Genomic DNA, 144,179 nt, shown 5'->3' on the forward strand with positions numbered 1-144,179 from the left:
TTATAATGTCTGTAATTTTGTCTTTTAAAAAAAAATGTTTTCGTTTGGTTTTTGGACCACACTTGGCAATGCTCAGTTTACTCTTGGATCTGAGTTCAGAAATTGCTCCTGGAAGGCTCAAGGGACCTTATGGGATACTGGGCATGGAGCCTGGGTCAACTGCATGCAAAGCAAACACCCTACCTGTTGTACTATAAATTCAGCCCCATGTCTTATGAAATAAATTAACATTTATTTGAAAATCTAATTTTCTTTAGGTTATCAATCATTTATACAAAATGAAGAAGAAACACATCAAGAGCAAGAGTGATATAATACAGTGGGTATGGTTTTTGCTTCACAGTAGCCAATGTGGGCTGTATTTCAGCACCTGATAGTACACTCTGGAAGTGATCCCTGAGCAAAAAAAATAAGAGTGAGCCCTAAGCACCACCAAGTGTTGTGACCTATAAAGGAAGACAAAGAAAATGAAATACAACATAATATGTGATTAATTTTAACATTTAATAGGACTTGGAAGACAAGTATCATATGAATAATGGAAGTGTTGGTAAGTATGAAAAACTTTTGTACATTGTGTCATGAAAAGAAATGACAGCCAAAGTAAGTAAAATCATTTTTCCTTATATGGTGACCTAAAGGTTGTGTTTGGATTAATTCAACAGGTAACTAAGAATGAGGATCTTGCTCCTCTTGGAAGGAAATGAAAGTAAGAGAAACCACCAAATCTTTATTGAATTGGTATGTTGGAGTCTTAATACAGGCAGGTTGCAAGGAAACTTTCTCAAAACTTAGATTATAAAGGTAAAAAGACAAAAAGCACTGAGCCAGTCATATCTTTACATAAAATATTCAAAAGTCAGAAATTCTTTTCAACAGATCAGGAGTCCATTCCTTTTCTTATTTATTTGCTTATTTTCACAATTTTGATGAGGAATGGTTTACATACAAATTGTCTTCCCTAAAATATTGAATTTTATTAATTTTAGTGATAATGATCATAAAAATCATGACCCCAGTGGAGATGAGTTTACATGACTTTTTCCTGAGGAAAGTTGGTGAGGCTGTGGGGCTTTCTGAATATGGGTGATGGCAGGTGGGATTAGGGAAAGCTGCCTGACCTACTCCAAGAAGATTTCAGTGTTTTCAACCCAAAAATATGCATGAAAATTCTAGTAAGAATCACTTTTATATTTTAATTTTGTTTTTGGATCACACTTAGCAGTACTCAGAAATTACTCTTGTCTGAGTGCTCAAGGACCATACTTGATAGTGCTCAAGAACTAGGAATATTAGAGACCAATGTCAGTTCTCCTGCATGTGCTCCAGCCCATTGGACTATCTGTTTGGTCCACACTGTATTATTACTGTGTAGAACTAAACAATATTCCCTTAATATTTTTTTATCAATATCTGTAGTCACAAGTGGTTATCAATATATATAACAACCCATTCAATACAGATTATTTTACAAGTACTAATAAAACACATAGTATATAAAAATGTAGAATATAAAATATTACCTTATATAAGACAAAAGAAAGAAAATATCATTTTCTTTAAATTTTATGATGGGGTTTTAACTGCAAAGCAAATCTGGATATATAAAAAAGCTAATAAAAAGGTTTAGTTAGATTTTTTAATTAACTTTTAAGACTTCTGAACTAAAAATACTATGAATAGAGAAGTCATAATAGAGATCATTTTCAAGATAATTATTTTATATATTTGCATCCAAAGTATGTGAAAAAACAACATTAAATATTAAGAAAATTAAATTCAAAATAAGTAGTTAAAACATTCTGAGCAGTTAACTTTTTAAGAAGAACATAAAATTGGCATAATTACATTTAAGATTAATTAAGATAACAATTCATAATCTTTAATTATACTATTAGATTATTAGGTAAGACTTAAAACATTCTGAAGTACACTATGAAGTCCAAATCAAAAGAAATCTGAGTCTGTAAAGAAAAATAATTGCATCTCAATATTTTTAATGATTTGGTAATGATAAGGTAAATCTGGAATAATCTGTGTTCTTGAGGAATATATGGAAAATTATACTCTTTTTTTTTTAGTTTCTTTTTTTTTTTATTTAAACACCTTGATTACATACATGATTGTGTTTGGGTTTCAGTCATGTAAAGAACGCCACCCATCACCAGTGCAACATATACTCTTAAATTTCTAATACTCCAAAACAAACCATCATTCTTGCAAATACACAGAATAAGAGCAATTGTAATTGCTGATAAAAAAGGAAACAGAAAACTTATTCTATTTGAGAAATCAGCAAAGTCTTTCTAAATTATCTAAAATTTTATACTTTGGTTTTATAGTATCTAATTTGAAATATTTAATCTACATAAAAACCTGAGTAAAACTGAATGCCAACAAATTGATTCTAATTGTTCAAAATGTTGTAATAAAGCTGTCCCTCAAAAGTTGAATAAACTACAAGTGGCATACCATAAAATACAAAGTTAATCAACAATAAAATAGATGAGCAATCAAGCCCCTTTGATCCATAAACTTAAAAAGTGAGAAAAATGTTCATATTAGCCATTTCTCTTAGTTTTCTGGGTTTCATTTAAAATAGACAAAATACTAGAATTCCGCTCTCCATTTTTTTCTCCAGAAAATGAAGAACATAAGTGAACTCAAATTATAATACCCCCTAAAAACAAGAATTCTTTAAAGAAAATAATATCAAAATTCGATGAATAAACAGACAGTATAACTAACTTTAAAGCATTTGTCTTGGCTTTTAAAAATTATTAGTATTTTATTTATGATGTTAAAAACTATACTTCTTTAGAACTAAATTGTACTGATTATGCTGGCAGTGAATAGAGTCACTGAATATCTATATAAGAAAACAATATCTTAATAGATTATTGTACATGAAGAAAGAAAAAATTTTGTCTCACTTTTTGATGTTAGACTCTTCTGTGTTCCCTCAGTTTAAACAGAAAATATGGATGGGTTATAATACAGGTGCCCATCAAAGGAATCAGGATAAAATCCAATCAAAAGATTAGAGGTGTGCTTCTGGTCCAAAGAGAAGTGATCTTTTGATATCAAATTTATTTATTAAATTTTAGAAAATGCAATTATACAAATTCTGAAATTCAACTTCAGAAAATGCAATTATAGAAAAGACATGGCTTACACATTGATTTAAAAGAGCATTTTGAACTTAGAATATGGGTTGACTAATAATTAACCAGTGAAACATTATATAAGAAAAATGTACTTGAATTTCACCATCATGGTAATCCTACAGCGCTTTGGATGATTCAACTATCACTGACTACTAGGTAATAAGATATATCTGTTTTATAGCAATTGGAATTGTTGTAGTAGATCTGGCTTCCTTGGGAGGTTCTTACTATGAGTAAAGGACTTGTCAATTTAGTAACACAAGAGGGTGCTATTTTCAAGGAAACTGGTCAAATTCAACCTGTACCTGGAGAGAAAGTTAACTAAATGATAATGTTTGGGAGAGTTGGTGACTCGGGTTATAGGTGGAAGTATTTTGACCAGTTTCAAGTAGGATAAGTTTTCACTGATAATTACTGTTTTCTTTTTGTATTATGGCATCTCAAGTCATTGAATGAGGTCATCTCAAAATTATCTTATGCTTTTGCTTGCCAATGCCTTCGCAAGTCATACATTTTTACCCCCTTACATCCAAAATTATTTAAAGCAAGAAAGATTTTGGTGTATGTTGAGTTTGATTATGAATCTAATTCCAAAGTATTGGATTAGGCTTAAGGTAGATGAACATCAATATTCCGTGGGTAGAAATATATCAGTCTAATATGAATCTAATATATCACCTGAAATATAAACATTTAGAAAATTTTATGCAGAAAACTTTCAGATTTACATTTAATCAAATGTTTATAGAAAAAATAACATACGATGCAAATGGTAAATAAATTGATTAACTTTTATAAATTAATCTTGTCAATTTAGCCAGCATCTAAATCAGGAAATAAAATAATTCAAACATCTCATAAAGTCTTGTCATTATCTTCTCATATGATAATATTTTTTCTGACTGGTACTAATAGATTCTTTTGTTGTTTATCAAAGGCAGAGGTATATGAGAAAGAGGAAGATGGGGGTTTTGGGTTAATAGCTGAGTGTCATCTTACATTCCTATGTAGCAATGTATTATTTTTCTTATACTTAGAATAACAAACAATAAATTAGCAAAGAAAGTATTTGGTTGTGTGATTTATATGCTTTTGAATATATTCAACCTAACAATTATTAACATAGTCACGAACGTGACTATAAATTTTATTTTGTGTACTTTTTCCCAATAAATTAACTATGACATTTTCCTAATAAATTAATTTTATGACATTAATCATTTAATATTTTGAAGAATTGTTCAATGATTTATTATTTCTATACCTGTTTAATTATTTTTATAAATTGAGAAATCAAAACTTAATAAGAACAGTTTTGCCTTTTCTTAAAAAAAATATTTCACATGACATAATGCTTTCACTTCTTGTAATTTATGTTCAAGTCACAGAATAAAATAGTAATCCAAAAAGATAAACATACATTTATATTTATTAAAAAGCTTACTACACTAACCAGATGTGTTGACAACATATGTGTTGACAACATATAGAGATATATAGGATGTGGTAGTAAATACTGACTTCAGAAAAAAATTATATGGGATTTGAAGTCATCATGTTAAGTGAAATAAGTCATAAATTAAGAACAAAAACTGGCTAATATCACTAATATGTCTATGTATATAAACATATAAACACATATGTAGATATACATGTATTTCATCTCTCTCTAAACATATTAGAGAAAGAATAAAGGCAGTATTGAATGATGAAAAAACCTTGGTATTGGATTATAAAAATATGATTAAAGACAGTGAGAGGAAGAGGAACAGGGACTATAGTAGAAGATTGGCAATTGGATAGTCATTGTGTGTGGTAGTTTTTACATCAGTTCAACCAATATTAACATTATAGTTACCATGTTATGTGCACTTCAATTTTAAAATTATAAAAATTAAAGACTTAAATGCTGATACAATAATTTATGAACATATATTAACAGTTAAATGCTTGGGCATTGCATTTATGAAGTGTCATAGCATTATAGAATGAGTCAATGATGAGGAGAAAGAGTGATGGTGGAAATAGACATACATGCTTGAAATTTGTTTTCATTCACAAGAACTTGAAATTTTGAGGTTGGTTATGGACTATAAACCTTTTATTAAAATAAATAATTTTAATAAAATACCTGTGAGATACATAGTTATTACAACATTGTTCATTATTGAGTTTTAGTTTTATAATGCCTAATTCCCTTTACCAGTAAGCATTTCCTGCCACCAACATTACTTTTTTTCTTCCCCCTGCATGCCTGTTTGGTATACATCCCCTCTCTGTCCGTCTGTCTGTCTGTTTCTGTCTCTGTCTCTCTCTTCCTTATTTTTTCTTTTATACACTGTAGTTTTTAAATCTTTTGCTGAAGGTGTATCACCTTTATCTGCTTTCAGCACCCAGTTTATATCCAGTCATCATTTCAAACTCTCACTGTCATATGAATCAGACTCTGCCCTAATTGCACTTTGTCATATAAGCTTTTCTTGAATGTGAAAATAAAAAAAGTTTTAGGGTGGCTTAATATTTGTTTTGTGAAATATCTATTATTATGCTAAAATATGAAAATAATTTCTGGACCAGAATTTATTTTTTAGAAAGAAGTTATCAGTGCGATCCTCTAATATCCAAAAGAGTGAGGAACAAGAACTAATCATTTTTAGAATTCAGATTCCCCCCCCCCCCCCAGTGGTCATGAGGGGAGTCTCTGTTGAAGCTCAGAAATTACACCTGGTACTGCACTCAGGAATTACTCCTGATAGTGCTCAGGAGGTGGGGACATATGGACTGCCAGGGACTGTACCAGGATTGGTCACATGCAAGACAAAAACATCTAGGAATCTGTCCCCTAAGCCCCCAGACTTCTAACAAAACTGTTAAACTAATAATTTACATATCTCATGATAAGAAAAAGTTCAAGTGGGTTCATAATTATCACTGAGAATCAATCCATTATTATTTTCATCGATTGTGATTTTAAATAAGACTTAATATTACTACAGTTTACTTAACATTTATATTAATTTGATTATAGAACGACTACAAACTATGAATAGTTAAAATATCATAATATGTTACTTTAAAGAGTTGAGTGGTGTGTTATACCTAAAGCAAAATATTTGTGCACATGTGGTGAATTTTAATTGTCAGTAATTGTTGCAGAGTCTTTGAAAAACAGGTAAGCTACTATTGCCATTATCTTCATGAATTAAACATGCATTTGAGACCAAAAATGGGGCTCAATAGTAAAATATCGTCTTCTTTTTAGGCTGTTGGTAAGATGTTGGCTTAGCACACAATCAATACAAGTTTGATCCCCAATATGATATGATACCCTTAGTATATGTCCTAATCAAAGCCGAATGATTCCCAGAGGGAACAAAAAGTCCCTAATTAAGGAAGCTGTGTAGTATCAAATATTTCCAAGGACCTGTTCCTATAATGTCTCATTAATAACAATTTTTATCTAAACAATCAAAAACTAAACATTATATAAGCATTCTTGACACCATCCCAAGATATATTTATTTTCTAATACTACAGAGTTCTTATGTCAATGTTACAAAAAATATTTTTATTTCAGCAATTTTACTCTCTCAAGAAATGTGGTACCTCATAATCAATGTGCCACATGTCTTAGATGTCACCTCTCTCTAACTTCATTAATGCAATCAGCTGATAAATGTTGACACACAGTAGAATTTGAAAAAGATTTCCTTATTTTTCCATTAGCTATACAGAATCCTTCAACATCTTTTATTGAAAGTTTATTTTTAAGCATTATTGAGCTCAGAAGTCTGTGTCAGGCATTTTCTATTGGTGGCTTGTGTAAATAGCATTATTCACAGTTTTCAAGAAGTTTTGAGTCCTAGGAATTTAATTGTTCCAAGGTCACCGTCAACTAACTGTAGCCAACACACAGTAATCAATCAATGTGATTATAGTTGTAATTCATGTATGCTGGAAGTTCTTTAACATAATGCTATCTGATAGACTTCCATAGGGTGAAAGCAGTGCTGAATAGATCATATTTTGTAAAATTGCAAAACAGTGCATGAGGATAATTCATTGTTACACATTTATTCCCAACCACATGGCCCATAGATAGCTAGTGCTTCTGATATAAAGTTAGTATTCAAATCATGAGGAAATATTTCACTTCACTTTTTTACTGTAGGGAAGCAAAAATCTGCCAACCCAAAATACGTTGTTGGCAAGAGGTTAATTTCCTGAGTTAAAATAGGGCGAAGGTTGCCTCTGCAAGAGAGATTTACATGCAAATAACTCTCTTAAGTGTTTCTACTAAGGAAGACCTCATCAATAAAGGAGGAAGTACTTAGACTGCAAGTCTTGGTTTTACTGTGAGTTCTTGGTAGCCTCCCAGTAAAATTTTTCTGTTTCCTTTCCAATGTCCTTTTCATTACCCATGTTTGTGAAAGATGGTGTGAGCAAACACTGTGGTAAATTGCTCAATTATGTTGGTGCATTCCCATCAAACAGGAAGAAATCAGATTATTAATAAATATATTTTTTCTCTTTCCCAATTTAAAAAACCAGAAGGATAAAGTCATTTTTATCCAACATTTCTCTTACTCTCATATAAAATATTTTATAAAACATGCTTATCTATTTTTCACACCTTTAAATATCTCAGAGGTTGAGTTTTCTTAACAGAAAACTGCAACCTTGTAACGTAGCATTTGCTTACATTAAATTGCATTATTCACATACAACAAAAATTATATTGTACGTTGTGAAATTAAATATTTGAATTATTCTCTAAACAAATTACTTTTTGAATGCAGGACATGGAGTCTTACTATGATTTTAATAACATATTTAATAAGAAATTTGTTGATATAATTTTAGTTGCTTCTTCTTAGAATATTTTGCAGTCAAATTTGTTTATATACACAGTGATTTTTCTTAACTTTCTGTATCAAGTCTGCAGAATATTTGCATTCATTTCTTCATGCTTGAACAACTCTGGCATATTCCAACTCATTATGAATAAATTGTTTGCTATGTGCTGTGTTCACTTCCTCAGTGTCTATTATCCTCTCAGTTTATACAGGTCTTCATTTTATGGTCTGCCTCAATTTTCCTATGTTCTTGACTATTTTTCAACTTTAATCTTCAATAACTTTGCTAGAACTTTAAATGGTAATGTCTGCCTTTTATATTTCAATGTATTTTCAAAGATTCCTACAGTTTAATAAAATGATGATGTTGAGATAAATATCACTTTGTTGTCTAACTTATGAAAGGATATTTATATATTTTTCTCAATTTTGTTTTTTCACAAAATAACTATCATAAGACATAAAGTCTGAAAAACTAAATAGGTATTAATCTTAATAGTCATTCTGAGACTAATTAGCAATAATTTTCTCATTTAATTTCAAGTAATTTTGAACCAAATGTATTTCTAAAATTTTCCAATATAATGATTTTTGGTGAAAATTCTACATTTATTTGTTTTGTTTTGTTTTGTTTGGCAACACCCGGTGATGCTCAGGGGCTATGTTCTTCGAAATATCTCACGGCTTGAGGGACCATATGGGAGGCCAGGGGATTGAACCACAGTCCTAGGCTAGCACCAGCAAGGCAGATGCCTTACAATTTGAGCCACCACTCTGGCCCTAAAACTTTATAAGAATAAACCATAGGGCCGCTGAGATAGCACAGTGGTAGGGCTTTTGCCTTGTATAAAGCCGACCCAGAACAAATGGTGGTTTGAGTCACAGCATCCCATATGGTCCCCCTAGCCTGCCAGGAGCAACTTCTGAGAGCAGAGCCAGGAGTAACCCCTGAGCAATGCAGGGTGTGACCCAAACAGAAAAAAGAAAAAAAGAAAAGACTAAACCATAAAACATACACTGTGAAATAAAATATAAAAAATAATAATTTACTCAGTTAAAAAAGAACAGAAGTTGTTTGGTTTAATTATTAGCATACTTATATTTAAAGCTAAAATTTATAAAATTTGCTGTTACTATACACACTGAAATAAGAAAAGTGAGATTAAAACACACATATTGATTAAAACTTTAGTTCTATATATTGACTTCATCTCTTTTGATTGCCATACATTTTTGGTGAATTAGGATTACAACAATTCTTATCAATTGTTACCATTGTACAATAATCCTTTAGAAAAATATGATGATCAATAGATTGTCCAATGTAAAATCATGAAACAATTAATTGATTTTGAGGTTTTATTATTTATGTTATTCTATCACAATACATATAACAGTTACTCAATTTTCCTTAAAATAGTATCTTAAGTTGTGAGGTAATTAGAAGTGATTGCCTGTCATGTTCAAGTCCACAAGTTTGATTCATAAAGTAACATGTATCCTGAAAGCTATGCTATATTTAGTCCTGGATGCCTCTTATATATGGAATGATTCTGGTAGTATTAGTACTGTTGTGCCTCAAAAGAGCTATATAACTGGCCCTAATATTGAGTCTCCCCAGTTATCTGAATACTGCTGGAAATGACTCTGGGACCATCAACACTTCATGAAACTATCACTTATTACTTTTTTTTTATTTATAATGAAATTAAAATGAATTCTTAAATTGAAATAAATTTAAATTCAATTAAATTTAAATAATTATATAAAATTAAAATAAACACTTTTGAAAGCATAGTGGTAGTATGATGAACCAATTTTTTTTGTGATTTTTGTATTTCAGGAGAAAAAATGCATAAAATGTGACCTTGCTTGGTAATAGTTTATTTAGCTCAATAAGTTGGCATAAGAAAAGCTAATGATATAATTTAGTGGTAAAGTATATGTCTTCTAGGAGTAAGGTCATGACTTCTATTTCTAATAATGACAGAAGGAATAATATGAGATCTTAATAGATCCAGATTAAATTTATTCACAATCTATTCTAATGCAAATCAAATATTGGACTATACTATAGGTCATATTGAAGATATACATAATAAAATTATTATTCTATACATACATTGATTAACAAATCCTTTTTTCCCCTTATTTATACATCTTGATTACATATATGATTGTGATTAGGTTTCAGTCATGTAAAGAACACCCTCTTCACCAGTGCAACATTCCCATCACCAATGCCCCAAATCTCCCTCGATCCCACCCCACACCCAACTGTACTCCAGACAGGCTTTCCAGTTCCCTCATTCATTCACATGATTATGCTAGTTCTCTGTGTAGTTATTTCTATAACTGCACTCACCACTCTTTGTGGTGAGCTTCATGAAGTGAGCTAGAAGTTCCAGCCCTCCTCGCATTGTCTCTGAGGATTGATGTAAAAATTAGTTTTATTTTTTTAAAGCCCATAGATGAGTGACACTATTCTGTGTCTCTCTCTATCCCTCTGCTGTATTTCATTCAGCATCATAGATTCCATGTACATCCATGTATAGGAAAATTTCATGACTTCACCTCTCCTGATGGCTGCATAATATTCCATTGTGTATATGTACCAGAGTTTCTTTAGCCATTCATCTGTTGAAGGGCATATTGGTTGTTTCCAGAGCCTGGCTATTGTGAATACTGCTGCAATAAATATAGGTGTGAGGAAGGGGATTTTGTATTGTATTCTTGTGTTCTTAGGGTATATCCCTAGGAGTGGAATAGCTGGGTCGAATGGGAGCTCAATTTCCAGATTTTGGAGGAATCTCCTTATCGTTTTCCATAGAGGTTGGACTAGATGGCATTCCCACAAGCAGTGGATAAAAGGTCCTTTTTCTCCACATCCCCACCAGCACTGATTGTTCTCATTCTTTGTGATGTGCGCTAATCTCTGTGGTGTGAGATGGTATCTCATCTTTGTTTTGATTTGCATCTCCCTGATGATTAGTGACGAGGAGCATTTTTTCAAGTGCCTTTTGCCCATTTGTATTTCTTTTTTATCAAAGCGTCTGTTCATTTCTTCTCCCCATTTTTTGATGGGATTAGATTTTTTTTTCTTATAAAGTTCTGTCATTGCCCTGTATATTTTGGATATTAGCCCCTAATCTGATGGGTGTTGGGTGAATAGTTTCTCCCACTCGGTGGGAGGCTCTTGTGTCCTGGGCACTATTTCTTTTGAGGTGCAGAAGCCTCTCAGCTTAATGTATTCCCATCTGTTGATCTCTGCTTCCACTTGTTTGGAAAGTGTAGTTTCCTCCTTGAAGATGCCTTTAGTCTCAATGTCATGGAGTGTTTTACCGACGTGTTGTTCTGTATATCTTATGGTATCAGGTCTGATATCAAGGTCTTTAATCCATTTGGATTTTACCTTCATACAAGATGTTAACTGGGGGTCTATGTTCGCTTCTTTGTAAGTGGCTAACCAGTTCTGCCAGCACCACCTGTTGAAGAGGTTTTCCCTGCTCCACTTAGGATTTCTTGCTCCTTTGTCAAAAATTAGGTAATTGTATGTCTGTGGAACATTGTCTGTGAACTCAAGCCTATTACACTGATCTATGGGTCTATCTTTACTCCTATACCATGCTGTTTTTGTAACTAGTAGAGTTTAAAGTTGGGGAAAGTAATGCCTCTCATTTTCCTTTTCCCTAGGAGTGCTATAGCTATTCGAGGGTGTTTATTGTTCCAGATGAACTTCATAAGTGTTTGATCCACTTCTTTGAAGAACGTCATGGATATTTTAAGGGGACTGCATTAGATCTGTATAATGCTTTGGGGAGTATTGCCATTTTAATTATGTTAATCCTGCCAATCCATGAGCAAGGTATGTGTTTTCATTTTCGTGTGTCCTCTCTTATTTCTTGAAGCAGGGCTTTATAGTTTTCTTTGTATAGGTCTTTAATGTCTCTGGTCAAGTTGACTCCAAGGTATTTGAGTTTGTGTGGCACTAATGTGAATGGGATTGCCTTCTTGACTTCCTTCTCTTCCCTATCATTATTGGTGTATAAAAAGGCCATTGATTTCTGTGTGTTAATTTTGTAGCCTGCCTCCTTGCTATATGAGTCTATTGCTTCTAGAAGCTTTTTGGTAGAGTCTTTAGGGTTTTCTAAGTAGAGTAGCATGTCATCTGCAAACAATCAGAGCTTGACTTTTTCCTTTCCTATCTGGATTCCCTTGATATCTTTTTCTTGCCTGATCACTATAGCAAGCACTTCCAGTACTATGTTGAAGAGGAGTGATGAGAGTGGACAGCCTTGTCTTGTACTTGAATTTAGAGGAAAGGCTTTTAGTTTTTCTCCATTGAGGATAATATTTGCCATTGGCTTGTGGTAGATGGCTTCAACTAGATTGAGAAAGGTTCCTTCCCTTCCCATCTTGCTGAGAGTTTTGATCAAGAATGGGTGTTGGATCTTTTCAAATGCTTTCTCTGTGTCTATTTATATGATCATGTGATTTTTATTTTTCTTGTTGTTGATGTTGTGTATGATGTTAATAGATTTACGGATGTTAAACCATCCTTGCATTCCTGAAATGAAACCTACTTGGTCACAGTGTATGATCTTAATGATGCATTGGATCCTATTTGCGAGCATTTTATTGAAGAATTTTGCATCAGCATATTGGTTTGTAATTTTCTTTTTTGGCAGCATCTCTGTCTGATTTTGGTATCAAGGTGATGTTGGCTTCATAAAAACTGTTTGGGAGTGTTCCCATTTTTATCAATTTCATGGAAGAGCCTGGCTAGGATTGGTAGTAGCTCCTCTTGAAAGATTTGAAAAAATTTTTTTAGGAAATCCATCTGTGTCTGGGCTTTTCTTTTTGGGCAGATGTTTGGTTACAGTTTCAATTTCCTCAGTAGTGATGGGGGTGTTTAGACATGCTACATCCTCCTTACTTAAATGTGGAAGGTTATTGCGTGTCCAAGATTTTTTCCATTTCTTCTAGGTTCTCATGTTTAGTAGCATAAAGTTTCTCAAAGTAGTCTCTGAAATATCTGTCGTGATCTCCCCTTTTCATTTCTAATACGAGTTATCAGATTTCTCTCTCTCTTTCTTTGTGAGTTTTGCCAATGGTCTATCAATCTTGTTTATTTTTTTCAAAGAACCAACTTCTGCTTTCATTGATATTTCAGATTGTTTTTGGTTTTTCACTTCATTGATTTCTGCTTTCAGCTTTGTTATTTCCTTCTGCCTCCCTATTTTTGGTTCCTTTGTTGGTCATTTTCTAATTATTTTAGCTGTGTCATTAAGTTATTCAGGTATGCCCCTTCTTCCTTCCTGATGTGTGCTTGTAGAGCTATAAATTTTCCTCTCAGGACTGCTTTTGCTGTGTCCCATAGATTCTGGCAGTTTGTGACTTCATTATCATTTGTTTCCAGGAAAGTTTTGATTTCCTTTTTGATTTAATCTTGGACCCACTGGTTGTTCAGTAGCAGGTTGTTTAATTTCCAATTGTTAAAATTTTTCTTCTGTGTGCCTTTGTATTTCACATCTAATTTCAGAGCCTTGTGGTCAGCAAAGGTAGCTTGCAAGATTTCTATCATCTTGATTTTATGGAGGTATGTTTTATGTGTCAACATGTAGTCTATTCTGGAGAATGACCCATGTACATTGGAGAAGAATGTGTATCCATGTTTTTTGGGATGGAGTGTCCTGTATATATCTACTTGTCCTCTTTCTTCCACTATGCTTTTTAGGGCTAGTATGGTTTTTGTTGGGCTTCAGTCTGTTTGACCTATTAAGTGTTGATAGGGCCGTGCTGAGTTCTCCCACAATTATTTTTATTATTGATTTCTTTTTTCAGGTTTGTAAGTAACTGTATTAAATAGTTTGTTGGTCTCTCATTGGCTGCATATATGATTAATAGTTTGACTTCTTCCTGTTGCACATATCCCTTGATTAGTATATAGTGTCCATCTTTGTCCCTTACCACTTTTCTGAGAATAAAGTTTGTGTCATCAGATATTAATATGGCCACGCTCGCTTTTTGAGGGTGTTGTTTGCTTGGATATTTTTCTTCCAGCCTTTAATTTTGATGCAGTGGTCCTCAAACTATGGCCCGCGGGCCACATATTGTATTTGTATCTGTTTTGTTTCTTCACTGCAAAATAAGATATATGCAGTGTGCATAAGAATTTCTTCATAAGTTTTGTTTTTTCTATAGTTAGACCCTCCAATGGTCTGAGGGACAGTGAACTGGCCCCCTGTTTAAAAAGTTTGAGGACCCCTGATAGAGTCTATGTTTGTTGTGACTATTCAGATGTGTTTCTCGTAGGCAGCAGAAGTTTGGATTCATCTTTTTGACCCATTTTGCCACTCTGTGTCTTTTAATTGGTGAATTTAATCCATTGACATTGAGGGAGATGATTGTCATAGGATTTAATGTCATCATTGTAGAAAAGTTTTCTGTGTTTGTTGGTCTCTTTTGTCTTAGAGTAGACCTGTCAATTTTTTCTTTAAGGCTGGTTTTCATCTGTGAAGTTTCTGAGCTGTTGTTTATCCATGAAGCTATGTATTCTTTCTTGAAACCTGAACGTGAGTTGGGCTGGTTGCAGTATTCTCAGTGAGGTGTTCATTTCATTCAGTCTTATCACAATATCATGCCACTGTTTTCTGGCCTTGAGAGTTTCTTGTTACATGTCTGCTGTAAGTCTTAGCGATGCTCCTTTGAATGTAATTTCCCTTTTTGATCTTGCTACTTTCAGTATTCTATCTCTATCTGTGAGATTTGTCATTGTAATGAGGATGTGTCTTGGGGTGTTTTTCTTTGGGTCTCTTTTAGCTGGTACTCTTCGGGCATGCAGATTTGATTGCACTTTGTCTTTAACTCTGGGAGTATCTCTTTAATGATGTCTTTGACAGTTGATTCTTCCTGGAGATCTCCTACCTGGGTCTCTGGGACTCCAATCATTCTTATGTTGTTTCTGTTGAGTTTATCAAAGACTTCTATTTTCATTTTTTCACATTCCTTGAGTATTTTTCTATTTCCTGTTCATTTGTCTTAAGGTTCTTTTCCAATTTCTTCTGCTGTATTGAGTGTTTCTGCATCACATTTTCCAGTACACAATTCTCTCCTCAGCTGCTGTTACCCTGGTGGCGAGGCCATCCACTGAGGTTTTTGGTTCAGCTACCATGTTTTTCAGATTTGTTATTTCAATTTGGAGTTTTCTGATTTCTGTTTTTGAGTTCTGTTCAGATAAATCTATGCTTTCTTTGAGTTCTAAAAACATCTTCCATATTGCTATTTTAAGTTCCTTATCCTAGAGGTTAATCAGGTGGTTGGAATTTATTAGGTCATCAGAGCTTTCGTCTTCATTCTCTGTGCATGGTGTTTGCCTGTGAGGCTTCCCCATTGTCACACTTGTAATATGGTTTTTCCTGCGTGTTCTGGTGGGATTCATTGGTTAGAAAGAGTATGTGGCCGCGAAGCAGAGTGGCCGCACTCTTCTGTGGCCTCTAGATGACAGTTTTTGTTTTTTTTTTGGGGGGGGTGCATTTCCTAGGCCTCAGAATAGAGCTTCAAGTATTCAGGGAAGACAGACAAGCAAAGCAAAGAGTTCCCTTCAAGTCCTCAGGGTCATCCAAGGCACAGCAGGAGGGCAAAACCAGCCATGAACTCTCTGTAGTAGGCAGGATCGTCCACAGGAATGCTGATGAAATCCAGTCTCAGGCGGCTGGAAGCACTATGGCCCAAGATGGCTTCTGCACCCTTCTGACACTTATCAGAAACCAGCAGGAATCAGTGTGTGTATGTCCCGACCCACCTCTGAAGCAGGCAGGATCACAGGCAGGAACTCTGATAAAATCCATTCTCAGGCAGCTGAAAACAGCATGACCCAAGATGGCTTCTGCACCCTTCTGACTCCTGGCAGAAACCACCAGGAATCAGTGTGTGTACATCTGGACCCACCTCTGAAGCAGGCAGGATCACCAGCAGGAACGCTGATGAAATCCAGTCTCAAGCAGCTCTGAAGCAGGCAGGAACACCGGCAGGAACACAGGTGAAATCCAGTCTCAAGCAGCTCTGAAGTAGGCAGGATCACCGCAGGAACGCTGATGAAATTCAGTCTCTGGCAGCTGGAAATCGCATGGCCCAAGATGGCTTCTGCATCCTTCTGACTCCTGGCAGAATTCAGCAGGAATCAATGTGTGAACATCCCGACTCACCTCTGAAGCAGGCAGGATCACTGGCAGGAACGCTGATGAAATCCAATCTCAGGCAGCTGAAAGCAGCATGACTCAAGATGGCTTCTGCACCCTTCTCGATTAACAAATTCTTAATCAATTTATTTATTTAAATCACAGCTGCACTTGAATAAGTATTAGAGATATGATGTACATCATGATTATCATGGTTAAACTTATTACATTATATATTTAAAATGAATAGTAATTTTGAGAGTAGTGGTAAAGGTATGAGCTAATATAGTGATAATATTATATGATAATACATATATATATATTTGATAAGCAGATTAACACCTTAAACTTGCATGGCTTATATGTAAATTTTTATCATTAAAGTTAAGATTGAGGTCATTTAAATTGAATTATACAAAGTCTAGCAAGATAGTACATGAGTTAGAACATTTACCTTCACTTTGGTTGGCTCTGGTTTAATGTATAAGGACCACATGGTCCTCCACATGTCACTGGGTGTTCTCCAGGAATCATGAGGTGCAGCCCTGGAAGCTTCTGAGCACCATTAAGGAGGTCCAGGTAAACTCCAGTACTCAGGGTTGAAGCCTCACTTTCTACAGGAAGTCCTGCATTAAATGGCTGACTAAGTTGTCAGTGAATTATCAAAAAGGGCCCTGTATTTAAAACTGCTCTTTGGCAGCTGTTAAATTAAATAAGTAATGAATAAAAAGGAAAAATAAGGAAATGAATCCTTTGCTTGGATTAGAAAACAGAAATATAGACATTCTCCTATGATTAATGGCTCACAGTTTTCTAAAAATATTGACACAAATACTAAAGAACAATATAAATGCTTATAGAAAGATAAGTATTTATAATCAATCACTTAGAAGATATGTGATTTTTCAAACCAATAATTCTCTCTGAAAATGTACCATTTTGTTTACATTACATGAATTTATCACATTTTCTTTTTCTGAACAATTTAAACATGAAAAATGTGACCTGCAAGTGCACTGAAATATTAGATATGTATAAATATTTTAAAAGATGTTTTCCTTGAAGGCATAAAAATACATAATAAGTAATGCCAGGATTTTTACATTAGATATTATTTGTTCAGTATAACTGACATGTTGTTTAATCAGATAATTGAAATACACATTCTAAGCATTAATAGCTTGAAAGAAAAATCACTAAGTTTTCATAATGAAGTTGTGTAATAGAATAATTAGTAAAATTTGTTTATCTTAATTTTATTTCTCAAATCATCAATAATTGCTTTATAAGGTTTCTTCTAATAGAAAATATATAAATATGTATACTATAATTTGAACTATTTTAATGTCAATACATTTTAATATGGAAAGGATTTTTGTTTTAGGAAGTAGAGGTGTGATTAAAGAAATGCTATAACTAATGCTATTGATCTCTTAATTGATGACATAAATATAAATTAATCTAGAAATGTATATTTATAAATTATATATAGATAATGATATGGTACATATTTTCAATAAATGTATGTCTCATTATCATTTTCATATATAATATTCAGTGCTTAATGCACATCATATTAAAATATAAAAAACAATTTTTAAAAAGTTTCAGAGCTACTTATAAAGCAAAATCGGTGCCTTATAAGACTTCATGCTCAATGCTTTCAATTTAAAATGAAAGAAGCCTCTCTGAAACACTTATTTATATACTTACTAGATTGGATGAATGCAATTACAATAAATTGGCTGGCATGGGCTAATTATCTTTTTACTTATACTTCTCAGTGAGTCTTTTCTTTTGGCACAGGTTATAATTTAAGTCAATATAATTCTCTATAGAAATATCTGTATGAGAACAAATTTGACTAGATAGTATTTACTCGTGTCATTTTCAAACCATTGGATCACTTTTCACAAATCATTAATATAGCTCTCCATTATGCCTTTCAAAATCCTAATTTAAATAATCCTATTTCTGTCTGGTAGACATTGAATCATGAATATGGAATGACTTCACCTGACTTCACTTGAAACTCACTTAATTTTCAACATGCTTAGCTGTGAGGTGAATAGAAAATAATTTAGTTCAAAATTTCAATGGACTGTATGCTTGTATCCTAAGCACAGATATCATAAGCAAAGCACTGTCCGAAGCATCAGCTAAATGTCCAAAATTGAATTGGGATTTATTTCAGGATTCACTGCAATCAAACTCATAGATAAAGTATTTGTTGTGTCCACACTGAAACTTTTGTCATGACATATTCATATTGCTATTATTTGTGATATCACTATTTGGTAAAATTCCTGCACTTTTACTTAAATCAAGTTAAATTGAAAACTATGTAGATTTAAACAGAAGCCTTCATCTTTAATATTTGACTTTTGTTTTGTTTTGCTTCTTAATCTAAATTAGGCATTATTAGTTGGTCCTCATCAGTTCATACTGTAACTATATATATATATATATATATATATATATATATATATATATAAAATGAATTACTTCTTTTATCAGAAGGATTATTTTGAGGGGTATACATAGAAATTTAAATATGCTTGCTCTAAAGATCATTGCTCTAGTTGATGATTTATTTTGAAAAAAAATCACTATACAATATTGCTTGACTATATAAAATACACTTCACTATAATATATTGTTATCAAAATTTTATCCTATATTACTGCCTCACATATTTGAAAAAATATGTATAAAATTGGTAAATTATTCGATTTTGCTATATTATAACATAAATCTGAACTTTTTAGTAACATAAAAGCAGGATGATTATTTTTATATTTAGCTAATATAAAACATCTAAAATATAAGTGTTCTAGTGGAATATATGATCCAATTTGTTTATAAAACTAATTCAGAACCATAATTATAAGCAGATTTTAATGGCATAAGCATAATAAAATCAAAGAATAAGTATGGATTTATTCATAGGTATGCATATACACATGTTTTATTTAAATTATACAGAATCTGAAATGTAGTTTTTAAATCACTGGGGAATAAATCCTCTCTTCCCTTTATGTTCCATTTTTACATTATTTTTGACTTTTGTGAAGCATGAATAGCTTTATTAAATAAGACTTTCTCTTAGAGAGACATCAAGAAGAGAGAAAAAGAGTTGAGAACATATATTCAAAAAGAACAGGAGCTCTCCTAGACTGGTAAGAGCAAGAAAAACTACTTAGAGATTAACAAGCTAGATTCATGTTCAAAATAGGATACAGACTTGAAGAGTAAGGTTTGTTTATTAATATATCATTTTTGTCTGTTTGCTTTGATTTGGGGGGCAACAGTCAATAGTGCTCAGGGATCACTCCTGGCCTTGCCCAGGAGATTATATGGGATGCTGGAGATTAAAATCAAAAGTTCTTGTGCAAAGAAAGTTTCCTACATAAGGTACTATAACTCAGGTATATCATTATTATATACTTAATGTATATACACATTATTTCCATTGGGAAGTTTTTGAAAACATTTATCATTCATTTGGTATTTTTCTCAAAAGATGATCCCTTCTATATGTAATTAGGTCTCCTGTATATTTATCCTCTTTAATGTATGTATCATATGTAATGTTTATATATAATGCATATATCATATGGTTTGAAAAATGCTGATTAATACAATAGTATTTTCTAGCACAGTGTTCTTGTCATCATGGAAATATATTTTACTAACTAGTAAAATATTTGTTAAATAGGTTTTTATAAACAGTGATTTTAATAAATGAATTTTTAAAAGAAACAAAAATTCAATAAGAACAGTGTTTTCCTTCTCTTTTTGCTTAATTGTATCTCTCAATATTAATTGGAAAACAATAATATGCCAAAACACTTATAAAGATATTTTCCTAAGAGACATCAAGACTAAAGTTTATCTAATAATAGTGTTAATGTTAGAGCACAGTTATATTTAGTCTTTTGTTTTCTTTGTTTTCTTTTTTTGATTTTTGGGCCACATTCGGTGATGGTCAGGGGTTACTCCAGGCTATGCACCCAGAAATCACTCCTGGCTTGAGGGAATCATATGAGACACTCTTGATAGAACCCAGGTCCATCGTGGATCAGCCCGCATGCAAGGTAAATGCCTTACTGCGTATAATTGTTCTGGTCCTCACAGTTACTTTTAGTATACATAAATGTTATTCAGACATAACAAGGCATTTGAATTGCTTACCATGTCCTATTTTAATTATATAGTCACTTATTGGCTTTTGTCTCATTGGTTTTTTAGGACTTTCCCACCTTCAGTTCAGGTGATCTAAGCAATATTAATTTACAGTGTATAAAAAGTGGTTTGATGCCCATTCTTGGCCAAGTTTCTCATCTGAACCAAGAGCAAAAATTTAAGGAGGTTGGCATATAATCCATACATTCTCAGTATGAGGATAATCCAATATTGAAATGAAGAGAGACATTTTCCAAAAGGAATAATTACCACACATGTAATCTCCTTTAGATAGTTTATTCTGAATAAATTTTATTTATAGTTCTAGGGTAGCAGATAAATTTACAAAGTGAAGATCTTCAGAGATACCAAGAAGAAAACAACTCCCTCTGGGCAAAGAATTGAAAATGCTTCATTCCTTAAGTGCTTCTTGTGTTGTGTGAGGTAATTACCACTATGGAACACTAGAAAACCAAAGCTATTGTCTAGTAAGATAGTTTGTGTCTCACATTCAAATACTGGATCTATAAAACAATTCTTGAGGTCCCAGATGTCTTGTTGACTTATCCGAATCTCATCGTTGTCCAATTTGTTAGTAAAGATAATAATCCATGTAGAATGGTGACTAGATATAAAAAGATAAAAATAATTGTGGTTTTTTGGGGCACCACCTGTGATGCTCAGGGGTTATTCCTGGTAATCGTGCTTAGAATCGCTCCTGGCTTGAGGGACCATATGGAACACCTGGGAGATCAATTGCAGACCATTCTCGGGTTACCACATGCAAGATAGACATCTTACTTGCTAGTGCCTACCACTATGGCCTCTGGATTTAAAATTTTTTTAACCTGTATATTAATGAGTGTAAATGACTCTGGTTAATGTCAGATCCCCAAGATGTAGATGTCACTAGTGAGGTCGAATCCTGGGTGAGTTTTTATCCACAAACCCACTTAGGGAGAGTACTAAGTTTATTGTAGGTGGGAGATGATTATTTATATTAGAGGAGAGTTAGGGCGAAATCTTTGGTTCAGCCAATAAGGTAGAACATAAGAGAGGATTAAAACAGGTGTGTGCTTTAGGTGATTAGCTAAACATGAGTCAAAAAGAAAAAATAATGTTTGTTACATTAGCACTTACATTTTTATACTCAGTAATAAATAAAAAGTATGAAAAGTAAAATTAACTTAATCTCCATTGGAAGCTACCTCAAGAGCTGAAAGCAGAGAGTTTGATTTTATCTAAACAAAAACCCTTAAACAAATGGAAATAATTTTAATAGTACATCTGCTAAATGTTTGGGTAATTACTGACAAATTGAAAAACGTCAGGCGTTGTGTTTTACAAAATATATTTCCTGATCAAATGAAACTGTCATATTCTATTAACTCGGAATTATTGATGGCAACATAAGAAAATAACGAAATTAAGGTGTTATGGTAGGTTTTGCTACTACCAGTGCTTTCAAAATAGAGATATAAATACAAACAGTTAAGAGTGCCTTGCCAGCTGTGTCCGATATTAGTGTTCATGGAAATGATCGCATTAAAGAACATATTTCTAACTACTTACATTATCTCCTGCTGTGTGAAATTCTGACTTGCGTACATATCTGAAGTGCTACATAAGTGGCAACATCTTATTTCAGGACAATGAATAGTAAAAATAGACCCTTATAATATTTTTTGTCCAAATGAACACCTAACTAGGAAAATCTATTTTAGTAGCAAATTATTCATCTTTGTCCACTCTCCAATTTCTGAAGAAAATGACTCATGTATGCTTCTAAAGAAAAAGTTCCACTAGTTGTATATTATCCTTAATGTGCACATAGAATTGACTGTGTTCACCAGCAAGCTCTCTCCCTCAGGTCTGGGTCTCGATAATTAAAGTACTTGTATTATTTCTTGATGAGAGCTCACTGCTGAGTCTCTTCTCAGTGAGAATCTTTCATTGAGTGCAAAGCCCAGAACAAAAGCTCAGGCCTTTCCTGAGAGGCAGTTTAAGTTTAGGGCTGAAATTAAAACCTAGGAACTTCTGGAATCATTGGTATTATATTTCCTTATGTTCATTTCAGCTTTTTGATTTTACTGAATTTTTTTGCCTGGCATCTTCATCTACTGTCTTTCTATCCCAATTCTGACAATATTTTCCATAATAACAATGAAAGCAACATAACAAAACAATCGTGCTTCAATCTTTGTCTTTTCTAAAAATTGAAAATATAGCATCCTATAATATTTTTCAATTTAAAATAAAATAAACATGCACAATTATGTGATTGAAGTTATTTGTGTGATTTAAAAGAACACACTTTGGGCTAGAGAGATCGAATGAAGGTAGGTAGCAGAAGGACGATGTTTTGTATCCTGGCACCCCATATGGTCCCCTAACCTGCCGGGAGTGATTTTTGAGTGTAGAGCCAAGAGTAACCTCAGAGCACTGCCAGGTATGCCCCCCTCCAAAAAAAAAAAAAAAAAAAAAAGAACCCACTTAACCCTGTGAGTATTCTATTTATTTATTTTTTTACCAAATGGTATTTGGTAATTTTGCAATGATATATCTGACTGCGTCAGAAAAAAAACCTAAGATAATAGAGTTAAATAGTTGAATAAATAAATCTTCACAAAGAATATTTGATTGAACTATAGTATTCTGATTTGATACAAAATTTTACATATAAATAACAGTTGAGGAATATCAAACCTTAAAACAATTTTGCAGGAAGCACTTTAGGTTGTCTGAAAAGCAAGACAAATTTTATAAACATCCAGTTCCTATGAAAACAGCAATGGCAAATTTTTTTAAAAACATAGATTAAAGGCTTTTCCTTCACCAATTTTACAGTATACAATAAAGCTGTAGTATTCCAAACAGTACTTGAATAAGGAATATTCCCAAATCAATGGAATAGAAATGCAAGTCCAGAGACAGACATCTTGAATATATAGTTAATACACAAAAAAGTGAGCAAAATTTAAGATGTATAACAAAGAAAATATCTTCAATAAATAATGCTAGGAAAACTGGTTGGCCACATGCACAACAAAGAATGCAGTCCCTTTATTAACACCATACACAAAAGTGCATTAAAATTAATTAATATCTTTGATATCAAAACTGAATCCATGTCATGCAAGGAAAACAGTGGTAGAACCCTTCATGACATTTTGGCATCTTCAATGATGTAATGCAACTGGTCAACTAAATGGAAGCTTAGGTAAACAAATGAATTTACATTAAACTCAGAAACTCTGTACTGCAAAAGAAATATTTAAGAAAATATTTCTGTTAAAATAGGTGAACTCTCACACATCCAACTGGATTTGATCCTTGGAATTCCATGAGTTTTTTGCTGAGTAAAAAGCCAGGGACTGATTGTTCTTGTCCTTTTTATGTGTGCCAGTCTCTGTGATGTTGGATGGTACTTCACTATAGTTTTGATTTGCATCTCCCTGATAATTAGAACAACAACAATCAGTGATGGCAGGGATGTGAAGAGAAAGGAACTCTTATTCACTGTTGGTGGGAATGCCATCTAGTTCAGCCTTTATGAAAAACAATATGGAGATTCCTCAAAAAACTGGAAATTGAGCTCCCATATAATCCAACTATTCCACTCATAGGGATGTACCTTAGGGACATAAAAATACAATTCAAAAATCCTTTCCTCACCTATATTCATTGCAGTGCTATTTACAATATCCATACTCTGGGGGGAAAAAACAAGATGCCCTTCAACAGATGAATGGTTAAAAAAAAATGTGGTACATATACTCAATGGGATAGTATGCAGCTGTCAGGAGATATAAAGTCATGAAATTTTTCTATACATGCATGCACATGGAATCTATTATGTTAAGTGAAGTAAGTCAGAGGAAGAAAGATAGATACCGAATAGCCTCACTAATCGATGGGTTTTAAGAAAAATTTTAGACACTATTTTATAAGGCCCAGAGACAATAGAGTTAAAGGCTGGAAGGGCTGGAAGGACTGGCTCATAATTTGAAGCTCACCACAAAGAGTGGTGAACTATGTTAGGGAAATAACTAAACTAACAACTAGGATGACAATGTTAAATAATGAGAGAAGTAGAAAGACTGTGTACAGGCGGGGGTGGAATGGGGAAGGAGAGAGGCATTGGTGGTGGGAATGTTGCACTGGTGAAGGGGATATTTTGTTTATAACTGAAACCCAACTACAAACATGCTGTAATCATGGTGCTTAAATAAAAATTTATATTAAAAAAAAGCCAGGGATAAGATATAAGCACAGCTGAGTATTGACCAAAACCCAAACCAAAGGAAATGAAAGCAAAGCAACATAATATAATACACTCTACAAACAGGAGAACATTTTTAATACAAATCTTCTGTAAATAATTAATATTTAAGTTATTTAAAGACCATTCAAACAATTATGTAACTGCCTCCATTTTTTTTTGCCTTTTTCCCCTTATATTTATTTCTATATTTAGGGACTTTTTCAAAGTTTGGTAAAATATTAGCCTAAATTATAACATTCAATCTATTTTTAATAAAATTTTAGTAAAATAGTGTTAAATAGCAATTTAATAATTATAAGAATATATTTCTTATATTATGCAAATTTAAGCTTTAATTTAGGCTTTCTCATTCAAAACAGTAAAACAGAAAAGCCCTACTCATTAAGCAATAACTACAATCTCTCATCTGTATATATAACTTCAGTTCTATTATGTTTCTAAATTTCTTTATTCTAGTTATTTCATAATATCCTGCTTGTCCCTTTATGTTTGACTTATTTTATTCTTTCCACAGTGTTATAATTTTAATCCTCAATTAAACAGGGACTCGTACCTTATACTAAATAAGATAAATGGAGTGTAGAGTTCAGAAATGACATAAACAGGGCTCAGTAGTAAAATAAGATGTGAAAGAAGAGCAATCTGTAGGCATTTATCAGGTTTCAATTTTTTAGTGAACATGTATATTAGGCTGTGAATTTCACAGGCTTTTCATTTACTCTCTCCACAACTTAGTTAGAAGAGATGTCATGAAAGGGCTAAAATTTGCTATTTTATTTCTTCCATATCCCAATTAATATTAGGATATAATAGCTATTCTCTGAGGGTATGCCTTTTTCAAAATACACCTTATCAAGAAAAGTACTTCATGTGACCATATGAACTAATGTTGTGATGGTCTTAAATATTAGATATATGTTTATGGTACAAATGCAGATTTAAAAATCTTAATTCAATTTATGATCCTGTAAAGTCCTCCAGCACACAAGAAGCCTTCAGCATACATTATAGTAGATCATTTAAAATGGAAAGCATTTTCTGTAAGATCTGGGTCATGCATAAATGCCCATTTTCTGTACTACTATTTGATGTAGTACTGGAAGGGTCTTAATCACAGCTATTATGTGAGTCAAAATTAAAGATTTTTTAAATTAGATTATCACTATTTACAGACTACATGTTATGTTCTTTGAAAAAATTTAAATATCCATCAGCTACTATAAACAATAAGTAGCAATTCAATTTAAACACAAAACTTAATTACAGATACTAGAATGATAGCACAGCTGGTAGGGCATTTGTTTTGCACAGGACCAACCCGGCTTTGATTCCTGGAATCTTGTATGGTCACCTGAGCACTGAGGAATAATTACTGAGTACAGAGCCAAGTGTAACCCCTGAACATAGTTGGATGTGGTCAGAAAAAAAAAATTATATTAATTACATTTCTAAATGAAAACAAACTAAACGAATAGAAAATAATTTTTGTCAAATTCCATTTAGGACTGCACCAAAATAAATTAATTTCTAGAGTCATCTACTAAAAGTGCTTGATGACTTACGTATTGAAAACTAATAGTTGATGGTCAAATAAATATATGTTAAAAAGACATTTAATGAATATTTTACAACAGTTGTATCCCCATTAACCTTCCTGAGCAGTGCTTATATGATAAAAAAGATCAATAAAGACAAAAAATATGAAAGATAAAATCTTGGTTTTTTTTACAACATTGATGGAATTAAGAATAAATGGTCAAGAGGATAAAGATAAATACAGACAATTACACCCTCCAAAATAAAAAGAAATCAAAGCAAGGAAGTGAAGCAATATCTAATAGAAATGAGTCATTCAAGTATAACTACAAAACTGAATTTGTACTAGTTTGACTGGGCACTGGGGTACATTGAGAAGATTCTGGTTGTGGCAGGATATTGGCCCTTTGGTGTTACCTGTGATGTCTCAATGCATCCCTAGAATGTATAAACATTTATATTTGCGTAAACATTGATTACTACCTACAATTTTATAAATTAAAAGCAAAATTTGGATGTAGCCCTACTAAAAAGCATGCCATTATTTCCAATTATATGAGAAACTGCTTAGCTCGGGGAAGTAATTATTTTTGTAGGCTTCCTAAGCAAAGATAACTATGGAAATGTGTTTTGTTTTAAATATTTATACTAGTATATTAAATTGTTTACAATAATATTATTTTTTATGTTTTTGCTGGACAAAGTATAAGCTTATTATCACCAAAGAATCTAAAACCTTGAACCACTATATGTACAGAGATTTTGTTGAATCTTGCACCACTGAATTTATAGGTATTTTTGAATCTCAGATGTTCACCTTGAGTTTTTGAAATGCATCAATCACTGCTCAGATTTTCTTACAAAGGCATTGGTTCCTATCACTTAGACTTCTCCTTACTGCTTTTACAATCTCATGGAAAGATGTATTTACCATGTTCTTCATTCCTTTATGAACTCAAAAATATTGTTGAATGTTTTAGTTTTTGTGCTGAAGTGGCAACTTCCTAAGTCCTTAAATGTGGAGATGGGAATAAAATCCTCATAGATATTTTAAATAAGGTCAAAATGCTACTCATATTTATAAGTAATAGATTATCTTTGGTGAAATATCACGTTGCTTTGTGATGCTCTAAGATAAGAGTAGAACTGAGCACACTGGAGTTTGATAACCACAAACAACAACAAAATGTTGTAATTAATTAATTTTGGTTTGGTGCCATTGATAAAGGTGCTCAGGACTTACTCCCAACCCTGTGATAAGAGACACTATATGTAGTGTTATGGAATGAATAATAGTCAGCTGCATGCAAGGCAAGAGCAATACTATTTGTATTATGTATCTCCTTACCTAAAAGATGCAAGAAATAATTTTATGCTCTCCCTTATCTATTAACAATTATTTGGCAGAAAGGGCTTGAAGAGCCTTATGTCCTGTACTATCTCATGTTCTTAAAGATGCAAAAAACAATTTTCACTCTCTTATCTATTAACAATTATTTGGCAGATACTACCTCCGATTAAAGCAATTTTTAATGTGATCAGATATACTAGAATACAGTCACTGTAATGGGTATCTGTTTTGAAAATTGTTTTGCATTAAACCATAAGTTCATTTTTAAATCCTGCTATTAAATTGTGTATATTGATTAAACACAAATAAATTAATAAAACTTTGTTTACCATTGTTGGCTTTTCTCATCGTATACCAAAAATTTATGAATTTTGTCTAAATTACTGTTAACTAAATTAAAATTGACAAAGTCAAAAATGTTTATATATTTATCATAGTACTAGTGTTTTGAATTTAGCATTTTACAACTAAAATATGTGCCTCTATAGACTCTTAATGGATATGGAGATTGAATCAAAGGCAAGTTAGCATTTGTTGAAAACCCTTGACATCTTTAATTTTTAGTTCATGTATCCTTTAATACACAAGTCATAAAATCATTCTGAATAGAATTGGAGATAGAATACATATTACTAAAATCAAGTTGATTATATTTAGGGGAAATATGTATATTATCGTGCATGTGGGGGGTCATTCTGGGACTCCCTGGTTGACTGGTTTCCTGGGAGCTGATAGATGCCAGCTGAAGCTTGCTTTCAGCCACTTGCAGTTTGTGGTATTCTCTGTTTGTGTTCATGCCAGCCCTAGAACTGATGGGTCAGCAGGAAGGAGCAGTTCACAAGAAACTAAGAGTTGTGAAAAAATGTATTTTGGCCAGGCAGTGTTGAGAAGCCTCTTGGATTTTACTGAGTCATCCAGGCTTTTAGAGCTCTCTGTTGCTTTCCTTGCCACTTCAGTTGGCCAGAATTTAACATAAATTACCTGAGGGTGAGGGTTGACAAAATTAAGGTTAATATGTTAACTCAAAAATGTGATTTTCAGGTGTATGACAATGAAGTTTTTTGATTTTTTAATTTGTTTTAATTTGAACAATGAAGTTTTTATTACTTTATTTGAAAAATAAACATTTCAATAGTTAAAATGATGAGAGTTTTTACAGTTCCTTTAATTGCAAACTGTTAATTTTTAGATTTTTAATTACAAATTAAGGGAAGTATATTTTAGGAAATAAATCTTCCATTAAAATATACAAAATAGTTCTGTTTTCTCTCAAGGCATATATACAATAAAATTTTGATCATTTTCTAAGAAATAGATCAAAGGATTTAGTTGTGTTTGATGTAAGTCTTCAATCAAATCCTCAGGCAAATGACTGAAGAATAGCTTTCCTGGAATGCTACATCTATAGAACAGTTTGAGTTTTGTAAAAGTATTCTTTTCAAAATTCTCAACTATATCAATATAGGACACATGAAGGCCATGCTTCATTTCAATGCATTTAAAATTACATGAAATTCCATATATAAGTAGTTACATATTCATGTTCTCTTTGCTTCCTTTCTTTGTTTCCAGGGTTCTTGTCAACTACACCTTAAAATAATTGGGTTTGGCTAGAGTAAATGTAATGCATTAGGACACTTTTTTTTACATGGCCAACCTGGGTTCAATTCCTGACATCCCATATGGCTTCCTGTGCACTGCTAGAAGTAATTAATGAGTACAGAATGAGAAGTATGAGCATCTCAGGGTATGAACCAATAAGATATAAATTTGAATATTAAAACATCACTGGATTTACTATTGTTTCAGAATCTTGTTTTAAATTTTGTTTCAAATTACTTATATTTCAGAATCTTGTGTTGTTGACTGCTTCAATATTTTAACCAATATATAATTATAAATTTGCAATAATATATGCAATGAGTTATAAATTCCTTAATATAAAATATAATCTATCAGGTTTTATTAGTGAATGCATAAAGTAAGTTTTGGAATATAAACTATTAAGATGAAAAAAAATGATAAGCTAACAACTGAATTTTGTATACTCTTTCAAATTTTTTAATGATTACTGCAAATGTTATATGCCATAGAACTGAAATTGTAAACACAACAAAACAGTTGTTTTATAGGACCTGCTAAAATTAAGTTTGTTTGATGTCAATATTTATGTATGAGTTTTATTTTCTACCTAGCACTATGGATAATTACATATGAGGTAACATTCCCTGTGAATATTTCACACATCCAATGGCTTATTTAGTTTCTGTATTTGAGAAAAACAAATGCTCCTACTAGGTTGTCACAGATATTTATTATTTTATCCTAAATTTTTACTTTTTGGTTAGTATTTGATAGCTTCCTTTAGTGTATGCTTCAGATCACTGATACAGTCTTTGACTACTGAATTCTGCTATTGAATCTCCTAATTTCTTATGGTTTCACTAGCAATATTTTATGTAAATATAAGACCTACTTTGAGGGGCCAGAGAGATAGTAGGATACTTGGTTTGTATAAGGGCTGACCAAAGTTCAAGCCCTGCAACAACATATGGTTCTAAGCCTACAAAGAGTAAGCCCTGAGCATTTCAGTAAATGGCCCTGAAACAAATAACCTCCCCAAACTATCTTTTATAAAAAGTATAAAAATATATTTTTCATGTGCCCAAAATATTAAATAGTAGAAGAGGGTCAGGGAGATAAATCAACAAACTAAAGCACATGCTTTGCAGCCAAGATGCTCCATTTCTGTCTCTGGTACCACCATGTTCACCCCAGCATTGCAGGAGCAACTGCCAAGCACTCAACCAGTAGCAACCCTTGAGCTCCACAGGATATATCTTGCTCAAAAGCAAAACAAAATTGAAGGTCATAAAAGAGGCTAGCAAAAAGTGAGACCAATTTAGGAGGTCTGATCATGCAGAATTCAGAAGTTTTATAAACAAATCTCATGAAATCTCAAGAAATGGGAAAAGGAGAAACGTGAGGAAGAGAAGGAAGAGGCATAATATCCCTACCAACTTTGTCTTAAATTTGGCAAAAATAAATAAATAAATAAATACATATTTTCAGACTGGAGGCTTTGGAGAGCAACTAATGATAAGAAGAGAAATGAAAGGAGGAACTAATTTTTTCTTTGGCTGAGGAGAGGGGATTGGCTAGGATTCCAGCAAATGAGATCACTTTTTTCAATTTTTCACACACTCATCCTGTAAGTTAGTGATTTTTCAACATCATTTAATATGCCATATTGAAGTTCCTGATTTACAATGCATTAGAGGAGAAAGATTATAATACCCACTTCACCACTGAACAGAAACATGGGGAAATCAATGAGGAATCAATAGCAACAGTGAGAATCTTTTTTTTTTTTTTTTTTTTTTTTTTGGTTTTTGGGTCATACCTGGCATTTCTCAGGAGTTACTTCTGGCTCTGCACTCACAAATTGCCCCTGGCAGGGATGGGTATCTATATGGGATGTCGGGATTTGAACCACTGTCCTTCTGGATGTAAGGCAAACGCTCTACCTCTATGCTATCTCTCCGGCCTCAACAGTGAGAAATTAAAGAGGTAAGTTTACTAAAATATAGAAGTTTATCACCCACCAAACCTGAATACAAATTTTTGTTACTGAATATTGAACACACAAGTGTCATATATTGGGGCAAAAAATGTAAATAAAGTCGTAACAATTTAATTGTTGACAAATGTCTTCTCATTAACATAAGCATAATACTAAAAATGAATCATAAAATTAAGACTAAAAACCTTAAACATGTACATGGAATACAATGAAAATAAAAAATCATGCAATGAGGAAATCAAACATGAAATAAAAATAGCCCTGAATTCATAAGGAAGGTACTATAATATCAATAAATATGGGCATAGCTAAAACAGTACTATGAGGGAAGTTCATAGTAAGTCTTGCAGCAAAAAATTTTTCAAAAGTACAAATCAATAATTCAAGTTTATGCCTTAAGAAACTAGAAAAAGTCTGGGGCCGGAGAGATAGCATGGAGGTAAGGCGTTTGCCTTTCATGCAGGAGGTCATCAGTTCGAATCCCGGCGTCCCATATGGTCCCCTGTGCCTGCCAGGAGCAATTTCTGAGCCTGGAGCCAGAAATAACCCCTGAGCACTGCCGGGTGTAACCCAAAAATCACAAAAAAAAGAAAAAAAAAACTAGAAAAAGTCATTGAAAGAAGGGTGTATTTGACAATAATAGAGCAGAGATAAGTAAAAAAGAAATATTTGAATATGCAAAATATTAATAAAACCAAAATTTGGTTCTAAATGATTAATAAAATTAAGAATATATTAGTTATAATCTTGACCAAACAAGAGAGAATTTTTATATAAGAATCAAAAATAAGTAGAATTTGCAAAAGGTAAAGTAGAAAATTTATAGGAGACCCGATGGATAGCATAATGTACTAATGTTGTAGAATCAAAGACAATTCTGGAATCATAAAAGATTACATGTCTGCATTATAGGGTAATGGAAAATCTGATCAGGCTCATTAAAAGCATGATAATTAAAAATAGTGATGGAGGCAGCAAGCATGGCTTCAGAAAGATGGGGACTTTACCCACGCTCTCCTCCCAAGATGGACAGCTTTCTGTTACATGTGCAACTGTACCCATAATCTTCCACAGTTTAGTTTACATCGTCTTTGAGAAAAGAGTGAGTCTTTGGAGCTGGCCTGGTTTGAACGTGGCTACTGCATTTGTGGATTAATGCATTATTGGATTAATGTATTGTGCATTAAAACTGTCAGGTTTCCAGGAAGAATCAAGACATGAGTGTAGGGTGTCTGTACTTGCTCCACAAAACTGATGATAACAGCCCCCAAACTGGCATACCTGAAGTGTAATCAGATAGATATCCCCGAAGGGACTCATAAAGGTTCAGTAATAATGCAAGGCCATCGGGGAAATAGAGATTTTGGAAGTTCAATGGGTTTTGCTGAACAAAAACAGTGTTATCATTATTACAACTGAATGTTTCAGTATCTTTAAGTCCCCTGTATATATATATATAGGGTGGAGAGATTTTCAATGTTCAACTGTTCCTGTGTCTAGGTACTGCGCATAATCCCCACTATCTCCAACCCACACACTCCCATGTACAGCCTCTTTAATAAAAAAAAATCCAGTTTTTTTTATAAAGTTGTGTTTTATTTTTTCTACTATTTTTAGTATAGATATACTTTTGCTTTTTCCTATGTAATATACTTGAAGTCACACCCTGCATCAGTTTTTTTAAATATATTTTTTATGTAAGTAACATGATCATAGTTGGTTACAGTCACAAACAGAACAACCCCCTTCACTAGTGTAACATTCCCCCCTTCCCCCCTTCCCATTCCCTGCCTATATTCGAGACAGGCATTCTACTACAGTTATTTTTTTCCACAGATTTATTTATGGTACATAGTGACAATGAGTGAGGGGCACTCCCACCCCCAGTGCTGTCCTCCCTCCACCCCCATTTCCAGCATGCATCTCATATCTTCCTCCCTTTCCCCCCAGAATACTAGTGCAACTGGTCTCCACTTTACAGCTTGTTGTAGATTATCTATTCTGTTGTTGTTTGTGATAAAAAAAAATAAGAAAAAAAGAAAGAAGAGAAAAAAAATTAGCTGCAACTACCAAAAAAAGATAGAGAATAAAGAAAAAAAATGCACCTGGCTAATAAAAAAAATATCACCAAATAATAACCACAGGAGTGAAAAGGGAAGAGAAAAGTGGAGGAAAGAAGAGAAGAAAAATAAAGTAAAAAACTAACAAATCAAAACAAAACAAGAAAAAGAAGGGGTGCTGGAGTGGCAGGGTTTGGCGTTCCCTCCACCTTTTTTTTTTTTTTTTTTTTTTTTTTTTTGCATAGACACAGTAAGCATTGGGGGAGAATGGGAGTTCTCCTAAGCCTAAGAGATTCAGGGCTTCTCCATTCTTGAAACATACCATCATGGAATCAACCCCTGGCTCAATAGATACTCATTACCTCATCCCAAGGGCTTTTTATGTGGTGCCAGGAAACTTTCCTCTCAGTTGTGGGTGAGAAAATGAGGTCACTATAGCCAGCAGTCTTGGCATTTGTGCAGGTACTGGGACCGGGTCTAGGTTAGAGTCTTTACGGTTCTAGAGGTTCTGTTCCACCATTGTTGTTGTGTTCAGTCTTCTGTAACAGATGCTCCCTGTTTTCATTCCAGTCCCCAAGCCGAAGTATGGGATATTATGGATCTAAGGCAGGGGTCTCAAGTTCAATTTACCTGGGGGCCGCAGGAGGCAAAGTCAGGGTGAGGCAGGGCCGCATAAGGGATTTTGCTTATCGAATATTCGCAATAAAAAATCGCATTAGTAAGAAAAAAATCGCAAAAAATTGCATTAAACATTCGCATACCCCGAACGGAACTACTCAGGGTATGCGAATGTTTAATGCAATTTTTTTTCTTACTAATGCGATTTTTATTGTGATTATTCGGTAAGCAAAATAATCGCGAATACTGCGATATTTGAAGGCCGGCCGCGGGCCACAAAATGTTGTACAGAGGGCCGCAAACGGCCCGAGGGCCACGAATTTGAGACCCCTGATCTAAGGGTTCTGCTCAGTCTTTATTGTCCAAGTTGGGCCTCTGCAATAAGAAATCTTTTTTTTTTTTTTTTCAATAAGAGTTCTGGTCTACAGTCTAGGGCAGGGTTTTCCTTATCGGTCCCAAGGAAAGTTCTGTCAGTCGCAGCAGTCAAAGTCAGTTTTCTGTACATGGTGCTCTTATTATTCACAGTTCAAAGGACAGTACATCTTCTGATTTCCATCCAGTGTTATGTAAGGTGATAAGACAACTTGGTCTTGGCTCAAGTTGTCATTTTCTCTTTGTCATATCATAAATGGTACAAGTTGGTGCCAGAGCTGTGCTATAATTCTCCCAATGGAGTTTGTTCCTGGAATTGTTGCCCAGAGCTGTATCAGTTCTACATCTGGGATCTGGGGTTTGGGGTTGAACTAACACTGTCCAATCTCCTGGAGACTGGGTTGTATCCACATGACACATGTCCAGGATGGTAGGCACCCTTGGTTTATAAAAAGTGTGAGGTCTTATCCCTAGAAGATACGATCTTATTTATGTGTCTATGGTTTCCCCTTATTTACTGTGCCCATACAAAAACGTATTAGTTTTGACTATTTTCTTAGACTTATCAAGTTACTTATGATAACTTGATAATATATTTTTATTACTGAATATTATAAATTGTTTGGCTATAGCAGTTTATCTTTTTCTATTCGATGTTTTTTGGTTGCTCCCTTTGTATAAGTTGTAGATAAATTTACTCTAAATTTTCATGCTAGAATTTTGTGTAAATGTAAGTTTTAAATTAGGATAGAAAAATACCTGGATGATTGATCAGTACTGAGAAGAGTTCAGTTTGCATAAAAACATAGTCTTCTAAAGCACCTATAACATAGTTGTTTCCAACCCTAACAAAGGAAAATTCAAATGCTCCACTTATTTAAAATTATTTGGTACTATATTTTTTATTATTTTTAAGTTTTTAAATGTCAGCCATATTTACAGGATTAGTACCACTTTTTTAGTTTTCAATTCTCCAATGACAATAAATAGAAGCATCTCTTGTAGATATCTTTTCTATTTGTGTATCTTCATCAGTGAGATATCCATTTAGCTCCTTTTGAACCTTCTGTTTGTTTGTTTATGAGCCACACCTGCCAGTGCTCAGAGTTTACTCCTAGTTCTGCAGTCAAAAATTATTCCTGGTCTACTTAGACCACTTGGGATGCCAGTTACAGAACCCTGCATCTAAGGCAAATGCCCTATTAGCTGTGGTGTCATTTCCATCTCTCCTTTTGTACTTTTAATTTCATTACTTTCCTTATAATCCATTATAAGACTTACTCTTGTATTTTGGAATCAACTCATATAATAAACTTGGAATTCATTTAAAAGCAAGTATTTCCGTCATTCCTCTCCTCTCTCTGCACTTCATAAGAGTTTTAAATTTCCACTGCCTACTCATCTATTTTAAACTTTCTAAATAACAGGATTGGTTTGAAAATATTCACCTTTGTAATAATATGAAAAAAAACTAAACAATATTTATAAAAGAAAAATATAATCTGGAGTTAGTTTTTAAATGTTTAATATCAAATCTTAAAAAATAGGTTAAATAATGCTAATAATTCAATTTTAATTACTTATATATATCATCTATAAAAAATTTTAACCTTGATCATCTGTAGCAAAGAGGCATTAAGTCTGTCTTTGTAAATATTGAATGAACCAACAAGTACACAGGTGGAACAACATATTTTAAAAACATAACAAAACTGCTTTGCTGGGTAATACTGTTCTGAAATATTGGAACAATTATTGTCTCTGAGAGCCAAAATTCAGATGATTTGCAGTAGACTATAAATGCATGATGCTGTAGTTCTATTTATAAAATGTTCCTCTTAACCTGCTTGCTTTATGTTATATATACTTTCTTATAATCACATTTTTATAAAACGATTTTTCTGGAAAATGTGAACTATAAACTTTTAAAAGGTGGTAACACCTATTAATACTGAGCTTTATCAGAGAAGTCACAAAGAAATTTGTGACTTTCTTTTAAAGAGTGAATGTTCTGTGATAACTTTCAAGAAAAGACAAAATTCAATATTCACATAAGTAAAATCAGTTTATTTTCATAGCTAATCACTTTATATGTTTTATGTATAGATATTTAGAAATAACTGACCAAAATATTAATGTTTTGACTATGATTGCTAATATATATGCATATATAAAAACACTTTTAAACTTTGTTTTATTGAGGTTTGTTGAAATTCAGCTTTTCTTTTCTTTTTTTTTTTTTTTTTTTTTTTTTTTTTTTTTTTTTTGGTTTTTGGGTCACACCTGGCAGAGCTCAGGGTTTTTTTCCTGGCTCTCTGCTCAGAAATCGCTCCTGGCAGGCACAGGGGACATTATGGGATGCCGGGATCGAACCACAGTCCTTCTGCATGAAAAGCAAACACCTTACCTCCATGCTATCTCTCCGGCCCCATAAAATTCAGCCTTTCTAAAGAAAATTAAAGTCCACGAAACAATCCTTTTAACTATTATTCTTTATTGTTTATCCTTTATTACTTTTAAATAAGTATAATTTTTATTTTCTTCTGATGCAAAAATAGTAAATTATTTTAAAATTTTGGGCAATATAGTAGTGACTACAAACAAATTTACAAGGAAATGGCTATGTTTATCAATGGTTTGTCTTTCATTAATGAGCCACATAAACTAGGGACACATGTGGCTAGTTACCAAGAAGAATTGTTAGCTTTTTTAATTTTAACTTTACTCACTTTTTCAGTAGATGCCTACAATTAAAATTTATTTATTTCAGTTAAAATTATGAATCTTAACTAAAAGGAAAATATCAACATCCTAAGCATCCTGAGAAAGCATGAGTTGAAGGCTTTCTTCATGTCCATTGTCATTAGAAAGAGTAAATCACACCTCCTTGAGGGAAAAGAAGCCAATACCAATTTCCTTGAGAAAAAAAATAAGGATTTACAGAAGAACAAGAAATAGGAATTTACACTACACAAATTTTATTAGTTTTGTTCTACAAGAAATACCAAAAGTTTTTTCATCCTCTAAACAAATAAAGATTATATAAAGAAATCTAGATTTGAAAAGTATATTTGTATTAGAATTAAAACAATTTATTTAAAGAGAAAATATTATAACAGCTTCCAATTGATTGTTTCATTTTTTTTCATTCAAAGACTTCGGAGACATATAGCTATTATTCTTGAGATATTATGATTCAACAATATCAAAGTATTATTTAGTCTAAAAAAGATAATTAAACATTTTTTACAATTCTATAAAAGATTTGGAAGGATGTAGCTGCTAAGTTATTATGAAATTTTAAGTTGTTTTTATTTATGATTCAGTACTTACAAAGAGCACATTCTACATTACTTAAAAGTTGCTTCCACCCTACCCCATCTCAATTACTTTAAAATTTAGAGTCAATGATTTTGAATAACACTGTTAATAATGAGTTTCAGGGACAGGAGTTTTAGTACAGTGGACAGGAATTTTAGTACAGTGGACAGGAATCTTGCATTGCATACTACAAAACTGGTTTCCTGCACCAGATATCGTTTCCTGAGTCTGCCCTGAGATCAGAAGCAGGAGTTAGCTCTGAGCACCCCTAAATATGTCTAAATAAATATATTTATAAAGAAATTATATACATATATATATAAAGACATGTTATATATAAATATATAAGAATAAAGACAATTATATATATTATATAATATATATATAAAGAAATTGTGAACAAATAGTAGAGCAGTAGAATTTTCCTTGCACTTTATAGACAAGGTTTGATTCCCAGCACCAGTTTTGATCACGGGTTTAGCCAGGAATAATTCCTGAGTACTGCCATGTGTGGCGAAACAACAAAATAAAAACAAAAAAGAAAGCAAAAAGAGGGTGCCAATCAACACTTACCACCAACCTGTCCGGGTCCCTCCACCAGTATCTCAATTTCTGTGCCACACCCCCTCGGCAGATTCAGTTCTCAATAATCCCTGCTCTCAGGATTTGTTTTGACCAGTTATTTCCTTACTATGTTTCTTTATGCTCCCATCTGAGATCAGTCATACTCTCTTTGTTCTTCTCCCTCTGACTGATTTCACTCGGCATAATATCCTCTAGTCACAACCACATTGCAGAAAATTTCACGATTTTATTTTCTCTTATAGTTGGGTTCATATTATTGGTATTTAAACCACAATTTCTTTACCAATTCCTATATTCTTGAGGACACAAAATAGTAATTTCCAGTACTTAGTTATTGTAAATAATGATCTATTATATCAGTGCAAATTCTTTTGTAGAATAGCATTTTGGGATCCTTGGGGGTAGATGCGAAAATGTGGAATTTCTGGATAATATAGAAGTTCAATTCTTTATTTTTTTTGAGCTCTCCTTACTGTTTTTCATAGTGTCAGAAGATAAAATCTCCTTTCTCCAGATATCCCTGCCAGCAATATATGCTTCTAATATGTTTTGTAGTCTTCAGTCTCATTCTTGTCAAGTTTTATTTTATATTTGTTTTTATTTTAATTTAATGCAACAAATACATTTATGTAATAAAGTGATGTATGTAATAAAGAAATTTTCTATTCATCTATTGTGATTTATATGGATTGTTTGAATCTCAGTTCGGTTCTCTCCATTTATTCATTACATTGTTTGATTTTTTATTAGGATTTTCATTACTATTTTGATTATTATTTGAATATTAGCATTTCATCAGATATTTGATGAGTGAATAATTTTTATAGTCTGTAAGGTTTTATTTTTATATCTTTTTGTAATGCTGAAGCTTCTTAATTTTATATGTTTCTATTTATCTGAGCTTTTGCTTTTTTTGCCTAGCAATAGTAATTGAAGACACTACATCAATACAAGGTAAGCTATACAAGGAAAGATAAATATCACATAATGGATATGGTATTTTTCTTGCTTGTAATTACGTCAGGTTAGATATCTGGCTTTCTTCTGGTACTAAGATTAGGGATCACTCCTAGCACTATTTAGGGGACCATTTGGTATCCTCCTTTCCAAAATAATCCTCAAGATTCCTCTTACTACTGTTTAGGACATATTACTTCTGAGGAGACAAGAAAAATGGCTCCCTTATTTATTATGAATAGTAAACTAAAGATACAGAATCATACTCTCTAATCTGAGATCAAATTGTATTTTTGAGAGTAAAATAATTCATATAAAATTGGCACATCCGGTAGAAGCAGTAGCACAACTGTAGGGCATTTCCCATGCCCATGGCTGACCCAGGACAGACCTGGGTTTGATCCCCAATGTCCCATATGGTCCCCCAAGCCAGGAGCAATTTATGAGTAAAGAGCCAGGAATAACCCCTTGAGTGTCACCGTGTATGGCCTCCCAAAGTATTGGCACACTCATATGTATGATTTTTAAAAGCAAATAAAATGCATATCACACATAACATAATACTAAGCAAAAATAAGTCTTTTGTAATTTTAACATTTTATCTCACTTCACTGAAGCTTTATAACATGTGAATTGTTTCAAACAATTCTAGAGATTGGATAATTGGAAGGAACATCAGGTTTCATAGAAAGCTTGTTTTAATCGAGAAATCTAGGATTCATTATACAACCCTTTCTTAGTATAAGTGTTACAAATATAACTTAGGTCAATAATTTAGACTAGTTAACACATCTCCTCTCCCCACACATATAAGTAATATGCAATATTTTTAGAAGTAAAAATTATATATTCTCCTTTATTATAATCATAAGAAAGTAACAAGTGAATAACAATTATGATAAAGACTATGGTAAGGAGATGTTTTATCAGAACTGGACCAAAATATAGATTACATTTAAAAGTCAGTTGATTTAAATTAAATTATTTTAAAAGCTGTTTAAAATTTTGGATTTTTTTTTTTTTGGTTTTTGGGTCACACCCAGTGACACTCAGGGTTTACACTGGCTATGCTCTCAGAAATCGTCCTGGCTTGGTAAACCATATGGGATGCTGGGGATAGCACATGCAAATACCCTACTGTTTGTGTCATAGTTCTGGCACCTAAAATTTTGTATATATATATTTTTTGGTTTTTGGGCCACACCCTGTGAGGCTCAGGGGTTACTCCTGGCTATGCGATCAGAAGTAGCTCCTGGCTTCTTGGGGGACCATATGGGACGCCGGGGGATCGAACCGTGGTCCGTCCTAGGTTAGCGCAGGCAAGGCAGGCACCTTACCTCCAGCGCCACCGCCCAGCCCCTAAAATTTTGTATATTTTTAAGCAATAATTTTCTTACATTACCTATGTATACAACCATATTTCTCCATCTAAATATATTTAATAACAATGGTAAATTTTTTATAAACATCTTCATATTAAATACTAATATGTTATTCATTTAACATCTCTTTTATTATTTAAAATAGACTTATACTTTTATAATATTGTTGTCAATGAGAATATCATGTATGGTATCCCTAATAAAATACTACAGGAAATTATTATAATTCAGTCATTTTAAGAAGTTTTAATGAAGCCGGAGTGATAGCACAGAGGTAGTTTGTATGCCTTCCAAGCAGCTTACCCAGGACTGACCTGGATTCTATCGCTCCATCTCATATGGTCCCCCAGCCAGGAGCAATTTCTGAGTACATATCCTGGAGTAAGCACTGTGCATACCGGTTGGCCCAAAACACAAAAGAACAAATGAATTAAAAAAAAAGGTGTTTTAATGAAGGGAGCTTTATCTTATAAGCCTGATATTTTTAATGTCCTATATAATCACAATAATAAACATATCCACTACCTTGCATGGGCAGACATATGGTCTTCTTATGCTTTTATTATTTTCCTGCTGGTACGTGGATTTATGATGCAAATGTTCCCCCTAATATTGGTTGTGTCAATGTTTATGCATCAGGAGTCTCACATGATTCAGACTTAAATTTGGAAAGTTAAGAACATTTCATATTTCCTTTGAGTATAAATAATACATTAGTGTCAAGATTACTACTTCATAATTTCTAACCTAGAAAGAGTTTGTTTATTGCTTTTAATTTGGTTGCCTCTCTTGCAAGTGAATATGTAAAAAATAAGAGAGCCAGGACAGAGCCACTACTATGACCAAAGAGGTCAGTACTCACCACCAAACCCACAGATGTGACAGAACATCATTAACCTTGAAGTTTGACATTGACCCTGGGTTCCCAGTCATCTATTTTCACATAAAATAATTTCAGGAGAAGACAAATAGTGAAGCAAAAGAGTTTAGAAAATATGAGGGGGAAAGAGACAAAAAGAAACATGGAGAGAGAGAGAGAGAAGAGAGGATAGGGATTGTGAGATAGAGAGTGAGGGAGAGGTGGAGAGAGGAGGAGGAGAGAGAGAGAGAGAGAGAGAATCCTAAAAAAATGGAAAGGAATCACACATTGTAATACTGTTATCTACATATACACAGAAATGGAGTGAACCCCAAAAGGAAAAGGAAAAATGAAGGAATAGGGCTGAGTAATCAGCTCCAGGCAACTTGGATACAAAAAAAAGTATGTATATGCACATTTTCACTGGAATTGGTCATTGATTATATTTTTTCCTAAACTGCCTAGCTTTGGGTTGTATTGTCAAGCATTGTCAAGCACTGCTCAACTGTCCTTTGATGGTTCTTTCTGAGTTTTTGATGAAGTTGATCTGGACTTTACCTAAAATTCATTGTCAAGTTTTCCTCCTAATTTGCCTGATTTATTTCTTTATTTTTTTTAAGGAGTAAGAAAGTGCAAAAACGACATTCAATATTTTATTAAAATAGCATTTTTGATTTACACATATGCTAGTGAGTTTGAGATGAAAAATGTCCCCATTAGAAGAATTTATGAATGTTACGAGGATGTGTGACTGCAGCCTATGACCAACATGCCTTAAAAGAGAACCTAGACAGAGAGACAAGATAAGGGAAATAAAGTCAAGGTAAAAAAAAAAAAAGAAGAAGAAGAAACATGACCTGACCTTTATTTTGGCAGACACAAATTCAAAGTTCTTTGTTTTCTTTTATCTTGATTTGATTTAAGGCAAGACCTGCTAGTGCTCAGGGTCTACTCCTGGCTCTGTTGCAAGTCTCAATCCAGACAGTGATCAGAGGGCCATAAATGGTGCCAGGGTTGGAACCTGTGTCAAAGCCCAAATCCTTTGCACTGGATTCTCACTATTTTCCTTATCTCAGAGAAAATATTATACTTGTCCTTCAATATAATAGTTTACTGTTTCAACGACCAATGTTTTATTTGGTCAGATGTAGTCTGCATAACATCTAGCTCATGGTACTGTCTATTAAAATAAATATATTTCTACTTATTAACAGAGTTTCACTAGATTTAGCCTCTTAAGTAATAGAGTCTATAGCTGCATTTCAGGCTTCTTTTCTCAGAATAGCCTGAGTTTAAAAGTCATTTCAACCCTGTGAATGGGTCACCTATACAATCATTTTATTTTACTGTAATTCCTCTTCTTACTTTCATTCAGCAGTACTGAATGTGCATTTAATTTAGAGTTCTATTGAAAATATCAAGTTGAAGTCAAGACTCTAGGCATGATCATTTTGTGTACAATACTCACCTTCATTCGCCAGAGGAAAGAAGAGGTGAAAATGGTCACAGAGGAAAACACAGAATGGATGGATTTCTGAAGCTATTTTCTAAAAACTCTATTTCTGGGTAAAAACTATTATGGAAAGGTGGAAAAAAAGATTTTCTTCACTTAGCAAAGAAGCTGACACTTGCCCCAGTAATTCAGTGTTGTGTCAATTGCCCTAGGATGATACAATTGTCCCATGAATCTCTTCAGCATAAGGACTGTGGAGCTAAATGGAAATATAAAAAAAAAGAAAATGTAGTTCTTTTTTATTGATTTTTATTTGATTAGGTATGTTTGCTTTGTAGAAATAGTCATGAATAAATCTTCATTTCTAATACTTTCCTATCAAGGAAATGAAGTAATTTACATTCTAAATATTTCACAAATTTTACACAATTTAATTCATTTTAAGAACTTCAGATATATTTCAATAGAAGCTCTTTAGCCATCTTTGTATTTGTCATGGCACCAGTAATAGCCATTAGTTATTTAGAAAATAAAGTGAAAAGGAAAGAATGTACAGATTACAGGGCCCGGAGAGATAGCACAGCGGCATTTGCCTTGCAAGCAGCCGATCCAGCACCAAAGGTGGTTGGTTCAAATCCCGGTGTCCCATATGGTCCCCCTGCCTGCCAGGAGCTATTTCTGAGCAGACAGCCAGGAGTAACCCCTGAGCACCGCCGGGTGTGGCCCCAAAACAAAAAACAAAAACAGAAAACAAAAAAAAAGAATGTACAATTACAAGATGCTTATTTCACAACTGTTGTCTATTATATGTAAATGGCTTTAAAGAAAGTAGATTGTCCTGAGTTTTTGGATTATTTAGAATTGTATGAAATATTTCATATACATGTCCATATATCCTCCTCTCACTGAGTGTCTATCTTTCTGTCCTGTCCCTTGCTGTCAACTTGCTACTCTCTTTCCAGTGTTTCCTTTTCCGATCTGAACTAGTGTTCTTGGACCTTTTCAGACTGCTCCCAAAGTTTTTCTAACACCTTGGCCCTGCTTTCCTTGTTCCCAAACACTGTAACATGCTTTCAGATGAGGACCCTGTTAGATACTTTTTCACTGTCTAGACCAACAAACTCTGCCAGAATATATCATCTGTCCATGTGTATGAGCCCTACAGAATCCTAAAGATGGTCTAAGGCATTAAGGAGAGAGACAGAGAGAGAAAAGGAGACAGAGATAGAGAGAGAAAGAGTGAGTGAGAGAGCAAGCACTAGGTCTTCCTTTTGCTGCCATCTGATACCACAAGGCACCTTATCTATTTTGATTATCTACTTTTTTTATAGGTGAGATTTAAACTAGTTAAACAAATTAAAATTGTGATTGCTCCGTAGGTCCAATTATGTTTTATCAATGTCCATTAATGCCTATTTATACAAATCAATAAATCATTAATACCTGGAAATTATATAAAGAAATATCATGCTCCTCCAAAATTTGATGTCCCCTTAGTAAACAAGATTATAAAATTATATATATACATCATAGTCATTAATTAAATGAATCTAATTTAATGATAAAATGTTATTGTGGGGAAAATCAGAACATATATTTATTATTTTTCTGGAGGCAATAGCAAACTTTTTCTTAGGTATTTGCAATAATACAATGAATCACCAAAGTTTAATCAGGTATCTGTGATTTCTCATTTTGATTGGTTTATACTGATCTAAACAAATGCAAACAAGTCTCTAATACTCTCTATACTACTTCATGATGCTAACATGCAAAATATTCAAACCATAATTATTGTATATTTTATATTCTTTATTAAAAATTATATATTACATAAATAACTTTATGTTGTAATTTATATAATAATTGTATATACAAGACTAATTGTACATTTTTGTCGATCAATACTTGAAGATAAGTCACTTTGTATTTGAATTGTTTGATGTAAATTAACTTTAATAACTAGAGGTTAGTATCAACAAGTAAGTTTTACATGTACAACCCCCCACCTCAAGGGTACAAAGAAAGAGGACAAGGTAAAGTTACAGTGGAAGGACAATCACCCATAACATAATTCTCAGAAGTCCCCTTGCTGATATCTTAACTTTGAAATTTCAGCCAAAGAACATTAAGATAAATAAGACAGAATCCATGTACAATTACTTTGTCCCTCAAGTCCCCAGATTGTAACACATTATAATATTTCTTAACAGTACACAAGGCAATCTAAAGCCATAAAACTTACGTAACTCCTTAAACATTACAGGCATAGTATTTTCTTACATTTCCATATACATGCATATTAGCTTAAGTTAACCTCAAATTTTAAGTGAGTTCTTTTTAAGGATTAGAGTCAATGGAGCACAGTAAAAATGGTGTTAGAGTGGCAATTGTTGTTTGCATAGGCCCACCAAAATATGAGGGACATGGAAAGAAATAACCTTGGCCTAAGTACAAAGAGACAAGACCCCTGAAGTTTCCTGGCACAAGACCAAGTCTAGGCTCCAGGCAAGCTAGATCGTCCAATCCAATACATTGTCTGTAGTGCCAACACACTTTTATTTTTCACACAGTCTCTGTTGTTGGTATCATGTTTCTGTATTAAAGATCCTGGAATCTGCATATGTTACATTGAAGTCAGGATGTGGAGCATCCTCTCCTTTCACCTCACAATCAAAGTGCAATGCACGGAGCCCTGTCCTGTAAGCAGGTCGTTGTTGTTGTTAAGTCTTCTCAGTGTTAAGGGAAGTCTCTTTTGAGCAGGTCGAAGTCTGAGCAGTGTAGGTCTTCCGTGGTAGAGGATTGCTTCCAGGTGATGTTATAGACCAGCCTGGATGTTTCGTGGATGGCTTCCCTGGTTCAGGGGAGAATGGATTATGCCCTTTCTTCTGAGGTCTGTGCCGGGTCGTTATGTCAATATTCAGGGTGTAAGGTCCCTTTGCACTACAAGATTTGTGTGTTCCAATCTCTATTAGATAGGATCTTATTTGTATGTATAGTATTTTCCCATTTTAATGTGCCTATGCAAATAAGAAGCAATGCCATGTGGTGTTATTGGCGCATATGGGGGCCATAAGAACAATTCCAATGATTCCCATGACATGGTTAAATCATAAGCATTAAACTGGGGGACTCTTCCAACAAAATTCCTTGTTAAACAGCTCAAAAAGAGAAGATAAAAAAGTGGTTAGAATCATCACTGTATAAGACAACATTTAGTAAGAATTATAGCTGTCAAAGAAAAAACACAAAACATTCTAAAGAAATACATGTCCATTTTATGAATCTTGAAAAAGTTTGGGTTTGTCACACACAATGCACAGCTTTGGACTGTGATTAGGATTGTACACTACTGAAGTTAAAAAGAGTAATGTAGGTTAGTGATGTTTGAGAGGGGGTTAGAGAGTTAAGGAGTAAAAAAGAGCTTTGTAGGGGTGTGGGAAAGGGCAGAATACAAAATAAACATTCTAATAAACATTCTATGTATATGCAAAACATAACATAAGAATAAGGAATATTCTGAATATATGAGTTACGCGCGGGGTCCTATGGCTAGCTGTCCTGCCCAGAGCCCAATCACACCAGTCAAAGGCACACGAAATCCTGGCATGTGGAGTGTTCTGAGCCCAGCCGAGCCTCTGTAGTTTTTGGAGGCCTAGGGAGGAATTTCTCCCCCCTCCCCCCAGGGCCCGATTAACCAGGCGTGGCCCTGAAGACCTGCCTGATGTGGGGGGAATCTTGTTCACCTGGACTAAGTGGTCAGCCCAGGGGTCCTATGGCTAGCTGTCCTGCCCAGAGCCCCCATCCTACCAGTCAAAGGCACACGAAATCCTGGCATGTGGAGTGTTCTGAGCCCAGCCGAGCCTCTGTAAATCATTTTTAATGAATTTTATTATCAAGCATTGGTTATTCTTCCAACCAAATGTATTAACTAAGAACTTGTATGTCATTTATAAATTTAAAATAAGATTGACATTGGGGCAGAGCAATAATAGCACAAGTGGGCAAAACATTTACTTTGCAGACAGTTGACCCAGATTTTTTCAGTAGCATTCCATATATTTCTGAGAGCATGCTAGGAATGATTTCTGAGCACAGAGCCAGAAGTAAACCCTAATTCATACGAGTAGTGACCCCCAAACAAAAATAAATAACATTGACATGCTGTGTTCTATAAATTTAACATATAGAATTTATTGAGTTGGGGTCAGAGAGGTAACATGGTGGTAGGGCATTTGCTTTGCATGCAGCCGATCCAGGACGGAAACCTGTTTGAATCCAGGTGTATTATATGGTCCCCTGTGCCTGCCAGGATCAATTTCTGAGCTCAGAGCCAGGAGTAACCCCTGAGTTGGGTGTAACCCAAAACCAAAAAAATAATAATTTATTGACTAGGTTTATTTATGTATTGTCATATACTCCAGAATTACATAACATCGAGCATTCCACATCATTTTACTTTATGATGTGTTATAACTATATGTTATCAATATTAAAGTATTTTATTAATTATCAATAAAATATTATTGACAAAAGCACTTTGATATGCATTTATTTGATATTTCGAATTCTAGTAGGATATTTAGGCTCTTTAACAATATTTCCCAAATGTCTCCACTACCATACTAAAAACTGATTAACTTCATTCTCCCTTTCAAATCACAAATTTTACAATGTGAGATAATATCTTATTGTCTGTTTTATTTAATTTCTTCTTTAAGTAAAGGATATTTTCTGTGGCAGGAGAAATAACAAGTGTCTATGGCTCTTCCTTCATAAAACAGGAAGATAAAAACCCATATAGTTCCTGAGGCCACCAGAAGTGATCCCTGAATTCAAAGCCAGAAGTAAGCCAGGCATACTGCCAAGTATTATCCTATAAAAACTAGACACCAGAATAAAGCTAGTAAAAAATAAAAGATTTTATAATAACTTCCCCCCTTTTTTTAATTTAGTGAGTAAATTGTCTATATTAGAAATGTTAAAGAATTCTTTTTCTCAAGGATTGCTTTAGCTATTTGAGAGTGTCTATTGTTCCAAATGAATTTCAACAGTGTTTGATTCACTTCTTTGAAGAATCTCATGGATATCTTTAGAGGGATCACATTAAATCATACAATGCTCTGGGGAGTGTTGCCATTTTAATGATGTTAATCCTGCCAATCCATGAGCAAGGTATGTGTTTCCATTTCTGGGAATGAGAACAAGCAGTGTTTGCAGGAATGTGGAGAGAAAGGAACTCTTATCCACTGCTGGTGAGAATGCCGTCCAGTTCAACCTTTATGGAAAGCAATATGGAGATTCCTCCAAAAACTGGAAATTGAGCTCCTGTATGATCCAGCTATAACACTCCTAGGGATATACCCTAGGAACACAAAAATACAGTACAAAAATTCCTTCCTTGCACCTATTTTCATTGCAGTACTATTTACCATAGCCAGACTCTGGAAACAACCAAGATGCCCTTCAACAGATGAATGGCTAAAGAAACTGTGGTACATATACACAATGGAATATTATGCAGCTATTGGGAGAGATGAAGTCATGAAATTTTTCTATACATGAACGTACATGGAATCTATTATGCTGAATGAAATAAGTCAGAGAAAGAGAAAGAAGCAGAATGGTCTCACCCATTTATGGGTTTTAAGAAAAAAGAAAGACATTCTTGCAATAATTTTCAGAGACAAAAGAGAGGATGGCTGGAAGTTACAGCACACTTCATTGAAGCTCTCCACAAAGAGTGATGAGTTTAGTTAGAGAAATAACTACACTGAGAACTATCATAACAATGTGAATGATTGAGGGAAGTAGGAAGCCTGTCTAGAGTACAGGCAGGGGTGGGGTGAGAAGGAGAGAGATTTGGACATTGGTAATGGGAATTCTGTACTAGTGATGGGGGGGTGTTCTCTACATGACTGAAACCCAACCAAAATCATGTTTGCAATTAAGGTGTTTAAATAAAGTATTATTAAAAAACTTTAAATATGAGAGAAGTAGAATGCCTGTTGAGAACACAGGCAGGGGCGGGGAAGAAGGATATTGGGGGTAGAAATGTTGCTCTGGTGAAGAAGGGTATTCTGTTTATGACTGAAACCCAACTACAAACATACTTGTAATCATGGTGTATAAATAAAGATTTATATATTAAAAAAGAAATTTGCCCATTGCTAGTTGATAATATATGGATATGTGTCACCATGTAATATGGTATATTATTTTTCCCCATATATCATGGTATATTCTATCAGTAACTAATTTTATATTTTTGCCACTCACAGATCAGCTCAGGACCCAGTCCTGTTTTTGTATTTAGAAATTACTTCTGATTGTGCTCAGCAGGTCATAGTGGTGCCAGGAATAGATTATGTTAGCCAAGTACAAGAATTGATCATTTACCTCATCATTATCTTTCTAACCTGCATTTTCTTCTGATGAATGATATTTTCATTATGTGAGAATGTTTCAGTTTGGTTCATTTATTTACTTAAGCTTTTATTTTCCAGGACATAGATTGTGTAAATAAACAAGATAAGCTGATATTATGACTCTATTTTCTTCAATTTAAGACATATAATATTCCATTAGCTAACCTTTCTTATTGTAATACATATGTAAATATATGTGTATATATACATATATATATGGTATTTGGGCCCACACCCAGCAACATTCAGGGGTTACTCCTGGCTGAAAGCTCAGGAATCATTCCTGGCATCCTTGGGGCAGGGCGGTTGGCATATGGATTGCCTTGGATCAAACCTGGTCCAACTGTATGCAAGGCAAATACCCTAGCTGATGTGCTATCATTCTATCTCTCTCTGTTTTTTTCTTTTTCTTTTGGGATGATACCTGCCAGTTCCCATGAGTTACTTTTGATTAAGCACTACAGATCATTCTGAGGAGATTGAGCAAATGAGGAGTCCATCACATGTGGTACTGGGGATCAACCTCAAAGTAGTACCGTGTTTTCCAGCGTATAAGACAACTGGGCGTATAAGATGACTCCCTAATTTTGCAGTTAAAACATAGGTTTAGGCCTATATTCGCTGTATCAGACAGAACGTTCATGTGCTGCAACTGTACAGTGAGCCAATCACAACAAGCAAAGGTTCAAAGGTTATACTGTCATAGACTTCCTCTCTGACTCTGGCCGATCTGAGCAGGCTTTTGACAGTGTAGATTCGGGTCCAGAACATTGTCTAATTTGCATGCATAAAAAGCCTGCTTGTATTGGCTGAGTTACAGAGGCAGTCCGAGCAGCCTTGCAGTGATTGGTCCCTTATCATAGGCATCTTTTCTGGCAATTCCCTGTTGGCGTCAGTTAATCTCCCCCACTACATGAACCAAACAACACCCCATCCTCAGACCCTAGCACTGAACCACCAACACGGTTAGCTGGATTTTGCCAAAAGTGGCCCCCAGATCTCCTGAGAACTGTTTGGGAGCCCCCAAGAAAGAGATTTGGAAACTCTGCGGCCTGATTTTTTTGTTTCATTTAGCGACATATTGAAACATTTTTCGGGATATACTCAGCGTATAAGACGACCCCCGATTTTTGGTTGACTTTTTTTTGTTTCAAATGTTGTCTTATTCGCCGGAAAATACGGCACATGAAACACAAGTGCTTTTCTCATTGTAGAATCTGTCTAGTTCTCAATTTCTTTTGTAGTTGGTGTGAGGTTGTGATCTAAATTCATTTTTTCATGTGAAAACCAGATTCCCAACTCAATTTGTGGATATAATTTTTTTATTTTTTATTTTATAGCTTTAGTCGCATTTGTAAATTAAAAATTTATAAAAATTAAAGTCCGATTGGCACTAAAATTTTATCTCAGACTTATAAGAATTGTCTCTATCCAAAAGACCAAATAGTAATAATAGAAGTACCATTTTATAGAAAAGTTCCAATTTTGTGGGATCATATCAAGTAATGATTAGAAGTTATTTCTGGTTCTGAACTCAGAAATATCTCTGGGTGGTGTTAGGAGAACTCTATGTACTATATGAGATGCTGGAGTAAGACCCATGTGGGTTGTCCACAAGGAAAGCACCCCACCCTCTGTTCTATTGCTCCAGCCTAGAAATCCACCCTTAAATATATGAAATAAAGTACAGATTCAAAAAGATTTTCGGGGCTGGCGAGGTGGCGCTAGAAGTAAGGTGTCTACTTTGCAAGTGCTAGCCAAGGAAGGACCCCGGTTTGATCCCCCGACATTCCATATGGTTTCCCCAAGCCAGAGGCAATTTCTGAGCGCTTAGCCAGGAGTAACACTTGAGCATCAAATGGGTGTGGCCCCAAAACCCCCCCAAAAAAAGATTTATGCATATTTTAGTGTTATTTATAATAGAACCGATATTAAGATAACCTAAATGCCCTATTAGATATAAGTATGCAAAGAATTAATATAGATATCATAATACTATCTGCTTAGTTTTAAGAATAATTAAACCTGCCCTTTAGCAATGATATAGATATACTTGGTGGGTATCATGGTAGAAGAAATAAATGAGAAGCACTAAGACAAACACAAGATATTCTACTCATATATGGTTAAAAATTGAAAGAAAGTGTATGAATTAAAGAGGAGATAAGATTAAAAAGACTAGGTGAGATGCTATTACAATGGTGGTGGGTATATATAACATATTTTGAAGTGATACCCACATAGAATGGTAAAAACCAATGTTATATATATATCAATAACAAAATTAAAGAAAATTTTATCCAGAATTTCAATCAAAATAAAAAGAAAAAAGATTACCTAATCTTCACTGTACATATCAGAATAGGGCTCAGCTTTTTCTCTAATTTAGTAGCTACTGAATAGATTTTCTTTTAGCACTTTAACTCATGGCCAGTTGAGTTTGATAACATTCATTATTCAGAGCTTTTCACAATTCACAGAAAATCCAAAAATTAGCAGTCTCTTCAACAGCTACTATGCATGGATAGATTTTCAGCAGTTTCTCAGCTTTGATGCGATGCATCATGAATCATTATCAATAGAAGTGCTATATTTAATGAATCACATATCAATTGCCTCGAATGCTATTAATGTAACCTTTTAAAAGTAGTTTAGACTTAACAATTAAATTTTGTTCTACACCAAGTGGTAACTCTAGGACAATTCCAAATTCTTGTTGGTGGCTGGGGAACAGGGCATCACTTCTGATATGGCTCAATCATGCATTGTCAAGTTTAAAATTTATACCTTCTACACACAGAGCATGTGCACCAGTCTTTTGAGTTATCACTCTGTCGCAGAATAGTTTTAATGTGTTGATTTAATCAAACTAGATTTCAGACTTCGATTTATAGCTAGTTCAATCAAACTAGATTTCAGAGTTCAATTTGCTGCTTTTCTATTATTTTAAGCTATTTGCTACTCCTCCTTGGGAAAGAATGACACTTTTCCCACATCGACAGTTCAAACATAGCTGTTCACTTTGTCATCCAATTAAATATGATCCAAATAAGACATTTATATAGATGATAGTAAGTTTCTACTATTCTTTTAATGAGATTACATATTTATGAGATTAACTACTGCTTTCACCTTTACTTCCTATTTTTTCTATTGTATGTATTTTCTCCAAAACACATTCCTGTTTTATATCTACTCCAGTATTTTTTGTAATACTGGAAAAAAAAACTTTAAATTTGGAGACAATATTAAGAAAGTGAATCTATTCTCTTAAATACATAAGTTTTGTAAAGATGAGGGGAAAAATCCCTAATCCTACACATGCCTTTCTGCCATCAAAAATTAATACTTTTATTGAAAATTATTTTATATGAATAATTGTGTGTCTTTATGCACATATTATTGTGAATTTGAGGATTGAACATGTGAATATGTGTTCTACCAACGATGACATATTTTCTTATTAACATTGTTTCATTATCTGTTTCTGTACATTTGGAGAACGCAAATAGAATAAGGAAGAAATATGTTAATCACACAAGTCCTAAATCTCCATCAAAGAGAAAAGAAAAATAAGAAATAGAAGCGAAATCAGTTGAATTTACGAAAACACAAAGTCAACATGAAAATTGGCAGACAGGAACACAGTAATGGTGTTAGAATAGTTTTTAGCATATATATTTACATGCAGACACACATTACTTCGTTGATGATTTCAGAACTTTACTTTAGCTCAAGAAGCCCTTCTGTTTGAGATATTTTTCCAATGCTATGACCAGAGATTGTGTATTTTGACTTTAGTGACTCATTAAAAGTTCAAGAAGCATTGTATGAGATTGTCTTTCTAGAGTGAGGTAGAAATCCAAGTGAAGACAATAGAACCAAAGGGTTATTTACAAGTTGTATCCTAAATGCAGAACATATCTCAGCTGAAGGCTGCCAGAGCTTAATCCTTGAACACAACTTTTCACAAAAAGTTGGACTTAAATAAATAATGCTCACTTGCCCTTTAAGCATTGGTGTGCAGTAGGATACCTGAGGTTTTGCAATTGCAAAATAGTTGACTTTATTGCTTCTCAGAGCCACTATAAGTTTTTTTTAAAAAATATTTCAAAGTATATATTTTCCCAAAGTATCATGTCAAACTGCTATTAAAGAGAACATTTGAGAGTGCACAGATCATTCTAATATTAGTTCCCAATCACCCTTTCAGGCTCAAACAGCTCTTTCAAGTAGTTATAGAAAACCCATCCATGTTAAAGATGAAGGTTAGTATAAAAAAAGGAGCAAAATTAGGGTTGTCAAGGAGATTTAGGGTTTCTATATATTGAGACTGAAGGATAGTTGGGGCAATGAGTGAAAGATGATGGAAAAATTTATGGAATTAAGTTTCAAAGTACAGATAAATGGCAGATATATGAGATTTAGAAAGCATAGTTATGTAATGAGTATACACCTGTGTGGATCAATAGAAAATGCTTGGTGAAATTACTGAGATATAAAATAGTAGGCAAGATTTCTTTGAATAGTTTACTGCATGGAACTTCAGAAACAGGAGAGCAGTTATTGCACTTGCCTAGTCTGCTTCCTGGTTTTGATCCCAAGCACCCTATATGGTCCTCTGAGTCTCCATCTCAAAGAGCAATCCTTGCGTGTAGAACCAGGAGCAGGTGTTAGCTCTGATCGGTGTGGCCCACAAAATATATAAATAGAAAAGATGTAAAAATAATAAATATAGGTTCTAGAGGTTCCTATTCATCATTTTTGTGGTGTTCAGTCTTCTGTAACACTTGCTCCCTGTTTTCGTTCAGTCCTAAGCCGAAGCCTAGGATATTATGGATCCAAAGGTTCTGCTCAGTCTCTGTTGTCCAAGTTGGACCTCTGCAATAAGACATCTTGTTGTTGTTGGTTTTTTTTTTTTTTATGTGTCCTGGACTACAGCCTAGGGTAGGGTTTTCCTTATTAGTCCCAAGGTGGGCTCTCTTCAGTCACGGTTGTCAAAGTCAGTTTTCTGTTGATGGTGCTCTAATTTTTCACAGTTCAAAGGATGATATCTCTTCTGATTTCCATTTACTGTTAGGTGATGTGATAGGACAGCCATGTCTTAGGTCAAGTTTTCCTTTCCTCGTTGTCATATCAAAACTGGGCACAAGTTGGTGCCATAGTAGTGTTATAAATCTCTCAATGGAGCTTACTTCCTGGTGGTGTTGCCTGGAGCTGTATCATTTCTACATTAGGGATCTGGGGTTTCCGATTGGACTAATACTGTCCAATCTCCTGGGGACTGATTGTATCCACATGACACATGTTCAGGATGGGAGGCACCCTATCCTAGACCCTGACCTGTGCAAATACCAAGATTGCTACCTACAGTGGCTTGATTTTCTCACACACAACTGAGAGGAATCTTTCCTGGCATCACAAAAAAGCCTTTGGGATGGGGTAATGAGTATATATGGAGCCAGGGGTTGATCCCATGATGGTATGCTTCAAGGATGGAGAAACCTTGAATCTCTTAGGCTACGGGAATTCCCTTTCTTCCCCAATGCTTACTGTGCCTATGCAAAAAAAAAAAAAAAAAAAACCAAAAAACAACAACAACAACAAAAAAAAAGTGGGGGGAATGCCAAACCCTGCCACTCCAGCACCCATACTTTTTCTTGTTTTGTTTTGATTTGTTAGTTTTTTACTTTATTTTCCTTCTCTTTTTTCTTCCACTTTTCTCATTCTTTTTCACTTTTGTGGTTATTATTTAAAGATTTATTTTTATTTTTATTTGCCAGGTCCAAATTTTTTTCTTCCATTTTTCTTTTCTTTTTTTTCTCTCTCTTCTTTCTTTTTTTGGTATTTGTCACCAAATTTTTTTTCTCTGCTTTTTCTTATCCTTTTTATCTCCAATGATGGTGGAATAGATGCTCAGTCTACAACTAGCTGTAAAGTGGAGACCAGTTGCACTAGTATACTAGGGGGTAGAGGAGGGAGATATGGGATGAATACTGGGAACAGAGGCGGAGGGTGGACAGCACTGGTGGTGGGAATGCCCCTCATTCATTGTCATTAAGTACCATAAATGATGCAGTGAAAGATTTGTAATGCACTTTGGTTACAATAAAAATTAGAAAAATAAAAAGAATAGGAGATTTCTTGAAGAGGCCAATTTTGGGGCCAGTCTTTTTGAGAGATTATGGTAACTTCTGCCCCTATGTCATTTAGCCCTTCAAAAGTTTTTCCTTCTAATTTCAATGTTAACATTGCTTTTTTATCTGTAATTTTAGTAGTCAGAGCCACAAATGGATTGTGGAGGGCTCCTGAATTGGTACTTCCAAAAACCTTGATTCATTTATTATCTGATTTTTCTGGCATGACATATGGTAATAGCAAGAGTTGTGCTATCCCCTCTCCTTCTTAAAAGTCCAGGTTGTCCAACCAAGATCTCTAACTCCAGAGGTCTGCAGCTGAGCAGATCTTCTAGAAACATAAGAAAAGACTAGGTCCTATGCTTCATCCTAGGATCAGGGCAAAAGTCAAGACCACCAACTACAGAAGACTGATTAAAACAACAATGATGGAACAGAACTACTAGAACCCTAAAGAAAGACTCCATCATAGGCTCCATCATTTGACCTGTGAAATTACCGAGATCTCTACCTACAGAAGCAGGATTTTATCATCCACGACGGAGCTGAAATTTTTCAGACACCACCAAAGGACCCAGGGGAGAGTAAAAGAACATGTATGGAGCCTATAGTTAGTCCCATGACAGTATTCTTCAAGGGCAGCAAAACCCTGTATGTCTTAGGCCAAGGGAATTCTCTTTCTAATTTCCCCCAATATTTACTGTGCCTATGCAAGAAAAAAAAGGAGAAGTAAAAATTAAATTTGTTGGGGGTTTGTTATTGTTATTTGTTGCTTTTATTTTTTCCTGTGGGTTTTCTTTTGTGTGTATGTGTGTGTGTGTGTGTGTTTTATTTCAGAACCGTGGTTATTGTGTAGTTGATGTCTTTATTGCTGTGATGCTTTTCAAGTATTTTGTTTTATTTTTTTAATTTTTTTAGTATTGTTATTATGTTTTTCTTCCTTTTTCCCTTTCTTCTCTTAAATTGATATTTATAGCCTCTAGAAGGACTCCTCCCATTTTTTGCTTGTTTGACTTTTGCCCCATTTTATTTTTTTTCTTTCCTTCAAACAGAACCACATAATTTGAACCATCTTGTTCTGTCTCACAAATTAAGGGGGAAATAATGGAGGGTACTACGACCAGTAGAAATAAAAAAATGATCATACTTAAACACCAAATCCAAAGCCAACAACAGAATCAACACCCAATGTACAACATGGTAGACACAGAGAGGATCACTTATACTAGCAACCAGGGAGTACAGGAGGGGGATATGGGATGCATGCTGGAAACAAGGGTGGAGGGAGGACAACATTGGTGGTGGGAATAACCCTGATTCAATGTCACTATGTACCTAAAAATTACTGTGAGAGATTTGTAATCCACTTTGGTCAAAATAAAAATAAAAAGAAAAAAATAATAATAAACATATATGCATATCTATAAAATAACTGCCTCAACACAATCTGTAATCAATTTTCATACTATTTTTAATTCTCACATTTAGAGAAGAGGGTTAAAAGAAAAATTTGAGGTAGATATTGATAGAGAGAATAAACTCCATATTAATTCTTTCATGAAAAGTTTGGATTGTTAACACAGTAACAAAACTTAGAGTGAAAGAGAAGCACATTTGTTCCTAAATTCATGTCCTTTAAAAATTGCATCTTAATTAGTCAATGTGATAGTTCAGAGTCTAAGGTGCTGAATATAAAAACATCCAAGACATGAATAAGTAAATTTAGCTAGAGAGTTGATAGTCCAAGTTGAGTAAAAAATGGTAATCTACGTGCTCTTAATTTCTAAATTATTTGAACAACAGCCTCCACCCCCAGAAGCCAAGGGGATGGGAGTCTTGTATTCACTCTTTTGTCCTGCCACCTCTCCCTGAGGAAGCTAATCCACAGGGAATTGGCATTAACTTCTTTTTGAGATAAAAAGTCACACTTAGGCTTGATTAGGTTGATTTGCCTGTTAGCACCTGCCCTTTCCATGTTGATTGTCCCTGAACAATAAAAATTATATGTGAAGGAGAGTCAGGGTTCTCTGTCTATGATCTGAAGTTCATTATTGAAAAAACAGTCTCTCTTTTTTTTTTATATATATAATCAAGACTCTGAATTTCCATTGCATGTCTTTTAAAGTTTTAGATTTCTAAATCCAGCTAGTTTCATTCTGACTCCAGACTCCCACATTAGTTGCATTTACATATTTAAGACATAGGCCTCCCAGTGCCTGTTTCCTTTTTCATTTGTTAAGATAATGCTGTTTGTGAAAGGAAGGAGTTCTCAGTGTTAACTAGAATTCCCTTCAAAAGACTTCAGAGTTATCTTTGTGAAGGATGTCTCAGAAGTTTTGAATGTTAGAATTTTCCATTGGTAATGATATGGACCAACTTTATTCCTTTTCTTTCTGTTTCTACTTGATTCAGAGATTAATTTTTGTAGTCCCATTGTTTAGATCATTTGTGTTTTTATTATTTAGAAAAAGGAAGCCAAATGTTTATGCTTGTGTTTATTTTCCCATTATTTTTATTGTTTTATGTTCATAAATTATACAGTGGTATATATATCAGTATATTTAAACATGTCATGTATGCATTGATTGATTATTTTATTTTAATGTTATAGTATAATTGTATTGCAGAAACATCTGACATTTATTCAGCTGTAGAAGGCACACAAGGGGAATGAGAAATAAAATAACAGGACTTTCTCTTTTGTATTCAGAGCAATTTTAGAACTGATTTCATTAATTTGCTGCCTATTTCAGAAATTTTTGCATGCCAAGTAGAAATTGTCCTCCAAGTTCATTAGTATTTGGAGAGCATTCTCTGGAAAGTTGAGTCTAGATAGGTTTTTGATATTCTCTTCTGTGCTAAATAGTCCATTCTTATTAGATTTAATGGTTAAAAGCAAAACTTAAGGAAATAAGAATAGAATAATAGTCTTTTCACCATTAGTACTTTAAATTTAAATGAGCTTTACCATAGTACAGTTCTAATTATTCTACTCACGACTTTACTTTGAAATTGGGATGGTGAACTTTTATCAGTTTGGAAAATTTAGAAGGAATATATTATCCTCTACTTGGCATGTGTGTGCTGAGGTCTTAGAATATATTCCACACTGGTTGGGTGGCTGAAAGATCCTCAAACTCTAACTCTCAAAGACAGCAAATAAAGTCACTTAAATTAAAACCATGGGGTATTCTGAATGTAGACCTAAAAATTTTCTATTTTCTCTCAGAGGTATGAGTGCTACTATGTTCCTATTTTCAGTTTTAGAATATCTACAGCTAGTTCATTAGCATTCAGACAAGGAGATCATGTCCAATTCACTGAATCCAACATCTTAGAAACAGTATTTAGCAATGATCAAAGGCTTCTAATACATATGAGTCTGACACAATTTAATATATATTTAAAATCTAAATGATTTATTCTTCTTTTTAAATTTTGACATGTGTTGCATTTTGTTGTTTTAGGAAAACAAAGTTATTTTATATCTTTAGTATTCTTGGAAATTTGTTGTATTTTTTAAATTTTTTATTATTACAGTCTTCACTGGAATTTGTTATTATCAGACAATGATTATCCTGATCTTTGCAAACAAAATTTGGGGGATTTGGTCTAAGGTAGAGAAAGCTTTACCCCAATTAGTTGGTTTTAAACAGTTGACAAAAGATTTTGGTTCACCAATAATAGTAGGGTTGCTTTTTAAAAAATCCTCAATTATATATATTTATAGTGAAACCATCTATTTTGTTTTAATGCTCCACCCTGGCACTTATACCTCATTTAAATTAATGATGATTAATCATAGGCCTATAAAAATAGTATAAAATCTTTAGCATATTTTAATATTATATTGTCTTTTTTAGGAAATTTGATGACTTGTTTTATTAAAGTTTTGAAAGGTTTGTAGAGATGATACAGAGGGAAGAACAGTAAAATACCATAGTGTAGTGTAGTCTATCTAGTGACAGTCTCTAGGGAAGCATTCTAAGGATTGCCAGAACTGATCTCTCGCACATATCCCTGATACCTGAGCTCAGAGCCATGAGTAAGCCCTGCACAGAATCAGGCATGGCCCATTACCTAAAAATTAGATTGGGAATAAACATTAATTTCTATAATAAAACTTCTTAAATTCTGATCATTATTTCATTGAACATCCTATGTAAAATTTATGAAAATGAGTACAAAACCAAAAAGAAACAAATTTCAGTGCTCAGATCTCAAAATTGAAGTTACCGTGTTTGCTGGCGTATAAGACTACTGGGCATATAAAACAACTGGGCATATAAGACTACCCCCTAATTTTGGAGTTAAAACATAGGTGCAGGCCTATATTCGCTGTATCATACAGAATGTTCCTGTGCTGCAACTGTATGTACCACAGTGAGCCAATCACAACAAGCAAAGGTTCAAAGGTTATACTCTAATAGACTTCCTCTCTGACTGCAGGCTTTTGACAGTGTAGATTCGGGTCCAGAACATTGTCTAATTTGCATGCATAAAAAGCCTTCTTGGATTGGCTGAGTTAAAGAGGCGGTCCGAGCAGCCTTGCAGTGATTGGTGCAGGATCGAGTTGGAAAATTCATTTTGTGGCAATATTCAGACAATTTTTACTTAGAGGCATATTGAAACATTTTTCGGGATATACTTGGCATATAAGATGACCCCCTATTTTCGATTGACTTTTTTTGTTTCAAGAGTCGTCTTATAAGCCGGAAAATATGGTAACGAGTAGGTGGCAGGGAGAAAAGAAAAGGTTAAAGGAAGAAAGTGGTTCAATGGACAGAGTTGGACAAATATTGCTTGGTGGTGCTTAAGACAAGCAAAAGGATATCTTAAACAATTGTGAAATGTTAATGCTATCTCCAATTTTTTTTGAATACTCTTGGTTTTTTTCACTAGAATAATCTTCTCTTTTATTTCAAGTTAGTTTCTCTACATTTTCAGCCAGGTTGGGCTTAAATTTGCTTTGGTAACTGGGATATATTAGCAGTGGTTTTCTATATTTGGTCATCTTGGTTCTACTTCCAGTCAATAACTACTACTTCTAAGGCCAATGGATATTGAACAAGTATAGAATTAGAAATTCAAGGCAGGGCATGGCTTAACCCTAAGCTTAATACATCTGAGAGGATGGCAAGTAAGGGAACAAACAAGAGTTCTGCCTATAACAACAAATCATGCTTGCTGCTAAATGGCAAAATTGGACTTGAGAGAAATCCACTGGTGAAATCAGAGGCACAAACAGTAATTTAAGAAACACAGCAAGTTGAGTAGCTGCTCATTTCTGGCTAATGGGAATCTTGACCGACAAGCACAGTTTATCTGTTATGTCTGCTGCAGAGAAATGACCAGTGTCTTGTCCATCCCAGCTGAATCTCTGCTTATTGTATATAAATCAGTCCATCTCTTTCCATTTCAAAAAAGAAAAGAAAAATTATTTTTCCCTTTTAGCTCAGTGTTTTTCTGATACCTTTTATTAGCAAAGTCAATTATGGACCTTACAGACTATGTATTTATATATTAGTTGAGGCATATATAATTGGTATATATTCTCTTTATAATTAGTATTGCACTGATCATTCAGGTTTTTTTTTGGGGGGGGGAGGGTTTTGCACATTTGGATATCATGTTCACATAGATTCTGATTGTAGTATTTGCTGGTGGCCTTGGTCCCACAAGGTCTGAGAAGTAACAAAGCAAGTAGTAGAATTGAACTACTCAGGCAACTATATGGGTGCTCAAGCTTTCAGAGGGTTTGCTCTTGACTGAAAAGTTTTATCTTTCCCACTGCAATTAGGCACATACCTGCTTTTGTCCTGGGGATCATACACTATGTTCTGGTGCTGAGTATCTCCTTGTCACCCTGCCAAATGGAACATGTTCAGCATTTATTGAAGGCATTGAGGGTTGAACATTAACTCTTATATAACAGATATTTGTGGTGTTTTTTAGCTCTACATAGTTTAATTTTAATTTTATTTTAAATTTTACTCACTGAGTCATCCCCAGAATGCTGAGTGAGGGTGATGTTTCGAATTGGGAGATTGTATAAAAAAACACAACCAGTAAAGTCTGGAGTGCCTGCTGAGTTATGACTTTTATGCTGTTAGGAGGCAATCACATTCCAGGAACTGAATCCAGGTGTAGGCAGTGCTAGACATGGGTCCTGACCTCTGTGCTCTCTCAGCCTCTTACACAGTTTCTTTGTAATGTTTCTCAATTTTTCATACAAATATCTATACTTTAAAATTATTTTTGCTAATTCAAACTGAAAACCAGTTTTTCATTAATGTGCTAGTGACTGCATGAAAAAAACTTGTTTGGCTTTTGGGGCAATGATGAATCTTAGTAGTTACTCCTGGCCATGTGCTCACAAATCACTCTTGGCTCAGGGACACCAAATGGGATGCCAAGGGAATCAAACCACGGTCCATTGTAGGTCAGCAGCGTGCATGACAAAGGCCCTACTGCTGCGCTCCTACTCTGGCCCCCCAAAACTGTTCAGTTTTAAATGAAATGTAATTGAAGATTATGGTGTTATTCAATAAAATTGAATATTCAATTGTTATTGAAATTGTTATTCAAAAATAGTATTATTTTAAGATGAGCTTGAGAAGAAAATAAGATTGATACTTAACTATTTAGAATAAAATGGCACAAATATCTGAGTTAAAATGATAAGGAACTATATAGTTGATTCTGTTGTTTCTACATTTTAGAATATATTCTGAAGAATGGATCAAGTAGGTTTCTACAGTTGAGACAAACATCTCTTGTTCCATACTTCGAAAACCTACAAATAAAAGCAACCTAAGCATGTTATCAATTTGGAATTTATTATATATATATATAAATTATAAATATTTTATTAGAATCAAATTATTAAGGAAGATGTTGATAAAAAAGGCAAAATATGTGCCTGATAAAAAGCATGGTGGGTAGGAAGCTTTCTTTCAATGCTGTAGACTCAGTTTCTACATATAATCCCCTGATTACAATCATGAGCAATTCTTGATTTCAGAGGTAAGGGTAATTTCTGAACATCACAGATTGTGCTCTGTAGTCACCCAAGAAGGAACATGATTTTTAATGATAAAATGCTTGTTGATGCTTATTGAAAAATATTTGGAAAAATTTATATTGGCCTGTAAAACTATTAGCTATAGAAAATTACCTGGATTCATAAAAGTACTTTATAATATTTAATTTGTATTATCACTTATTACAGTTCACTTCTATAAATAAATGTAAAATTTAGACTTAAAGCTCTATGTAATACATATTCCAATAAAGGAAAGGCATTGATATAATACTATAAAATTTTAAAATTGTCACAGTGGATAATAATATAATATTAAATTATACTTTTTAGGCCTAGAGAGATAGTACAGTAGATAGAGCACTTTTCTCTGCATGTGGTCAATCCAGGTACAATCCCTGACACCCATTATAGTCTCTGAGCCATGCCCGGAGTTATCCTTGAGTGCAGGGCCAGGAATAAACCTTCTGCACCAACCCATTAGATTCAAAATATGCTTAAGACATTATCTTTATCTGTACTATGTATATTTTTATGAGCATTACTTGCTAAAAATATTGGAGCGATTGGATATAAGTAAGGCCCAAGTCTGACCTATGTTTATCTCTGTCCCTATTAAAAGTGATGCCTGAGCCTAGAGCCAGTATTAAGCCCTGAAAAAAGCCAAGAGGGGCTCAATTGTTCAACTACCCATACATATATAGAATGAAAACCCATGGCCTTATTATTTTACTTATTGGAAGCATTATAAAATAAATATTAAGAATCAGTCAGAATCATTAATGTGATAGAGAAAATATTAATTTAGTATATTCAATTCTATTTATTCATTTTATAATTATCCTGCAGCAGAATTAATGGAAAAAGATTAAATTAATGTCTATGATTAATTAAAAATAAATATATTGATTGTTGTATTTATTTTTAGCAGATAACATTTTATGTTTTGTTTTAGCTATGAGAATTTAACAGTAATAAGTTATATTAAATTATTTATAAGTGAGTTAATGTTTACATAATTAGAAGTCTCAGAAGAAAAATGAGTGTTTTATTGATATATAAATGGAATATATGGCATGTAGTTGATAATGAACACTATATCTACTAAAAATACAGAAAGTAAAACTGACATCTAAGAAAAAAAACTTTATTAAAATTTAATTAAAAATTAAAATTTATTAAAATTAAAATTAATTATGTCAAATGGATAATAGATTTTAAGATCTCTAAACTTTTGATTTGAGGTAGCATTTTAATTAAATCTTTACCAAAAATTAATAAAGAATTATAATTGACATAGTGACACCATTTTATTAGGCAGGAGTGAAAAGACATACTTGATTAGCATCAAATAAAAAAATGATAAAGGATCTTTGAGATCAATTTATTAATTAATTTATTTTTGGGTGTTTTGGCCACACCCGTTTGACACTCAGGGGTTAATCCTGGCTAAGTGCTCAGAAATTGCCCCTGGCTTGGAGGGGACCATATGGGACGCTGGGTGATCAAACCGTGGTCCTTCTTTTGCTAGTGCTTGCAAGGCAGACACCTTACCTCTAGTGCCACCTCTTCAGCCCCATATTTATTTTCCTCAATTCTATATGACTGTATGTTTTCCATATTTCTTCTGTATATTTGATAATTTTTAGTTATTTGTCTGTACTGATTTTTAATTGCATAAATTTACCCATTTTTTAAATCATTAATTTTTACCTTTTCACATTCAAACTTTATAGCCCATTTAATTTTTTTGACACATCACTCCACATATTTTATTTATTTTTGTTTCATTCACAATGTATACTTAATTTGTTGATAATAAAACTATTAACGAGGCATTTAAAAGTATTTATTTATTAATATATTTTTTTGTTATTTTATACTACACCAAGTGTAGCTAACAACCAAGTGGTTGTTAAGTGGCTGTTAGTAACACCAATTGGTGCTAAGGTCTTATATCTGAGATCATTCTTGGCAGGACTCAGGAGACTGTATTGAGAGGCCAGGAATCAAACCCAATTCAATTTTCTGCAAACAAATGCTTTACCCAGTATGTAATAGAGCAGGTACCAAGAATTTAAATTTGAATAAGATAATTACCAATATTTCAAAACTTAATTTTGATACATGTGATTTATATTTCCCCTTTATTATACATTTATAAAAATTTTTATAAAGTAGAATATTTTCTCTACTAGTACTTACTTGCAGTATCTATATATAGATTCCTATGTATTTTTTGATAAATTTATGTTTGCTCTTTTGTTTTCAAATATATTTATTTCTTGCCTAGTATCTTTTTTTTTCTTTTTTTTAATTTTTATTGTGACCAAAGTGCATTACAAATCTTTCACTGCATCATTTATGGTACATAGTGATAATTAATGAAGGGCATTCCCACCACCAGTGCTGTCCTCTCTCCACCCCTGTTCCCAGTATGCATTCCATATATCCCTCCTTTACCCCCCAGAATGCTAGTGCAACTGGTCTTCACTTTACAGCTTGTTGTAGATTGAGCATCCATTTCACCATCATTGGAGATAAAAAGGATAAGAAAAAAGGGAGAAAAAAATTTGGTGACAACTACCAAAAAAAGAAGGAAGAGAGAGAAAAAAAAGAAAAAAATGGAAGAAAAAAAAATGGACCCGGCATATAAAAATAAAAATAAAAATAAATCTCTAAATAATAACCACAAGAGTGAAATAGAAAGAGAAAAGTGGAAAAAAAAAGAGAAGGAAAATAAAGTCAAAAACTAACAAATCAAAACAAAACAAGAAAAAGTATGGGTGCTGGATTGGTAGGGTTTGGCTTTCCCCCACTTTTTTTTTTTTTCCATAGGCACAGTAATCATTGGGGAAGAAAGGGAATTCCCGTGGCCTAAGAGATTCAGGATTTCTCCATCCTTGAAGCATACCATCATGGGATCAACCCCAGGCTCCATATATACTCATTACCCCATCCCAAAGGCTTTTTTGTGATGCCAGAAAAGTTTCCTCTCGTTTGTATGTGAGAAAATCAAGCCACTGTAGCTAGCGATCTTGGTATTTGTGCAGGTTATAGGTCAGGGTCTAAGATAGAGTTTCTAGGTTCTAGAGGTTCCTATTCATCATTGTTGTTGTGTTCAGTCTTCTGTAACACTTGCTCCCTGTTTTCGTTCAGACCCTAAGCCCAAGCCTAGGTTCTGCTCAGTCTCTGTTGTCCAAGTTGGATCTCTGCAATAAGACATCTTGTTGTTGTTGTTGTTGTTGTTGTTGTTTTATGTGTCCTGAGCTACAGCCTAGGGTGGGGTTTTCCTTATTAGTCCCAAGGTAGGTTCTGTTCAGTCACGGTTGTCAAAGTCAGTTTTCTATTGTTAGTGCTCTGCTCTTATTTTTCACAGTTCAAGGATGATATCTCTTCTGATTTCATTTAGTGTTAGGTGATGTGATAGAACAGCCTAGTCTTAGGTCAAGTTTTCCTTTCCTTGTTGTCATATCAAAACTGGCACAAGTTGGTGCCAGAGCAGTATTATAAATCTCACAATGGAGCTTAGTTCCTGGTAGTATTGCCTGGAGTTGTATCATTTCTACATAGGGTATCTGGGATTTGGGATTGGACTAACACTGTCCAATCTCCTGGGGACTTCATTGTATCCACATGACAAATGTTAAGGATGGGAGGCACCCTTCTGCTATAAAAAGTGAGTTCTTATCCCTAGAAGATAAGATCTTGTTTCTGTGTCTATGGTTTCCCCTTTTTTTTAATGTGTCCATACAAAAACATATGGTGTCATACTATGTTGCTGGTGCTATTCTGGGTAAGGATGACAGGCTGCACACACAGTCTCTGTCATCTGGTTTTGTTCTGAGCTTTTATCCCAGCCAAGTCTTTATACCAAGCAGCACCTAAAATGGTAAGGATAGAGAAAAAAATGTATATATTAAAATAGAACAAATAAATAAAACTGAGTTAAAAAGAAATGGTATTCGAATAAAACAAGTGGTAGAGGAGGCTACCTGTATATTTAGGAATACACATCTTAAGATGTATTGTTATACAGGTATTGAGCTTACATGTAAGGCAATGTAAGACTCCCAATTAGGTCTTTTGATATATTCTTGTGGGGAGTAAAAGCCAAGGTAATTTTTGATTCATAGGCCTTGGAATTGAGTTTGGAAGATGCTTTGCTGCATTATGAGACTATTTAGTGTCTTTGAGCTGGGGGGTTTTGCTGAGACTGATTCCTGTATCATGCAACAGTCCACGATTTGGTGGGGGTGAGAGGGGCCATCAAGCATGAGTCAGCAGGCGTGCTGGTTGTAGTTCTTTGTCGAGGCATGAGAATGTGGAACCAGAGGGTGTCTTTCACTGAGGAGCTGGAAGGTGGTCTGTTGGGACAGGAGGTCAATCTTGGTGCCTACCGAGTTAGGGACTGAGGGTAAAGAGTGTTAAATTAGGGGAACATAATGGATCAGGATTGGAAGATGAGGGGATAGAAGATATACAAGGAGAGGCAATACATGACAGGGGCTATATACTATATATCTATATCTATATCTATCTATATCTATATCTATCTATCTATCTATCTATCTATCTATCTATCTATATGAATTTTTTGTGATTTCGGCTTGGAGTCAGTACGAAAAGTCACGTCCACATATAGAATGACTTTAAAGATCTATTTGAGTGTTATCATCTGAATCTTTGTCATTAGATAATGCTTAAAAAGTATATTTGTCGCGTGGGAGCAAATGCGCCTGCAGTTAGGAAAATGAGTATTAGTAAGAAAAGACACCACTACGGGGGTTACAGTATGAATATGGGAAGAGTTTCCCTCTTCCCCCCTACCCCCAGAGCCCAGTTGTCAGACCTGGCCCTGAAGACCAGTTTGGCATGGGGGGGAATCTCGGTCTCCTGGACTAAGTGGTCATCCCAGGAGGCCATTGGCCAGCTGTCTGCCCAGATTCCCAGCCATACCCGTAGGAGAGGAGCAGGAATCCTGGCATGTGGGATCTTCTGGGTCCAGCTGCAGCCTCCCTCTCTGATATAAAAGAGCGTACTTCTCTTATAAGACAGACCTAACTCAAATGTCAGGTTTAAGAAAGAGAATATTCTGTCAGAGGTCTCTGTAAATTATGAGGCTCAATCAGGAATGTTGGCACTAGGAACTCAAATAATGTAACCAACCATCTTATCATCTGACCTATGCCCCTTTGGCCAATGCTACCATCATTCCTCCAACATGTCCATGAGAGGCTCTGGGCTTTCCTTCTGCTAGAGCCACATCTATTCTGATGTACTTGCCTCATACACAACAGTCCCAGAAGAAATCACATGGAACTATATGACTTCATTGGTTCTGAGCAGTAAATGGAGTTGACAAAAACAAGGGAATGGAATGTTTGAACAAGATCAAAACTTGAGCCACTGCACTCACAGTAATGTTAAAGTTAGTATTTTGAAACCCATATTGCATCCAAGAATCTGGGTAGAGGAGTACAACTGTGCTCATCACTTCTCTCTTTCCATTAGCTGAGCAGTTATGATCCAAGTCCATTTGGTTGCCCAGGTGTGTCCAAATCATTCTTTTCTTCTTCTCACTGCTCAAATAGCAACTCTTGTCTTTCCCACAATTTTGTATATTATGATTAACAATAAAATCAGTAGTTTATAGAGTAATTTCTGATTGCACTTGGTATTGGCAGCTGGCTGTGTGTCAGGCCGGCAGAGACACATATTTGTTTTTTGTTTACTGTTTATGAGATTTTTTTAACTGGGACAACATTATTTATAAGAGTAACTGTTAGTTTAATTTAGTGTTGCTATGACACCACACCACAGCATTCACCGCAGTGCCCGTACCCTTCTATCACTATCTCTGGGACTCCTCTGCACTGCTCCCTTTGTGATACTCAGTCCTAAGACTAAAGGATAACAGCCAAAATCCAGGGAAAACAAAACTGTAAAGCATGGTGTTGCCCCAATTATCTCCTTCACCTTCTTTACTTTGGAGTTGGTTATGAGGCCTAAAAATGCAAACCGAGTGTTTTCTCCTACCAAAAAACCATGCATCTGTGCTGTTTTCTCAGGAAAAGATGCAGGTCTCCTCTAGAAATACTGCCTGTAGAGCAATTGCCCTTCTTGCACTGTGGTGATCCAAGTTCAATCTCAGAATCCCCATGTGTCCTCTGAATACTACCTGGGGAGATCTCTGACTTTGGAGCTAGGAGTACTACTTAATGACAACTAAGTGTGCCCCCACAAGGTAACAAAAATTAGAAGCCAGATTTTTTATTCAGTTGTTATTTTTATTAAGCCAGATATCAAAGGGATGTGCAAAACCGTACTTCTCAAGAAATATTTTGTTTTGAGTAGTCAGAATGTAAAAGTGTGGATTGCCTTGCTTGCAGCCCACTCAGATTTTATTCCCAGCGTTCCTTATGGTCCCTGGAATTCTTCAGAAGTGATTTCTGAGCTCAGGGTCAGTAAATATTAAGTGGAATTTCCCCTAAATTTTCAATCTTCTTTAAGAATGAGAAATGTTGATTGCTATGTCCAGTGCCATAATGGTAAATGGCTTTGATTTTTTTATTGAAAAACAAACATATAATCAAAAAATAAATCAACACTTTGTCAATTTTATGGTGCAAATAACTCATTTGAAGCTACATCCATTAATTTTCAAAGTGTGTTGTTGGGAAGACATGGGGGACCATATAGGATGCATGGATTCGAACCACTGTCCTTCTGTATGAAAGGCAAACACCTTACCTCCATGCTATCTCTCCAGCCTAAAATTATTTTTTTTAAAAAGTCTTTTGTGGGGATCGACAGAGATAGTTCAATGATCAGAAATCTAGGTTCCTAGTTAATCTCCATCACTATATAGCCCTTTGAGTTTACTCTGGAGGCTCCTGAGCTCTGCTGGGTGTGGTCCTGTGGTGAATAATCCCTGATCACCATAGGGTTCTCCAGTATCACATCATCCAAGCAGCAATGCATCCCCTGGCCCCCACTTTGAACTATATGGCCTTTGTGAAACCCATGACTCTAGAGAAGTGGTTATGTTTGCTTCTTGAGTTACACTGCCATAAAAAGGAGTCTTTCCCTTTAAGGGTGGATAAATATGCTAAAAAGGACCCTGTGCTCTTGACTACACTGCCATTAATGGAATCTGTTGCTTTAAGGCTAGAGAAATTTGTTAAAAAGGACTCTGTGTCTCCTATACAGGCAGAGGTAGATGAGGAGGGAATGCATTGGTGGTGGAAATGTTGCACTGGTGAAGGGGGGTATTCTGTTTATGACTAAAACCCAACCACAAACTTGCTTGTAATCATGGTGCTTAAATAAAGATTTATTAAGAAAAAAAAAAGAAAACAATAGCCTGCCATGTCACCAAGACTAAAAAAAAAAGGACCCTGTGGTACTGGTCATGTAAAGGAAGTTGCCTGAGGGGTGTAAAAAAAGAAAACAAAAACAAGCCAGCTGGGGTGCTGGGGTAGTTGAGTTTTGGTGAAATATGAGTTCTATCTGAATATACATACATATAGTCACCCACGAGCTTAGACTATGCTACTTCTTTTCCTTTATTTGACCCTCTCTTTCTGTCTCTCTTACTATTTTTCTCTTCTTTCTTTCTTTCTTTCTTTCTTTCTTTCTTTCTTTCTTTCTTTCTTTCTTTCTTTCTTTCTTTCTTTCTTTCTTTCTTTCTTTCTTTCTTTCTTTCTTTCATTCTTTCTTCTTTCTTTCTTTCTTTCTTTCTTTCTTTCTTTCTTTCTTTCTTTTCTCTTCTTTTTTTCTTACTTTCTTTTTCTTGTCTTTCTTTCTTTCTTTCTTTCTTTCTTTTCTTTCTTTCTTTCCTTTCTTTCTTTCCTTTCTTTCCCTCCTCTTCCCTCCCTCTCCTTCCTTCCTCTCCTTCACTTCCCCTCCCCTCCTCCTCCTTCCTTCCCTCCCTCCCTCCCTCGCCTCCCTCCTTCCTTCCCTCCCTCCCTCCCTCCTTCCCTCCCTCCTTCCTTCCCTCCCTCCTTCCTTCCCTCCCTCCCTCCCTCCCTCCCTCCCTCCCTCCCTCCCTTCCTTCTTTCCTTCCTTCCTTCCTTCCTTCCTTCCTTGCTTCCTTCCTTTCTTTCTTCCTTCCTTTCTTTCTTTCTTTCTTTCTTTCTTTCTTTCTTTCTTTCTTTCTTTCTTTCTTTCTTTCTTTTCTTTTCTTTCTTTTCTTTCTTTCTTTCTTTTTTCTTTCTTTCTTTTTCTCTTTCTTTTTCTCTTTCTTAATATAATTCTTTCTTTTTCTCTTTCTTAATATAATTTTATTTTGATAGTAGTGGTTACGTATTGTTGACAATAATATTTATAGGTACATATTTACATAAAATCAGGGGGTTCCCATCCACCGATTTGTCCTCCCTACCACCTCCGTGTTCATCCTACCTCCCATATCCTCCTCCCTCACTCCCGGGGCTGTGATAATATGTGGTCCCTTCTGTACCTAGCTTACTACTTAGTAGTCTTAGTCTTGGTGCCTCTCTTATTTCCCCCTCTAACTGGGAGGAAGGACTACATTTTCAAGTTATGTGGTTTTATTTGAAGAAGAGAAAAGTAATAAACTGTGGTAAAAGTCTAATACACCGAAAATGGGCAAAATCTTTAAAGAGGCTCTCATCATCGGTTTGAGAGATGAAGGAGAAAAAGAAGGTGAAACACCCCAACAGTACAAAAAAGTGTCAAATATACAGTGAGCACTCCAGTGATAACGATAGGCACCACAAAAAAAAGCCATGGCCTTGAGTTAAAAAACATGGCAGAGCAACTAAAGAAAGAAAATAAAAGAAGAAAAAAAAAACCAATATAAATGGGACAACAACTTCAATAACCACACCAAACCAAAGAAATCGACAAAAAATAGATAGGTCAATAAAAATAAAAATAATAATACATGAAGAAAGAAACAATATATAAAAGATAAAAAAAATGTTTTGTGCTTTTTGCCTTTTTTTTTCTTTCCTGCATTGGCACAGTAAATATTAGGGTCATTCGAAAAGGAATTCACTTGGCCTAAGCGTTATGGGGTTTCTCCATCCATGGGGTATATTGTCATGGGATTAACTATAGACTCTGTTCAGGTTCATTTACTCTACCGGTGCTGCTTTCGTGGTGTTTGGAAAACTTCTGCTCTGTCCTGGGTGATTAAATAAGACCTCTGTATCTAGAGATCTCAGTATCTGCACAGGTCCAGGAGTGGGACTTATGATGAAGTCTTTCTTTGTGGTTCTAGAAGTTCTGTTTCCTCAGTGTCATTTTAGTCCATCTTCTGTGGTTGGTGGTCTTGGTCTTTGCACTGATCCTAGGATGGAACTAGAATAGCGTCTTTCATTGTGTTTCCAGGAGCCCCATTCTGTTGCAATTGTCTCTGCCGAACTTTTGGAACTAGGGATCATGGTTGTTGTGTGGGTCATAGTTTAAACCATAGACTAGGGCTTTTATATTGGTCTCAAGATATATTCAGTCCAGTCATGGTTCTAGCAGCCAGTCATCTGTAAATTGCAATCTTGGCTTTTGGACTGACCAAAGGATGACAAGTCTTCTGATTTTGTCTTATCGTTAGCTAGTGAAGTAGGTAACCTGTTCTTAAGTCAATTTGTTTCCATTTTCTTTGTTGTCAGGATACATTTATTAGAGCTGGCACTTGTTGGTGGCCCAGCAGCATTAAGGATGTCCTGGATGGGATTTGTTTCCTATAGCTCTTGTGAAGAACTTTGTCAATTCTATGTCTGGGATCCAGGGTTCAAGGCTGGACGGATGGTGTCTAATCACCTGAGTTCTAAGTTGGGTCTGCGTGACATATTTTCAAGATGGGAGATATCCTTGTATTGTAAACAAATATGAGTTCTTATTTAGATGTAAGATTTCCCCTTTTTTTAGTGTGCCTTTGCAGGGAGAAATGGTGCTACTTTATATTGTTGGTGCATTTGGGGGTGGACAGACAAGACAGAAACAGGTCCATATCCAAATAAGATAAAAATAGGAATAAAAGTATATGTGCTCACATATGTATATGTAGAACAAACATTTAAAAAATGAATTATCAAAATAATTAAAGGAACCATGTGATGCATGAGACTACCTTACTTTTGGGGAAAAGCAGGTAAAGAGGTGGTGCAATACCAGTCTTATACTTATGTTGGAAGTATAGGTTTCCCCATTGTCTTTTAGGATTTTCTTGTGGTATGTGGGTTCCCAGGCACCTTTCCATCACTCCCCCTGACCTTCTTGAGATTGGCAAACAATTTGCGGCAGGGAAGTCTTGTAAGAGTTCTTGCACTGGGGATACTTTTAGAGCTAAGTCTGGTTTCAAATAACAGTCCACGGTAGGGGGATTTGATAGGGAGGGTTGTTCAGCATGAGTCCGCAGGGGGGGAGGTGTGGGTTTGACTGGGTGTTTCTTCACTTGGGTGCTGGGTACTGGTTTGTTGGGGTAGGAGGTCAGTCTTGATGCCTAATGGATTAAGAACTACGGGTGAAAAGTTTTAATATGGTGGGAGGTCTGGATGGGATTGAGGGGTGAAGGGATAGTTGGATTTCCAAAGGGGGGAAGGGGAAAGTATATGGAAGGGGTAGGAAAGAAGAAAAGAGAAAAAACATTAGAAAGAAAGGGAGAAGAGAAAAGAAGAAAAGAGAAGAGAAGAAAAGAAAAGAAAAGAAAAGAAAAAAAGAAAAGAAAAGAAAAGAAAAAAGAAAAGAAAAGAAAAAAGAAAAGAAAAGAAAAGAAAAGAAAAGAAAAGAAAAGTAGTGAGAAGGAGAAAATAGCAAGGGAATGCTAGTTTGCTTGAATGTGTTCGATGAGTAGGGCCTGTAGTATAAGTCTGTACTTCACAGTTGCTTTTTTGATGGTCTGACTGGTCACATGCTTCAAATCCTAAAAGACGGTATAACCTAGAGATAAAGGGTATGTTAAAGAGTTTTCTTGGGACATTCTTGTAGTGCAAGCTGGGTATGGTATCTCGTGTGACTGAGCCCTGAGATGCCATCTTAGTTTGTCTACCCTTTGTATCCAAGAATGCCTGTGGACAGAAAAGCTGAGAGGTTATTTTAAATATAGTAAGATTAGGGCATTAAAACATAGTGTTATGGGATGTTTCCTTTGGAGTCAGTGATTTCCCATGGTATACTTTACCTGTGATCCTGTATAAGATCCCTAAGGGATTATTATGGGCCTTTGTAGTAGAAGGCTGATTACTTACCTGTTCTCTCTATGCTACTGTTTCTACTATTGCTGATTTCTTTGTGGTATAATGTGTAGTCGAGAGTTTGTGTTGTTCCTTTTTCATGTATTTTGGGCACTGCTCCCCAGTATACATTGAGCATTACCGTGTTTGGAGTTTCTACCCTGTTATAGCCTGATATTTGATTGTTGAGCATTAGTTGTACATGAGCTGTATGTTCTAGGTGCTTCAGAATAGTGCTATTATTCTGTGTTTATATTTTGTCTTCTGACTTACTTCGTTTAACATACATGTTGCTGCACAGTCTGTGACCGTATCATTTTTGACTGCCATGTAGTATTCCATTGTGTATAGATACCACATCTTAATGATTCATTCATCTGTTGTTGGAAATCTAGGTTGGTTTCAAGACTTGGCTATTATACTGAGTGCTGCGATAAATAGTGGGGTGCACACATATTTTGGAATGAATGTCCTTCCAACTTGGGTGGTATATACCTAGAAGAGCAATTGTTGGGTCAATTGGCAGCTCAATTCTGAGTTCTTTGAGCACTCTCCAGACTGTTCTCCATAGGTGTTGGACTAGGGGGCATTCCCACCAGCAGGGGATGAGAGTGCCTTTCATACCGCATCTCCGCCAACAAAGGTTGTTCCCATTATTTTTGATGTGAGCCATCCTCAATGGTGTAAGGTGGTATGTCATTGTTGTCTTGATTTGGATATCCCTGATGATGAGTGAAGGTGAGCATGTTTTCATGTGTTTGTTGGCCATCCTTCTGTCTTCCTCAGAGAAGTGTCTATTCATTTCATCTCCCCATTTTTTATGGCTTTGCTTGGTTCGGGGGTGGGGCTCAGCTTTCTGAGTGCTTTGTATGTTCTAGATATCAGCCCATTATCTGATATGTTGAGTGAAAAGATATTTTCCCATTCTGTTAACTGTCTTCTTGTGTTAAGAAGGGTTTCTTTTGCCATGCAGAAGCTTTTTAGTTTGATGTAGTCCCATTTGTTTATGTAGACCTTTTTGATATATAGGTCTTCGAGTGTTCTGCCTATTTTATTCTCTATAAACTTTATAGATTTGGGTCTGATTTTAAGGTCTTTGATCCATTTTGAGTTAACTTTTGTATAAGGAGTGAGTTATGGGTCAATTTTCACTTTCATATATGTGGTTTTCCAGTTGTACCAACACCATTTGTTGAATAGACTTTCTTTGTTCCATTTCCAGTTCTTGCCTCTTTTATCAAATATTAGTTGGCTACATATCTGGGGGTTTATGTCTGGGAATTCTGTTCTGACCCACTGGTCTGAGGTCCTGGCTCTGTTCCAGTACCATGCTGTTTTGATCACTATGGCTTTATAGTATAGTTTCAAGTTAGGTAAGGAGATGCCACCCAGCTTCTTGTTTTTCAGTATGTGTTCGGCTATCCTGGGTCTTTTGTGGTTCCAGATGAATTATGTGATTGATTGTTTTAATTTTTTAAAGAATGATGTCTGAATTTGGATAGGGATTGCATTAAATCTATATAGTAGTTTGGGTAGGATAGTCATTTTGACTATGTTAATTCTACCTATCCATGAGCATGGGATATTCTTCAATTTCTTTAGATCCTCTTCAATTTCTTTCTGAAGTGTATTGAAGTTTCCCTGGTATAGGTCTTTCACTTCCCTTGTAAGGCTGATTCCTAAGTACCTGATAATTTTTGATACTATTTTAAATAAAATTGTATTTTTATTCTGTCTCTCCTCGACTTTGTTGTTTGTGTATAGAAACGCTACTGTCTTTTGTGTATTGACTTTGTATCCAGCCACTTTGCTGTATTGGTTAATTGTTTCTAGGAGTTTAACTGTGGACTCTTTAGGGTTTTCGATGTATATCATCATATCGTCTGCAAATAGAGATAGTTTGAGTTCCTCTTTCCCAGTTTGGATTCCTTTGATTCCCTTCTCTTGTCAGATTGCTATTGCTAGGACTTCTAAGGTTATATTGAATAAGAGTGGAGAGAGTAGACAGCCTTGCCTAGTTCTTGACCTTAAAGGGAATGCTTCTAGCTTCTCGCCATTAAGTATAATGTTGGCTGTAAGCTTTTCATAGATAGCTGTAACTATCTTGAGGAAGGTTCCTTCTAATCCTATTTTGCTGAGTGTCTTTAACATGAAAGGGTGTTGGATTTTGTCAAATGCTTTCTCTGCATCGATTGATATGATTATGTGTTTTTTGTCTTTCTTTTTTTTAATGTGATGTATAATGTTGATTGATTTGTATGTTGAACCAACCTTACATTCCTGGAATAAAACCCACTTGGTCATGATGTATGATCTTTTTGATGAAGTGCTGGATTCGGTTTGCTAAGATTTTATTGAGTATCTTTGCATCTATGTTCATTAGTGAGATTGGTCTGTAGTTTTCTTTCCTGGTGGTTTCTTTGCCATCTTTGGGAATGAGTGTGATATTAGCCTTATAAAAGAAATTGGGGAGGATTCCTGTTTTTTCTATGGTTTGGAAGAGCCTATGGAAAAGTGGTAGTAGGTCTTCTTGGAATGTTTGGTAGAATTCACCTGTAAATCCATTTGGCCTGGATTTTTGTTCTTAGGGAGTTACTTAATTACGTCTTCAATTTCCTCTGAGGTCATTGGTCTGTTTAGGCTTTCCAGTTATTCCTTTTCCAGTTTTGGAAGATGGTATTTTTCCAAGAATCTTTCGATTTCTACTGGGTTCTCTAGACTAGCTGAGTATAGTTATTCATAGTATGATCTCATGATATGTTGTATTTCTTGGGGTTCTGTTGTAATCTCTCCCCTGTTGTTTGTGATCATAGTGATTTGGGTGTTTTCCCTATTTTTTGGTGAGTTTTGCTAGTGATTTGCCTATATTTTTTATTTTTTTGAAAAACCAACTCCTGGTCTCATTGATTTTTTGTATTGTTTTCTTAGTTTCGATGTTGTTTATTTCTGCTCTGGTTTTTATTATTTCTTGCCTTCTGGTTGTGGTTGGATTTCTCTGCTGCTGTTATTCCAATTCCTTGAGGTGATCTTTTAAACTGTTGATTTTGTTATTTTCCTGTTTCTTGACATAGGCCTGTATTTCTATGAGTTTCCCCCTAGTTATTGCTTTTTCTGTGTTCCACAAATTTTGACAAGTTGTCTCTTCATTATCATTTGTCTCAAGGAATCTTTTTATTTCTTCCTTGAGTTGTACTTTGATCAAGCTGTTGTTGAGCAGCATGTTATTTAATCTCCAGGTATTAGTTTTTCTCCATTGCTTCTTCTTGAAGTCAATTTTGACCTCTGTTGCATAGTGATCTAATAGGGTACTTCTAATGATCCTTACATTTGTGGTCTTATATAGGTTGGCTTTGTATCCTAAGACATGGTCTATTCTGGAGAAGGTTCCATGTGGGCTTGAGAAAAATGTGTATTCTGCTGTCTGGGGATGGAGAGTTCTATATAAGTCTATTAGCCCTAGGTCTTCTAAATTTTCATTTAGAGCTCTTATTTCTTTGATATTTTTCTGTTTGGTGGATCTGTCCAGTGGTGATAGTGGAGTATTAATGTCCCCTACTATTATCACATTTCCTTTCATGTGTTTCTCCAGGATTGCAAGCAGTTGCCTCACATATTTTGCTGTCTTTACATTAGGTGCATAGATATTGACCAGGGTTAGTACTTCTTGATGTAATGTTCCCCTGATCAGTAACTAGTGACCATCTTTGTCTCTGATCACTTTCTTGAGATTGAATGCAATTTGGTCTGATATAAAAATGGCTCTCCCTGCTTCTTTTTGATTTCCATTGGCCTGAATAATTACTTTTCATCCTTTTATTCTAAGCCTGTGCTTATCCTGTAGTTGTAGGTGTGTTTCTTGTAGACAACAGAAGTCCGGTTTATTTTTTAAAATCCAGTTTTCTACTGTGTGTCTTTTAATTGGAGAGTTTAGTTTGTTAACATTTAGGGAGATTATTGAGAGAGGGGACTGTTATGTATTTGTGTTGTGTGGAGTGTTTGTTGATACAATCGGGGGTTTGGATTGTGAAATTCATCTCTGAGTAGGTCATTTAGGACCGGCTTTGTTTGCACAAATAGTTCAAGTTTGTTCTTGTTTGAGAATGTTTTTAGTCTGCCCTCCCATATGAATGATAGTTTTGCTGGGTATTGGACCCTAGGTTGGAAATTTCTTCCATTCAGTCATTTAAATATGTTATTCCACTGTCTTCTTGCTTGAATTTTTCAAATGGGAGATCTGGTTTGATTCTTATGTCCTTTCCTTTGTACTTGAGGTTTTTTCCTTCCTTATTGCTTTGAGGAGTTCCTCTTTCTCTTTGCTTTTTTGCCATTTGGATTACTATATGTCTTGGTGTTTATTAGTGACTATTTTATTAGGGATTCTCTTCACTTCCTGGATTTGCACTGAAGTTTCTTTCCAGAGGGTGGGAATATTCTCTGCTATTATTTTCATGACTACTTGTTCTTCCCCTTTCCCTATTTCCTTTCCTTCTGGTATATCCACAATTCTTAGGTTGTTTCTTTTGTCCTTGTTTATTAGATACTGGACTTTTCCTTCCAGTGCTTTGCCTTTTATTTCTTTTTTGGTTTCTTGATCATTTTTTGTTTGCAGTTTTCCTTTGAGTTCCTCAATGTGCTTCTCCCATTCTGTGTTTCTGCTCATAAGGCTTGTTACTTTGCCTTTTAATTTCTTCAATTCTTTTTGTATGGAATCTCTCATGTTCTTTAACATTTCGTCTTTAATTTGGCTGATTTGTTCATCCATAGATTTCTTATACTTGGTAGCAAGTGTTTCTTTCATTTCTTTTATCAATTCTTGCATTTCCTTCCTCACGGCTGCTTTTAGGTCTCCTTCCCATGGATCTGTGCATTTTGGTGGACTTGGAAACTTGCTAGGGTTTGTCTCTTTATCTCTAGGTATTAGGGTTCTCCTTGATTTACCCATTTTTCTTTGCATTTTTGGTGTGGTTTGGAGAGCTCTGCTTTCTAAATCCAGTCTGTTTTGGTCCCCTGTGGAGTGGGGATGGGTCCCCTCCCTGAGAATGGTTCTAGAGGGGGTTGTTGGTTGATCTCACTGAAGTTTGGCTCCTCCGCTCCTCCTGTGCTCTTTATGTGGCCTAATCCGTTGCTTTTCCCCTTTGTTGTCTGCTAGTGCAGGTCCTATTCTGGCCACAGTGGTGGAGGGTGCTGTTGAGCCTAGCTCCTTCTCTCCCCCTTTGCTACCTGTCGGTCAGCCTTCCTTCAGTGGGTCTTGTCAATTTCCTTCTCTTTATTCCTGTAAGCCGGTGCAGTTCTGCTCCTGACCACAATGCTTGCTGGTGCTGTTGATCCTAGTTCTCTATCCTCCCTCCTCCTCTGGGAGTCAATGGAGCTCTGCGCCCTCGAGCCTCAGCAGAAGAAATTCCCTCAGCCAAACCCTGCCGGATGCTGTCCTCGGCCCTTGGGGAGTCCCCGGTCAACTCCGGGGCTCAGGGGGGTAGGCTGCTCTAGGTCACCCAAAGGCCCAGGTGGCTGGCCCAATCTCACCCAGTTTTATTGGTCCTAGCCTGTCCCATAGGTGCAGAGTTGGTCAGGTGCAGGGTTCTCCTCACCCTTCCTACACTCCACTCGGGCTTGGGGTCCCTGGGGAGGGGCACTTGGTGCCAGCGCCGCAGGTCTAGGGCGCCCATGTGGGAAGTGGGGACTCACCCAGACCACTCTCCGCTCAAGCTTGGGGTCCCTGGGGTGGGTTGCTTGGGATGCCGGGCAGCCGCAGGTCTAGGGCGCCCACATGGGGGGGAGGGACTCACCCAGTCCGCTCTCCGCTCGGGCTTGGAGTCCCTGGGGCGGGTTGCTCGGGGTGCCTGGGCGGCCTCAGGTCTAGGGGGAAGCGCTTGCCTAGTATCTTATCAGGCATTTAATCATGAAATGCAACATGTTATAAATAAATAAAAATGTTTGGGGAAAATAAATTAGTCAAAGCATGAAAAATAGAGTTTATGTGAATTGATTTTAAAATGCAGTATGTTAATCATGTCAAGTGTGCTATGGACTATATAAAATTTTATTTATTTACACATTGCTTCATAAGTGACTATTTTAAGCATTTATAGTCAATGTAATTAATGGTAGACCTTAACTAAATGAGTTTGATATTTGACCACTTATTTATAATATAGTGTTATGCAGTAAATATATGAAAAGGGAAAAATTAAACTTTATCAGCAAACTCAAAGAACAACAATTAAAAAGCACAACAAATTATATATTTATCACAATATACACAAAATATTCTAATTTAATAATTTAATAATAATAAGTTATTTAGCAACTGTTCTTTTTGGTTTATTTGTTTGTTTGTTTTTACACACTTCGTAGTGTTAAGGATCATTCCTGGCTCTTTTCAGGGGTTATTTCTGTTGTTCTTGGGGAATCAAATAGGATACCAAGGATAAAAACTCGGTTGGCCTCAGGTAAGGCAAATGAACCACCCATTGTGTTGCCACTCCAAAACTTTTTTCTTTGTTCATTATTTCTATATTCAGTAGCTCTTTATAATGTGTAGTGTTTATAAACAGCTAATACATATTAGTTGAGATTTTTATTAGAGATTACTAACAAAAGATTAAGTATGGCAACTGTATTAACAATAAACTATTTATGCACAGTATTTAAAAATCATACAATTGTTTGGCATATATTTTATAATTATGTGATCTGGATGAAAAGGATTCCTCATCCAAAAATCATTTCTATGATGCAATGTTATACCTGTTCTCACAACCTAGAATTTTATGATCAGAGTGACAAATTTAGAAAAAATAAAATGGAAAAATCATGATACACTAGAAATAGATCAGATGAAATTAATATATGGTCTTCTTCAGTGACAGCAAAAAAGAGAGCTAGAGAGGTCAGAAACATTGGAATAGTGGGGAGGGTGTTGACATTGCACATGGCTGACTAAGATTTGATTTAACACACTTCATATGGTCCCCTGTGGAACCAGGATTAAGGCTGAGAAATGGCTGGTGTGATTCAAACACCAAACCACAAAATAATATAATTGAAAAAATGGAAAGGTAAGAAACAGGTGACTAGAAGTCATACAAAAGTAGTTTTTAGCAATTTAAGCTTTGTTTTATTTATTTTTATTTTATTGTTATTATATTTTAAATTTAAACACTGTGAATACAAAGTTGTTCATCATTGAGTTTCAGTTTTATAATGTACACCACCCTTCGCCAAAGAGCTTTTCCCACCACCAATGTATCCAGTTTCCCTCCCACTCTACCCTTTGCCTCCCTCTGGTGGGGACATTTTGTTCTTCTCTGTCTCTCTGTCTCTCTGTCTCTGTCTCTCTCTCTGTCTCTCTCTCTCTCTCTCAACATAATACTCTCCATATCCACGTACGTATAAGGAAACTTCAAAATTTCATTTGTCCTAACAGCTGGATCATATTCCACTATGTAGATATGCCACAGTTCCTTCAGCCACTCATCTGTTGTCTGGCACCTGGGTGGTGTACAGATTCTCATTCTTGTAAATAGTGATGCAATGAACGTAAGAGTGCAGAAGGCATTTTTATATTGTGTTATTTTTCTTGTTCCTAATATATATCCCTAGGAGTTTTACTGCTAGATATTTTACAAGCTCTAAATTTATTATTTTGGACATATGTGGATATATTTTTTCAAAGACTGAACCAGTCTCTGTTCTCACCAACAATGTATGAGAGTTTCTTTCTCCCCATAACCATGCCAGCACTGATTGTGTGTGTGTGTGTGTGTGTGTGTGTGTGTGTGTGTGTGTTGTTTGCCAGTCTCTGTGGAGTGAGATGGTACCTCATAGTTGTTTTGATTTTCATCTCCCTGATGATTATTAAAAATAAATGATTAGTGAAAAAATCAGGTGCTTTTTGGACATTTGTATTTCTTCTTTGTGAAAACATCTGTTCATTTTTCTTTGCATTTTGGAAGGTGTTAGATGTTTTCTTCTTACTGTGTTACACCAGTATCTTGTATATATTACGAATTAATGCCTTATCAGATGAATATTGGGTGAACAGCTTCTCCTATTCTGTGAGTAGTATTTGTATTCGAGGCTCAATTTCTCTCAAGGTGCAATCACTTTCATTTTACTGAAGTCTGATTTGTTTACTTTGCTGCACTTTCCTAGCCAGTGGTTTTTCTTCTTTTAAGAAGACTTTAGCTTCAGTGTTATGGAGTGTTCTGTCTACATTTTCCTCTATCTACATTATGGTTTCAGATCTAGTATCCATTTTGATTTGACTTTTGCGCATTTATTAAATAGAGATTTGAGTTTGCTATATTGCATGCAGCTGGCCAGTTTTTACAGTACCATTTGTTGAAGAAGCTTTCCTTGTTCCATTTCCTATTTCTTGTCCTTTTCTTTATCATTAATTGATCATATACCTGCAGTCTGTTTCAGAATATTCAAGCAATTTAAATTTTAATTGTGTCAGAGTTCAGCCAAAGAACAGAAAAAAAATTCAAATAATTTTTAAAAACTCATGTGTTTGTTTCCTGACTTTTATCACAGTAAAGTTGAAACATTCATTTTTTTTTATTTTCTTTTGTTTGGGTACCATATCCAGTGGTGTAGTGTTTACTCCTGATTTTGCTCACAGATATTAATTTATTAGATCACAGGTATCATATGGGTTTTGGGAATCAAATTACTGTTTCAAGATGGGCAAGGAAAATGCCTTCCCCATTCCACTATTTTATTTCTCCAATCCCTACTTTTATATTTTAAAATTCACCAAAATATCATACAATATTTGACAAAATCATTAATGGATTTTAAATTGGGTATGAGCCCATAGGCCCTACATCTGATTAGAATTTAATGGCTTAATGTAGAATTTAATGTATACTGTGGTATACATAGCAAGGAAATATATTGTGTAATAAGAAAAACTAGGGGCCAAAGTGATATAGTACAGCAGGTAGGGCCTTTGCCTTGCACAAGGCTGACATGGCTTGATCCCTGGCATTACATATGGTACCCCTGGTACCACCAGGAGTGTCCCCTGAGCACAGAGCCTTGAGAAATCCCTGAACACCACAGGATGTGAAACAAAAACAAAACAAAACAAAACAAAAAGATGGAGCATTGCACTTTGACATACAATTTAGAGAAATACAGGGTGATATTTGAGCTGGACACAGAAGGCAGGCAAATGCAAGTGTCCCATATGTGTCTATATTGACACGAATCAGTATAATAAATGAGTTTAATGCCTTATACCTTAGACTTAAACCTTAAGGTTAAGAATGGAAGTTAATGGGGCCAGGAAGATAGCACAGAGGTAGAGTGTTTGCCTTTCATGCAACTGATCCAGGATGGTTGGAAGTTCAAATCGCGGCATCCTATATGATCCCCCACGTCTGCCAGGAGCAATTTCTGAGTGCAGAGCCAGGAGTAACCCCTGAGCACCATCGGGTTTGACTCAGAAACAAAATAAATGAATAAATAAATAATTGAACTTAATATGGGTTAGGTGGGAGATTGTGTGAAAATGTAATATGAGTTATGATGGGGGGCAATTGCCTCTTTGGTTGTTCTATATAATATATTAATACTGTATCCTTAAAATGTAAGTTTTTGAAATCTTGGAATAATAGAAATTTTTTTGTTTTGTTTTGTTTTGTTGTTTTTTTTTTTCAGCCACACCCACTTGATGCTCAGGGGTTACTCCTGGCTAAGCGCTCAGAAATTGCCCCTGGCTTGGGGGGACCATATGGGATGCAGGGGGATCCAAACTTAGTCATTCCATGGCTAGCTCTTGCAAGGCAGAACCTTACCTCTAGTGCCACCCCAATAATAGAAATTTAAAAATAAAAAAATATAAGTAAGTTGCAGGAAATAAATGTTGTCTTTTTTAGATGTGTCATTCTTCTTCCTTGGCCTTTTCAAATACACCTATAATTATCCTGTATCTCTTAGGCCAAGGAAAGTCCCTTTCTAATCTCCTCAATATTTACTGTGCCTATGCAAAAAAAAAAAGCACACATAAATTTTTTTGTTATTGCTGTTGCTTGTTTTTGTTGTTGATTTTTGTTGGTTTTGAGCTTTGTCTTGTTTTTATCTCAGGGCCATGGCTATAGTTTGGTTATTGTCTTTATTGCTGTGGTGCTTTTTTGGTAGGATTTTTTGTTTGTTTGTTTCCTTTTTGTTTGTTTTTTCCATTTTTTGTACTTGTTCTATTTTTTAATTTTCCCCTTTCTTTTCTTTTTTATAGAACCATACTCATTTTTCAAGTCATTCTCATTTTTTTAATATTTTTTTTATTTAAACACCTTGATTACCTACATGATTGTGTTTGGGTTTCAGTCATGTAAAGAACACCACCATCACCAGAGCAACATTCCCATCACCAATGTCCCAAATCTCCCTCCTCCCCACCCAACCCCCGCCTGTACTCTAGACAGGCTTTCTATTTCCCTCATACATTCTCATTATTAGGATAGTTCAAAATATAGTTATTTCTCTAAGTAAAAGGAAAACTCATCACTCTTTGTGGTGAGCTTCATGAGGTGAGCTGTAACTTCCAGCCCTTCTCTCTTTTGTGTCTGAAAACTATTATTACTTGAATGTTTTTCATTTTTCTTAAAACCCATAGATGAGTGAAACCATTCTGCATTTCTCTCTCTCTCTCTCTCTGACTTATTTTACTCAGCATAATAGATTTCATGTACATACATGTATAGGTAAATTTCATGACTTTATGTCTCCTGACAGCTGTTTAATATTCCATTGTGTATATGTACCACAGTTTCTTTAGCCATTCATCTGTTGAAGGGTATCTTGGTGTTTCCATGGTCTGGCTGTGGTAAATAGTGCTGCAATGAATATAGGTGTAAGGAAGGGATTTTTGTATTGTATTTTTGTGTTCCTAGGGTATATCCCTAGAAGTGGTATAGCTGGATCAAATGGGTACTTCATTTCCAGTTATTTGAGGAATCTCCATATTCTTTTCCAAAAGGATTGGACTAGGATGCATTCCCACCAGCATTGAATAAGAGTTCCTTTCTCTCCACATCCCTGCCAGCACTGCTTGTTCTCATTCTTTGTGATGGTTGCCAATATCTGTGGTGTGAGGTGGTACCTCATAGTTGTTTTTATTTGCATCTCTCTGATGATTAGTGATGTGGAGCATTTTCTCATGTGTCATTTGGCCATTTGTATTTCTTCTTTGTCAAAGTGTATGTCCATTTCTTCTCCCCATTTTTTGATAGGATTAGATGCTTTTTTTCTTGTAAAGTTCTGTCAGTGTATTGTATATTGTAGTCTCAATGTCCTGGAGTGTTTTGCCTATATGTTGTTCTATATATCTTATGGTTTTGGGTCTGATTTCGAGGTCTTTAATCCATTTGGATTTTACCTTTGTATATGATGTTAACTGAGGGTCTAAGTTCAATTTTTTGCAAGTGTAGTTATGCCAACACCACTTGCTGAAGAGGCTTTCTTTGCTTCATTTAGGATTTCTTGTTCCTGTATCAAAAATTAGGTGATTGTATGTCTGGGGAATATTCTCTGAGTATTCAAGCTTATTCCACTGATCTGAGGACCTGGCTTTATTCCAATACCATGCTGTTTTGATAACTATTGCTTTGTAGTAAATTTTAAAGTTGGGGAAAGTAATTCCTCCCATATTCTTTTTCCCAATGATTGCTTTAGCTATTCGAGGGTGTTTATTGTTCCAAATGAATTTCAAAAGTGCGTGATCCACTTCTTTGAAGAATGTCATGGGTATCTTTAGAGGGATTGCATTAAATCTGTACAATACTTTGCAGAGTATTGCCATTTTAATGATATTAATCCTGCCAATCCATGAGCAGGGTATGTACTTCCATTTCCCCATGTCCTCTCTTATTTCTTGGAGCAGAGTTTTATAGTTTTCTTTGTATAGGTCCTTCACATTTTTAGTCAAGTTGATTCCAAGATATTTGAGTTTCTGTGGCACTGTTGTGAATGAGGTTGTTTTCTTAATGACCATTTCTTCCTTATTAGTATTGGTGTATAGAAAGGCCATTGATTTTTGTGTGTTAATTTTGTAGCCTGCCACCTTGCTATATGAGTCTATTGTTCCTAGAATCTTTTTGGTAGAGTCTTTAGGGTTTTCTAAGTAGAGTATCATGTCATCTGCAAACAGTGAGAGCTTGACTTCTTTCTTACATATCTGGATTCCCTTGATATCTTTTTCTTGCCTAATCGCTATAGCAAGTACTTCCAGTGCTATGTTGAATAGGAGTGGTGAGAGAGGACAGCCTTGTCTTGTGCCAGAATTTAGAGGGAAGGCTTTTAGTTTTTCTCCATTGAGGATAATATTTGCTATTGGCTTGTGGTAGATGTCCTTTACTATATTGAGTAAGGTTCCTTCCATTCCCATTTTGCTGAGAGTTTAGATCAAGAATGGGCGTTGGACCTTATCAAATGCTTTCTCTGCATCTATTGATATGATCATGTGGTTTTTATTTTTCTTGTTGTTGATGTTGTGTATTATGTTGATAGATTTACGGATGTTAATCCATCCTTACATTCCTGGGACGAAACCTACTTGATCATAGTGGATGATATTCTTATTGAGGCATTGAATCCTATTTGCCAGGATTTTGTTGAGGATCTTTGCATCTGTGTTCATCAACAATATTGGTCTGTAATTTTCTTTTTTTGTAGCATCTGTGTCTAGTTTTGGTATCAAGGTGATGTTGGCTTCATAAAAGCTATTTGGAAGTGTTCATGTTTTTTTTCGATTTCATGGAAGTGTTTTGCTAGGATTGGTAGTAGTTCCTCTTGAAAGGTTTAAAAGAATTCATTAGTGAATCCATCTTGCCCTGGGCTTTTATTTTTGGGAAGACATTTGATTACTGTCTTAATTTCCTCTATCGTGATGAGGCTTTAGATATGCTATATCCTCTTCATTCAATCGTGGAAGATTATAAGATTCTAAGAATTTATCCATTTCTTCCAGGTTCTCATTTTTAGTGGCATAGTTTCTCAAAGTAGTTTCTGATTACCCTTTGAATCTCTGCCATATCAGTAGTGATCCCTTCTTTTTCATTCCTAATATGAGTTATCAAGTTTCTCTCTCTCTCTATCTCTCTCTTTCTTTGTTAGATTTGCCAGTGGTCTATCAATCTTGTTTATTTTTTCAAGAAGCAACTTTTGCTTTCGTTGATCTTTTGGATTGTTTTTGTGTTTCCACTTCATGATTTCTGCTCTCAGCTTTGTTATTTTCTTCTGTCTCCCTATTTTTGGTTTCTTTGGTTGATTATTTTCTAATTTTATGAACTGCATCATTAAGCTATTCAGGTATGCTCCTTCTTCTTTTCTGATATGTGCTTGCAAAGCTATAAATTTTCCTTTCAGAACCGCTTTTGCTATGTCCCATAGGTTCTGATAGTATGTGTCTCTATTGTCATTTGTTTCCAGGATGGTTTTGATTTCCTCTTTGATTTTATCTCGGACCCACTGGTTATTCAGTATTATGCTGTTTAACTTCCAGGTATTAAAATTTTTCTTCTGTGTTCCTTTGTAGTTCACATATAATTTCAGGGCCTTGCGGTAAGCAAAGGTAGTCTGCAAAATTTCTATCCTCTTTATATTATGGAGGTATGTTTTATGTGCTAGCATGTAGTCTATCCTGGAGAATGTCCCATCTACATTAGAGAAAAATGTGTATCCAGGTTTCTGGGGGTGGAGTGTTCTATATATATCTACTAGGCCTTTTTCTTCCATTTCTCTTTTCAGGTGTAGTATATTTTTGGGGGGTTTTAGTCTGGTTGACCTATCAAGTGTTGACAATGCCGTTTTGAAGTCTCCCACAATTAATGTGTTGTTATTGATATTATTTTTCAGATTTGTCAACAATTGTATTAAATATTTTGCTGGCCCCTCAATTGGTGCATATATGTTTAGGAGAGTAATTTCTTCCTGCTGTACGTATCCCTTGATTAATAAAAATTGTCCATCTTTGTCCCTTATAACTTTCCTGAGTTTAAAGTTTGCATCATATGATATTAGTATGGCCACTCCAGCTTTTTTATGGGTGTTGTTTGCTTGGATGTTTTTCCTCCAGCCTTCTATTTTGAGTCTATGTTTGTTCTGACTATTCAGATGTGTTTCTTGTAGGCAGCAGAAGGTTGGATTGAGTTTTTTTTTTTTTTATCCATTTAGCCACTCTGTGTCTCTGAACTGGTGCATTTAGTCCATTGAAATTGAGAGAAAGAATTGTCCTGGAATTTAGTGTCATCTTTTGATGTGTCTGTTGGTCAGTCTTGTCATAATAGGTCTTTCAGTTTTTCTTTTAAAACTGGTTTTGAGTCTATAAAGTTTCTGAGCTGTTGTATTTCTGTGAAGCCATGTATTGTTCCTTCAAACCTGAAAGTGAGTTTTGCTGAGTGCAGTATTCTAGGTGAAGCATTTATTTCAATGAGTTTTGTCACTATGTCCCACCACTGCCTTCTGGCCTTGACTGTTTCTGGTAACAAGTCTGCAGTAAATCTCAAGGATGTTCCCTTGAATGTAATTTTTCTTTTTTATCTTGCTGCTTTCAGAATTCTGTCTCTATCTGTGGGAATCATTATTGTAACTAGGATGTGTCTTGGGGTGTTTTTTCTGGGGTCTCTTTTGGTTGGTACTCTTCAGTTATGCAGGATTTGATCGTATGTATTTTTTAGCTCTGGTAGTTTCTCTTTAATGATCTTGACCATTGATTCTTCCTGGAGATTTTCTTCCTGGGTCTCTGGGACTCTAATGATTCTTAAGTTGTTTTTGTTGAGCTTATCATAAACTTCTATTTTCATCTGTTCACATTCTCTGAGTAATTTTTCCATTTTTTGATCATTTGCTTTAAGGCTTTTTTCCAATCTCTTCTGCTGTATGGAGTTGTTATTCATCTCATCTTCTAGTGTACCAATTCTATCCTCAGCTGCTGTTAACCTGTGGGAAAACTCATCCATTTTTTCCTTCAATTTATCTACTGAGTTTTTCAGACCTGTTATTTGACCTGAAATTTCAGTTTCGAGTTTTCTGATTTCTATGTTCATATTCTCTTGATTCTTATGAGTGTTCACTTTTATACTTTCTTTGAGTTCTGTGAACATCTTTCATATTGTGACTCTAAACTCCTTATCTGAGAGAGTGACTAGTTGGTTGGCCATGTTCCGGTCATCAGAGTTGCTATCTTCTTTCTCTATGTCTGGCGCTGCCCTGCATTGTTTCTCCATTGTCACACTTGTATTGTGGGTTTTTCTACATGTTGTGGTTGTATTCATTGGCTAAATGATGTGTGTGGCCACTTAGTGAAAGCGGTTCTCTGGTTCCTCCCTTTCTGGGCAGAAAAACTCTCCTCCAGGGAAGGCTAGCCATCCACAGATGAAGCCACACAGACAGGAAGTCAGGCCCGCAGATGCCCCACAGAAGACAGACAGTCCACAGAGATGTGTCAGGCTTCAGCGGTCCATCACAGTTCAACCAGCTCCTCCCTTTCTGGGTGGAGAAACTCACCTCCAGGGAAAGCTAGCTGTCTGCGCACGAAACCACACACACAGGAAATCTGGCCTGCAGATGCCGCACAGAAGATAGACAGTCCAGAGAGATGTGCCAGGCTTCAGCGTTCCATCAGAGTTCAACCAGCTCCTCCCCCCTTTTTTTTCTTAAATTTATATTTATAACCTCTTGAAGTACTCCTCCCATTTTTTGCTTGTTTGATTTTTGCCCCCCCCCCCCTCGTTTTTTCTTTTTTCCTTCTAACAGAACCACATAACTTGAGCTACTTCACAAATTGAGGGGGAAATAATGGAGGTACCAAGAACAAACAGTCTTATGAACATCAAGTACAAATGAATAATGATCAGACTTAAACACCAAATCCAAAGCCAAGAACAACAGTATCAATACCCAATCTACAACAGAGAGGACCACTTATACTAGCAGCCGAGGGGGGGCAAAGGAGGGGGATATGGGACGCATGCTGGGAACAGGGGTGGAGGGAGTACAACATTGGTGGTGGGAATACCCCTGATTCAATGTCATTATGTACCTAAAATATTACTGTGAAAGATTTTTAATCCACTATGATAAAAATAAAAATAAAAATTTCTCAAAAATGTTATTTACTTATTAAAATCCAGCTGAAGTTAAAGCTTTCTTGTTTGTAATTTATTTTTATAGATGCAAAATAATAACAATGTGACTTTTTGAAACTCAATGTTTCTCATATTTTTAATGGGCAAAACCCATATTGTTTGTTTGTCTATTTTTTGACAAATTCTTTGCTCTATAGCTTTAGTCAAAATGTGTAAGTTCCTCAATTTCTGTTGCATTTACAAAGGAAAATGGTAGCTTCTATGACTAATCATTGAGTTTATAAAATGATGAAATGTATACCCTAGCTACTACTTACAACAGAATAATCATTTTATAGATGTAAGCTAACAGTATTAGTCTCTGTTGCTCGGCTCACAATCAAATGGATATTGTTTACAAGTTGAACTGTGCTATAATCTTTTATGTGATTTTTATATTCAGCACATTTTATTAGTAAAAATCCTTTAAAAGCACAGTTAACCCTGGGAAAGTTCAATTGATTTATACTAATTCCTAAATGGAAATCAAAGCAAGTCTGAAACTTCAGCTGGCATATGACATGACCAGATCAATTTTATATCTAATGTTACCACTGTATTGATTACAAACACTTAAATAAGTGCTTTTTTACATATCAAATATTTACTTGACTTGTCATTGAGTTTTAGATTTAATGAACAGTAATAGAAAATGCTACGAGAAGCAAAATTTAAATTTGTGAGTCTAGAATTTATTAAGCGAGCTTCAAAGGAGTTAAAGTAATGATTATTATAAACATTCAAGAAGTAAATACATTAAATCTTTGTATTGTTCTATATTAACATAAAATACATTGGCATGTTACTAATGTGTAAGGCAAACTTGAACTTGATAGTTAATTTTGTAAATATATTGAGCCAATGCTAGAGAACTAAAATTAGCAATTCCTACTCACAAAGATCTTTGGTAACTTGCAGTGAATATAGGTTATAATTAGACAAAAATAGCTTATGAAACATTTGAATTGATATAAAGTTACTATTGTTCTTAAATTGATGACGTGAAGTCATCACGTCATATTTAGGGATTAAATATGGATACAGTAATTTGCAATGAATGAGAAACAGTTAAGTTTATAATTTAGTGGTAGTTATCATTTTGACTTTTTAGAACAAAATTCTAATAACTGTGCTCCTACATAACATATGATTAATTCAAGTTTTATAAACTTAGTAGTAATTTAGCAACTAAGAATCATTCTGAAAGTTAATTTCTTCCTTTTCCAAATAAAGTTATGCAGGAGACAATGTCAAAAAATTGATATAATTCTTATAAAATAAGATTGTACAGTTTTGTTGTTGGGGAAGATGCAGTTGCTATGGCAAAGTGATACAAAATATGAAAAATTTGAGAGGTTATTTGATGTTATTGAGTGAATTAATCACATATATTAAAATTTACAGTCTCAAATGTTGGTTTCTAATATTTATTCTTCAAAGAAATTGGAAAATATATCTATCAATTTTAAAATACTTATATCTAGTAAAATAAAAGCTATTTGTTTTTCCTAAATTTCTGACCTTTTACTTCATTGAGTCTTTTAATAATAAATTGGAAAAATCAAAAAGGTGCACTTTCTAGTGATTGGCATTAATTGCTAATCTGAGTATTGCTAAAGAAATGCATAAAGGGTGGCCAGAGAGATAGCATGGAGGTAGGGAATTTGCCTTTCATGCAGAAGGTCATTGCTTCAAATTCCGGCATTCCATATGGTCCCCCAAGCCTGCCAGGAGCAATTTCTAAACATGGAGCCAGGAGTAACCCCTGAGCACTGCTGGGTGTGACCCAGAAACCCCCCCCAAAAATAATTAAAAAAAGAAAGACATGCAGAAAAAGGTATTTCTCAAATGTTATTAGTTATGTGCTACTATATATGATTATCAATACCTTAGATATTAATAAATGTCAGAGACCAATATGGAATTCAGCAGGACAAACCAGTCTTGTGTGGCCAGAATACATAACCTAAGGCATTGGCTAGCCCCAGAGCCCAAAGAAATATCACAGTTTCCTATCAGGCATACATTTCAGGAAGCTTGTAACATCCTTGGAACTTCACTAACCTTGAGGTGTTCCAGTGCTCCTTATGTAAAGATGGCATGCAAAGATTACCTCTGTAATGCAGGCTGTTCCATCCTGCTCTCTCTCTCCAACCCCTGTAAAATTGTGTTTAAAAAGAGTCTATACCTATCAATAAACTGGAACCTTTACAGGCCTCATTTTGCTTGGCCCCCTTCTTTCTCTCCATTCTCTTTTCAGGTTGGGACCCCTCTATACCCGCGCAATAACATGTCCTGCAGGCCAGGACAAATAAAAAAGTGAAATTTTATTTTGTTAATATATTTGCTGGCTGTAAATTAGCTGTGACATGGTTTAATGCAGCTTCTGAATCCTGAGATCAAAACTTTAGGGATCAATTTCAAAGACAGTCCTTTAGATGTTTTCTCTATTTCTTCTATGTTATTCACAAAAAATGGAAACCTTAATTTTTTATGTTTATTTACTTTTTATAAAACAAAACAAAACAAAACAAAATTTCTTCACCAGTGCAACACTCTCATCAACAATGTCCCAAGTGTCCCTCTTCCCCACCCCAAACTGGCCTGTGCTCTAGACAGGCTTTCTACTTCCTTCATTTAGTCACATTTTGTTATGAATGTTCTCAGTGTAATTATTTCTCTGACTCCACCCATCACTATCTATGGTGAGCTTCATGTAGTGAGCTGGACTTTCCAGTCCTCCTCTCTTTTGTCTCTGAGAATCATTGCACAAATGTCTTTTATTTTTCTCAAAACCCATAGATGAATGAGACCATTCTGTGTCTATCTCTCTCCCTCTGACTTATTTCACTCAGCATAATAGATTCCATATACATCCATGTATAGGAAAATTTCATGACTTTATTTTTTCTGACAGCTGCATAATATATGTACCACCATTTCTTTAGCTATTCATCTATTGAAGGGCATGTAGGCAGTTTTCAGAGTCTGGCTATTGTAAACAGTGCTGCAATGAATATAGGTGTGAGGAAGGAATTTTTGTATTGAAGTTTTGTATTCCTAGGATATATCCCTAGGAGTGGTATAGCTGGATTGTATGGGAGCTCAACTTCCAGCTTTTGGAGAAATCTCCATATTGCTTTTCATAAAGGTTGGACTAGACAGCATTCCCACCAGCAGTGAATAAGTGTTCCTTTCTTTCCATATCCCCACCAGCACTCCTTGTTCTCATTCTTTGTGATATGCACCAATCTCTGTGGTATGAGAAGGTACCTCATAGTTGTTTTGATTTGCATCTCCCTGATGATTGGTGGTGTGGAGCATTTTTTCATGTGTTTTTTAGCCATTTGTATTTCTTTTCTGTCAAAGTGTCTGTTCATTTCTTCTCCCCATTTTTTGATGGGGTTAGATGACTTTTTCTTGTAAAGTTCTATCAGTGCCTTGTATATTTTGGATATTTGTCCCATATCTGATGGGTATTGGGTGAATAGTTTCTCCCACTCAGTGGGTGGCTCTTGTATTCAGGGCACAATTTCCTTTGAGATGCAGAAGCTTCTCAGCTTAATATAGTCCCATCTATTTGTTTCTGCTTCCACTTGTTTGAAGAATGTTGTTTCCTCCTTAAAGATGCCTTTAGTCTGCCTCAGTGTCATGGAATGTTTTACCTATGTGTTGTTCTATATACTTCATGGTTTCAGGTCCCCAGGCATATGTTCCCTAGACATACCGTCACCTAATTTTTGATAACAGAGCAAGAAATCCTAAATGGAGCAAGAAAGCCTCGTCAAAAAGTGATGTTGGCACAATTGGTTAGCTACTTGCAAAAAAGCAAAATTAGACCCCCAGCTAACACCATGTACGAAGGTAAAATCCAAATGGATTAAAGACCTAGATATCAGACCTGAAACCATAAAGTATATAAACCTTATTTTTTCCACCATCTAAAATGGTCATGATTTATTCCTGAGATTATGTTCAGCCATCACTCCTGAGGAAGCTCAGGAAATATATGAGTTGCTAGGTACCATACTGGTGTCAACTATGTGCAAGACAAATGTCTTTTCCATTGTAAGATACTTTCAGATCCATTCAAAAGATACTTTAATTTACAACATTTTCTTCTAATACTTTTGTAAGATCAGCTTTACTATGCTTATTTAATTTCATAGAGAGATTGCTGTTTAAAGCCATAGGCTAATACACAAAAAAATATTAGCATGAGTCGATTAGGTGAATACTGACTATCCTGATCTTATTGCTTCAGCTCTGGAATTTCACAATCCTTTCCATCTGCATTTTCTTAGCCAAAAGCAATTTACACTGCTAATCCTGATTTTGGTGGTATTTTTTTCCCACTTAGAGAGCCACTGCTTGCTTTGGGCACAGGGAATTTTTACCATCCTCATGTGATACAGAGAAACTAATTTGAAGCAATATAATAAAACTGACCACAGGCACTTTTCTTATCTTCTTACTGAACACAAGATAAATGGCTCAATGAATGTAGCAGAGTTAGTCAAGAGCAGACTGGACTTTACCTCAAGCAATGTGGAGCTAAAGTCTACTTAATTTTATCCTATACTTTTTTGAGCTATTACACTTTACTTATAAAATCCATGCAACTTTCTAGTTCAGGTATAAGACTACTCACTCAGTGGCTTTGCATTTAACTATGAGCAACAGAAAAAGGATCATTCATATGGTTTTTAGAGATTTACTCAGTGATAATTTTACTGAATGGTCAATTATGACAGGCGGAAAATGTGGTCAAGCATATTTGTGAAAAAGAACATAGCTGAGCTAAAAAAATACATGCATTTTATACTTCTTGAAGTAACCCTGAAAAAAAATTAAAATAGCATTTATGCCCTGGAGCAAGAGTTAGGGACTGATTTACTTCTTTGAATAAGTTTGTATTTAATGAACTAAAATACTGGCAATTTTTGTAGCATAGCACATTGATAATTGCTACATTTTTTGCATTAGTCTATTGCTTCAAATCAGCAGGTTGTCTTGCAATAACATAAAGCATAACAGATTATATTAGATATATGCATTAATGTTCTAGCTATGTCTTTTGCCTGAAGGCAATGAAGTGACATGTTTTTAGAATATAAATAGAACAATCTTCCATTTTATAGCTTAATAATCTAGTTTTTCAATGATAATCACTTGATAAACCTTTTACAAATGCTTGAAAATAGAACTTAAATAAGTTTCCCCAAGGAGAAACTATTATTTTAAAGAAAATCTACTTATTTTATTTTATTTTATTATTTTATTTTTTGGTTTTTGGGTCACACCTGGCAGCGCTCAGGGGTTACTCCTGGCTTTATGCTCAGAAATAGCTCCTGGCAGGCTCGGGGAACCATATGGGATGCTGGGATTTGAACCAATGACCTTTTGCATGAAAGGCAAACTCCCTACCTCCATGCTATCTCTCTGGTCCAGAAAATTTACTTCTATCCAATAAAAAAAAGATAATAAAATGCTACATGATTTATCATGTAGTAAAAAGTCCTTAAATAATACTTAACTTGGGACTGAAGAGATAGCATGGAGGTAAGGCATTTGCCTTTCATGCAGAAGGTCATCAGTTCGAATCCCGTGCTTGCCAGGAGCAATTTCTGAGCATGGAGCCAGGAGTAACCCCCGAGCTCATATGGGTGAGACCCAAAAACCATAAAATAATACTTAACTTAATAACCATGAAAAACTATCTTTATCAATTATTATAATTGTTATTAATTAGAAGGAAATATTTTGTCAGTACAATTTTAAAATAGCAATATTTTCTCAAATCAAGTAAGCAAAATAAAATTGCACTTCAAAAATCAATAATGAGGAATGATGAATGTAAGATTAAAAATACCTATCAAATGGTCCTGAAGAGATTTTGCTAGGGTCCAGATTCAAAGGACAAGACAGGAATAAAGTTTAATACTTTAATCTGTCTGCCACATTGTTCAGCAGGGCCATCTTCCAAGGAAGATGAGCCCTGTCCAAGGTCATGAAGATATATAGGGAAAAGTTATAGGGATGTTCCAGCTTCCTGGTAATCTTTAAAATGATTGACTATTGTCTAGGGGTACCTTCCTACTGCTTTCTTGTCCTTGTCTGATAGACTACCACGGTATGGCCAGGTAGCATGGGGCAGTGTCTATGGAAATGGGCTTGTGGAGACCTAGTATGTGGCTTACACCATGTAGTTATTACAAAATAGCCTTTCTCCCTGAGCTGCTCAGAACCAGAGAAGACGCCTGTCAATGTGGCCTTTACAAAACGGTCTCCCTCTTTGTTCAGAACCCAGGTCTCATCAATATTACTATAATACTTATATTGCTGACCTTGCACACAGCTGATTCTAGTAGATCTTGATACTTCACATGATCCCCTAAAATTTGCCAGGAGTGATCCCTGAGCACAGTATCAGGAATAAAAACCATAAGCATTTCTGGGAGTGGCCAAAATCCAAACTCTGAGAAGCCAGTAAATGCCAATTCATTTAGGATTGAAAAGGTTTTCTTCTTTCATTGTTCAGGATTTTAAATGATGGGACCTAGATATAATTTAAAAATATGAGGCAAGCAAATATTTTCCTTGGAAAATATTTTCAGTCTTGCGAGGGCATAGACAAATCTCTCCCCAGTACCTTGTTTTTGTCCAGGATCCCTGAGTCTGGACACTGGGCTTCCAAAATTATCAAATATTTCTATGATTTTTTTTAATTCAACCAAGGTAGTCCCAGCATGTCTCAATGTGAAAAAAAATGTAAATAAGGAAAGGGCCCTTTAAGAAAACACACTAATGCATAACGTTAAGTGTCTTTTTGTGGAATAAAATATCTAAGTTAATAAATTCCTATTTTTATATTTGAGATATGTTTTATGATGATTACATAAATGAATATTTTGATATGCATTTACATATTTGAATACAGTATATAATGTGGCCATGGCTTATACTATTGGACAGGATTATGTGATACAAAGCTTTTTAGAAATGTCATATGCATATGGTAAGTAATTTTAAGAAAAGCTATATTCAACTCAAGCACTAGAGTTGTGAATGCCACATAATAGGATTTTTATTTTTCTTTCTAATATCTTCGACTGTGTTTAAGGTATGTTCCTATTTAATGGTTTTGTATTTGTTGAACATTATTACACATAAGAGTGTCCATTATCAATATCCTTGACATGACATTAATAGCTCCAAGAACTCTACTGTATTTCTAACTTCATTTCTAACCAAGTTCACAGGGAATACTGTGCCATTTTATGAACTAATATGCCTTTACTCTTTCAAGCTTTTTGAGGTTTTCTCTGTTCCTCACATAAATATACACACTTATCTTTGGATAAACTCGAACATATTTCAAGTTGAAACATTAATGTTCTAAACACAGCTCACCTTTCTACCAGTGAAAATTTAGCTGCACTGTATGTTGTTTGTCCATTGTTCTTCATAAATCTTCATTATTGTATTTCCAGTGTTATGATACTATATATTTCAATGCCTGCTTCAGTAGACAAATCTATTCAAAGGAAAGTATATTTAACAAAATTAGTCTGTTCAAAGAGTTTTGAATCAAATAACACTTTACAAATATACATTAATAAGAAAGTAATATACATATATACATTATTAAGAAAGTAAGGAAGATAATGCAAATAGATATGGTTCTTTCAGAAACACAAATGGTTTTTAAAAGATAAGTACTCACTCATAAATAAATCCAAAAATATATTTAAGAATTTTAAATATAGGGCCTGGAGAGATAGCACAGCGTTGTTTGCCTTGCAAGCAGCTGATCCAGGACCTAAGGTGGTTGGTTCGAATCCTGGTGTTCCATATGGTCCCCCGTGCCTGCTAGGAGCTATTTCTGAACAGACAGCTAGGAGTAACCCCTGAGCACCGCCTGGTGTGGCCCAAAAAACAACAAAAAAATTTTTTTTAAATATAAATCTTTATTTAAACACCATGATTACAAACATGTTTGTAGTTGAGTTTCAGTTATAAACAGAATACCCCCTTCACCAGTACAACATTCTGACCACCAATGCCCTCTTTACCCCTGCCTGTATTCAAGACAGGCATTCTAATTCTCTCATTCTTTAAAATTGTCTTGCTAGTTGTTAGTGTAGTTATTTAACAAAACTTATTATTTTATTTTCCTCTAAATATTTCAACACACATGTCTTTGTTCTTGTTTAAACATAGCTTTAACAAGTAAAAGTGAAGTTTCCAATGTAAAAATCATGATATATCTCAGAAAATTATAATGCATTCTCTGAAGATGCATGCTTCTTAGCATTTTTACAAGGATATTGAAAAATGATCAAGATAGATCATTATGGAGAAATTATATAGTGAACTCTCTTATTTAATACCTAGTGTGTTTAATAATTGTATCATTTGTGCTAGAATTAAACTTCCTTCCAAGAGGCTGAAATGATTTGTAAGGATTCCCTTCATTTACTTAAATATTTTATTACTATATGTTGTTTCAGTAGTATTACTAGTGCATTGTAGATTATTCACATAGTATTTTCTTCTTGAAATTAATTTTACTGACTGCCTCAAAGACTTAGTAATAGTAGTAGAAATAATAGTAGTAGTAGTAATAGTAGTGGTAGTAGTAGTGGTAGAAGTAGTAGTAGCAGTTGCAGCTGATGCTTCAGTAGTAGTAGTAATAGTAATAATAGTAATTTTAGGTCACACCCAGCATGGCTCAGGGCTTACTTCTGGATATATACTTAGGAATAATTCCTGGTGGTGCTTAGAGGGATGTATGTGGTGCTTGAATTTAACTTAAATTGGTTTTGTGCAAGGTAAGCACCCTAACTGCTATATACTCTCTCTCTTATTCTACCCTGAAAGTTATTAATGACATTTTAAAAAGGTCATTTTTAGGTCGCATATCAGTCCACTTGTGAAATTCATCTTGAGTTCAATTTTCCATGTTTTTTTTTTATAGATGGTGAGCTTTTATTTAATAATTGAATTAATTAAACATTTCAGCCCAGGGCCTCACACATACAAGAGCTAAGTTCCATACTTGCATCTAAAGATGAATTTTTAAAATATGCATCTTATAGGGCCAGAGAGTACAGGAGGGAAGATGCTTACCTTGTACTATTCGCATGCCCCTGTGCACCTCCAGAACTCAAGGGAGCTCAGTCCCAGGTGTATTTTCTAAACACTGCCAGGTGTGACCCCATATTTAAAAAAACCTTAAGTATGTATTTCAAGATCATATTTTAATTTTATATTTGGGGGGTCACACCAGGGTAAGTTACTCCTAGTTCTCTGAATAGAAATTGCTCCTGGCAGGCACATGGGACTATATGGGATGCCATAGATCCAACCTGAATCTGTTCTTTGTTGGCTTTCTGCAAGACAAATGCCCTACAGCTGTTCTATAGGTAGCACTGCCTGAGGTAAATAGTTTAAAATAGCATCAATAACAAATGCCCCAACGCAAGAGAAACTGAGATCATATTTCCAGTAGAAAACTTATCACTGGGAAGGGAACTGGGGTAGAAAGAAATATTGGGACCAGGGTGAGAAGAATCAGATTACTGGGTAGAGTTTGTATCTTGGGATATTTCGTGTATGAAAGCATAGTCATAACAGTTTGTAAGCCATGGTGCTCAAACCAAAATATTTTTAAATTAATGAATTTTTAACTACAGAAATGACATAATTATTCGAGGTGAATGTGAAAAGAACGATTATCTTGATTTCCAGAATTGTAAATCCTCCTGGCTCTCTGGTATACACTGCAAATTCTGCATGTCAGGAAGTAGAAAAAAGAACGGAACACCTGAAGTTCTAATCAAGAACCTTCTCCCAAGGGAAATAGCAGAAAGCTCACAGCAGAAAGAAACATCTCTCAATATCCACATTCTATTCAGCAGTCTGATTGATCCAGAAATTGGAGAAGATAAAAATCTCTGCACATATTCAACTGGGTGTTCTGATGACATCCCCAACAGAAAACAGCAGGGAATTCAGGAATTGAAAATCTTAGTCAAGCTAAATATGATAGGCACACTTGATAGTATTTCTGAGCGAAGTACAGACTTTCTTTCTAAGGAAAATTAAGTAGACAGATTATATTTCAAAATAAAGTTTGAAGTGCTAGAAAGAAAGCATGGCATAAATATATTATAAGAATGACTGATTGTTTTCCCTCATAATGAATAAAATGGATCTTGTTAGAGTCCTAGAAAGATGTAAAACTTCTGATCTGCTGAAATGAAGAATATGATGACCATGTTTCATTTGGAACTGTAGTATGTACTAAATATTTAATTTTTAATCAAATAGATATCTATTCTTACCTAGCTGCTCTTATTTGATTAAAATTAAATCTTGATGTATAATGGGCAGAAAAGACATGTTTTCTTCATCTTTACTGGTATTCTTTTAGATTACTATAAAGATCAATTCAAAGCCTTGTTTTTATTCCTCTGAATATATTATATCTTAAGTTTATCTATGCAACAAACAGAAAACTTTTTATATACTCTCACCTATAAAATAGTTAAAAATATTGTATAACTTTTTAAATTATATATTTTAAATATTTTAAAATATTAAAATTTTAATATTTAAAATATTGAAAATATATATTTTTCTATAGTGTCATCTATAATAACATACTTTTAAAATTTTTAAATTTTATATAGAAAATAAACATTTAATTTTATATATATTTCTTTCACCAGTCATCAGCATCCAACACTCTAAAGTATGCTCCTTATAAAACACTAAGATATTGTAATCCTAATATTGTGATGGATATTTAAATGTCTTAAGACTATTTTTTACTAAAATACATAACTAATATGGTGAAAATGTTTCAAAATGTATTGATATTAAAATTAATCAGATTGAAATTTTCTATTTACAGTATACCCACATTTTAAATATAGATATGAAATTAGCTTATTTCTATGCTATATAAGTATATGCATAACATTAGTAGGCATCTATAGGTAAATTTGGACAGTAAAATTAATATTAATATTAATATTGACTATTAATATAGTGACAATATTATGTATTATTTATTATATATTATATATATTTATAAAGATTGTTGTTTATTATAATATTTACCACATTATACTATTGATTTGTATTAAGACTTAAACATAAGTCTGCTGGAGAGAATAAGCATAAATGATTTCATTCACTTCTGCTATATAAAAATAAAAATAAAAAATTAATCTAAGTAGAACAACCAAAGGTTATAAGATTCATTGAATATCAGAAGGTAAGAAAAAGGGGGATAGGTCAATTGTGAAAAATAAATACATATATAATAAGTACAGACTTGAACTTTTTGCAACATTTTTGATATAGTAGACAATTGTTGACTTATGCAGTATTATACTTCAATATACTTTATTCAATGTTAGGTCAAATAAAAAGAATCTTTAGAAGACAAGTTGAATAGAATATATCCATTCAATAAATATTCCCGTCCATGTTTATGATGAAGAATGTGGCATGGCAATGGAGAGTGTCCAGGGGTTAGAGCATGTGCTCTTCCCCGGTTGGGTCCCTGGTGTTACATGCTCCACTTTGGCAATTACAATTATAATAGTAAAGGTCCTTGGCCATTGTAAAGTGTGGTCTTGTGGTTCCCAGGATGACCTTTTAATTTCTACTACAGTTGGACTTAACTAGCATCAAGAACCCGAGCTTCACTGAGATCTCTTGTTCTCTTAGTTCCAGTTGACTAAGATTCACTGATTTGTCTCCAGATGTCCTAAATCCTTTTTGGTTGATCGCTACAAAATTAATTAAAATGCATAGAAAAAGACATTATGATGTCTTTGAGTGACCCATGAGTGACCCCTGCATTAAATAAATATATTTTCTTAATTTTCAAATATAAGCACTTGAATTATCAGTCGAACATGATAAAATTCATACATGCATCAATATTTTTTATTTTATTAAATGGCATATATTGTTCATTTCATTCTTTCTCAGTGACCCCAGTGTTGAACTTTTGTTTTGCTCTTGCTCAATATTTCTAAAGGATCTATTTTTAATCTTTTTTTAATCTTGTGAGATGTTGAGGACTTTATATGCTCTGCCAGAGCAGAATTTGCTTCCTCTCACAGGATGATTGGCTCTTGACTAGTGAGTCTGCAGCAGCTGCCCCGCTGTGACCCTGGAATATTTTTGCTATATTAACATTATTTTGTGCCTGTTTCTCTAACTTCTTCCTGTCACTCTCCTCACTGTCAAGGTGTAAAGCTCAAGATGACTTAAATTTTGATGAATTCTACCTATAAAACACCATTAGCATTGCTCAACAAAAGAGCAATGTGTAAAATAGTGTAAAATAAATAAGAAAAAGGTAAGAAACAAATACATAAATCATATGAATACTGTTTAATGAAATCACTGAAATCAACATAAACAGACATAAATGAAGGTTTTAAAAAAAGCATCAAGTATTAGTGGAAAGGAAAATAATTTAAAAAACACTTGATCCTAATACTCAGATAATTGCATATAAAGATAAAGTCACAAATGCATTTTCTTCTATTTGTGGTTACAGCAAAATATAATACTCAGTTTTGAAAGAACCAGAAAAATAGATTGTCATGTGTTAGCACCTGCAAAATGTTCTTAGTTTCTATAAATTTTATATTGAAAGTTATACAATTATTTCTAAAATTATTTAAGGTATTTAAAACAAATGTAACATGCACCACCATACAGTGAAAATATATTTGATAAATTTAGGCAGGACTATACATATTGTTATTCAGACATTGTGTTTTATTATATATAGATATTGTAGAAGATAAAGCATAGTATACTATGTTTATGTTGACAATTTCTAATGCAGTTTCACACAGGACTGTGTGTTTATGTGTGTTTGTGTTTGCTCCAAATAAAATATAGTTTTCTAAAATAAAAAGCTTTTTATATGTCTTTTTACATACAATAAATATTACAGTTTTAGCACTATCCACATATTTCTTATAAACTTAAAAGGGCACAATAAAGGGTACTTTTTATTTTCCATGTCCTCACTTATTGCTTACAAGTTATTTTATACCTTAAACTATGCTTCAATAATTTGCTATCATAATTTTCAAAAGCTGTGTATTCTAGTGACTCATTTTCTCTTTTATTTTCTGAGAAAATTTTTATTTTAATGGATATTCTTAACTCTAGTATAATTCTTGGTGAAAAAATTTTTATGTTTTGAGCTTAAGTGTTTCAGTTTTGTTATTGTTTTTCATTATTCATTCAACAGTTTCTTGCTTTTCATAATCCCTGGTGTAAAGTCACATGCAAATAAACCTCATATTGTGTTATATTTATGACATTTTTGTTTCTGCTTTTAAATGTTGTAATTCTTTTTTTTTTTTTTTTTTTTTTTGGTCACACCTGGCAGTACTCAGGAGTTACTCCTGGCTTCGTGCTCAGAAATTACTCCTGGCAGGCTCAGGGGACCATATATGGGATGCCGGGATTCGAACCACCATCCTTCTGCATGCAAGGCAAACGCCTTACTTCCACGCTATCTCTCCGGCCCAGAAAGTTGTAATTCTTTATTATTTTTATTCTCTGTGTGGGTGTTTTTGCATTTAATTTTATTTATATTCATTGGCATAATGGAAATTAAGACTATAAAGTTTAGGCTTCCTGTGCCCACAGCTGCATTTTCAGGTCTTCCCCCTTGTCCCATGCTTCAAGGATGGCTCTCTTTCTATCATTGTGAAGTGGGGTGGGCAGGAATATTCTGTGGCCACGCTTTCCAGAGGATACTGTGCTGGGTCTCAAGTTTCTCAAAACTCTGACTGGCGTGCTTCCAGAGGGTCAGAAGCTACTCGGACTCAAAGTTAAAGGCGAACCTGCACAAAATGATGTTAAGCTTGGAGCTCTCAAACTGCAACCAAATACTAAAATCATGATGGAAACTCGTGAGGAGAGCTTGGAAGAGGTCTTAGGTTCCCTCCGCCCCATAATGATGATTTGTTAACGACTTTGATATTGAAGATGAAATAGTTGAAGTAGAAAAATAGGGAAGAAAGAAAACCTGTTGAAAATTTCTCACAGAGTGAAAGAGTACAAATTGGAAATTTTGAACCCTCCTAGGGAAAGGAAAAAACTGTTGGGGGAAAAAACTATTGGTACTAGATGTTGACTATACCTTGTTTGACCACAGGTCTTGTGCTGAGGCTGGTGTAGAGTTAATGCGGCCTTGTCTTCATGAATTCCTAACATTTGCATATGAGGGTTATGACATTGTTATTCGGTCTGCAACAAATATGAAGCAAATTGAAGCTAAAATAAAAGAGCTGGGAGTGAGCACGAATGTAAATTATAAGATTACCTTCATGTTGGACATTGCTGCTTTGATAACAGTTCATACTCCACTGAGAGGACTAATAGATGTGAAGTCTCTTGTGTTATATGGGGAAATTTTTCGGAGTTTTATAGCAAAAAAACAAACAAACAAACAAAAAACAAAAACAAAAAACACCATTATTTGTGATGACATAGGCAGAAATTTTCTAATGAACACCCAAAATGGACTCAAGATAAGGCCTCTCATGAAAGCACACCTGAATCGAGACAAAGACTGAGCTCTTAAAACTCACTCAGTACCTCAAGGAAATAGTCAAATTAGATAACTTTTTGAACCTAAATCACAAATATTGGGAGAGATATCTCTCAAAGAAGTAGGGGCAGTAATGACAAGGTACATTGGCAATTACTGAAGACACTTGAGACCCAGGAACTTTCTTCTTTTTCATCACAGTAGTGCTGGACACTGAAGCAGATATTAGGCTGCTTGTACTTGGTCTTCCAGTTTTTTGGTAAACTTCATTATATATTTTTTGAAGACCATAGCAATATGCTAAAAAAAAAAGTCCTCTTTTCCGATATCAGCATCCTGTTACTCTTGAAAGTATTTAATTCATTGTTAAATACTGAATCCCTCCCTACCCTAACACACAAAAGTAGACAAAAAAAATATACTCAGCAGTATCATTTTGTGATTTTGAAAAGAAGTTATGTCTGTTTTCTTTTCTCATTGTATTGTTGTTGTTTTTACGAAAACTAAGACCAAACCCATCTCAAAATTTCTGCTTTTTCCTTTAAAAATAAAAATTGTTTTTTGGGGCCAAAAGATAATACAGTGGGTAGGTTTTTTTTTGTTTTTTTTTTTTTTTTGCATTGCAGCCAAAATGAGTTTGATACCCAGCAACTCATATGGTCTCTGATCACAGACAAGAGTGATCCCTGAGTACAGAACCAGAAGTAAGCCCTGAGTACTTCTAGATGGCAACCCAAACCTCAACCCTACAAAAAACGATTTGAGTACGAAATCTAGTTTGGTCAGCTTATATCCCCAAGAACCTCTTTTTTTTTTTTTTTTTTTTTTTATCAGAGAGACACTTTCTCCTCTCTCCACTATTGTTGACAGCTCTGAATTCCAAGTTGTCTCACTGTGGTCTGTGCATCAGTTCTAAGTAAAACTGGAAAATGTCATCTGTGATAACAGCACATAATAGAATGTGACATAGAAACCACTACCCCAAAGAATGAAATAAGAATCTAGAGTGCATTTCTTTTTGGTGGCTAAGTAGGCGCATTTCAATGTAAACCATTGTCTTCTTGAAAACAGTTAAGACCATCACATTTTAAAATGGTCTACCTTACTGAATCAACCCTAGAAAAAGCATGAACAAAAGTTTTTGTTCTATTATAACTAGTATAGTATCTAACTATAACTAGTATAGTATCTAAGTGAGAACATATTTCAGTGAAATATAGAGAATATACTTTAGTGAAATATCCAGCCGTAAGATACTTGTAAGATATTATTTGCAATGCTGGTGCCTGCAAGCAAATATGTAATGTGACCACTGTTTTGTGTTGACAGTTGTGCTTCATTCGGTTATCATATTTAAAAGGAGCCTGATTCTTTGGAATAAACATCGTGTATAATGTTCTTCTGGGACTCTACCAGTGGTGTAAATAATAAATATTTTTTTTAAAAAAGACTGTAAAGCTCAACCATATTTGTTCATTTTTCCTTTTTATTCTTTCAATTATCTAGTAAAATTTTATTTTGGAATACACTCATTGTAATCCTTGCTCTGGAATCTGGAATCACTCTTGACAGATTAGGGGACAATAATGGTGCTGGGAATCAAACACAAATTGGCCCAGTACAACGCAATCACTTGCAATATGACTATGGTTTCTTTTACAAGTATTTTTAAGGGTCACATTAATATATATTATATATAATAATATATAATAATATATTAATAACAGAATAATTTTATTTACTTATTAACTTACAATTTTTTAATTTACCTTAACTAATTTTTAAGTCATGCCTACTGTAAGATCCTTTTAATATCTCTGCTTTATATTAGTTTTAATTAATTTTTCCACTTTCCTCCTGTAATTTTACATGTGTTCACTTAGGCTAATTGTCCATCAGTAACTAAGCAAACTTTATATATGTTGCACATGTATGTGTTGTCTACCACAACTGTTTTCTGCTGCAGGCGTCTTGCATCTCAGCATCTCTAGTGGGGAGCAATCCTCCACAAGAGGAAAACAGGTCACACAAGTGGCCGAATATGAAATATGAAATAATGAAACCACACAGAGTATGTGGGGTCAACACATCTCTGGCAGAGTGCGACAAGTTTAATTTTTTGAGCAGGGAAATTTATAAAGGTAAAATTAGCCAGAGGTAAAGAATAATTATAATCACAAAGTATAGTACAACAGTAACAATACCTAAGATATGGGTGTGACTGTAAAAATACAAAGGAGAAGATTACAACTCAAGGTCACTTTGCAAGCTCACTTTAAATGCAAAATTAGGAAGTAGGAAATATCTAGAAACTTGATCTTTCCGGGCTGGACTCTATTTGTTTAGGTTAAGTAAAGGGAGGAGCCAAATCCCCAAAAATGAGTTTCCCTATTTCTAAAGGAGGGTCAATAGCCAGTATCTGCATTCTGGTTACACCCTTGATTACCAGAAAAATGCAGCTGCAAGGACATATTTGAAAAAGAGAGAAAAAGTATTGTCTTTGCTTTTAGGGCTGTCTATTATCCAGAAAAGGGGTTCTCAAATAAACTTTGGTGCTGGAATTTCTGAGCCAAATTATTTGATAGAGGCCAATATTTTGCCTGATCTATACAAAGGAGAAATAGTCAAATGCTGGCTGAAAATGTAATGCCAGGCATCCACACAGGGGAAAAAGGTATCCACAGCGGGCCTTTGGAGGAACATGGGGGTTAAATTAGTTCTACCCACCAGGAAAATCTGAGGATACATCTGATGGGCTGAACCCCCCTAAAGCTCAGGTATGCCCTGGCAGTTTTTCTTATGGGTTACATAGAATAAATACCATCCAATTAGACAGTTTAGCTTTTCATAGCTCACTCTTATTATGCCTCTATATTTTCCTTTACTTTTCTAATTATATTTACCTTTAGTTTTCTAGCCAATTTTGCATAAGGAAATTATTACTTTTGTCTCTATTCAAAGACTCTCCAATAAAAATTTCTGGTAAGTTCAATGTTCTCCCTGGAAGTTTCCAAAAGTAGACTTTTATGGTTATTATGCTTTACTCAAGTTTTACTAGAATTTATTACTTATTTGGGGGGCAGTGGCACACTCATCATTACTCAAGGCTTAATATTGGTTTTGAACTCAGGAATTATTCCTGGGTGTGCACAAGAGACCAACTGAGATGCTGGAATTAAATTCCAGTTGGCTGCATGCAAAACAAGCAACCAACCCACTCTACTATTTATTTGACCTTAAATTTATTATTTTTGCTGCCAAGAGTTTCTGAGTATAGATGGGATTTTCCCCTTTTTAATTTGCTGTGCATTTATTGATGCAAGGATTGCACATTTTACAAAAAATCTTGATTGGTATTTCTGGTATATCAACTGCCAGTGGATTCGAGAAAACCAGCTCTTTGAGACCTTCTTCCAATAAATTGTTTATATTAGAAAAGTAAAATCCTTAAAATTTATAGTTCTATTTTATGAAACTAAAAATAATGAACATACTAAAAACAAGAATAAAGAGTGGGAGCCGGTGAGGTGGCGCTAGAGGTAAGGTGTCTGCCTTACAAGCGCTAGCCAAGGAAGGACCACAGTTCAATCCCCTGGCGTCCCATATGGTCCCTCCAAGCCAGGGGCAATTTCTGAGCGCTTAGCCAGGAGTAACCCCTGAGCATCAAATGGATGTGGCCCCAAAACCCAAAAAATTAAAAAAAGAATAAAGAGTGATTATAGTAAAGTAACTATCAAATGAAATATAAAACAAAAATGCAAGCCAATATTAATGGTTTGAATAAATTAATATATTTTGTTATTTTGTAATCTTCTAAAGACCTTATAAAATCATAATAGCATTAAGATAAGCAAAAATTAATATAACTGATTATTAAATTTGAATTTTTAAAAATTAAAATGAATTGAATATTGAAAATTGTATGTCAATAAGACATAAAGATATAGAATATCATATATTCTTTTCTAGGTGCTTAGAAAAATTGCCAATATGATAAAGATGTAGGCCATGCATTTAATATTATTTGATTATTTCTCCAAAATTATTTCAATACAGAAAATTGATATTATTTTCTATGAATCCTAGGATGAGTTTATTCATTTGACTCTAAAAAAGAGATAGGGAAAGTAGTTTAACAAAGGAAAAATAATTGGAATTCAATGAACCCAAATATTTCTGTTATACTATAATCACTCTAGAGAGAGTGAGAGGCTTTTTTTGTTTGTTGTTGTTGTTGTTGTTGTTGTTTAGGAGGCACACCGGGCAACTCCTTGGGGTTCCTCCTGTTTTGGGAGGTTGGGATTTGAACCATGGTTTGTCTAGGGTTAGCCGCATTCAAGGCAGTCACCTAGAATTCAATGAACCCAAATATTTCTGAATATAAGTTGGGCCTTACACATAAATTAAACTGATTAGCTAAAAAAAGTTAATTCAGCTTCCAAAGACTCTGTTCTTAATAGTGAAGAACAGTTTATGAACTGAATAAGTCTGGTTCATAAAGCCTAAGAGCCTTAGTACAGTCCAATTGACATTTTTTTATAGTTTAGGATATAGATACATGGGGACTTTGCATCAGTTTCCAATGTTTGTACCAGTAGCTAAAATGTTTCATACAGTTCAACTTATCGTTCACATTTTAGACTCCGTTTTCATAATACTTATTTTATTTTAATAAAACATAAGTATCTTTAACAATTTAATTTGCATATTATTATACAACTTTTCAATTCTAAATTTGGCCTTTTTCAATTTTTGTGCATTTAGTTCTATTTTATAGTTTCCTATCATATTAATATCTACAAGGAAACAATATATTAATTCAGAATATGACTTTGCAAACTGATATAAAAGTAGAAGTTTTCTATTTAATATGAATAATACATGAAAATACAATTAATACTTACTAGTATTATAATTTAGTTTATATTCTAGTATATCTGGACAATAGTCATCTTTAGTTTTAAAACAAACACTAAAAAATGAGGCCTAAACGATAGCACATCAAGTAGATGTGTTTGCCTGCACAGGCCTAGGACCAACCGGGTTCTATACCAGGTTTCTGATTTCTGAGAGTAGAGTCAGGAGTAAGTCCTGAGAACTGCTAGGTGTGCCCAACACACCCCATAAAAAATTAATGACAATTATGACTGGGTAAGAACCTTTTCCTTAATCTAATAATATTCTCAATTTTGGCAAGATATTTAAGAATATTATGCAAAGAACTAATCACATATATGTGTATATATATGAATATATATATATATTTTGTATTAAACTCCAGATGTTTAATTGCCTGGTAAAGATTAGTATTAGACGATCGAGCTATACCACTCCTAGAAACATACCTAGGACCACAAAAATACAATACAAAAATCCCTTCCTTACACCTATATTCATTGCAGCACTATTTACCATAGCAAGACTCTGGAAACAACCAAGATGCCCTTCAACAGATGAATGGCTAAAGAAACTGTGGTACATATACACAATGGAATATTATGTAGCTGTCAGGAGAGATGAGGTCATGAAATTTTTCTATAAATGATGTACATGGAATCTATTATGGTGAGTGAATAAGTCAGAGAGAGAGAGATGCAGAATGGTCTCACTCATCTATGTGTTTTAAAAAATGAAAGACATTCTTGCAATAATTTTCAGAGACAAAAGAGAGGAAGGCTGGAAGTTACATCCCACTTCATGAATCTCACCACAAAGAGTGATGAGTTTAGTTAGAGAAGTAACTACATTGTGAACTATCCTAACAATGAGAATGTATAAGGAAAATAGAAAGCCTGTCTAGAGTACAGGTGGGGGCTGGGTGGGGAGGAGGGATATTTGGGACATTGGTGGTGGGAATGTTGCACTGGTGATGGGGGGTGTCCTCTTATCTGACTGAAACCCAACCACAATCATGTTTGTAACCAAGGTGTTTAAATAAAAAATAATAAAAAAGACTAGTATTAGATTATGATTTTTAAAAAGATCAATAAAAATTTAGCCTAATCTTATAGTAAATCCAAGGGCATTTTTCTTTTAAATGGAAACTATCTTCTAAGAAAAGTTATCAAAGCAATGAAAAGACATACTGTATCTAAATAGTAATGTACATGCTGTGTACTATTTTTAAAGTTAGAAGAGTACTTGTGGTTGTCTATCTGGAAAGTTATAAAAATAGGCTTATATAACTACAGCAACAGTATTGGTTTTCTTTTTATTAAGGAAAAAATAGAGATACCCATATTTAATGCAAGTAATTTAGCTACAAATTGATATATTCTGTGCTGTAAAGTTAATGACTTGACTAAGACTATTTCCCAGATAGATTTACTTCATTGGCATGTTATTATAACTTAATAATTTAGCAAATTAGAATGATTATTCCACTGTGAGTGTTTAATTAATACATTTGTTCTTAATTAAAGATTTGTTTTAAAATGCATATTTTATAAGAAGTTTTAGTTATTTGTGTATTCTTTAGCTTAATAATATAATTGCTCATCTGAATGTAAACAAATGTTAAATCCACATAATGTCTACACTTTATTCTTGTTGTTTTCAGTGCATATATCTACTACATCATAGGGAAAAATACATAAGTCTTTTGAAAAGCAATTTTTAAATTTGAGTACATATTAGGAAACTGCATACAGTCTCATCTTTGCCAATATGCATATCACATACTCAAAATAGTTGAATTTCTTTTCATATTATTATGCTGTAATGGAACAAAAATATACACCAAACAAGATGGAATTAGCCAAATATTCATTTAATTTATTTTACACAAAAGCCACCAAATGAATTATGTATGTAATATATTAAATCTATATAAATAATTTCAGTGTAAACATCTATGTTCATTGCCTGAATATTTGAATGATATAAGTTAATATAAATTATGCTCTTAAGATTAAGTCTTGGATGCAGTTTTAGCATGGTCACACATTTTTTGAAGTGATTTCAAATTTTATCCTAGAACACAGGAATTATATAAACAAATATTACCTAAATAAATAAGATTGAATTTATAAATATAAAATAAACATTGTTGCAAAAATCTCATTTTTCTCTGGCTACATGTTTTCTTTTAATTTATCTATTCATGATGAATACAAGTAGATGCTGTTTCAAAATGTAAATCCTGATAGGGAGAATTTGTCAGAATAAATAGAATAAGAATTACCATATTTTCTGAAAGCCTCCTTATTTTTGATCCAATTTGCTTTTCAAAAATTTTTCACATGAATATAGAAAACTTCAATTTTTAAGTGTTTGTAGCAACTCATAGTAGATTTTTGTTTAATATTTAAGTACAGTAATAGAAAGTTCATGATTATATATTACCTTTGTATAAAAAAGGGAGGACCATAGCTGCTTTTGCTTAGTGATTACTTCTGACTTTGTATCTTAGGATGGGGTCCTGATGATTTTTGGGATCAAAGTGATGTCAGGTATCTAATCCAGGTTTCCTCAGCCCAAGTTTATGCACAGCTTATTTTGAAGTATCTATCTGAAATCTACACTATCATTGTAATTAATGCGAAAATATAAATTTTATATCAATTTATCTGACTCATTTGATTTATATATCATGTAAGAAATGGTCTTTGTATTGAGTGCATGTAATTTAATTATGGAAATATCAGTAATTTCACATTAAACACATAGCATATTTTTTGAGCCAATAGAGTATTTACCTGAATTATGATGGCACTTTATTGATGGATTCAGTAAATAAAACAAAACAGTTTTTATTCTGCAACTAAGTAGATATTGTGGGAAGCAATGTCTTTTGGAGGGTGTTGGGCCACACTTGGCTGCACTAAAGGCTTACCCTTGGCTCTGCATTTATGAATCACTCTGGCAGGATCAGGGGACCATATGGGATGCCAGCTGGCCACATGCCAGGCGAACACCCTCCCATTGTGCTATCACTCTGGTCCAAGCCATGCTATTAAAAGCTATTGCTAACTAAACCCATTGCCTAATAATGTGCATGTGGGTTAATGCATTTCTTTTGTGTATGTATACATATACATATATGTGTATGTATGTATACATATATATATATGTATACATATATATATATGTATACATATATATATATATGTCTGATCCCAGTTTGATCTCTGGCAACATTTATATTCCAAATATATCTTATCCCAGTTTGATCTCTGGCAGCATTTATGTTCCAAATTATCCCTGAGCACAGAGCAAGAAGAAACACTGAGTTGGGTGTAAGTATATATACATTGAGGGGTCAGAGCGATGGTGCAGCAGTAGGGCATTTGCCTTGTATGCGGCTGACCCAGGACAAACCTCGGTTTGATCCCCAGGATCCCAAATGGTCTTTCAATCCAGGAGCAATTTCTGAGGGCATAGCCAAAAGTAACCTCTGTGCATCACTGGGTGTGACCCCCAAATCCAATATATATGTATATATATGTATATATATACATTATATATATACACATATATATATACATTGCTCTCACTATTAGTATATTTACAATATGCTGAAGACATTAGTTTATAATCTTCTATACATATACCTAAGAATACATATTTCCACCGACTAGTTTATCAATTAATTTGTCCATATGCATGTAGATTTTTCCTGTATTTGTACTACATAGAGGAGTCTGGAGAATACTATATTAAATTATACTGACTAATCACATAAAAACAAAATAAATTTACTCCATTGAAATGTCAAAGTAATGAAACTAAATTCATATAATCTGCAGTCAATATATTGATGAAGAAGGAAGTGGAAGGAGGTAAATAGGAGGCTGATTAGCTGCAGAAATTTTAACTTCCATAAAGAGTGTTTGAATATTGAATGTACAAGAGTATAGTCATGATTTTCAAGAGCTTGTCACTTACCTGTATTCTATAACAACTGAAAATTTCAAGAATCTGTATCCCATATTAAAATGAAAAGTTATTATATGGCATGATATATATGCTGTTAAAACACTGCTTATTTCATAAAATGTACACATAAAATTATCAAATTATATGCATAACATACATACAGTTTTCATATTCTTTAAGCCTATGGTTTCTAATTGTTAATTATACTTTTAAAAACTGGAAACAATATTGAGAATGTAGGAAGAAGAATGTGTAGAATGGTGAGTTATCTGAGTTAAAGCAGAGATAGTCCATTAACTCAAAAATGTTGTGACATGAAATTTAAAATCCATATTGTTAAAGCACTAAGAGATATGGTACCTTAATTTTTCATTGAAACCATCTTTTTAAAATAATATTTAACACTATCATTTTTATAACATTAAGCCAATTTTCAAAGAGCAAATTTTATAACTACAAAGATAATAGTTTCACATTAATAAAAAACTGAAACTATGGTTATTATTTCTATCATATCATGTATAGTCACGATGACACATAATGCCACTAAGAACCCTTTTAAGATTAGATAACACATAATTTTAAGAGCATGTACTAAATAAGTCATGAGAAGAAGTAAACTAGGTTTGTTTTTTGATTTATTTTTATCATGAGTCAAACACTTCCTCATTTTTTCTCTTTAATTCAGATAAAACATCTCTCCTACAATTTTGACATAATTTTTTTGGAATTTTCTATATCTCTTAAAACTTCTTTTTTTATTGTAATATTTGTTCCTTTCTTTTGTTCTTTTTTTTTTTTTGTTGTTGTTGTTGTTGTTGTTCTTTGTGGATAGATTTCTTGCATCATGTACCCGAGTATGTAATAACATACTTGATACTCTGCTCTGTTATTCTGTTGCTCAGACACTCTTTCTCATTAGTTCTCCAACAATGTACTTCTGATGGAAGTTTGCCACTTTGTTCACTTTCTGGAGTTCTCCTCTTTTTTTTTTTAATTCTAGTCAGTGAACAATGGAGCTGTTATCAGTTTGAATTCCTTATCTATGAAACTACAGGTAATTCCTGTTTTTCTTGTAACTATAACTTTAAAATTTAATTTATAGTAATTTTTAAATATGCAAAAGGAAATGAATCACCAAGCTGTACACTGCAATTTCAAATTTTAATAGTGTATCAAAAATTGGTATCATTGACTTTCATCCTTTCCCCTAAGTCTGCCTTACTTTTACTAGCCACTAGCATATGCCCTTTATTTATAATGTTATTATTTTATCTCGATTTGTTTTTGACAACACATATAAGTAAGGTTATAAACATTATTTGTGCTTCTAAGTTTATGGTTAGAGTTAATGCTAGAATTTTAAATTTATTTTTATAATATATATATATATATATATATACATATTAACCAGAATCAACCCTGATCATTGTCTCTAACTATAAGTATTGACATAAATATTCTCATTTTGTCACCAGTTTTGATAATTTTATTTCTATACAAAGATTACATACTGATACCGCTGGGAAATTCTAAGATAATAATGAATAAAGGAATCAAATATGCCTAATACAAAATATGGTAGGTGACAGTCAATCTTAAATTGAGCTATTTTTTAGTCAGCATCTGAGTCAAGAAAGGCCAGTAAGTGAATTGGGTAAGAAAACCACACCTAAAATTTTTCTTTACACTGTCTTTGACCCTATTTGTTCACTCTGTCCTATTCTAAGTCTCTACAAAAAAATAAGTGGTTTTCTCTGACTCAATATAAGTACCGTCACAATAGACAGAATCTTGAAAAAAGCTTGTAGCAGCACTCAGGTCTCTCAAAGACAGATTCCCTTTATTTTGTATTAGACAACTCTTTGCATGGTTTGAAAAGGCTAATTTTGATGGGAAAGAACAATCCCATCGCATTTGGCGGATAAGCTGCATCTTATCCATAATTTAGTTAACATCAGCATCAAAACACAGACAATCTGTGTGAGATGAAGATGTTATAGGTGACAGCCTTCATGAAATATTGATTGTCTATAAATGAACAAAACTTGATCTCTCAGAGTTTAATCTTTAAGATTACCAAGAAGAAAAAGCTAACAGAACTCTGCTTGAGTACCTTTCTCAGACAACTTTCATCAATGCAATGTTTGCTGTTAATATTTTCCCAATAGATTTGCATTTCCTCCTTTTTTTTTTTAATGACCGGGAGTCACATATGAGTATTTGGTTGTGGTGTTTGCTGGAGGTTGAGCATCTGGTTGTGGTATTTGCGCATTCTATTTTGGAACACTCCACTTGCCCTGTTCACATACAATGCCAACTCTGCTAAGAAGGTCAGTCATTGGGGTAGTCCTAGAATTCCCAGAATTCAGAGCGCTGATGACCACTCACCACCTCTGTGAATGGCAAGAGGCTGCATCTCTTATTTTTCATAAAGAGCACTTTGGCTACTGAGTCACTTCCTTAACTCCATATTTCAGTGAAATGTCATTTTTGTATGTGAGGCATTCTCAAAAGATGTAGATTCTATGGTAAAAGTACTTGTTAGATAGAAACCAATTTTTTTCTTGGCTCTTGGCAATTTCTCCAACATTCTGCCTGAATTAAAAATTGTTTTGGACTGTAAATCTGAGATAGAAAGCATTTTTTGTGTGAGTACGAATCAAAAAATAATGATTCATTACCTATAAACCATCCTGTTAGCAGGATGCATTGTACAGGATCTTTGTAGTGGGCCTTCCTTTATCTGGGGTTTCTGAGCAAAAGCTCATGAGTCATAAAAAGTGAGTATTTTCACAGTCAAACAAGAAACTCCCGCACTTTGGTAAGTATTTAAAATATCATTTCAAGGAAATTTACTTTTGGTCAATTTTTATTCTACATTAGACTTAATCAGCCCAAGTGTTGTCATAGAAGAAAAGTATAAGAATAATGGAAGGGAAGAAAAAATTAAAATAAGGCGAGAAGAATTCAAAACTAAATAAGGATTTGACTCCCATATATTGAGCATTCAAAATGTATTCCAAGTAGAAAACATTTCATAATTTATAAAGAAATTGCAAAAGCATTTGAAATGGTAATTTAATATTAGCCACAGAGAAGATAATGAGTACAGAGGAAAAATGAGGATAAAAGATGATATTTCAGTAGAAAACTGGAAAGCAGAAACTAGTAAATTGGTATCTTAGAAAAACTGTCAGAAATCTGAACCTACAGAAACTCATTTAATAAAATGATAAAATAACTTATTTCCAAGTAAAAGAAAACAAAGATTCAACATGAGGATACTTTTATTGTAGCAGAAAAGACACATTTAACACACATAACAAGGAAAGGAATCACTGAAAGAATTGCATAGTTAAAAATAATATGTAGCAAATTAAAATGCTCAAGATTACTGTCAAGTGAATCTATCAATACCATTAAATATATAAGATGACAGTATATTATTGAAAAAATAGATATAGATAGAATAAAATATAAATTCATATCATAATATTCCATTGTATTTACATTTTAGGATGATACAAGCCTTTTATTTGGGGTTTTTGTTGTTGTTGTTGTTTGGGCCACACCTGTGGTGCTCGAGATACTCCTTGCTCTGTGCTAGGAAATCCTTACTCCTGGCTCAGGGTATCATATGGGATGCTGCGGATCAAACCAGAGTCCATCCTGTGTCAGTTGCATAGCTGACACATGCCCTACTGCTGTGCTACCACTCCAGCCCTATTCTTTTAATTCTTGTTTAGCTGCTACATTAAAACAAAATTGATATTGGGGCCGGGCGGTGGCGCTCGAGGTAAGGTGCCTGCCTTACCTGCGCTAGCCTAGGAGACAGACCGCGGTTCGATCCCCCGGCGTCCCATATGGTCCCCCAAGCCAGGAGCGACTTCTGAGCGCATAGCCAGGAGTAACCCTTGAGCGTCACCGGGTGTGGCCCAAAAACCAAAAAAAAAAAAAAAACCAAAATTGATATTATATACCTAGTATTAATTATAAAAATTCTAAAAATATTTTCTTGACAAAAATACTATTTAAATCTTGTACATATTTCTATAATGAGGTTGTTGTCTTTATGGTTATGAGTTTTGTGAGCATCATATATCTTAACTATTACCCCTTTTTTGTTTTGCTTTTTGTTTTTGCATCAAACCTGGCTCAGTCCTTACTCCTGGCCCTGAGTTCTAGGATCTCTCCTGTCTGGGCTTGAGAGAACAGATGTGGTTCTGGGAATCAAACTCTTTCTGGATGTGTGCTTGCTGTATTATCTCTCCAGCCTCCAGATATAAAGCTTTACTATGATGAGTGTTGTGAGTATATTTTAATTCAACTCAGTAGAATCTCTTTGTATTTATGTGATTGTGTATTTATCTATGGAAAAAATTTTCATTTTGTGTAATCTCATTTGTTTGTACTTGAGTTTGTATATCTGCTTTTGAAGACACGTACCAGAATAAGTAATGATGTCAACATCATATGGTGCTTCGGTTAAGAAATTTTCAATAGATTTCTTGATTTTATTTTCCAAATCCTTAATCTATTTTGAGTAAATTTTCATGTATGGCCTTAGATAATATGCCTAAAAATATTTGACTCTAATATTTGCTTTTATATTATCTCATTCTTTTTTTCTTGACATGCCACCTAGAATGTATCTTTCATGGTCCATCTGTGACTACTAACTCACAGTGAGTCTTTGGACCTGGATCCCCTATTTTCTCTCAGACTCAATATCACACATCCCACTCAATTACTCTCCATTGTGTTTTTCTCCCTTATGTTTCACTTCTCAGGAGAGTAACTCATGTCTGTATTCTGTTTTTCTATTTGTGATGGCTTTGAGAAGTAGGGCTCAGCTGGGCTGCTGGTAACATAAATTGTTGGATACGCCTTCTACATTTTTGGCTGTTATTGAATCGAATGTATTCTGTAAGGATTTATTCTATTCTATAAAAGGTACTGGATAATTTTTCAATTCAGGATGGACATGGGTGTCTCTGCCAAGGCCTGAGGCAACTTGATATTTATATCCTCCTATGCCAAAATTGTAACCAGAGACTTCCCAAAGCAGAGATAGGCAGAAATATATGCTTTTCAGTCATGATGCATTTAAGAGAAAATATATGAAGGTTTTTAGGCATTATCTTTTAGAGCCATATTCTTGTTAGATCTTGCTCTCCTTTTTGGAAAAAAAATGTATTGGCAGCACTAATTTTTTTATTCAATATCATATTTATTTTATTAGAATTATGTGATAGGCTTTTTTACTTACAATAAACAGTCTTCCAAATATCAATAGATTAACATGGTAAAATTTTGGAGATAACCAGAAATCACTCCTCTTTCTGTGTATGGGGCCATTTGAGGTGTCAATGATGGGACCCTTATTAACCACCATGGAGGCAAGACCCTACACATTCTACTCTGGTTTTGGCCCTAACACAGTACATTCTTATTTACACTTTGTAATAAATTTGGGACAGCCTACCTTTTTGTCATTAGTAGCTTGTGTATCAAATTCTGTGTATTGAGAAGCCAATGTGTAAATATAAATCTAAAACTCTCATAAATTGTTTCTGCTCACTGTAGTCAAAGAAAAAGTGAAAAGTTTGCAATAAATTTAAAAACATGGGGGGGAATTGGAGCCCTTTAATAGCACCTCTGCCTATATTTTATGGGGCATAATTAAATCATCAGACCTCTAATAAACTGCAGAACAAAACAAAACAAAAAACAAAGGTGATAGTCTGATTTCTGAGTGTGGCAGCAGAAAATCTGTTTATTCACTTTTATATTCTTGGACAGGATATTATGGTTATCTAAAATTTTATTCTCCTTTAGCAGGTGAGACATCATCCCAGTCCTCTTCTTACATCATTCCAAAGAGACAAAATAAAGGAAGTCTATGTCTTCTGGTGTCATCACTTACAGATATGGCAGACTTTCTTTGGAGACCTACACACTTAAAAGGTTAATTTTGTTCTCCACACCAGCACAAACAGCCAAGATTCAGGCTTGGAGCAAGCACAGGATACACACATCATAACCCCAATCTGAAAGGGAAAGAAGCATCACTAGTATCCAGAGAGCAAAACAGATGGGACGGAAAGTCATTGCCAAAATCAGATTCACTTACACTCCCAGCATGCACTTTGCCAGATTCTTTGTGTTCCCAATTTCTGGATGCATTTTACACCCGACCAGAGAAACTTTGGTTATTTTTGCATTACAGAATGGATTACAGTTATTTCCCAAGGGCATTAAAACCTTTGTTTTCTTTAAAGAAGATGAATTCTAAAGGCACTAGAGAAGACCCTTAAAGATGGCAGAGGCATAGTACATCAGGTAAGCTTTTTGCCTTGAACATCACCAACCCAGACTCAATACTTCATATCCCAAATGCTGAACTTCAAACCTTGTGCTCACTCCAGAATCAGAATGAGCAATGCTGGCTGTGGTACTACTCTAACATTTGTGCCTGGGATCATGCTTGGTGCCATCAATAACAAAACTGGGAATTGCTGGGACCTTTAATACATATAGAAATGTTTACATGAAGATATTTTGTAAGGGATTGAGTAGAAAATGAACCACTTGCAACTCATACTAGTTTTATAAAAAATTTTGTAAGAGGTGGCACACCTGGAGATTCTCAGGGGTCATTCATGTCAGGGCTTGGGGACACCATATATAGTGGCAGCATTTAAAGCCTACCCACTATATCATCACTTAGGCCCATATGTCAAGCACACTAACACATGTCTTCTTTATTTTCAGCTTCTTTTCTATTTTTGCCTCCTTGGAATATATGCATTGTTGATTATTAACTAGTAAGTTCCTTAAGCATAAAATGTTTCAACTTTTATAGCTGATAACTTTTATTTGGTGTTCTTTCAACTTTGTGCAGGCTGATTGTTAAAAATAACACTTGTATGTACATACATACATACATAATTATATATTGGGATTTTCACTAGTGTAGCACCCCAGATTTCTGTCAAAGTCTTTACTAATTAGAATGGACTAGATGTTGCCACTATAATAAACTGACAAGGCTGTGTCTTCATTCATAAATGCTTTAGTTACTGATATTATAGTTTCATAGTTTTGCTGTTATATTTGAGTTCTGTAAGTATTGTAGCTGAATCATATAACCCTTTAGCTTTTAACGAATTTTGTTTTTAGCAACATCTATAATCCATTTTTATGAATATAACATCCCAAATTTATCACCCACCAGTTTATATTTCCTCCTATATTATGTTAACATTCACCCTGCCTCAATTATTCACTCACAAACCTCCTTGTCAAGGTTAGCTCAGTTCTATATATCAGTTTGTAGTTTCAATTATTTTTTATATTTTTAAAAACAAGATATTTCTTTATCTCCATACATGAGAGAAAGCATTCTGTATCTATCTCTCCTTCCAGTTGGCTTCATTCAGCATGGCACTGTCCATTTTCATCCATGTGGTTTATAGGGATTGATTTCACCATTTTTTACAGCCAGATGTTCTCAATTGTGTCTATACAGCATAGTTTTATTGGCCAGTCATATGTTCATGGACATTCTAAAATGTTTCTTCTATGTGGTTTTTGCTACAATGAAAAAACTAATTCAACTGTCTTTACTGAATACAACGTTTGGGCTCTTGAATAGATGTTCAAAAGTGAAACTTCTGGGTCACATTGGAACATAATTTTTAGTTTGTTGGAAGGCGTCTGTATTGTTGGATTATTTGATGTGTCATCATCAATGAATGATGAAGTTTCCTCTAATCCAACATCCCCACAAACAATGTATATTTTTCCCTTTCTGATATGTATTATTTTTTTCTGAAATTAGGTGATATTTCATTGTTGTTTTGCTTTTATTTTCCTGATAATAGGGAAAACAGAACAGTTTCTTATATAAGTATTGGCCATCTGCTTGCCTTCATCTATTCTTCCAATTTTCATGCTGTTCATTATTTTTCTCCCCACTATTTGGAAGTGCTTTATTTATCTTCAATATTAACTGTTTGTCAAAAGAATGGTGGTCACATTTTCTCATCCAGATTGTGGACTGATTTTTTGTTCTCATCATCATTTCTTTTGCAGTGCAAATGTTTCTTAATTTGATGCATTCCTATTTATTTAACTTTGTTTTCCTTTGTATGGCCAATGGCATTAAATCATTGACAATGCCATTAGATTCAATACCTTGACAGAATCTCAATACTATGGGAATAAATTGAAAGCACAGAGATAGATCCTCAATTACAAAATTATTTTGTCTTAGCTCTGTGTTTTAGAGAAAGCAGGCAAGCAAAGAGAGAACTATTATGCACATCCTATTAAAAACATTACCCAGGAGAAGTTTGCTTCATTTTTCTTTATATTCTAGTGCAGAAAACTCAGTTGCATGAACTCCAGACTTACTTCAAATGGGCATTGACATGATATCTCTCCCCAACCCAAAAAGGAAAACTAATGACTATAAAACTCTGATCTTGTTTATTGCTGTGAACAGTTAATATCATCATTCATGCACTGTTTTGCTCAAATTTCTGCTTGAAATCAGTCAAAGAAAAGTAAAACACTTTATAACTTAAAAATATTTGGTGAGATATTTATTCTTATTAACATCTGAGTATCCTTTAAATTAAAAATTATCTATCTATCTATCTATCTATCTATCTATCTATCTATCTATCTATCTATCTATCTATCTATCCTTTCACCAACTATCCACATACCCTTAGTAAATGGGTAAAAACATGCATTTTAAAATTTCCTGAATTTGGGCCGGGAAGGTGGCGCTGGAGATAAGGTGTCTGCCTTGTAAGCGCTACCAAGGAACGGACCGCGGTTCGATCCCCCGGTGTCCCATATGGTCCCCCCAAGCCAGGGGCGATTTCTGAGCACATAGCCAGGAGTAACCCCTGAGCGTCAAACGGGTGTGGCCCAAAAACCAAAAAAAAAAAAAATTTCCTGAATTTTTTTCTTTGAATTTCTTATTCATGCACTCTCCCCCGCCTTTTTTTTTTTTTTTAACTTCATCCTGCCTGTGGAAGTCACACATTTCATACTAAGGAGAAATCAAAAGGTCACCATAAGATAATTGCTAACTCCTAACTAACATGATAAAAAAACAAAGGTAAAGATATCAACATAAGAGTTGGATAGATGATAACTCAGGGGTTAATACCTTGAATGTGACTGCACCCATTTTGATCCTTGTCATCACATTTGTTTCCTGAGTTCCTCTGGGAGTGATCCCTGAGCACAGTCAGGATTAAGCCCTGAGCACATGTGGGTGTAGCTCCAAAACAAAACAAAATCAACAAAAGACTTAAAAAACACTACTTTTATATTTAATAACATATGTTATTATATGTTCATATTTTATCATTTGTGAATATTTTAAAGTATTTGTACATTATTCTGGTATTTATCAGAAATAACTCCACAGTATTTAATCCAATAATTAAAATATATATCTATACTCTTCTCAAAAATATTTTATAAAGCATAGAAGGCTTAATTTCATTAAATTTGCTATTTAAAACTGGGTCCAACTTGTTATATGCCTATACAAAGTAATGTTAAGATGAAATAAGATAATGATCTTCTCTTCTCATTGTTTTGTTTTGTTTTGTTTTTTCCCAATTTTCTCATTGTTAGTTCCAAGAGATGCCATTGCTGGCATGACTTGTTAACTAATTTTCTTAAAAAGCATCTACAGCTGCAAGAATTGTCACTTTCTTTCTTGTCTTTGAGATTCACTCTGAACAGGCCCACACAATAAAGAATAGATAAGATGCTTTGAAGGTCAGTGCATATTTTTCCTAAATTTTATTCCCCTGAAAAAGTCTTATCACTTATCTAACAACCTTATCACATAAGGCAGCACATTAAACTTTAAAACAAGATTGATTTTTGCCATAGACCTAATGACAAAAATCTTTATGCAGACTTTCACTTCTGGGTGCCAATGTGAGATGAAAAAGTCATCTTCCTCTAAGAATCTAAAATTGAATTCTTGTACATAGAATATTTTTTTTCATTCAAGATACAAGAAAATCTCATCTCTTTTTTGAGGAAATTCGCAAACACTAGAAAGACACACTACTTTCCAACCTGGCAATTAGTCTTTGGTACATAAATTATTCTCTTTGTTTTGTTATTCTAATAAAATGATATGAGCCACATCCATTAACATGATTTAAAACTGGGGTGATAAATTCTGGATTGGCCTTTTTTTATTACTAAATGCTGACATAAATATACATATACAGGCAAGTTAATATGAAAAATATCCAAATGCTAATGCAGATTTATTTAACAATTTATTCAATATTCTTCTAGTGCAACTGATGTTATCATTTGAGGGAAACACAAATAAAATATAATTTAACTGTAACATTTTATATTGCTTTCAGCAGAGTCAATTTCCTAATTGGATACATAAATATTTTGTTACATTGTTCTTATGCCATGCTTTATAAATAACTATCTGAAACTTATTTGTCTAGTAATTGTTATGATTTTATAACAAAATCATCCTGGTATTATGACTGCCCTAAATTAAAATAGTTTAAATTGGGAATCTGAAAACATTTGTTCAACTTACATAATAGAGCTACATGTTAAGCATGCTCTCCTTGAACTGACTACTCTTCAACTTTTAAAGGTGTTTATTAATTGCTCTTGAGTGCTATTCAAAAAATTACTTTCATTAGATTTTATCTTATTTATTTTTATATATTTTTTAAAATAAAGTTTTACTTTATAAAAGTATCTTGATTTACAGTTATTCATAGTTGTGTTTTAAACATACAGTATTCTAGCATCAATCCTACTAGTAGTATCAACTTCCCTCCACTATTATTTTTATATTGTACATTGTCAGTCTAAAGTATTTGTTGGCTACAAAAATAGGAAAAAACTATAAAAGTTAATATTTATATTATTTCTTTTTTATTTTTATCTTTATTTTATTTATGACAACAAAGATGCAAAGAAAGAGGACAGGGTAAAGTTAAAGTGGAAGCACCCATATACAGAATTCTCGGTAGTCCCATCGATGATATCCCAGCCTTGAACTTTCTGCCAAAGAACATTAAGAAAAACAAAACTGAACCCATGTACAATACAATTACTTTGTCCCTCAAATCCCCAGTTGCAGTACATACTATTCCTTAGCAGCACACAATATAATCTAAAGACATTAGACTTATGTAACTCCTTAAACATTGAGGGCAAAGTACATTTATCTAGTTTCATGCACATGCTTACTAATTTAAGTTAACCTCAAAAGTTTTAGTGGGTTGTTTTTCTTAAGGATTGGAGTCAAGGGAACATAGTAAAAAATGGTGTTAGAGCGGCATTTGTTTGCATAGGCCCACCAAAATATAAGGGACATGGAAAGAAAAATTATGGCCTAAATACAAGGAGACCCTACCCCTGAGGTTTCCTGGCACAGGACCGACTCTAGGCTCCAGGCAAACTAGTTTGTCCAATCCAAGTCATCGTCTGTAGTGGCAATACATCTCCATTCCTCACATAGTCTCTGTTGTTGGTATCATGCTTCTGTAATAAAGATCCTGGAGTCTGCATATCCCATATTGCAGTCAGAATGGTGCAGAGCATCCTCTCGTTTCACCTCACACTTAAGGGGCAATAGAGAGAACCATGTCCTGTAGAGCAGGTCATTGTTGTTGTCAATTCTTCACAGTGTAAACGGAAGTCTCTTTTTAGGAGGTCGATGTCAGACCCTTGGTAGTGTCTTTCCTGGTAGAGGATTGTTTCCAGCTGTTGCTATAAAAGACCTTGGATGTTTCGTAGATAGCTTGCCTGGTTCTGGCATGAATGGAGGATGCCCATTCTTCTGAGGCCTGTGCCAGGTCATTATATCAATGTTCACGGTGTAAGGTACGTTGTACTGAGATTTGTGTGTTCCTACACCTCTGTAAGATAAGAACTTATCTTTATGTATATTGTTTTCCCATTTTCATGTGTCTATGCAAACAAGGATCAATGCCATGTAGCGTTATCCGGGCATCTGTAGGCAATAGGAACAAGACCAGCAATTTCCATGACATAGTTCAATCATAGGCATTAAACTGAGGGACAGTTCCACCAACAATCCTTACTGAATAGCTTACAAAGAAAAGACAAGATGAAAAGTGGATAGAAACATCATGGTAGAAGAATATATAGAGTTATAACTGTTAAAGAAAATACACATAAAATATTCAAAAGATATATGTGTTCAATATGTGTTCAATTTATGTCCTTCTAAATAGTTCTGGGATTGTTAGATCCACTGTATGTCTTTGGTCTGAGATTAGAACTGTGTGTTACTGAAGTTAAGAAGGGTAAATCTGGGGTACTGATGGTTGGGAGGAGTATATGTTCGCACGGGGGCTAGTGCCCTTGCGCTGCTTGCAACATGTAGACTGGTATGAAATTGCCAGTGACAGCCCGAGTATAGCTGAGCAGCTATCTGCCACCCCCCATATCAAACTCCACCCCCAAAGCCAATCTCTGGAGCCGGCCTGGAAGTGGGGAAAACCCAGGGTGCCCCATCAGGCCTCTTGGCCTGGCCTAGGGTAGGGGGGTCCGGACCTGGGTCACCCAACCCCCCTCTTCCTCTTTCCTCCGGATCTCCAGGTGGGTTCCTGGGAGGATCTGATGGGGCACCCTGGGTTTTCCCCACTTCCAGGCCGGCTCCGGAGATTGGCCTAGGGTGGGGCTTGAACTCCTGTTCTTTGGGCCTGGGAGGGCTTTCCTCCCTTCCTGGAGCAGAATTTTCAGCTGGCACGGGCTGGCCTCTGGCAGACCTCCCTATGTGCCAGAGGCCTCTTGGCCCTGCCTAGGGTAGGGGGGCCCGGACCTGGGTCACCCGACCCCCATCTTCCTCTCTCCTCCGGATCTCCAGGTGGGTTCCTGGGAGGACCTGATGGGGCACCCTGGGTTTTCCCCACTTCCAGGCCGGCTCCGGAGATTTGCCTATGGTGGGGCTTGAACTCCTGTCCTTCGGGCCTGGGAGGGCTTTCCTCCCTTCCTGGAGCAGGATTTTCAGCCGGCACGGGCTGACCTCTGGCAGACCTCCCTATGTGCCAGAGGCCTCTTGGCCCTGCCTAGGGTAGGGGGGCCCGGACCTGGGTCACCCGACCCCCCCCCCTTCCTATATTAGTTCTTAATAGGTGAATTTTTCCTAGAAAGCTCTATTTTTGATTACTCATCAGAAGGAAGAAATTATTAAAGGAAACTAATCTTTATGTATCTCAGTGGACTCAATTTATAGATTTCAAAATTAAAAAATATAAAACATAAATATTTATCAACTCATATAGTACGGATTAATTACCTTTTTATTTCTTTTTTTTTTTTTTTTTTTTTTGGTTTTTGGGCCACACCCGTTTGACGCTCAGGGGTTACTCCTGGCTATGTGCTCAGAAATCGCCCCTGGCTTGGGGGGACCATATGGGACGCCGGGGGATCGAACCGCGGTCCGTTCCTTGGTAGCGCTTACAAGGCAGACACCTTATCTCCAGCGCCACCTTCCCGGCCCCACCTTTTTATTTCTAATTGTACAAGTTGAGAGTGATGTTTAAACAGGTCTAAAATCCTTTGAATCTGAAATTTTAAAAAAGAACATGAAAAATGAAAAGGTGCTTCCTGTTTATGTTGACAATACTTAATAAATAAAAAAATCACATAAACTTTTTAATAGTCAAGTGGTTTTTTTTCCATTTTAATTTTAAATAAATAGTGTAGTGGCCACATATTTAGCCCTCAGAAATTAATTAAATTTCAAATTTTATCATTTATGTCTTGACATATTTAATATTAATTGGTTGAGAGTCACATAATCTTTCTGTGTATTTTTGTAGGAATTCAGAAGAAAAGTTTAGTTTTGGAACAAGTATACATGAGACATGTTCCTAGCATTATTTTCTCCTTTTTTTTATCTTTGACCTTTTTCACTATCACTTCTGAATGTCCTAATATACACTGCTATTTTTCATTAATACTACTGGAAAATACTTGATTACATGTGAGGCATTCTGACTAGGTACATTCTAGATAATCTTTGTCTACTTAGCTGACAAAGGGATCAACAAGAATTCAAATTTATTTGGAGTTTGGAAAACATGCTGTAATCTCTGATCCTCTGATAAACATGGTTCTTTTGCATCCTATTATCTACAGGCCAATGTCTCATGCCTCTTTCCTTGCTCTTTCTATTTACATCTAGACGTGGGTTCCAAAACAGTTTGTAGATGGGACTGATGCATCTTTTATGATAAGTTAAACAAAGTTATAAAAGTTTAAGATCTAAATGGACTATTCCTTTGGAATTTCTAGTGTTGTCCCTCATTACTTCCTCTCAGACTGTAATGTGATCTAAAGAGCTGTGTGCATATCATTGGGAAAAAGAATATGGGAGGATTACTTTCCCCAACTTTAAACTGTACTACAAAGCAATAGTTATCAAAACAGCATGGTATTGGAATAAAGACAGGCCCTCAGATAAGTGGAATAGATTTGAATACTCAGAATGTTCCCCAGACATACAATCACCTAATTTTTGATAAAGGAGCAAGAAATCCTAAATGGAGCAAAGAAAGCCTCTTCAACAAGTGGTGTTGGCACAACTGGCTAGCCACTTGCAAAGAATTGAATTTAGACCCCCAGCTAACATCATGTACGAAGCTAAAATCCAAATGGATGAAAGACCTTGATATTAGACCCGAAACTATAAGATATATAGAACAACACATAGGCAAAACACTCCAGGACATTGAGACTACAGGCATATTCAAGGAGGAAACTGCAGTGGAAAAACAGGTAGACTCTTATTTTTATGTCTCAATGTGCATCTGCCTTTACTTATTTTTCATATATTAATTTTATAGGGTGAGACAAGGAGCTCTCTATAAGCCCTAGGGTCCCTTCCATCAAATTATTGCCAGGCTAACCAGCAATTCAATGCAAGAATCAGAAATTGTCTGGTGGCTCTTTCCCTTTGGCACTAAGTGTATCTGGGTTGTCCCAGTGGTGTTCAAGGTTTTCCAAGGTTCCACTGGATGATAACCAGTCCTCCACAGCTTCTCTAGAGAATGCTCAGAATGTTGTAATTAAACCTGTGTTGGTTACAATTAAGCAGATCACTTTACCTCCATATTATCTCTCCAACCTTAGGATTTATTTGGAGGGCTGGGAAAGGGAATGTACTGCTTTTATTTGGAAAGCATATTGACATTATTTGGGGTTTATTCATTCTTTGATTAAAGGAATCATTACTGGAGGTATCATGGGATCCATATGCAGTGCCAGCAACTGATTCTTGGCCAACCATATACAAAGAAAGTACCTTTCCAAGTATGCTACTTCTTTTGATCTAGGAAAAAGTTTTTCAGGTTTTTCTTTATTTTTTTGTATCTGGTATCTATTTGTTAGATTAAATATTATTAAACTATTATTCCTTCAAATATAAAACATACCTTTTCTCTAATTTTCTGATGTCATATAGTTCATCGTGATTCTGCCCCTGTACCCTTTATATTATGTTAAAGCCTTCTAATTCTTTCATTTGCTAGTATTTATAGATGATTTCCATTGTGCTACCTTTGAGTTCACTTGTTCAGTTATGGTCATTTTTCACTCTGTTGTTGAGCCTCTCCATTCTAGTTGACTCTTCAGCCACTGTATTCTTTAGCTCCATTAATTTTGTATGGAATGTTCTCACTTTTCTTTATTTTTTAGCTGTTTGCTAAAGTGCTGTAACAGGTTGAAGAGAGCTGGTTACAGAGCCTACTGTGGGCTTAGGGAAAGCTGTGGCTTGAGATATCTTCTCAGGCAGTGGAACCTTACATGTTTTTATTGAGAAATTTGGGGGCTTTCCCATTGTAGAAGTATGACTATCTTGGTGGCACTAAGGGATGAGCTGGTTGGGTCTGGATCAGTTCTTCTGAGAAATAAGTAGGATTTATGATAAACTTTATGATGATGCATGCTCCAGTTCAGGTGTTATTCAGTAGTAAATAGGGACTTTCATCAGGAACATGCCTTCAGGGTCTATTATTATGATGACTAAGAATGAAAATGGCCTCCATCAGCATTGTCTTCAGCTATTTGTGAAAGTTTGACAAGATGGTCAATGAATAGTTGATTGTGACCCACAGTTCCTTGTTTCCTCATCCCAGGCTGAAAGTAGAGAAACATGTTCTCAGTTTCACGAGTTTTGCTGTCCATGAGTTCTGATCAAATTCCCCCTTATATAGGTATACACAGCTTTACCTTAGAAATCTGTTCCTAATTCATCTCTGCTTGCATCCTTTTGGAGGGTTTTTCTCTCTGCTGCTCTCTCTTTCTCTCTGAAATCCTTCTAAGTTTATTCCATACTTTATATTCTTTCTAAGCAGATTTGTTTTTGTCGCTTTTAGTTCGGTGTGCAGATAGATATGGGTTTAGCTGTGTATTTGCTGTGACTGGTAAAAGAATACTGATGTAGGTTACGAACATCTTGGGCCCTGTATCCACTTTGTCCTTAAAGCTTCCTATACTCACTAGAAATAAGATAGTTGAGTAAACAGAGTAACAACGTGCTATGAATTAACCATTTTTAGAATAAATATTTACATCCATGTTATATGAACACATTTGTTTTTATTTTTAATTTGAATTATTTTGTGAACTTGTGTTCTCCGATTTCATAATTTCAATAAAGCAAATTAGAACTTAGAGTCCCTTTCCCACTGTTTTATTTTTGTTTGAAACATTTTTATATGTTTATTTATAAAATTAAAATATTGACAGGAAAATAAAAATGAGGTAAATATCCTATTGCATTTTACTATACAGAATATAATCTTATTTTATAAACTTTAAACATATATTTAAATATTTATTTATTTGATCTGCTATTTTTGAAACTAAACATAGAATTATGGCTCATGAACACTTTAGGCCTATTTATATTTTTGATAAGATGCCTATTACTTAACTTGAGCACTCAGATGTAAATAAGAAATAATAACTTACTCCAAAGAGAAAGGTCAGAAATTCAAATAGAAAGTCATTAAATTTGTCTTGATTAATGGATTCTCCAATCTTTCATTTTATACCCTGAAATCTTTTTTGTATAAAATATACATTCAGAACAAACTTGAAACTTGAATTTCAGAAATTGTGGAGTCAAATGAATCCTGAGAATAGATGAATATATTGATAGATAAGATACTAGAAGCCATATTGCGTAGTCCTCCAGTTATCAATAACTAAAAGGGGACATAGACACATGTTACTAGTATTGACACTATGGCACACACACTCTTATTCTTGACCCCTCCATAATTGAAATCTAGGTGACTGAGGGATGAAGCCCCTACCTGTCATGCTTGGGAATACAGGTTATATACATATCATAATGCCACATGTTATGCACATATTATGCACATGTTATGCATCTCAAGTGTAATGGGTATGAAACACATAATTAGCAGTTGTTCTTAAATCATGGTTTCTAATTAAAACTAATTATAAATGAATAAAATGTTAGAAAATTAAAGTGTGCATTTCTCGGGACACATAGCATCCATGGTGCAAATATTGTGAGTAAATAGAAGAATACTAGGTTAACATGGCAATCAAGAATGTTTGTATGCAGCACAGTTAATGTATGTGACACTTGAGACAACACATCCCAAAGAGTGGACACCAGAAGCATTGTGTCAGCACAGTGATAACTGTGATTGTTGGTCATTAGGGCCATAAAAAATCTAGAAAGGAAGAAAGTTGGATTAATTTAAGTGGGATTAAAATTAAAGTAAATAAACATCTTGGGATTTGTTAGAGAAAAAGCATTGGAAAAATATTTCCATTACTCAATACTCTTTGCTTGTAGATGCAAGTTGAAGTAAATTATAAATGATATAGTGTCAAGTGATAAAATATTTGTTTCATATATTTTTAATGATTTTTCATTTTTTTTGCATATCTGTCTTTTTTTTCTTTTTGCTTTCTGGGCTACACCAGGTGATGCAAAGGGGTTACTCCTGAATATGAGCTCAGACATTACTCCTGGCTTGGGGTACCATAGGGGACCCTGGGGGATGGAACCTTGGTCCATCCTAGGTTAGCACGTGCAAGACAAATGCCATATTGCTTGCACCACTGCTCATATCTGCATCTCTGTCTTTCATTTCTTAAATAACTTCTAAACATTTTCAAAATAATGAGCTCTTTTAAATATATCATATTGCACTACTGTTTCTTGCATCTACACAACAGTATACTATGCAGTCATCCGAAAAAAATAAAGTCATGAAATTTTCCTATACATGGATGTACATTATGCTGAGTGAAATAATCAGAGAAAGAAAGATAAACACAGAATAGTCTTAATCCTCTATGGGATTTAAGAAAAATAGAAGACATTATTTTAATAATACCCAGAGACAATAGAGATGAAGGCTGGAAGGTCCGGCCCACAGTATGAAGCTTACCACAAAAAGTGGTGAGTTCTGTTAGAGAAATAACTACACTGACAACTACCATGGCAATGGTAGTGAGTGAGTGAAATAGAATGCCTGTCTTGAATACAGGTAATGGGTGGGAGAGGAGGGAGACAGAGGGCTTTGACGGTGGAAATATTACACTGGTGAAAGTTATTTTTTTCTATAGCTAAAACCCAACTACAAACATGCTTGTAATCATGGTGCTTAATTAAATATATGTATAAAAAATAAAATAAACTATTAACAAATTTCTATGCACACTGCACAGATCTTATTTTAAAATAAAAAATTAAATATTATTTTGTCTTCTTTCACGTATCTTATTTTGAAATAAAAATTAAATATTATTTTGTATTCAAATTCTAGATATTTTTGTCTTCTTTCCTGTTATAACTCTAGATTTTTCTCAACCTTTTCTGAAACTATTTCCACTTAGGCAAATTACTTCATTTACTTGTTCAGCTCAGATCATTCCAAGGATCTAGATTTATGTTTATTCTTTACTACATTACTATATTCTTTAGTAATCAACAGTTGAATTTTGTGTTTAATGATTTTACTTCTATTACAGTTAGCAGTTATTGCTCTATATTTTCATTGTTTATTACTTTCACATTTTCATTTTCTATGCAAATAAAATTTTTTTATTAAATCATCGTGTTAGGTTCCTTGTTATGTCAGACCAAATAAAACTAATTTGATATCTTAAAACACACATCTATTCACTTATGAGAAGGAGAAATATCAAAATTACTGCAGCAATTTGGCCTGAATCTTTCTGAATAGCTATAAGAAGAATCTTATCCTTTTCTTTCTTCTGTGATGATTTTCAATTATCAGTGTACTTTGCTTAAAGAGTTATCAATTGAATATACTCCTCCACTTTCATGCTCCCCATTCCTCCCAGCCCCTATATCACCAAGTTTCTTGATACAGAAGATATTTTGATGAAGCATGTTTGATTTGCTGATGTTCTTATAAAGAAAAATTTAGACAGCAGTGAAACACACACATATAAGAAAGGGCATGTAAGGTCACACAAGGTCATCTATAAACTAAGCTAAGGGATTATGGGATACACCAGACTCATTAATAATTTATCTCAGCTAGCAGTCTTCAAGGCTATAAATTTAGGATTACATTTTTTTCTGATACAAAAAGAAGTATATTCCAGCTCTTAAATGTAGTTTATTAGCAATAAATATTTAATTTCTGTTGCTGATATATTTTTAGTGTCATTTGAATTTTGCATAATATGTTCAATGACATGTTTGCTTCAAGAGTGAAATTTAGTTTGTTGGTTACTCCATTTGAAGACTCATTTCATCAATAAAATATAAGATGATATTACTTAAGCCATTTTAAGCTAAGCAAATTTTCCAGCTACCGAATCTAAGGTCTAACATAAAACGATATAGAGTCTAATTTGTTTATTCGCAAGATTTGAATAGCTAATTACTCAACATTATAAATAATAGGCTAAGATATTTAACATTTAATGCTAACATCTATGCTGCATTAAAATAAAAAAGTCATTTGTTACTTTATGCAACCAAGTATTTGAGATTAAATATTTAGATTCTCAGGTAAAACCTTTCATTTACTGTAATTTTTTTCATAAGAACAAATCCGTTACCATATAAATTCAAGACATTTCAATGAACCTTTCATTTGTATTCAGTCAGCCAAGATAAATTCAATTTAACTTACTTGCTAGAACATAAATATTTCTTTACGTCCGTGTCCAACAAGCTTCATGTATTTTGTTCCATCATGTTCTCTCAAACTTGATGTAGTATTAATTCAGTTCAGGTTGTAACATAAGAAATTATATAGAAAAAGAAATCAAACTTGCATATGCTAGACCATATGGAGTTCATACTTATTGTTCTTTACTAGAAAAAAGTTCATAGTGTTTGGGATAGGGACCTTTCTGGATATCTGGGGGAACCATAAATATGATTTTGTCCAATAAGATTTAGGTATGATTTATCATAACTTAAGAATAACTTGAGATGAAAGAGAAGAGAAATGATGTCTCTAATTCCATTTCCCTTACTTAGAAATGGACATTTCCAAAAATTGTGACAGCCATTAGGAAGAGAATGGATCCATAGGGACAAACAAATCTTAATTGCATTCTTCCATAGGGTTTGTTATCTGCAGAAATGATAAAAAAATAAACCCATAAATAAAATGGTTATTTCACCAAATGAAGATATATATTTCAATGTTAATATATTAAGAACTACATGAATTTATATATCTTATATGTTTGCAAGACATTAAAGTGTAACTATATTTTATTATTTAAAAACTACTTGATCAGTATGAGCAGGGATTAAATATCATTCCACATACTACACTATATATACATATAATATAATATGTTTATATTTAACCATATATATATTTCAATGGTCATCACTGGCATAATCAAAAGTTGTTCTGTAGAATATATTTTATTTTAACTTATTTTACTTGAGGTGAATGGTTATCAATATTTTATATGTTACAAGGATAAATTTACTCCATCTAAATATACTTACCATGCTAGACCTCAACCAGACAGACAGTATCCTTATATGATTGTCCATTAGGCTTTCTTTTTTCTTTCTACCTATGAATTCTATGGCTACTTTAGTTCTGAAGTATTTGTATAAGATTTGTTTTTTCTGAGTTCCCAGATGTTGAGTCTCTGTATCTTGTATTTGCCTGAATACTGAAAAAGAAAATATTGTCTTAATTTTTTTATTTCTTTTTATAGAAGATAATTTACAGGAGACATAGCTAGTGCTTCTTTAGGACTAATAATGATATAGTATGTAATATTGATCATTGTCTCAGCTTGACACAAGTTAGTTATGTGCTACTACCTGAGCCATCCTTGTATCCATGATTTATTTTCCCTAGCTTACCTCCTACTGTTCCATACATGTTACTGCAGAAAAAAAGAACTTCATGTCTTTCATGACAGCTGAGTAGTATCAACTGTGAAATTTCTATTTTCTTCTTCCATTCCTTTGTTTGTTGACACTTGGATTATTTCTAGAGTTTGACTATTGTAAATAGCGCTGCAACATAGACAGGTATGTATAAATCTATTTTTAATAAACATGTATTCCTGCAATAATATTTAAGCATAAAAATTCTGTACAAAGCACAGGAACCAGATATTTTATAATTCTAAATGACAAAGATTGTGTATATTTATATTGCTTAAAACTCATTATATGAGATGTTATTTTTTATATATTAGTGAATCATGTAAATAGCAAGCATGAAACAATTTATACTATGAACAAGTTTACTATTTTAAATTCTTTTGAATATTTTACCCTTTACTTTTAAGAAAAAGTAAACTTGTATTTCAATCAACAAATCAAATTATATTTTATTTATCTCTTAAAAACAGCAAATTTAGATTCAGGATAAATGTTTCTCCACTTCTCAGGACTATAGGTCAGCTCATATTTAGCTATATTAAAATAACTGTCTAATTGCCTTGCATTATATATATATCAAGAAAAATATTATCATTCATGCTGTGCTTTCCATTAAACTGATTTAAAACGGACTGAGTGTTTTTACAATCTATTCATTATATTGGACAATAAAGCACACGAGTTAACATTTCAAAATGTCAAATACTTTTGCTTAATTGAACTATTTTTTTCAAACATGTTATTATGCAATATCAATAACTGGAAATACAATTTTGACCTTCCAAATGGTCAAATTTACATTTAAATAAATCTAGACATATTCAGACATAACTTATTTTTTGAAACATTACATTACTTATCAATTCATGGAAGATTAATAATGATATTGAAAGGACAAAGTGAAAATAAACCAGATTGCTCATTTTGTACTTGAACATCGAAATGTCAATTTCTAAATTACTTTTCAACATGCAATCATATGCCTTGGATGCAATGAAAGACTATTCAATAAACATGTCATTTAACAGAGTCACTAATTTGTTAATAATAATAGTCATATGGCATTTGTTATTGTCAGTCATTCTTCTAAGTACTTTAGCAATACCAATTTGAATTCTCAACACAAATGTTGATAGAGAATTACTTATTTTCACTGTCTCATTTTAGATATAGAACAGAAACATGCAAAATATAAATAACTCATACTACTCACAACTAGAAAGTAAGAGAACTGACTTTTTCATTATGTTTGACAACACTGAATTATTACATGTATATAAATTTTAGCACTTTATCAAAGCTACTATTTTCTGTAGATAACCACACACACTATGTCTAAATAATATATATTTGCATGACATATGATATAACTGAAAAATACTGGGTATGTGATTAACAAGCTGTTTTACATTATTTAGCTACCAACCCAAAACATATTTATTCTATTATGTTCATAAATATACATATATATATACGTAACATTATATATGTATAGATGTATATAGTATGTTATATATGCTCTAGTAAGAAAAGACTAATCATTCTTTTAGTATTACCTTTTATTATAATTTGAAATACAGGAAATATATTTGATCTATATAAATGTTCACAATATTGATTTCCATGTCCACTCCATTTTATATCCAAGTATAAAGGTAAGATGCAAACCAAATTCTAGTTTGATTATTTGTTTATGCAAATATTTGCTTACATAAAAGTTAAACTTGATTTTATTATTTACAGCTAAACTGAATAATTGAGCACTATTTTCTTTCTTTTCTATTATGTGTTATCCATTAATGTACAAATATTCTCAATCTTACTACCATTCTTGATTGCAGTATTTAAATTTTAATATATTTCAGTAACCTAAGTACAACATATCAATAGTATTTAAATGAATGAATCTTATTAACTTATAGTATGTCATCCTAAAACTCACAGAAATAATTTAGAATTTAATTGGCCTGAAAGTGATTTAAATTGGGGAGACTGTCCCAGCAAGAGTTGGAGAACAGCTTCAAAGAGAGGAAGAAGTGGTAGACCCTATTTCCATCAGAAATAGAAAGATTCAGCTATTTAAAAACAGCCCAGTAGTTTCAGGTAATGTATACATACTCTTAAAAGAAAACTGTGATTACATGCAGTTGGAGAACACAAAATGAGAATGCATAATTTTCACCAAAAATGGAGAAATGTCATGGTGTATCTAGTTTTAAGTATAGTGAGCATGTAAATGATGACTGGTCCCAAATGATTAAGCATTGTATTATATATTCTACTGGCTATAATTACCTGGACAGGGTCCCAAGTTTTTTTTTGTCACTACAAAAGGGTTTTCAAAATTCTGTCATTGTCATGCAAAGAACAAGGAAATTAAGGCAGATCCTCCTAGAAAGACGGTCTCAGATCATCTAAACTAAAAGCTTCAGGCAAGTCTCTTTTAGCTTTTATAACTCCAGGGTATCCATATATTATTGGGATGGAGTATAGTAGAAAGCACCTAGACTGACCACCTCTCTCTGCTTACTTTTAATTCTTTGCTCAGAGAGACTCTTGTTGGGGGTTGGGGAACCTCGAAGGTGCTGGCATGAAATCAAGATTCAATGCAGGCAAATATCTTAACAAAACAAATTTTTTTCTTATATTGTATACATTACTTTTATATTTTATACTAATTCATTAACATTGTAATGATATAGTTTCATTACTATGGTTGTCATTTTACTATTTTCAGTATAATATTGCTTTGTAGAAACATTTCATGTTAAGTTGCAGCTCCTTATTAATTTTTTACTTTGTTGGCCTGAAAATACCATGTTATTTATTGTATCAGTTTTTTTATCAACATATTTAAGCAAAATATCTACATTCTTTAGAGTAAAAAAATGCCTAGAATCTTTCCTTTTTTTGTTTGTTTGTTTGTTTGTTTTTTTTGGTTTTTGGGTCACACCCGGCAGTGCTCAGGGGTTACTCCTGGCTGTCTGCTCAAAAATAGCGCCTGGCAGGCACGGGGACCATATGCGACACCGGGATTTGAACCAACCATCTTTGGTCCTGGATCGGCTGCTTGCAAGGCAAACGCCGCTGTGCTATCTCTTCGGCCCCTAGAATCTTTCTTAAAGAGAGATTCAATCAAGTTTTGATGTCTAAATTACAACATGTATAAGAAGAATATTGTTTTTATTAAACATTTTTAGAAATAACCATTGATTTTACATATTTTTATTATTCATAGTACAGACATACCATGCATAGCTTACTAAGTCATGATAGACTGAAAGTAACACATTCCATGATACTATACATTAAAATCTTCTTGCTTATGAGTATCTTAAACTAGAGATTTGACAAGAAATTGGAAAGATTGATAACTGATATTATAGTTATTATTTTCTAGACAATACAATTGTTGAAGAATCTAGTAATAAAAATGCAACATGTGTGTTTTCTTTTATCTTGTACTCCCATTGGATTACCCTGGTGCTCATTACAGTCCTTAAAATGATGTGATTCAATCTGTCAGCTCTGATATTGGTTACTAGTTACAAATTCAGTATGCAATAAGGCATTATCATTATAGCCACCAGGCATTATAGGAAACATCAAAAGTCATTTGGTGAAGGACTCAATTATCTCTGCAGGATGTGGTCCTACATAATTAACATGACCTCTAATCAAAATATCTTGGTTCTTTTCCATGGAAAAATGAGATAATTTTGGCAGGGCATTCTGCCTACAATATGCTTTATGTTCTTTTTTAGTGTATGGCTACATTCCACCCTGCCAACAAAATATCTGGCCAATTCTTTCAAGTGAAAAAAATGTCGTGATCAGTTTCAGGTGTTGAAGCCAAATTTTTCATACATTTTTTGGCATACAAATATATTTCCTATACAAAATAATCCACATTTAGGGATGTATCAAGCAATACAGTGAATGGTTTAAATATGTGCAAATTATTCTGTTGATTGTTTAATCACATAAAGCCAGTTTCAAATTAGCACATTTTTATGTTTATCAGTCTACAATTTTTAATTCTGATAAACAAAAACTAAATTTATAGTCAGACTATACAATACATATAAAATAAAAATTGTGATTTTGACAAAATGTTTACAGTTTTACTATGTATAAAAGTATTTATTTACCCTATAACATGTCTGCAGTTGCTAATACAATCTGTTTAGTACTAACCATAAGATCCTAAGTTCAAAGCAATAATAATGAGAAAGGCTGTGCTTTGAAAGAGCAATTCCTACTCATATTGACCTGTCATACATGAAATACATTGCTTTGTCAGTTTACCCAGTGATAGTTGTTATTTTTCTGCTATCATTGTTGCATGTACAGTGAAGGTTTGAATTCAATCTCACACTTGCAAGACAAATATTATGTCACTGAAATATATGGCCTAGTCTTAATGATTAAATGACAAGATGATCATATAAACAAAAAATTTGAATGTTTTGTGTAGATTTGTGTGTGGTTGATTTTAAAATATTCACTCTCACAATTTTTGGGCTTTAGTAAGTCCTAAACAAGTAGCAAAGACCAGAAGACAGAACACTGGGAAGCGACTTAAACTTGTTAGTAATTATTTTTCCTAGGAAAATTCCACCATTGTCATTAAAATTTCTAAGGGATTATATAACCTTGCCCCCCTTCCTTGCTGATGGAGATCTTCTTTAAATTCAAATGACTGAATAGTCACTACGTCTATAAATTATATTCTTAAGAATATGTGTATTTTATGAAGTAATTAGATAATAGCACATTCTAGTTACTATACAACAAATTAACATTACTATGATCAATCTATAGAAATATTTTACTCTTGCAAAAAGTAATAACTATCTCTAACATATATCTCTATTTACCTACCTCTATTATATCCATTTCTATCTTTAAATATAAATATAAATGTATTCACCACCATTTTATCTATTTCTATCTACAAGATATATAACTATGTTTGCAGTCTATGTTTTTAAGATATATTCTGCATTTAAACTTGACACATGTCTCACTTTACTTGTGTAACATATTACTTTTCTTACTCTTTAATTCCCCTTAAACTTTTATTTCTAAAACGTGCTATTTATTCACAAGTGTTTTTTTAAGACTATACTTTATTAGGTACTTTATTTAATTTTTAATAAGAATATTTTTTTGTTTTGTTTTGTTTTTTTTTGTTTTTTTGGGTCACACCCGGCAGTGCTCAGGGGTTACTCCTGGCTGTCTGCTCAGAAATAGCTCCTGGCAGGCACGGGGGATCATATGGGACACCGGGATTTGAACCAACCACCTTTGGTCCTGGATCGGCTGTTTGCAAGGCAAACACTGTTGTGCTATCTCTCTGGGCCCACTAAGAATATTTTTTTGTAGTTTTTTTATATGTTTATGTGTTTAATGTTTAATTTTACAACTAGTCTGGAAGCAGAATTAAAAGAACATTGTATAAGGCATGATGTGCTTGTCACTTAATACTTTCATTTTACAAGAATATATTGTTTTTATTTTTATTTTTTGTTGTAATATACATATTTATGCACCATCATTACAAACATGTTTGTAATTGGGTTTCAAATATAATAAAGAAAACCACCTTCACCAGTGCAAGCTTCCCACATCAATGACCACCATCTCTTTCCTTCCCCATACCCTACCTGTATTCCAGACAGGCAAACTATTTCTCTCACTCATTAGCATTGTCATGATAATCTTTAGTATAATTATTTCTCTATCTGCACTCACTAATCTTTGTGGTAAGCTTCTTATCATGGGTCTGTCCTTTCTGTCCTGTGTATGTGTATTATTACAATACTGCTTTTTATTTTCATTAAATTCCACAGATGAGTGAGACTATTCAATGTCAATCTCCATGTCCATCCATGTATAGGAAAATTTCAAGACTTCATTTTTTCTGACAGCTGTATAGTATTTAATTGTGTGTATTTACCTTAGTTTCTTTAGACACTCATCTGTTGTCAGGCCTCTAGGTTGTTTCCATATTCTGGTTTTTTTAAATAGTGCTGCAATGAATATAGGTTTGCAAAAGCTTTTTTGTATTGTTTTTGTGTTCCTCAGCCGCAGTGATGGTTGGCTCAATGCTCAGAAATCGCTCCTGGCAGGCTCAAGGAACCATATCGGATGCTGGGATTCGAATCACTATCTTTCTGCATGCAAGGCAAAACACCTTACCTCCATGCTATCTCTCCAGCTCCATGGCTAACTTTTTTGACCCCAAGTGCCCAAACTGCCGCACAATGCCCCGTCCTCCCAATGGCTAGTCCGGCCCTGTTTCCAGGTGAGCTGCAAAACAGACACCAGCACACTTGCCTCCTGCCACTCCGCGTATCTTAATTGAGGATCTTCCCGCATGCCAGCTGCAAGGCCTTCACATGCCATCGAGGTTAGGATATATTCCTAGGTGTGGTATAGCTGAATCATATGGGAGCTCAATTACCAGCTTTTTGAAGAATCTCCATATATATATATATATTTTTTTTTCATCAAGTCTGGACTAGACAGCATTTCAACCAGCAGAGAGTTTCTTTCTCCCACATCCTTACCAGCACTAATTGTTCTTGCTCTTTATAATGTGTGCCAGTCTCTGTGGTGTGATATGGTACCTCATTGTTGTTTTGATTTGCATCTACTTGATGATTTGCATCTACCCGATCATTTATTCGTGTGCCTTTTGGCCATCTTATTTCTTCTTTGAGATTGTTTATTTCTTCTCCCATTTTTTGATAGGGTTAAAAATTTTTTTCTTGTTAAGTTCTATCAGTAACGTGTATATCTTAGATATTAGCCCCTTATCTGATGGGCATTGGGTAAAGAGTTTCTCCCATTCTATGGGTTGCTCTTGTTTCTTAGTCACTATTTTTTTTTTGAGGTGCAGACACATCTCAGCTTAATATTGCCCCATCTGTTTATTTCTGCTTTAACTTGTGTGGACAGTGATGTTTCCTTTTTGAAGATGCCTTTAGTCTCAATGTCAGTTTTGCCCATATGTTGTGCTATATTCTGTATTGTTTCCTTCTGATGTCAAGATCTTTAAGCCATTTAAATTTGACTTTTGTGCATGGTATTAGATGAAGGTTTGAGTTTGCTTTTTTGCATGTGGCTGACCAGTTGTCCCAACACCACTTGTAGAAGAGGCTATTATGAGTTTCTGCCCCTTTATCAAAACTTAATTGATTGTATGTCTGAGGGGCATTCTCTTAATTCTCAACTCTATTCCATTGATCTGATGTTCTGTCTTTATTCTAATACTATGCTGTTTTAATGACAATTTCTTTGTAGTTGAATTTTCAGTTGGGGAAATTGATGCCTCCCATCTTCTTTATCCTAGGTTTATTTTTTTCTATTTAGCTATTTGTTGGTGTTTATTGCTCCAAATGAATTGCAGGAATATTTAATGCACTTTGAAGAATGTCACTGCTCTCCTTAGAGGAATTGCATTAAATCTGTGCAATGCTTTGGTAAATATTGCTATTTTAATGTTTTTATTTTCACTGAGAGAAATGGCTTGTATAGGGTTATATAGCATAAATATCTTAATTGTAAAGAAAAGGCAAAGAAAAAATAAATAAAAGTTTAATATATAAGAGGTAAACATAGTAGCTAAAATCATGTGGCAGTCCTCAAACTAAGGACTGCAATTGTAAGAGTAATTTTAAATTTTATTTGGAATATATTTGAGTTTTTCTTTCATATTTTTTTACTATTTTTACCAGATGAATTGATTTAATATAATAATATTAAATTTTAGAAACTTTATTTGCATATTAAATATGATTTAACAAAATGCATATGGAAGGCAACCTGAAAAGGGTTGGATTTAATGAAAATTAAATTTATGTGTCAATTTGGCTAGGCCCTGGTAACTAGTTATTTCTGGAGAAACATTTTTTATGTGTTTACATGAGCTTTCTTTTATATGAAATTTACATCAGTAAACTATACTATATAATATAGGTAGGGCATTCAGTCCTTTGAAAGGCTGAATAAAATAAAACTATTGATTACTATAAGTTTAAAAAATTCTTGCAGCAGATGCTTTTATATAAAACTACAATATCAGGTCAACTTAATTTATAGTTGGCTGGTACACTTTGAAATTTTTGCACATGTTATTCTCAGTGATTATATAATAAAACTCCTTAACATATGTTTTAGAATGTATGCACATTTTATTATTTCTGTTTCTCTGAAGAACCCTGAATAATACATATTTTTGATTGAGTTTCATAGATCTGAAATTGTGTCTATACCATACATATATTTGCTTTATTAGAAAATAATTTATTTATTCAATAGTGAAAGTGATCTAATCAAAGAAACTTTTATACAATCTCTTTATTCTTAAATCTATTATTTGTATGAACAAACTTTATAGACAAAGCATTATAAAATGACTTGATTGATACATAATAATTTAGTTATGGTTTATTTAACTATAACAATGGCTATGTCCAAGTTGAAACTTATCAAAAGCAATTGATAACATTTTTCAAATTATGATTCAAAAAGAACATGAAAGTTCACATTCTTCCGTTAGAGTCTATATTTAAACCTTGGTTTTCAGAGATTAATATGTTTGGAAAAGAACTAATCACATACTCATTCACTTCTAAATATGAAAAATACTTTTTTTGCAGAGGAACTTAAAAACTAGAATTATGGACAATATCTAAATCCATAAAATTGGTGTGTGGGTGAAAAAATAAGCCTTAAAAGTAAATTATAATATTTGTTCATTAAGTATAGTTATGCTGTTCCATAACCAATTTTCCTTTAAGTGTTCCTAATACTAAAATATAAATTTGTAAGGATATATTAATGCTATAAATAAAGGAAGAATTACTACTGTATAACTATTTATACACCTAATATATAAAAATTTATAAAATAACTATATCATTAGTTCAATCTCAGTCTTGATCATTTTCTTTCAAAAGAAATCATTTTCAGGGCCAAAGAGATAGCATGGAGGTAGTGCATTTGCCTTGCATGCAGAAGGAACCCGGCATCCCATATGGTCCCCCTAGCCTTCAAGGAGCGATTTCTGAGTATAGAGCAGGAGTAACCCCTGAGCGCAGTCAGGTGTGACCCAAAAAGCAAAAACAAAACAAAACAAAACAAACAAGCAAAAAGAAATCATTTTCTTTTTAATTGTCCAAAGTCATTCAGATTCACCAAGTGATGGGTGAAATCCTATAAAATTAACTCTATTTTTTATGTTTACAATGACTCCTTTTTTAAATTGAAAATTTGTTTGTGCATATGCTTCATATAAATTATAATCTGTGATAAATTAGAAACTATAATGTAAGCTATGGTAGTTCCTAAAAATAATTATGAATTGAAAAGCAGAAAAGGAATTTATCTAAATATACTCTCTAACTTCCTACTTAGAAGAATTTCTAAAGTATAAGTATATTATTGCTTTTTCATATTAGAAAATATATCCGTATATAATAGGATTCTACTAGTCTATATAAAGTATTGGAGATTGTAGCTTCTAATAAGAACCCC

At 34.2% G+C, this 144,179-nt stretch overlaps 1 pseudogene; it reads left to right on the forward strand.

Annotated features, from left to right (window-relative positions):
- The first annotated feature begins 32,059 nt into the window (after positions 1 to 32,059).
- Positions 32,060 to 104,433, forward strand: LOC126001788 (ubiquitin-like domain-containing CTD phosphatase 1; annotated as a pseudogene).
- Positions 104,434 to 144,179: the final 39,746 nt, after the last annotated feature.

Source organism: Suncus etruscus, chromosome 2 (genome assembly GCF_024139225.1).
Source record: "Suncus etruscus isolate mSunEtr1 chromosome 2, mSunEtr1.pri.cur, whole genome shotgun sequence".
In the NCBI taxonomy this organism is placed as follows: domain Eukaryota; kingdom Metazoa; phylum Chordata; class Mammalia; order Eulipotyphla; family Soricidae; genus Suncus; species Suncus etruscus.